The 131926-nt window shown below is 39.8% G+C and overlaps 39 protein-coding genes across 39 annotated transcripts; 20 read left to right on the top strand and 19 right to left on the bottom strand.

Annotated features, from left to right (window-relative positions):
• Nucleotides 1-25335: 25335 nt before the first annotated feature.
• On the bottom strand, nt 25336-25524 carry BO87DRAFT_317297 (uncharacterized protein; the record flags this gene model as incomplete). The annotated part of the gene is made up of 1 exon (XM_025619764.1): nt 25336-25524. A coding segment is annotated over one exon (189 nt), but the record flags the coding sequence as incomplete, so codon positions are not given.
• Nucleotides 25525-34696: 9172 nt separating this feature from the next.
• rps1 (40S ribosomal protein eS1) lies at nt 34697-35778 on the bottom strand (the record flags this gene model as incomplete). The annotated part of the gene is made up of 5 exons (XM_025627505.1): nt 34697-34840; nt 34903-35404; nt 35529-35554; nt 35601-35685; nt 35765-35778. The coding sequence occupies 5 exons, from the start codon at nt 35776-35778 to the stop codon at nt 34697-34699; spliced, it is 771 nt and encodes a 256-aa protein (XP_025476015.1).
• Nucleotides 35779-36806: 1028 nt separating this feature from the next.
• BO87DRAFT_379825 (transcription elongation factor 1 family protein) lies at nt 36807-37925 on the top strand. Its single transcript, XM_025624155.1, has 4 exons — nt 36807-37180; nt 37237-37281; nt 37331-37469; nt 37524-37925. The coding sequence occupies exons 1-4, from the start codon at nt 37178-37180 to the stop codon at nt 37715-37717; spliced, it is 381 nt and encodes a 126-aa protein (XP_025476014.1). The 5' UTR covers nt 36807-37177; the 3' UTR covers nt 37718-37925.
• BO87DRAFT_418910 (uracil phosphoribosyltransferase) lies at nt 37769-39014 on the bottom strand. The gene is made up of 4 exons (XM_025626907.1): nt 38676-39014; nt 38247-38605; nt 38030-38201; nt 37769-37972 (listed from the first exon to the last, which is right to left on the bottom strand). The coding sequence occupies exons 1-4, from the start codon at nt 38822-38824 to the stop codon at nt 37921-37923; spliced, it is 732 nt and encodes a 243-aa protein (XP_025476013.1). The 5' UTR covers nt 38825-39014; the 3' UTR covers nt 37769-37920.
• A 1525-nt stretch (nt 39015-40539) lies between these two features.
• BO87DRAFT_317372 (Rheb small monomeric GTPase RhbA) lies at nt 40540-44271 on the top strand (the record flags this gene model as incomplete). Its single annotated transcript, XM_025619767.1, has 6 exons — nt 40540-41098; nt 41153-42594; nt 42647-42866; nt 43698-43792; nt 43850-43978; nt 44032-44271. The coding sequence occupies 6 exons, from the start codon at nt 40540-40542 to the stop codon at nt 44269-44271; spliced, it is 2685 nt and encodes an 894-aa protein (XP_025476012.1).
• Nucleotides 44272-44681: 410 nt separating this feature from the next.
• Nucleotides 44682-46722, top strand: BO87DRAFT_379821 (serine--tRNA ligase SES1). Its single transcript, XM_025624154.1, has 7 exons — nt 44682-44953; nt 45019-45089; nt 45191-45352; nt 45412-45833; nt 45889-45979; nt 46030-46398; nt 46456-46722. The coding sequence occupies exons 1-7, from the start codon at nt 44821-44823 to the stop codon at nt 46630-46632; spliced, it is 1425 nt and encodes a 474-aa protein (XP_025476011.1). The 5' UTR covers nt 44682-44820; the 3' UTR covers nt 46633-46722.
• A 562-nt stretch (nt 46723-47284) lies between these two features.
• BO87DRAFT_390110 (D-3-phosphoglycerate dehydrogenase) lies at nt 47285-49042 on the top strand (the record flags this gene model as incomplete). The annotated part of the gene is made up of 7 exons (XM_025624917.1): nt 47285-47598; nt 47661-47968; nt 48019-48608; nt 48664-48706; nt 48761-48819; nt 48872-48953; nt 49014-49042. 7 exons carry the CDS (start codon nt 47285-47287, stop codon nt 49040-49042), a joined length of 1425 nt encoding a protein of 474 aa, XP_025476010.1.
• A 378-nt stretch (nt 49043-49420) lies between these two features.
• On the bottom strand, nt 49421-52157 carry BO87DRAFT_342667 (CDC2/CDK family serine/threonine-protein kinase). The gene is made up of 8 exons (XM_025620748.1): nt 51589-52157; nt 51454-51535; nt 51301-51397; nt 51097-51251; nt 51021-51048; nt 50755-50968; nt 50510-50704; nt 49421-50441 (listed from the first exon to the last, which is right to left on the bottom strand). The coding sequence occupies exons 1-8, from the start codon at nt 51696-51698 to the stop codon at nt 49661-49663; spliced, it is 1662 nt and encodes a 553-aa protein (XP_025476009.1). The 5' UTR covers nt 51699-52157; the 3' UTR covers nt 49421-49660.
• A 133-nt stretch (nt 52158-52290) lies between these two features.
• On the top strand, nt 52291-52970 carry BO87DRAFT_409735 (uncharacterized protein). Its single transcript, XM_025626263.1, has 3 exons — nt 52291-52336; nt 52409-52500; nt 52564-52970. Exons 2-3 carry the CDS (start codon nt 52411-52413, stop codon nt 52627-52629), a joined length of 156 nt encoding a protein of 51 aa, XP_025476008.1. The 5' UTR covers nt 52291-52336; nt 52409-52410; the 3' UTR covers nt 52630-52970.
• BO87DRAFT_379816 (putative P-type ATPase) lies at nt 52398-58181 on the bottom strand. The gene is made up of 21 exons (XM_025624153.1): nt 57801-58181; nt 57708-57747; nt 57136-57651; nt 56744-57082; nt 56559-56693; nt 56443-56509; nt 56248-56379; nt 55848-56197; nt 55650-55795; nt 55491-55598; nt 55134-55440; nt 54917-55070; nt 54531-54863; nt 54394-54482; nt 54209-54343; nt 53892-54124; nt 53709-53832; nt 53609-53654; nt 53391-53541; nt 53181-53329; nt 52398-53130 (listed from the first exon to the last, which is right to left on the bottom strand). The coding sequence occupies exons 1-21, from the start codon at nt 57887-57889 to the stop codon at nt 52844-52846; spliced, it is 3930 nt and encodes a 1309-aa protein (XP_025476007.1). The 5' UTR covers nt 57890-58181; the 3' UTR covers nt 52398-52843.
• An 879-nt stretch (nt 58182-59060) lies between these two features.
• nap1 (histone chaperone NAP1) lies at nt 59061-60545 on the top strand (the record flags this gene model as incomplete). The annotated part of the gene is made up of 5 exons (XM_025619761.1): nt 59061-59107; nt 59197-59276; nt 59328-60041; nt 60095-60435; nt 60495-60545. The coding sequence occupies 5 exons, from the start codon at nt 59061-59063 to the stop codon at nt 60543-60545; spliced, it is 1233 nt and encodes a 410-aa protein (XP_025476006.1).
• Nucleotides 60546-61534: 989 nt separating this feature from the next.
• Nucleotides 61535-66902, top strand: BO87DRAFT_379814 (type V myosin). Its single transcript, XM_025624152.1, has 7 exons — nt 61535-61916; nt 61990-62122; nt 62173-62362; nt 62419-66280; nt 66339-66412; nt 66469-66683; nt 66736-66902. Exons 1-7 carry the CDS (start codon nt 61782-61784, stop codon nt 66843-66845), a joined length of 4719 nt encoding a protein of 1572 aa, XP_025476005.1. The 5' UTR covers nt 61535-61781; the 3' UTR covers nt 66846-66902.
• Nucleotides 66903-67110: 208 nt separating this feature from the next.
• BO87DRAFT_366946 (non-canonical purine NTP pyrophosphatase) lies at nt 67111-68289 on the top strand. Its single transcript, XM_025621860.1, has 6 exons — nt 67111-67377; nt 67440-67513; nt 67565-67709; nt 67763-67799; nt 67854-67915; nt 67968-68289. Exons 1-6 carry the CDS (start codon nt 67204-67206, stop codon nt 68034-68036), a joined length of 561 nt encoding a protein of 186 aa, XP_025476004.1. The 5' UTR covers nt 67111-67203; the 3' UTR covers nt 68037-68289.
• Nucleotides 67935-68939, bottom strand: BO87DRAFT_153994 (nucleoside triphosphates FAP7). Its single transcript, XM_025618195.1, has 3 exons — nt 68622-68939; nt 68403-68551; nt 67935-68308 (listed from the first exon to the last, which is right to left on the bottom strand). The coding sequence occupies exons 1-3, from the start codon at nt 68802-68804 to the stop codon at nt 68119-68121; spliced, it is 522 nt and encodes a 173-aa protein (XP_025476003.1). The 5' UTR covers nt 68805-68939; the 3' UTR covers nt 67935-68118.
• Nucleotides 68940-69050: 111 nt separating this feature from the next.
• BO87DRAFT_154000 (C78 family peptidase) lies at nt 69051-71100 on the bottom strand. Its single transcript, XM_025618196.1, has 7 exons — nt 70533-71100; nt 70003-70470; nt 69917-69948; nt 69714-69868; nt 69448-69652; nt 69125-69380; nt 69051-69074 (listed from the first exon to the last, which is right to left on the bottom strand). The coding sequence occupies exons 1-6, from the start codon at nt 70995-70997 to the stop codon at nt 69347-69349; spliced, it is 1359 nt and encodes a 452-aa protein (XP_025476002.1). The 5' UTR covers nt 70998-71100; the 3' UTR covers nt 69051-69074; nt 69125-69346.
• A 1212-nt stretch (nt 71101-72312) lies between these two features.
• Nucleotides 72313-74722, top strand: BO87DRAFT_342643 (aspartate kinase). Its single transcript, XM_025620747.1, has 4 exons — nt 72313-72558; nt 72628-72708; nt 72846-74095; nt 74155-74722. The coding sequence occupies exons 1-4, from the start codon at nt 72410-72412 to the stop codon at nt 74250-74252; spliced, it is 1578 nt and encodes a 525-aa protein (XP_025476001.1). The 5' UTR covers nt 72313-72409; the 3' UTR covers nt 74253-74722.
• Nucleotides 74723-76605: 1883 nt separating this feature from the next.
• BO87DRAFT_153525 (forkhead box transcription factor) lies at nt 76606-79042 on the top strand. Its single transcript, XM_025618193.1, has one exon. The coding sequence runs from the start codon at nt 76735-76737 to the stop codon at nt 78880-78882; it is 2148 nt and encodes a 715-aa protein (XP_025476000.1). The 5' UTR covers nt 76606-76734; the 3' UTR covers nt 78883-79042.
• Nucleotides 79043-79404: 362 nt separating this feature from the next.
• BO87DRAFT_366932 (BUD31 family protein) lies at nt 79405-80476 on the bottom strand. Its single transcript, XM_025621859.1, has 3 exons — nt 80159-80476; nt 79956-80086; nt 79405-79816 (listed from the first exon to the last, which is right to left on the bottom strand). Exons 1-3 carry the CDS (start codon nt 80328-80330, stop codon nt 79673-79675), a joined length of 447 nt encoding a protein of 148 aa, XP_025475999.1. The 5' UTR covers nt 80331-80476; the 3' UTR covers nt 79405-79672.
• Nucleotides 80477-80592: 116 nt separating this feature from the next.
• BO87DRAFT_342634 (Tim10/DDP family zinc finger protein) lies at nt 80593-81270 on the top strand. Its single transcript, XM_025620746.1, has 2 exons — nt 80593-80820; nt 80916-81270. Exons 1-2 carry the CDS (start codon nt 80715-80717, stop codon nt 81077-81079), a joined length of 270 nt encoding a protein of 89 aa, XP_025475998.1. The 5' UTR covers nt 80593-80714; the 3' UTR covers nt 81080-81270.
• Nucleotides 81271-81438: 168 nt separating this feature from the next.
• Nucleotides 81439-82510, bottom strand: BO87DRAFT_379805 (60S ribosomal protein uL23). The gene is made up of 4 exons (XM_025624151.1): nt 82406-82510; nt 82062-82123; nt 81707-81993; nt 81439-81641 (listed from the first exon to the last, which is right to left on the bottom strand). Exons 1-4 carry the CDS (start codon nt 82431-82433, stop codon nt 81554-81556), a joined length of 465 nt encoding a protein of 154 aa, XP_025475997.1. The 5' UTR covers nt 82434-82510; the 3' UTR covers nt 81439-81553.
• Nucleotides 82506-83658, top strand: BO87DRAFT_317267 (25S rRNA (adenine2142-N1)-methyltransferase; the record flags this gene model as incomplete). Its single annotated transcript, XM_025619763.1, has 2 exons — nt 82506-82528; nt 82821-83658. 2 exons carry the CDS (start codon nt 82506-82508, stop codon nt 83656-83658), a joined length of 861 nt encoding a protein of 286 aa, XP_025475996.1.
• A 23-nt stretch (nt 83659-83681) lies between these two features.
• On the bottom strand, nt 83682-86417 carry BO87DRAFT_153539 (putative transporter). The gene is made up of 6 exons (XM_025618194.1): nt 85786-86417; nt 84777-85714; nt 84591-84719; nt 84436-84533; nt 84158-84324; nt 83682-84083 (listed from the first exon to the last, which is right to left on the bottom strand). The coding sequence occupies exons 1-6, from the start codon at nt 85959-85961 to the stop codon at nt 83705-83707; spliced, it is 1887 nt and encodes a 628-aa protein (XP_025475995.1). The 5' UTR covers nt 85962-86417; the 3' UTR covers nt 83682-83704.
• An 874-nt stretch (nt 86418-87291) lies between these two features.
• Nucleotides 87292-89330, top strand: BO87DRAFT_379802 (translation termination factor eRF1). The gene is made up of 5 exons (XM_025624150.1): nt 87292-87494; nt 87633-87813; nt 87877-87926; nt 87980-89108; nt 89160-89330. The coding sequence occupies exons 2-5, from the start codon at nt 87693-87695 to the stop codon at nt 89162-89164; spliced, it is 1305 nt and encodes a 434-aa protein (XP_025475994.1). The 5' UTR covers nt 87292-87494; nt 87633-87692; the 3' UTR covers nt 89165-89330.
• Nucleotides 89331-89735: 405 nt separating this feature from the next.
• On the bottom strand, nt 89736-90913 carry BO87DRAFT_379801 (prephenate dehydratase PHA2). The gene is made up of 2 exons (XM_025624149.1): nt 90794-90913; nt 89736-90736 (listed from the first exon to the last, which is right to left on the bottom strand). Exons 1-2 carry the CDS (start codon nt 90845-90847, stop codon nt 89846-89848), a joined length of 945 nt encoding a protein of 314 aa, XP_025475993.1. The 5' UTR covers nt 90848-90913; the 3' UTR covers nt 89736-89845.
• A 186-nt stretch (nt 90914-91099) lies between these two features.
• Nucleotides 91100-94297, top strand: BO87DRAFT_317300 (uncharacterized protein; the record flags this gene model as incomplete). Its single annotated transcript, XM_025619765.1, has 6 exons — nt 91100-91812; nt 92051-92201; nt 92957-92982; nt 93045-93239; nt 93289-93377; nt 93885-94297. The coding sequence occupies 6 exons, from the start codon at nt 91100-91102 to the stop codon at nt 94295-94297; spliced, it is 1587 nt and encodes a 528-aa protein (XP_025475992.1).
• A 419-nt stretch (nt 94298-94716) lies between these two features.
• On the top strand, nt 94717-96780 carry cbf5 (pseudouridine synthase CBF5). Its single transcript, XM_025620745.1, has 5 exons — nt 94717-94963; nt 95025-95181; nt 95241-95893; nt 95924-96150; nt 96215-96780. Exons 1-5 carry the CDS (start codon nt 94852-94854, stop codon nt 96542-96544), a joined length of 1479 nt encoding a protein of 492 aa, XP_025475991.1. The 5' UTR covers nt 94717-94851; the 3' UTR covers nt 96545-96780.
• Nucleotides 96781-96992: 212 nt separating this feature from the next.
• Nucleotides 96993-98415, top strand: BO87DRAFT_429570 (FYV10 family protein; the record flags this gene model as incomplete). Its single annotated transcript, XM_025627504.1, has 4 exons — nt 96993-97046; nt 97123-97662; nt 97731-97925; nt 97984-98415. The coding sequence occupies 4 exons, from the start codon at nt 96993-96995 to the stop codon at nt 98413-98415; spliced, it is 1221 nt and encodes a 406-aa protein (XP_025475990.1).
• Nucleotides 98416-98454: 39 nt separating this feature from the next.
• Nucleotides 98455-100448, bottom strand: BO87DRAFT_379794 (25S rRNA (uracil2634-N3)-methyltransferase). The gene is made up of 2 exons (XM_025624148.1): nt 99890-100448; nt 98455-99585 (listed from the first exon to the last, which is right to left on the bottom strand). Exons 1-2 carry the CDS (start codon nt 100203-100205, stop codon nt 98537-98539), a joined length of 1365 nt encoding a protein of 454 aa, XP_025475989.1. The 5' UTR covers nt 100206-100448; the 3' UTR covers nt 98455-98536.
• Nucleotides 100449-101270: 822 nt separating this feature from the next.
• Nucleotides 101271-102892, bottom strand: gmtA (GDP-mannose transporter). The gene is made up of 4 exons (XM_025618192.1): nt 102554-102892; nt 102387-102474; nt 101933-102304; nt 101271-101866 (listed from the first exon to the last, which is right to left on the bottom strand). The coding sequence occupies exons 1-4, from the start codon at nt 102794-102796 to the stop codon at nt 101424-101426; spliced, it is 1146 nt and encodes a 381-aa protein (XP_025475988.1). The 5' UTR covers nt 102797-102892; the 3' UTR covers nt 101271-101423.
• Nucleotides 102893-103626: 734 nt separating this feature from the next.
• BO87DRAFT_379792 (thioredoxin domain-containing protein) lies at nt 103627-105114 on the top strand. Its single transcript, XM_025624147.1, has one exon. It carries the CDS (start codon nt 103992-103994, stop codon nt 104718-104720), a length of 729 nt encoding a protein of 242 aa, XP_025475987.1. The 5' UTR covers nt 103627-103991; the 3' UTR covers nt 104721-105114.
• A 474-nt stretch (nt 105115-105588) lies between these two features.
• BO87DRAFT_429566 (SMI1/KNR4 family protein) lies at nt 105589-107253 on the bottom strand (the record flags this gene model as incomplete). The annotated part of the gene is made up of 2 exons (XM_025627503.1): nt 105589-107152; nt 107243-107253. 2 exons carry the CDS (start codon nt 107251-107253, stop codon nt 105589-105591), a joined length of 1575 nt encoding a protein of 524 aa, XP_025475986.1.
• A 3560-nt stretch (nt 107254-110813) lies between these two features.
• Nucleotides 110814-112763, bottom strand: BO87DRAFT_153159 (proline-rich nuclear receptor coactivator motif-containing protein). The gene is made up of 2 exons (XM_025618191.1): nt 111165-112763; nt 110814-110961 (listed from the first exon to the last, which is right to left on the bottom strand). Exon 1 carries the CDS (start codon nt 112596-112598, stop codon nt 111186-111188), a length of 1413 nt encoding a protein of 470 aa, XP_025475985.1. The 5' UTR covers nt 112599-112763; the 3' UTR covers nt 110814-110961; nt 111165-111185.
• Nucleotides 112764-113418: 655 nt separating this feature from the next.
• On the top strand, nt 113419-114732 carry BO87DRAFT_379788 (SCF ubiquitin ligase complex subunit HRT1). Its single transcript, XM_025624146.1, has 4 exons — nt 113419-113851; nt 113918-113996; nt 114058-114128; nt 114196-114732. The coding sequence occupies exons 1-4, from the start codon at nt 113738-113740 to the stop codon at nt 114292-114294; spliced, it is 363 nt and encodes a 120-aa protein (XP_025475984.1). The 5' UTR covers nt 113419-113737; the 3' UTR covers nt 114295-114732.
• Nucleotides 114466-115132, bottom strand: BO87DRAFT_379787 (signal peptidase complex subunit 1). Its single transcript, XM_025624145.1, has 3 exons — nt 115020-115132; nt 114838-114897; nt 114466-114739 (listed from the first exon to the last, which is right to left on the bottom strand). The coding sequence occupies exons 1-3, from the start codon at nt 115065-115067 to the stop codon at nt 114536-114538; spliced, it is 312 nt and encodes a 103-aa protein (XP_025475983.1). The 5' UTR covers nt 115068-115132; the 3' UTR covers nt 114466-114535.
• Nucleotides 115133-115375: 243 nt separating this feature from the next.
• On the bottom strand, nt 115376-117353 carry BO87DRAFT_342587 (homoserine kinase). The gene is made up of 3 exons (XM_025620744.1): nt 116632-117353; nt 116220-116518; nt 115376-116139 (listed from the first exon to the last, which is right to left on the bottom strand). Exons 1-3 carry the CDS (start codon nt 117053-117055, stop codon nt 115798-115800), a joined length of 1065 nt encoding a protein of 354 aa, XP_025475982.1. The 5' UTR covers nt 117056-117353; the 3' UTR covers nt 115376-115797.
• Nucleotides 117354-119591: 2238 nt separating this feature from the next.
• Nucleotides 119592-121989, top strand: BO87DRAFT_153012 (magnesium transporter CorA family protein). Its single transcript, XM_025618189.1, has 2 exons — nt 119592-121327; nt 121387-121989. The coding sequence occupies exons 1-2, from the start codon at nt 119916-119918 to the stop codon at nt 121964-121966; spliced, it is 1992 nt and encodes a 663-aa protein (XP_025475981.1). The 5' UTR covers nt 119592-119915; the 3' UTR covers nt 121967-121989.
• A 300-nt stretch (nt 121990-122289) lies between these two features.
• BO87DRAFT_366874 (MID1 family protein) lies at nt 122290-124715 on the top strand. Its single transcript, XM_025621858.1, has 2 exons — nt 122290-123734; nt 123795-124715. The coding sequence occupies exons 1-2, from the start codon at nt 122570-122572 to the stop codon at nt 124466-124468; spliced, it is 1839 nt and encodes a 612-aa protein (XP_025475980.1). The 5' UTR covers nt 122290-122569; the 3' UTR covers nt 124469-124715.
• A 247-nt stretch (nt 124716-124962) lies between these two features.
• Nucleotides 124963-126710, bottom strand: BO87DRAFT_379783 (splicing factor ESS-2 family protein). The gene has a single exon (XM_025624144.1). It carries the CDS (start codon nt 126628-126630, stop codon nt 125164-125166), a length of 1467 nt encoding a protein of 488 aa, XP_025475979.1. The 5' UTR covers nt 126631-126710; the 3' UTR covers nt 124963-125163.
• Nucleotides 126711-127550: 840 nt separating this feature from the next.
• On the bottom strand, nt 127551-129997 carry BO87DRAFT_317339 (uncharacterized protein; the record flags this gene model as incomplete). The annotated part of the gene is made up of 2 exons (XM_025619766.1): nt 127551-129469; nt 129550-129997. The coding sequence occupies 2 exons, from the start codon at nt 129995-129997 to the stop codon at nt 127551-127553; spliced, it is 2367 nt and encodes a 788-aa protein (XP_025475978.1).
• Between the last annotated feature and the right edge of the window lie 1929 nt (nt 129998-131926).

The following is a 131926-nucleotide window of genomic DNA, read 5'->3' as shown; positions in this document are numbered from 1 at the left end:
AACTTCTATTACTAATTATCTAATAAACTAATAAAGCTAATTATAAATAAAATTAATAAACTATATAATATTTTTTATAAATTCATAAACTACTATATCTAGATATTTAATTAATTAAAAAGAATTAAGATTCAAAGTATTTGAAAAAAGTTTTTTTTATTATTTTAAAATCAAATTTAAATAATAATTTTCTAGAGATCTCTACAGTCAAAATTTCTATAATTAAAATTTAAAATAATATTACAATTTCTGTAGTCTAAACTGTAGATAAAATATAAAATATTATAAAGTAATAATAATATATAAAAAAAAGTATTACTCTAATTATAATAAAACTAACTATTAAATAAAGAATAATTTTTTTAAATAATTTAAAATTTTTAAATTAATAAAAACTGAGAACACAGAAAAAATAGTAAAAAGATTTTTTAAAAAAAATTAATATTAATTATTAAATATCTGACATGCCTGTCTTTTTAAATAATTTTAAATTCTAATTTTTTATTAAAGCTTTAATCTTTTATTTTAATATACTTATAAAAATTAAAAGGTTCATTAATTTTAAAATAAATACCTGCAATTACATAAATACTTAATTAATAATCTAATTAATTAAATACCTTAAACTTAATAATCTTATCAAATACTTCTATTTATATTTTAGAATTTAATGAAAAAAACAAATTAAGCTTACTTATATAATTTATCTGGATTTTTTTATAAATAAATAATTTTTTAATAATAAGCCATTCCTTATTCTTAATCTTAAAAATTATAAAATTATTCTTAGACAGATATAACTTTATAAACGAAAAAAATTTTAAATTATATTAATAAAATATTATATAGCCTGATCTCTTAAAAATAAAAGAAAATGAAAAAAATTAATTTATTATAAATATTTATTTAAAAAAATATTAAGACTAGTACAGCTGAGCCTAATTCTTAAATAAATAAAAAATATTAGAATAAGATTTTTTATTAAAAATTTTATTAAGATATTAAATATATCTCAATCTGTATAAATTATAAACTATAAATATATAAAAAATCTCTGAAACCAGAAAAACTAAAAAATAATAAAAGAAGAACTATACTTATATAAAAATCAATATAATTTTTATAATATTATCAGGATATCTTATTACTTAAAAAATCCGAAAAACTAGACTTTCATAATATTACTTTATAAATTTAATCACATAATTAAAAATAAAAAATATATTTAATAAAAAATTAAATAAATAAAAATCTTAACACAGTTATTAATAATTTATTATAATTATATAAATATCTTTTTAAAATAATATTTGACACGCTGCTCTTTTTATAAAAAATAAATTATAAAATTAAATAAAAAAAACATTTTTAAATATATCTTCTTATATAAAATAACCTTTAAAGAATTAAAAATTATAAAAGAATATCTTATTAAAAACTTATATAAAAATTCTATTAAATTAAGCTTAGTTTTCTTTATGTTTTTAATTTTAATAATTATAAAACCCAGAGAAGGAATATACCTTTATATAAATTATTAAAGATTTAATATTATTATATAAAAGAACTAATATTTATTTTTTTAATTAATAAAATAATATATTATATCAACAAAATTTAAATCTTTATTAAACTGAATATTAAATAAGTCTTTTATTTATTAAAATATATTTTACTTTAGAAAATCTAATATTATTCTATTTTTACTATAATATAATCAAATATAAAATATTTTTATTTAAACTTTTAAACGGGCCAACAGTCTATTAATAATTAATAAATAAAATATTTATAAAATATCTAGATTTCTTTATTACAGTATATATTAATAATTTTTTTATTTGTAATAATATTGAGACAGAGTATAAAATTTAAATTAAAAAATTTCTAAAATATTTACAGAAAGTAAAACTTTAAATAATAATCTATAAATATCAGTTTTATATTGTTTGAATTAAATATTTAAAATTTATTATCAGAAAAGACAGCATGGCAGTTAACTCTTAAAAAATAAAAATAATTATTTTATAAAAAATATTTATAATAGTACATAAAATATAATTATTCTTAAATTTTTATGATTTTTATTACTATTTTATTATTAATTTATTTATTCAAAGACGAGATCCTGTTTAACTAGTCAATATAATATTGAAAAATATTTATACTATTTAAAAAAGCCCTGACCAGTACTTCTATTTTAATAATTTATAATTTAATATAAAAAATCAGACTGAAAATAGATATAGTAAATAAAATTATTATTAAAATATCTTCTTGAAAAATAAAGAATAATTAATATATCATTATATTTTTTTAAAAATTTTGATTCCTGCGGAGTAAAATTATAATATTTATAATAAAAAATACTAATAATTATTTATTTATTAGAATAGTAATAATTAAAACTCAAAAAATTATAATAATTAAAATAATTTAATATATATACTGATTACTAATTTATGAAATATTTTATAATCAGTAAATATTTTAATATTTGATAAATATAATAGCTTGAATTCTTATTATAGTTTTATTTTTTAATTTATTATTATTTAGAAAAAAATAATATTTTAATAAATATTCTCACGTGCCGTAACACTATGCTGAAAAATATAAAAAATAATTACAATTAAATTTTATTTACATAAAAATAATTAAGAAAAAATACTTCTAATTACTATTATAAAAAAGATAAAAAAAATTAAAATTATATTTTTAATATTATTGGATCCTGGCCTGACTATAATAGATTAAAAATTATAAATTGATTATAATTATAAATTATTATAGGTCAATCAAGATTAAGTAGAAATAAGAAATAAAAAATAAATTATTATAAAAAGAATTATTGTAATTTAAAAATAGATTAATTATATTATATAATAATCATCTTTGTATCTAGCTACTAGATAAAATTTACTAATATTTTTAATACTTTATCCAGATATTATCAAAATAAAAACTTTAAAAAAAATATTATTATTAATTTATTTGAAAAAAGAATATTCAGGACTATATTAAAAATTATATAATTTTTTATTATAAAAATATATATTAGAATCTTTTTTCTAGTCTGTTCCAGCTGCTGCTAGTATTAAATAAATTTTAATAATATATTTTAATAAATTTCTATTTCATTCTGACAGATAAACATGGGTATAATATTATATTTATAATAATAAATTAATTCATAAACAAATCTACTTTATGCCCTGCTTAAAAATAATTATTTTAATTAAGATAATATAATTTTTTCTTTAATATATTTATATATATATTAATTTATTAAATATAATAATATTAGATAAAGGACCACAATTTATTACAGACTTTTAAAATAAATGATATATATAATTAAAAATTAAACTAAGTTATTATTTGTTATTATCTATAAATTAATAAATAGACTGAAATTATAAATTAATATATATATTACTATTTATTTTTTTTATAAATTACTATTAAAATAATTAATCAGATTTATTATTTATTTTAAATTTTATAATATCAGTCTTGCCTAGTATAATTATAAATTAATTATTTTTTCATATTAAATAAAAATATGAATCTTATATTTTCTAATTAAATAGAACTGTAACTGCCCTGTTAATTAAATCTAAATTAATAAAAATTAAATAGCTGGTAGTATAAATAATAGAAATTTAAAAATTTATATATATTAATATTTTAATTATTTAAAATAAAAAGCCTATATAAGCTAATAAATATTAATAAAATAAGTTTTTTTGGATTAGTCAGTAAATCTATATAATTATAAAAAATAAAATCTAGAATAATCCAGCTGCAAATTATTAAATTATTAAATAAAATTATATAAAATATTATAAAAAATAAATTATTTATATTTAATAAACTTATTAAAAAATTAAAATAAATCTAATTCTTAATTTTAATAAATTATAAATTATAACAAGATACTAATCACTGCTAAGATAATATTTAAATAATATTTAGAAATTATATATAAACAGCAGGATTAAATATAAGATTAAAAAAATCCTGTCTAGCTGTATATAAAGCTATAAATTATAATATAAAATAAAATAAGCTGGAATAAATATATTAGATAATTAATAATATATTACTAAAAAATTCAAGAATATTTCTATAAAATTTAAAATTTTTTATAAGAAATATTCCTCACATGTAGAACTATTAATTTAATTTAAATTATAATTAAAATTAATAACTGACAGCATACCTTTTTTTAATTATAATAATAATAATATAATAATATATTAAAACCTCATGTCTAGAGATAGTTATATCTAAAAATATATATATATATATATATAAAATTTTAATTATTCTATATTTTATTATATAATTATCGCGCACAGGTTATATAATTTTTTAAACTTAAAAAATTACTGATAGTAATCCCTGAGAAGATAATTAAAATATAAAATTTATTAAAAGATAAGATAGGAACCAGCTAAAAAATAAAAAAAAACTAAAAAACTAATCAGAAATTAATAAAAGATTAATAGAGAAAAAATAATACTTATTTAATAAGAATTAACCTTTAAAAATATATAAAACAACTTAATTTCTAAAGAGTAAATAATTTTCTTTTTTTCTCTAAATTTATTAGTCCTCATGAATATACAGGCTTTATTCAGACATGATTAATCATTATAGTCTTTAGGTTCTTACAGCAACGTGACTGAGGTACATGATATGGCATATAATATAGTTTTCACTTACTTTACTAATTATATATAATCTTATTTATTTATTCTGTTTATTTTATTTTATTAATCTATTTTTATTATTTATATATATTCTTCTATATTTCTTTTCTTTTTTCTCTCATGTTCGATATTTCTGTTTAAATATATTAAATATAATTATTTAATTAGTTTTCATATAATATTAAATATTATAATTGATTACTTTTTTCTTTAATCAACACTGTAAGTAGCTAGTTATTTAATAGAATTACCAGTATTTATCTAATATATATTTAAGAATATTAAAACAGCTAAGACAGAACAGTGTAAATTAAATCTCTAAAAAAATAATTAATTAATAATTACCTTGAGTTATAATAATTAAAGAAAACTAGATTAATTTTTGTTTTATAAAAGAAGAATCCAAGATAAGATTTAATTATTTTATTAAATAGAGAAAGTAATAACTATAAAAAATTATTTAAAAAGAATTTTAATAGAATATATAAGAAAAATTTTAAAAAGACTTTTAATCTAATTCTTAATCTTATAAATAAGATAGAAGTAGAACTGAATAGTATAATTAATAAAAATAATATATTTATTATCAAGTAGGATAATCGAAAAAAATATGATATATAAGTAATATTAATAATATATTATATAATATATAATAATTAAAAAGCCGAGGCCTTTAAATCTAAAACTTTTTTAAAAAATTTCTAATTTTCTGGTATTCAGTAATAGAAAAATCCTGGTATTTAAAAACTGGCTAATTATAATATAAGAAAAATTAAAAATTAATATAAATTATCTGACTACAGCTATCTGACATATATATATAACAGATTATTATAAAAAAATATCTAGAAATATTTAATTTTTTAATTTTATCCTGAAGCAACTGATCTTTATAAAAATATTATTAATATATTAAAATATTCAAGAATAATCCTTACTAACTAATTAAAATTGAAAATATCTAATATTAATATTAAGAATCAAAAATAATATCTGGAAAGAAGTTTTATAATTTTATATTTATATTCTGATATCTAGCAGTAAAGATTAATATTATCAAATTTTATTAAAAAAATAATTTATACCAGTAATTATTTTCTAAGCCAAAAAAATAATAATAATTTAATTTATAAATAATAAAATAAATTTTAATTAATTTATTAAATTCTGTACTGGTGCTTTAGATTTTATTAATTTATAATAAAATAATTGCAAAAAAATTAATTCATTATTTTATTATATTTTACTAGTAGTTTTAAGTGTTATTACTTTTATTATTTTTATTTTTATTAATATCTATATTTTTTATATATTATATTTTAAACCTGGAGCCTGAGAACTATATAATAATTAGAAAATAATATTTTATTTATTCAAAATAAAATTATTTAGTAAGAAATTATTTAAAAAAAGATAGCCTAGATCAAGTAGTTAAAAATTATAAAAAAAATAAATAAATAAAAAGTAGTATAAGGGTGAATATAATAAGATAGTGTGAAGAGTATATCTTATTCGCGAACACGAATGTAGGGTTGATTTTCTTAAAATATTATTGCTAATTATCTTCTTTTCTCTATCCGTGAGTAGTAGAGTATTCGCGGGTAGCCTGTGGGTCACGTGATGAATACTAGCCAGGCCTCGCAGCGGGACTGCTATTAGTATGAATATTCGTCATGATTAAGTTATCGTTAGGGTTATAAGGATTTGTGTCCTTACAAGTAGTATCTAAAAAAATATTTTTTTAAATAAAATAAAAATTTATATAGATATACTAGACTTGCGGACGCTACTAAATTAAAAAGATAAAAATTTTATAATAAATATTTTAGTATTAAAAAATAAAATAATAATATCTACTTGTATTTTAATAGATATTAAAATTAATATATTTATCTATTTAAATACTAATTTTATAATTAAATTAATATACTAATTTCAAAACAAAATAGTTTCTTAATAATTAAATATATCATCATAAAATTTAATAGAAAAGTTACTGTATCTCTAATATATACTATTTATTTTGATTTTATTATTAATACATAATAATTTAATAATATTTTTTTTAATTCTTAACCTCAGCCAACATGATATTATATTAAAAAAAATTTATAAAATATAAAATCTTATTAAATTATTAATACTATTAGCTTATTTAGCCTAACTAATATTTATTATAGAATAAAATTAAAATTGATTTATTATATTATATCTTCTGAGATATTTTCGACTAGTGTTTTATAAATTAAAATTATTAGTAAAATATTATTTATTAAAATAAATATTTTAGAAAATATCAATATTATTATATTTTATATGAATTTTTAAATATAATTTAATATTATTATAATTTTACTAGAGCTTGCCGCAGGAGACTTTAATTAAAATAAATTATAATTTTAATAATTAAAATTTTTAATACTAGTAATCTGTACTACTTCTAAAATCTTATAATAAAAATATTTTAAATAGAATGAAAATAATATTAATCAGAGTTATTATATTTTATAAATATTTTTCAAATTGAAAATTTAAGATATTTATCATGTTCCTGAGTATAATCAAAAAAATAATTTTTGATAAATAAAATTTTATAGATCAAGGTCTTGAGTTGATAAAAAAATAACTTAAATAAATCTGATCTAAATATTATTATAATTTAATCAATATTTTTATTAAAAAAATTAAATGTTTTTCTGCTGTTCTGTTCTTATAATTATTAAATAAAATTAAGAAAAAAATTTATTAGAAGCAGTCTTTCTGTATAAAATAATTTTAGAAAATTTTAAAATAACGTAAAATTAAATTATTAAAAATTTAAGAAATTTATTATTTTAAATATATTATTATTCATTCATTTTTTTATTCTTATAATACAGAAGTCTAGAGAGAGATTATATTTTTATATAAATTATTAAAAATTAAATATATTATTTTATAAAAATTCTTATCCAATTCCACTGATTAATAAGATAATAAATTAACTAAAAAATATTAAGATTTTTATTAAACTTAATATTTATTCAGAATTTTATTAAATCTACATAAATCTTAACTTTAAGAATCTAATAACATTTTATATCTATAATATAATTTATAAATATTATATATTATTATTTGGTCTTATTAGTAGTCTAGTAATTTTTTAATAATATATTAATAAGATTTTTATAGATTTCCTGGACAAATTTATCACTTTTTATATTAATAATATATTAATTTTTAATAAAAATAAATTAAATATAAATTTATATATATTAAATTTTACAAACTTTTTATACTGCCAGTCTCCAGGCTATTATTTATAAATATAAAGTTTATATAATAAAAACTAAATTTTTAAATTTTATAATTTTTATTATTAACATATATATAGATCCAGCTAAGACTACTATAATTATTAAAAAAAATTAATCTTTCTTAGATTTCTATATTCTCCATTATTAATTTATAAAAAAAGATTATTAAATTATATAATTTATAACCTAGTTAACCTGCAAAAATATTCTTTTTATATAAAATAATATAAAAATATATTTTAAATTTAAAAAAATTTTGATTTCCATATCTATACTAATATATTATAATTTATTTAGATTTATATAGATAAAAATTAACATTATTAATAAAATATAATATTTTATAATTTATTATCTTAAAACTATATTCCTATTTAAGTGTAACTATAATATTTATTATAAAAAAATATTAATTATTATATAAATTTTAGCAGAGTAATGTATAAAACTAAAAAAGTTTAATATTTTTATAAATTATTAAATCTTAGAATATTTTATACTTATTAGAAAGCTTAATATTTAATAAGTTTACTAGATAAAAATACTTTATTATTCTTATTTTATTATTTATTATTATCTAGAAAAAAATAATATTCTAATTAATTATTTTATTTATAAAAAGCTTATTACTGGACTATTAAAAAATTATTATTCTTAAATATTATTAAAATCTGATGAACTGGAATTAAAAACTATTTTTAATTTTTAATTTAAATTTTTTGAATTTACTATAATAATAATCCCCGTAAAACTGAACTTCTATATAATTAATTATATATTAAATATTAACTATAATTATTTATTTTTAAAAATGTTTTTAAAAAAAGTATAACAGCCAGATAATAACTTTTTTCTAGAAAATAAATTATTATTATATTAAAACTAACTAATGATCTCTGATAAAAAAGAATTTTAAATATAATTTATAGATAAAATTTATTATTAATTATTATTTATATATTCCAGATACATGAAGATAATAATTTTTATAAAATAATAATATTATTAAAATATCTGGAATAGAGATATCTAATATTATATAGATAATTATTTAATATATAAATATAAAAATATCTATTATAATTTATTTTTAAGTTTATTTTATTTCCTGTTAATTTTTATATATTTATAATAATATATTTTTATAAATTTTTAATTTTCTCTGAAGAACTACCACGGCTATAATACAGTTTTTATTATATATTATTTCTAAATTAATAATTAAATAAAAATTATTTATTAATATACAGTCCAGCAGCTTATTCTGTTTATTAATTATTTTTAATTAATTTTATTACTGTCTTCTCCCGCATGAATTTACTAGATTATAATCATTTATAATCAAAAAATTATAAGTCTAAAATATTATTTAATTAAATATTTTTATAAATCTTTATTATATATAACTATCTAACATTAGGCACAGGAGTTTACCTATTAAATAAAATAAATTTAATTTTTTATTTAAAAAATCTCTAAAAAGCTTTAGATTAACAGACTTAATAAATAAATTATTAATATTATTTAAAAAATTTTAATATTAATAATAAAAGTTTTATTAATATAAAGAACTAGCGCTGGGACTAATTTTCATAAAAATCTTTAAATAATTAATATAAATCTATTCTAATTATTAATGAAATAAATAATATATATAAAATTTAATTTCTGGAGAACATGCATATATATTTAATTTTTTATTTTAAAAATTATATTTATAAAATTTATTAGAGATTTTATTTAACCAGATTCAAGATGCTACTGTTTCTATTAAAATTAATCATTAAATAAAATAGAAAATTAAAAAAAAAATTATTAATTATTTATATTATAGATATTTGGAGTACAGGATTAAATAACTTATTTAAAATAAAATGACTTATATATAATATCCAGCTGGAAATTTTAAGAATACTTTATTTATAAAATTATTATATTAAATATTCTACCTGTCCTGGATTTTTTAAATAACTACTATAATAATTAGCCACCGCTGAGACTAAAAAATTTATATTGAATTATAGAAATAATGATATATTCTTGGCTGAAAGCAGCTAGTCTTAAAAAAATAATACAATAATAAGTAACATGACTGAAATATATAATATAATATATAATATAATTTTTACTTACTTTGCTGATTATATGTAATTTTATCTATTTGTTTTATTTACTTTATTTATTTATTTATATTATTTATGCATATTCTTTTACATTTCTTTCCTTTCTTCTCTTATATTTGATATTCTAGTTTAGACATGCTGAATATGATTATTAAATTAGCTCTCACAGGCTTTTTAAAAATTTTTATATAATATATTTTAATAATATTTTTATCTTCTTACCAGATACGGAATCTTATAGAAAATATATTTATTAAATATTGAAAAGACTTTAAAAGACTCAGCTTTATATTAGATTATTAAAATATTTATTTTGTTTATTTTAAATTAAGTTTCTAGGATATATTATTAACTCTAAGGAAGTATTTATAGACTTCTAATAAATAAATAATATTATTTTATAATTAATTTTTAAAAATTTCTATAGTAATTAGATCTTTCTCAGATTTTATAATTTTTATTAATAATTTATTTGAATTTATTTCTAAATTATATTATTTTTTATTTCTCTACTTTATAGAGCAGTTAATAAATAAAAATTTATCCATTTCTATTTAAATAAATTATTTTTTACTGTATTATTATTATTTTCTAATAAATATTTTTTATTAATATATTCCAATTCTATAAAATCCTACTATTCAAAACTTAATATATTAAAAAAAATAAGCAGTATTTTATTTTAATCTAATAATAAAAATATATCTTATTTAAGTGTTTTTCAATTTCATAAATTCTTTAATATTAAATTAAATTATAGTATCCCAGATCAAGAACTATTTATTATTATTTTATTTTTTAAATAATAATAATAGTAACTTGAAGGTACTTTTTAAATAATCAAAATTTTGTTTAATTATTTAAGTATATAATCTTTTATATATTAAAATAAAATTAATAAAAAGTACGTATAATAATTTATAGATTTAAATCTTAATAATTTTATTATTGAATACGGAATAGAAAATTAAATTTAATAAATAGATTTTTTATAATATTTTCTAGATTCTAAGTAGAGCCTGCTTCTTAAAAAATTAATAATTTTAATTTTAAAATAGTTTATAAATATATTATTTTTAATAATAAAAGATTCGATTAAAGAAAACACTTAGTTTAAATCTTAAAATATTTGAGAATTTTCTGTATTTAATATTTTTATTATATTGAATTTAAAAAATCTTTATAACTAAATTAATATAGAAACAGCTGACTCGACTATTTAAAAAACTTATTTTAAAAAAGATTTATTTTTAATTCATAGTATCATAAATATATACTATAGAAGTTATGTACTTAAATATATATAATTCTAAAGTTCAAAAAAATCTTATATTTATAAAATGAAAATTTAAATATACAATAATAAAAAATTATTATTTAACAGAGATAATTAAATTATAAATATTAAATAATTAAAATTACAGATTATATTTTTGTAAAGAAAAATATTATATTCTATTCTCTGAAATATAATATTAAATATTTACTATATTATATTATGATAATTTATTAATAAAATATTTTGGGAAGACTTAAACAGAAATATTATTATATTAAAAATCTTATTATAAAATTATATAAAGATATAGCTGAATATGTCTAAATTTACTTAATATATTAAGATAATACAGCTTCAAATTATTAATTATATAATAATTTTAAATTATTATTAATTCTATTTTATTTTTTTATTCAATTAAGTATAGACTTTATTAAGAAATTACTTTTTGTTATTTAATGTAAGAAAATTATCAATACTATTCTTATTATTATTATTTCATCTTTAAATATCCATTTCTTCATTACTTTATTATTAATTACAGGTTTATGAAATTATTTTATAAGTTAAATTAATCTTCAGATTCTCTAATAAAATTATATTTAATTAAAAATTTTAATAATATTTTATTATAAATCAAGAACCAAATAAAATAGATAAATCAGGTACTTGAATATTATTTATAATATTATTTTAATTAATTTAGTATTGATTAACTAGTAATACTGCTAACTACTCAATTTATTTATTAATATTATAAATAATATAATTATAGAATTATTATTTGATAACATTCTCTATAGTTAATCACTAAATCTTTATATTAAAATTGAAAATAAATTTTAATAATAAGAGGTCCCATTTGTACAGAATAAAATTGGAAAATTTAGAAAAAATAAAAAAAATGATTATAAAAGTCTTGGTAAATAGCTATAAAAAACGAAATAAATATTATAATAAATATAAAAAATTATTTTATTTTAAAGAAAAGAATTTAATTAAATTATTAATCTAGAGATTATAGTTTAAAGGATTAAGGAAATTAGTTTCAAGATTTATAAAAAATTTTAAATTCTTAAATATATTAAATTCTAAGTATATTACTTATATTTACTTGAAAAATATAAATAAATTTATAAACTCCTTTTTTTATTAAAATTATAAAATATTAATAAAAGATTATAAAAATTATTTCTGATACCAGAGCTAGATAATAAAAATAAATAAAAAATTAAAAAAATTAAAGATTACTAAAATTATAATAACCAAGATTACTATCTGATGAAGTAGAAAGATTAATTGAATAAATATAATTAATGATTTCCTATTAAGAATATGGCGAGTATATAAAAAATTAAAAAGTATTAAAAAATATATCAAAGATTATAATAGCTAAAGAAAATTTAATAAAATATAATTAATTAATTAAAAATATCATTCAATTATATATTTTTAACCTAGAAACTAATTATAGTTAAAATATTAATCTAAAATAATTATATAACTGAAATCTAAAAAGTAAAACCAGGATTATCTGGTATAAGATAAAGTCTTTTAATATTTATCTTTCTTTTAATATTTATTTTAATAATTCTACAGTAATAGGCCAGGAATATTCTATAATTAATCATATATTACTACCAAATTATCAGTATATTAATTAATAAATAAATTTATTTTTATATTTAGATTTCTGTACCAATAACAAGCTATAGTATTAATAATATATAATTATTCTTTATATAAAAATCTTGCCCAGGTATATTATATATTTATTTATAATTTAAAGAATTTTATTTATTAAAATTAGTATAAACTTTATTCTTTTTATTATAATTTTATTAATTTAATTATATTTTTAAGATTATAAATATATTTTGGATCTTAAAAAATTTTATTTATTATATTAAGCAGAAGAGATAACTACAGAATATATTAGTTTTAATTATATTAATATATATTAAGCAGGATCAGTAATATCTTATAATAAATTATTTATTAAAACTATAATATTAATAATATTTTATATTTATTAATATATAAGTTAACTTATTTACGTTTATTTTATTAGATTCATTGATAATAATTTAATTATTAATTATTTATTATTCTGCCCCTTCCAACCTGCTTATTAAATTAATAAGAATAAATTTATATTATATTAATTATAATTTTCTTATTTTATTTTATTTTATATTATTTATTTATTATATAGTCAGGCTGTATACTGTGATTTAATAAATTATTTTTAATATTAAGAATTACCCTTTAATACCAATAATTTATTGCTTCTAAAATAAGAAAGAATAACTAGTATTTAAATAAAAATCTCAAGATCTTTGGAATTTTATAACTATATATATAGTAATTAGTCAGCTAGTAATAACAAGACTGGCTAGCTGAGTCCCTTATAATATAAGAATCTATCCCATAACATTTATAAGCTTTTTACTTGAATAAATAAAATATATCATATTTTATTCTTCTTTTTTGATTACATAAGGTAAATATTATTTTCTAAAAATTATAAAACATTAAAGACAGTAAGTAATTAAATACAATATAAATTATCACTACGTACTAATCTTATTTTTGAAGGAATTTAATAATTTAGAAACTTAAGTTTAGTAGTACCTTATAATGTAGATAAACATATATTCTAATAATTAATAATCAATTATTATTATTATCTTATTTAATCAAGATGGTTAGTCTTTCTTCTAGCAGATTAACTGAGGCAGTTAGTTATAGTAATATAAAATTTATTTAATATTAATAGTTAATATTGATAATCTTTACTAAATAATGAGATAAATCAGTTCTTTTATCTTAAATAACAAGGATATATATTAAAGCCCCTGACAGATATATATTAATATTAATAATAAAAACTAAGAATTAACTGATCATATCAAAATAATTATTAATAATTCTATTACAGCTATGGTAGGAATATTAGTTAGTAAACAAATTTTAATACTATAAAGTTTGATAATAGCAGCAGTCTGTAGTTTAATTTTAATATTCTAAAACTATATGATAACATTATCTATTTATTTAATTTAAATATTCTATAATTCTATAGTAGTTCTGCTTAATTTCAATATAATATAATTATATAATAATAATAGCAGCTCATTCAACGTTACTATAATATAATTTTATTATAGTAGTAGTAGTCTGTAGTTGAATTTTAGTATAATATAATCTAATAATAATCAGAGTATTATATTATTCTATAGTAGTATTTAAATTGATATTAAATTATAATATTAGATAATATATTCTAAACAATTTCCAATCCAAAATTTTTATAAATTATATATAATTTCAAATATCAGATCGGAAAAACCTTATTTAAAATAAATATAAATTAAGGTAATTAATTTAATTTTGATTTTATCTTTAGATACTGATTTAATATAAAAAGTCTCTATTTTAAATCTTTAATATATATATATATTATAATTTTAATTTTTTTTATTCTATATAGCTGCTCCACGTGGCTTATCTAAGATATAAAAATTTTTTAATTAATAATATTCATTATTATTAAACTTAAGGAAAGTATCCAGTACTATATATTTTATTAAATTTTAAAATCTTTTATATAATATCTTATATAATTCTCGAGATCTCTTTATATTATATTCTTTTATTTTATTTTTAAATAAGCTACTGAAAAGAGTTATTTAAAGATATTAATATTATTATTATATTAGGTGCTCTGTAATATATATATTCAATAATTAAATATACAAAAATCTTAAATAAAATTTAATATTCTTTTATAAAGACTTGAAATGGGTCTTAATCTTTAAATAACATCTTAATAAAGTTACTTGGTCTTAGAATTATTAAACTTATATCAATTTCTTCTTAACAAAATCTAAAGATTATAAAAATTTAAAAAAATAATTAAATAATACCAGTAGCTTAAAACCTTTATATAAGATTATATAAATAATAATAATTATAAAATCCTGCGTGATCAGCCGCCCTGTAAACCCTAAAATTATATAATATATATTAAAAAACCTATTAATATTAATATAATTCTAATTCTTATTAAATAACTATATTTTATAAATTATATTATTAATTATTATAATCCTTTTATCTTACTGATCCCAATATTCTTAAAAATATCTAAAATAATTATTCTTATTAATAATCAGGCTATTATTCAGGCCTGTACTAATTTCTTTGACTATTATTAATTGAATTAATATATTTTATAAAATATTATTATATATATATTCATTAATTTTGATATTTTATTCTAATTATTAAACTGTCCTCCAGTAGCTTTCTGATTAAAAAACTTTTTAGTAATGTGATACGATCTACTTGTCAGGATAGAAAGCCTGTTGACTAGATAAGAAATTAGTTATTAAATATTATAGATTTATCTAATAATAACAAAGATAGCTTATATCTATAAATATATCAATTCTTAAGCGATTAGTAGTCTCCTATAGAAAAATCAATATTTTATAAATATTAGGAAGGTATAGAACTACTATAAATAATCTTATAATTTTTATAATTATTATAATATATCGTTTTAACAGTCTTATTCCTGATAATTAAATTATTTTATTATAAATAATATTTATTTTACTGGGACAAGCTATCTAGCTTAAATATTTAAAATAATTTTATATATGTTAATTTAAAATAATAAAAATTTAATAATAAAAAATAAAAAACTTGCAGAGTATACAACATGGATAAAATTATATATTATTTTTATATAATTTTATTAATATTTAACTATATTTATATAGATAGATGTATTATAAGAAAATATAAATAAAAGATTTTTTTACAGTATTTTTTCCTTCTTTTTCTATATTATATTTCTGATTTCTCTAGTATTATATAACTATTCTGTTTATTTTTTATAATTATCTTATATGTTCTCTCTTATGTCTTTTATTATTTATTTATTAATTAATAATTAAGTAATTTTTATATTTTTTTAATTAGTAATATATTATATTCTCTATTCCAGATCTTCTAATATAACTGGTAGAAAAATTATTTAATATTATTATTATAGAACAGCAGTTTTCTAGATATATATTATATATAATAAATTAATTGAATCTTGATAATTATAATATATATATTATCTATAAATCTTAATTAAATACTTTAAACCGGACAAAGTGGGAGATTAAAAAATTTTGAAAATTAATTATATTTTTTATAAAAAAATTTTATTTTATATTACTAGTATTACAGCTGGCGCGGTAATTATAAAATAATAAAGATTTATAGATTTTTTTTAATATATCTTGATTAATATATTTAGATATCTGCTGGTATACTAAGTTTTTTGAAAATACAATTATTTATTTAGATAGTACAGCCAGAGTAATTTATATATTTAATAATTAAATATAAAGATTTTTAAAATATTAATTACATTATATACTTTTACAGGCTACTATCAATGTTAAAAAAATATTTATATAAAAACCAATTATCAGAATAAACTTCAAAAATTATTAATGATATATATAATTATATATTTATTATTTCTATATACCCCCTTTAAATAATACAGAAGATATTATGAATCAAAAATATTTTATTCTAATAATAAATTTTTAATTTAAGAATACAGGTCAGTATAATCATTATTCTATTAAATAAATAATAAAAATTAGAAAAGAAATAATCTTTATATAAAGTTATAAATAAAGATTCTTAAATAAGAAAACTTATATTAAATAAAAGATTTTTTAAAATATATATAAATACCAAGCCCTTATTTCTAGAGGTTATTATTAATTAAATAATAAAATTTATATTTGAGTTATAATAAATACTAGATACTTTATATATAATATTATTAGTTAAAATTATATGTAAAAATATTAAAATATATACTAAATTTAATGTTTATATACATATTAAATTATAATTTATATTATAGTATTATTCTAGGCTTATCCTGGCCGGAATATTATAATAAAAAAATTAAGTTGAATTAAAGCAAAGTTTATCTTTATATAATCTACATTTAAAACCAACTATTTATAGTATTTTTAATTTAAATATATATTAACCTAAATATTAATTATTATTTTCTAAATATGGGATAAAAAGAGCAAAATATTATAATTAAAATAAAAATATTTGTAATATCTTTAAAGAATATAAAGGTCTTATACATTAAAATAAAATAAAACTTAAAGAATATTAACTTTTAGAATACTACTAATAATTTTTAGACTTATTTAAAATTAAAAATATTAAAATCTTACGCCTGTATTACAAGCCTGGTATTAATTATTCAATTAAATTAAAAAAATAAAAAGATTTTTTAACTCCTGTGAAGCTTCTTATATAATATATTAAAAGTTTTATTATATTATAAAAGAAATTTATTGTAGAAATGTTATAATTATATCCCTAATCCGTTTTATCTAAAAATGAAAAATTGATTTCTATATTAATTATTGTAATCTAAATATCATTATTAAAAGCTTTATATTTATTATTGTGAGTTTATGAAATCTTCAACCAAATAAAAAAACTTAAATAATTTATTGAATTTAATAATTTTTATAAAATTTGATAAAACCTATATTATTAAAGACAAGAAGTAAGAAATAACTTTTTGTATTGAATATAAATCATATAGGTAATTAATAATTTTATTTGAATTCATAAATATTCTTAATATCTTCTAGAAATATGTTAATTAGATTCTGTAAGAATATTTAAATAAATTTTATTTAATTTATTTAAATTATATATTTGTTTCTTTTTAGCAATTCTGTAATAACAGTAGAAATATATTTAAAAAATCATAATTAAGTTATAAAAATAGAACTATACTTAGATATTAATTATTATATATTTAAATGAAAAGAGGTTAAATATCTAGAATTAATTATCAAAGCTAGATAAGAAATAAGTATAAATGTTAAAAAATATATATATTTCATGAATAAAAACTTTCTATAATTATTAAAAAATATATAGATTTATCAGATTTATTCATTTTTATTATTAATTTTTATTATTGGTTTTTTATTATTCATTTATATTAAACTTTTAAGGGTTACTTAGGACATTTTATAATTTTCTTAAAAGATATCTAATTTTACTAGATTCAGAAATATTCAGAGAAATTATTTATTCATAAAGAATACTTTATAAAAGATTAATACTAATATTTTTTTAATTTTAATTAATAAATAATTCTTTATACTAATCTGTCAGATTATAATTCCAAAAAATGTTTATTTTAATATAATAAGTAGAAAGAATTTTAATACATAATCATTTTTCGAAATAACTAGTATTAAAAAATTATAATTAGAAGATTTATAATAAGAAGCTCCTGACTATCTTAAAATATTTAAAAATTTAAAATATTAAAGTATATATTATTATCAAATTTAAAATAATTATAACTTACAAGAACCTGGAGTACTTTTAATCTTTTATATATTAAAATAATTATTCAAAAAACATTTCTAATAAAAATCTTTTAATAAATTTAACTTTCTTTATTCATTAGAAAGATATGGATAATAAATAGATAAATAGTTTCTTATGAAAAATCAGAATATATTTATCTATTAAAATGAAAAAATTATAATATATATTTTTTAGTTGTTTTAATTTCTAAGAAGTATTGCAGAATTATTTAAATTACATTCTTTTAATTGATTTTAATATCTGCTAGAATTTACTTATTATAAAACTAAAGGATAGCATGATATTCATTATAAAATCAAGAATACTGCTAGTTAAATATAATATAAAATATATAAGAGTTTGTATAAAATTATAATAACTGCAGGAAGATAAAAACTTAATATACATGAAAATATAATTTATTTAAATTATTTTTAATATCTGAATATTTGTAAATAATAAAGAATAGTTATTTATAATATATTATTTCTAGATTAATAGAGCTACTGAGTAAGTGAATAATATTACAAAAATATATTTTTAGATTTATATCTAATATAATAAGAGTAACTGGAACTAGATTTTTTATTAAATTAATTATTAATATCTAAATCTTTATATTAACTAGAATATTTTTATTTTTTCTAAATTATAATTATAAATAATTAATCCTAATTTAACAGAAGACTAGCTAATCTTATAAAATTATAAAATTCTTGTTTTTTGTGATAGAATAACCCAGTTGTCGGGGCCTTAGGCATCGGAATGATGTATTATAGTGGTCATGGGAGTCATGAAATTATCTATCTTATTAATATTTAAAAGATATTAATTCTCTTATAAAGAATTACTGATTCCTCAAGGATCAGTCTATCTCATGAACATAGGCTACCTTTATCATTATTAGACAATTTCATTATATTTAATAGTTGATTTCTTATCTAGTCAACAGATTTTCTATCCTGATAAGTAGATTTTATTATATTCTGATTCTTTCTATTTTAATTATCTAAGAAAGATACTACTTCTTGAAGACAGTAAAGAAAAGAAAATATCTAGTAATTATATTAATTCTAAATTATTATTAAATACTGTTCCCACCACTAAGGAAATCTAATAATTAAAAGATTATATCTATTAATTAAAATAAGCTACTAGTCTACAGAGAAGAATAATTTATTTCTAGAAAAATAATTTCCTGGATAAGACCTTCTTTAGATATTATTAATTCTCTTTCAAATCAGAAAGAGATAAGAAAGAGATTAAATTCAAAAATATTTTCTATTTTATTTTAAATTTTAATCTGTAAAAATATTAAGAATAAATTACTGATTTAGAATATATATTTCAAAAGATTTCTAAGAAATATTTATTAAAAAAATATAAGATTTTTATTATTATTAATTATATAGACCCTGCATGCAGGCAGAAATAATATTATTTTATTAATAATAAAAATCTGAAAATAAGATAATTTTTCAAGAAATTATAATTTTAATTTAAGAATTAGATTCTTATTCTAATCTAGAATATTATTATTTTTTAATCAGATATTATAGCTTAACTTAAATAAGCTTACTAGTAATATAATTAAGATCTGAGAAAATTTTATATTTATTTTAATATTTTAAAGTAATACTTCCCTCATCAGGAAAAAAAAGAAAAAATTTTATTATATTTTATTGAACTATTATCTAATTTTAATTATTATATTTAAGAATATATTCCTCATTTACTGGAAGAATAGAATAAAATAATAGCTATTATTATCTATTATTATAAATTATAGAATAATAAATAAAAATATAAGTAAAATAATAATTAAATTAATATTTATAAATTATATAAGCACCTCTAAGGCCATTCTAATAAATTAATTAAAGAAGATATATTAAACTTTAAGAAAAATCTTACTAAAAAAATAATATTCAATTATAATACTTTATATATAATAATATTTAGTATTTTATAGATTAATATTCTATTAAAAGCAAGAAGATTTAATCTGTTGAAATCTACCGGTATTTATCAGATTCTAAGAAACAAGTAAAGAAATTAAAGTAAATTCTATAATTTTAATTTCTTTATCTACAGTAAAGACTATTTATTATTTTTATATTTTTATTTATATCTAAAACAGTCTTGAAATCTTTATAAACTTGGATAATTATATTAAAATAAATATTATATATTATTAATTTACTAAGACTTATAATCTCTAATATACTCTAGTTATTATATCTAGAATTAAAGCTATTAACTAAATTACTACTTCTATTTATAATATATAGAAAGTTTTTATTACTGTTACTGATTCACGGGGAAATACCTATATTTTTAAATAATATTATATAAAAATTAATCAAGATTCTTACTTAAAGAGTAATTTAATTTTATTATTAATAACTATACTTCAAGATCTCTATATTAACTTATCAGTATGGAATTAATAATAGTAATTTAATATATTATCTATTTTTTTATTATTTAATTTAATAAAGTAATTTAGAATTTAATAAGAATATATGCCATTATTAAGCTTCCTGAAAATATCTAATTACTAAAAAAAATCTTTTAATTCATTTTTAAATCTAGAGATAATCTCAATCAAGCTCTAAGGATTCTGAGATATATTTTTTATAAATTTTTTTGATAACTTTTCTTTCATGGCCCTGCGGACTATGTTATTAATATTAAATTTAATAAAATATTTTCTTATAATTCTATATATTCTCTATCAGAAGCTAAACTTAAGATTTTATATAAATATATTAAAAAGAATTTAAAATTAAACTAGATTTAATTTTTAAAGAATCCTGCAGGGGCCTTTATTTTCTTTATATTTAAAAAAATAATAATTTATATCTTTATATAAAATACAGAGATCTTAACAAAATTTCTATTAAAAATTATTATTTTTTATCTTTTATTTTAAAAATTCTTAACAGAGTCTTGGGCAGCAAATATTTTTTAAAAATTAATATTAAAAATTCTACTACTAAATCTATATTAAGAAAAATAATAAATAAAAGATAGTATTTTATATCTAATATAACTATTTTAAATATACTATTATACTATTTAAGTTAACTAATATTTTCATACTATTTTAAAACTATATATATACAGCACTTCGTGGATTTCTTGATAATTTTTATATAATATATCTAGATAATATTCTTATTTTTTTATTAGATAAAGAATTTTATATAAAATATATTTATCAAGTACTAAAAAGACTCTGAAAAGCTTAATTTTATAGAAAATTATTTAAGTATTTATTCTACTAATCCTAAGTTAAATTTCTAGAATATATTATTAATACTGATAGAATATCCATAGATTCTTAATAAATAAATAATATTATTTTATAACTAGTTCCTGAAAGTTACTATAATATTTAGATTTTTTTAGAATTCTGTAATTTCTACTGTTAATTTATTTAAAATTATTTATAAATTATTTTATTTCTTATCTTTCTACTTCATGGATCAGTTCATAATTAAAAACCTGGAAAAATTTATTTGAATATATATAAATAATTTATTTAAATATATATAAAACCCTGATATTTAGAAACTAATATATTAAAGAAAGAAATAAATAATATCTTATTCTAATTTAATAATAAAAGTATATTTTATCTAGTTATTTTCTAATTTTATAAATTCTTTAATATTAAGCTAAATTATAGTACTCTAGATCAAGAATTATTTATTATTATTCATTTTTTTAAATACTAATGACAGTATTTTAAAGATATTCTTTAAATAATCAAAGTCTTATCTGACTATTTAAACTTATAATTTTTTATATATTAAACTAGAATTAATAAAAGATAAGCTTATTAGTTTATAAGCCTGATATTTTATAATTTTATTATTAAATATAGAATAGGAAAGTTAAATCCAGTAAATAAATTTTCTAAAATATTTTTAGAATTCTAGATAAAACCCGCTCTATAAAAAAATTTATTAATCTTAATTTAAAAATAATTTATAGATATGTTATCTCTGATAATAAAAAATTTAGTTAAAGAGAAATTCTAGTTTAAATCTTAAGATATACAGGATTATTCTGGATTTAATACCTATATTATATTAAGCTTAAAGAATTCTAATAATTAAACTGGTATAAAGACAGCTAATTAAGCTATTTAAAAAAATTTATTTTAAAAAAGATTTATTTTTTAATCTATAGTATTACAGGTGTATACTACAGAAATTCTATACTTAAATATATATAATTCTAAGTTTTAAAAGATAATTTTATATTTACAGAACAAAGATCCAGAAATATAATAATAAAAAATTATTATTTAATAAAAATAATCAGGCTAGAAGAACTAGATAATTAAAATTATAAATTATTTATATTTTAAAAACTATTATTATATTTTATTTTCTAAGATATTATATTAAATATTTATTTATTTATATTATAATAATCTGTTAGCAGGACACTTTGGAAAAATATAAATAAAAATACTATTATAAAAAAAATTTATTAAAATAAATTATATTAAAATATAGCTGAATATATCTAAACTTATTTAATATATTAAAATAATATTATTTTAAAATATCAATTATATAACAGGTTTAAATTATTACTAATTTCTTTTTATCTCTTTATTAAATTAGTAATAGATTTTATTACAGGATTATTTTTAATTATTTAATATAAAAGAACTGTTGATACTATTTTTATTATTATTAATTAACTTTTAAAATACTATCTTTTCTTTACTATTCTATTAATAATAACTACTTTAAATCTTACTAAACTCTTCTATAAATAAGTTAAATTAATCTTTAAATCTCTAATAAATATTATATCTAATCAGGAATTATTCTTTACAAGTAAATTCTAATTAAATTTAATTTATAATATTTATAATAATCTTGAAACTTTCAACAGTATTCTATTCTTAAATTAATAATTAAATAAAATAGATAAATCAGACTCTAGAATATTATCTTTAATACTATTCTAATTAAGTTAATATTAAATAGCCTGTTATATTACTAACTACTTAATTTATTTATAATAATATAGATAATATAATTACAGGCTTATTTTCTTATAATATTCTATATAATTATTTACCAGACTTTTATCTCAGAATCAAGAATAATTTTTAATAATAAAAGATTCCAGCTGTACAGAATAAAATCAAGAAGCTTAATAAAATAAGAGAATAATTATAAAAAATATAATAAACAGCTACAGAAAGACAAAAAAAATATTATAATAAATATAAAAAACTATTCTTTTTTGAAGAAAGAGATCTAATAAAACTATTAATCTAGAATCTATAATTTAAAGAATTAAGAAAATTAGCTCCAAAATTAATAAAATTTTTTTAGATTTTTAAATATATCAGATCCCAGGCATATTACTTATATTTATTTAAGAAATATAAATAAATTTATAATATATTCTATATTCTTTTACTAGATTTATAAAATACTAGTTAAAATTATAAAGAACCGCTCCTGATACTAGAACTAGATAATAAAAATAAATAAAAAATTAAAAAAATTAAAGATTATTAATATTATAACAGCTAAGACTACTATCTAATTAAACAGAAAAAATGATTAAATAAATATAACTAATAGATCTCTAGTAAAAATATAAAAAATATACTCAAAGTTATAAAATAATATTAGAAATTCTATAAAAAACATAATATATCAAAGAAACAGAAGATAATTATTAATAAATTATTTTATACTTTCTAAGAATAAATTATAGAAATATTAATTTATTAATATTATTTATTAACTACAATATCACAGATTAAATATATTAATAAATATAAATCATCCTGTTATAAAATAGTAGAAAATATTTAAATATATATAATTATATTTATTATTTATTTATAAATTAAATAATAATAATAACCAGGCCTTCTTTATAATTCAAAGATATTTACTGGAAAAGTTAACTCAAGAAAAAGAATATAGAAATCTATAACTAATTTAATAATACTATTTTTATTATCTGAAGCTATCTCTGAATTTTTAATATCTAATACTAAATATTTATTATAACTTTTATAAAATTAAAAAAGTTCTGCAGAGCAGAAATCCAGTTTATATATTTATAATTATTTAGTAATAAATATAATAATATTTCTGTTTTATAAGTATAATAATTTTTTAAAAAAATATAAAGATCAGAATAAAAAATTAATCAGGTTAATAAAATATAATAGATCTTAATAAACTTACTATACTTAGTAATAAATTTTTAATAAAATATTAATAATAGAACCACAAAGATCTTATTTTTTAATTATTATAAAAATTTATATATTTTATAATTTTATCATATTTTTATAAAAGTTTACAAGTATAAGCACTCTCTATACTATTAAATATTTTTATAAAAATATAAACTTCTTTATAAATAGTTTATTTTATATTATTATTTTAATATTCTTTCTTTAAAATAACAGCAGCTTATTCAATAATCTTAATAAGATTATAAATATTTTCTAGAAGACCAGTCATAAATTTAATAAATATTGATAAATTATATATATATAATACAGAGTATGCAAAACCTACTGGATTATAAATCTTGTTTTCTATAGAATAGAAATAATATAAAATAAATATCTTTATATCTAGTAGATAATAAATATTATATAAAATATTCTTTTTTCTTGGTTATTATAAAGTAATTAGAAATAAGACTAATATCTGATAATAAGATAATAAAAATAATATAGAATAAATAATTAAATATAATTAAAAAAAAGAAGAAATAGCAAAGAAGATTATATATTTAAATATTAAGAAAAAGAAAACTATAAAAAAAAGAAAGAATATATAATAAAAGTATTATATTTATATCTTAATATATGATAAAAACTCTGTATCCTTGTAAATTATTTAATAATAGTAAATATTTATAATACCAGTGATACTATATAGAATTATCATATAATACTATCCCGGTTGTGTACTTCTGGTATCTTACTTTTTATTATAAATTTTTTACTATTCTGAATTAAAAATATATAAAATTATTTCTAATACCTGAGCCAGGTGGCTCGCCCCAGTAAAAAAGAATATTATTTATAATAAAATAATCTAGTTATCAGGGCCTTAGACATTAGAATGATATATTATAGTAATTATAAAAGTTATAAGATTATTAATAATAGTTTTATATTTTATGAATATCTAAAAAGTGCTGATTCTTCTATAGAGGACTACTGATTTCTCAAGAATCAGTTTATCTCATAGATATAGATTATCTTTATCATTATTAGATAATTCCATTATATTTAGTGGTTGATTCCTTACCTAGTTGACAGGTTTTCTACCCTGACAAGTATATCCTATCACATTTTTAATAATAAAGACTATTACTTATATTATTAAAAAACTTAACAATTAGTTAGATTTAAATATTGTTAATATATATTTGATGAAAATCAAAAATTAACTTAATAAACTATAAACTTCTACTCTTAGGTACCAGACTAATAACATAATTTAATTAAATCTAAAAATATTAAATATTAAATATTAAATTATTAAAAATTTATATTATTGTCTTAATATTCCTGCAGGAATATATAATATATTTTATATAAATTTATTATAACTAGTAGTTATAGATTATACTTTATTTTAATAAAAAGTTAACCAGCAATGTCCAGTAATATATATAAATAAAGAATAAATATTTAATAAAAATTATCCTAGAGAAAGTTTAGTATTTAAATTTTTTTATCAAAATAAGTAAATAGACTATATCTGAAATATTCAAAAATCAAATAAAATATTTTAGAACATTATTGATATATATATATATATTTTTTAAAGAAAATATAATTAAAAATTAACATACTCCCAATAGAACCAGAGGAAATGTTATTAAATTAAAAAAAATAAAAAAAACTTATACTAGCAGCCAAGAGTAAATTTAAAAACTAATATTCAAAATTTATAAATATTTATTTCTAATTTTTAGAATTAATATAATCTTATATATCAAGAACTAAAATATTTATTATTATAGAATAATAACTTTTTTATTAGAATTAAAAATAATAAAAGGATCTTCAGTAATATTACTAGATAAATAGAAAGATTATAATTAAATAAAGATTATATTAATAATAAAAATATATTATGATATAAAATTTATATTTATATTTTAAAATTATTCTTAGCCAATTATTCTTGGCCAGACTTTTTTATTTATTAATTTAATTATCAGATATGGTTCTTAAAAATCAATTAAAATAACAAATAAAATATATTTTTTAAATTTTTCATTTAATATAAACATAAGTATATAAATTGATTAAATTCCATATATTTAGGTTATATAAAGAGATTTTAATAAGGATGAATAGAAATCCAGTATAAGTAAATATTTCTTAAATATTAATAAAGCTGGTAAATAATATATTAATAAATAATATAAAAAATTTGAAAAGTAAATAGATAACTAACAGATATTATAAGAATAGAAATAGAATAATAATAATAAATAGTATAAAGAAAAGAAAAAAAAGAATCATTTTTATATTTTCATAAGAAAATAAAAATAAATAAATATAAATCGAGTCTTAGAAGAAGTGATTATAAGATAATAGATTAATAAAGATAAAATAAAAGTAGGGGACCATAATATATTTAAATAATAAGACTTATTCTTATGAATCTAGATAAAATAGACCTGTGAGTAATACTATTATAAAAAATTAAAATAAGATAAAGAACTAAGTAAAGACGAATAAATATAAATAAAGAAGTAAAATTCTTTACATATATAATAATTAAAGTAAAAGAGAGAAAAAAAATAAATAAAATAATTGCTCAATATATATAAATAAAGAAACCGAGTTTTCTATATATTTAAAAATAGGATAGAGGCAAAAAATTGAGAAAAGTCTTTTACCATAAAAATAAATATAAAATAGTTTTTTTTAATATAATTATAAATATGACTGAGCCCTCTATATATATAAAAATGAAAATAAAATAAAAAAGAAGAAAAAAATAAAGATTTTTTTTATGAAAAGTAAGACTACAGTATAAGACAAACAAATAAGAAATAAAAATGATTATAGTATGAGTAAAAAATTAAAGAAATAAATAATAAAAAGAACTTAGATATAAAATAAAAAAAATAAAAAAAATAAAAGAATAAAAAATAATAATATATAAATATATAAAACAGAATAGATAAAAATCTAAATCTTAATTATATCTATTTATAAAAATAAAATATAGAAAAAGAATAAACAGCTCTGCTATCTAGATCAAAAGATTATATATAAAATTTATTATCTAGATTCTTAATATAGCAAAAAAATAAAGAAAATACTGAAATATTATATTTCAACTTTATCTCAGATTACTAAAAAGAAATGCAATAATATTAATTAAATTTTTATATTATAAGAAACTTAGTTAACTAGTCTTATTATTGCCAGCTGACTAATTATTATATATATGAAATCATGGAAACCCTGAGATCCCTGTTTAAATACCAGCTATTTCTTCTTATTAGAGTGGTTATACCTGACTGTTATACCTTAACCTAACCTTAACCGTAACCTGACGGTTAGGTTAAGGTATAAGAATTCTTTTAACTGTACAGTTAAGGATAGGTTATAGTTAAGAGATTATTTTAACTAATCTTAACCACTAGTTAGAAAGATCAGGTATACTCAGAAGATTAATAATTATAGATTAATTAATAATTTATACAGAGTCTTTACAAGAATAATATACCGGTGGTAATATATTTTTAATTACTGTATTATTAAAATAAATATTAAATTAGTTATTAATTAATAATAATTTAATTTTCTAATTAATAGCCAGCAGCCTAGTCGCTCCTATATTAGACTTTTATAAATAATACTAGAAATCTGAATATAATTAAATTAGACTACTGGAGAGAAATATATTAATTACTATTTAAATTATTTTTTATATTATTCTAGTCAGTAGTTATAATAATAAAAAAATTATATAATTTAAATATCTATTTATATCTGGATACATATAATATTATTAAACTGAGAAAGAATTAGATCTTTTTTTTAATAATATTTTATTTTCAGAATTAGTATTAAAATTATCTATATTCTTATTCTTATTAATATAGAAAATTATTATTAGCTTATTATCTTCTCAATCCTCAACTGTAAATATAATAGAATCCGGAGAAAGATTATTAAGAATATCCTGATATTTCTTAGTAATAGTAAAGTAATCAGTATATATCTAGAATATAAGAGCTTTAATAATCTCAGGATATAGATAACTCTGGTAATAATAATAGATATTCTAAGAATTTTTAAAAAAATAAATATTAATATTATTAATTATAATAGTTAAAAAGTTTTTAATTATATAATAAAAAATTAGAAAATTAATTATAACAGGACTTCTAGTAGGCAAGAATATCAGAATATCTAGTAATTTTTAGATAATTATTAGTATAAATATAATTTTTAATATAATTAATTTATTATTCTAGTTTTTAATAGTCTATATATCTTTAATATTAAGATAAATCTTGAACTTCTTAAAAATTATTATAAAAAATAAAAGCTTCTAGTACTTTAAAATATTATAAAAAATCTTATCTAAATCTGAGAATATACTAGAAATTATAAATAATATATTAATAATAGAATTTTGCTGGCAGTAAAAATAGAAGATCTTTTTAAAGATAATTTAATATTTAAGATATTAATTAATATTATTATCTAACTAGATATTTTTCTTAAATTTTTTTAGTTTTAATATAAGATCTAGAATTATTATAATTATATAAATATAGTCTTCAGCCTGATAAAACTAGTAATAATATTTATAAAACTTTTAATATATATTCTCCAGATTCTGAAGAATTTTTTTCTTCTAGGATATCTATTTCTGTGCCAGCTGATTAATAAATTAGTTAAGATAATTAAAAAAGTTATTATAAATATTATAAATTTTATAAATTATAGACCTACTATTCTCTGACAGGCAGGAAATAAAAAGAAAAAAAAGATATAAAAACTTAAATAAATATTTTAACTATTTTTATTTTATTAAAATAAAATAAAAATAGTTAATATTATCATGATCCCAGTACTGGATAAAATTTTTAATAACTAAATATAATTTAATTATATAATAAAATATAAAGTAAATCAAGTTTTATCAGATTTTATAATTAAAAAAAAATAATATACTGAAGCAGACTTTAGCTATTAAATAAACTGAAATTTCTTCCAGTATTAGAAACTAATATTTATAAAATATATAATCTTCTGAATCTATAATCAAGAATTAAAAAAATAGATAAAAGATAATAAATAAAATATAAAAATCATCTGCAAAAGCCTTATATAAAATACTTTAAAAATTATTTATAAAAGTCTTATATACCCTACCTCACGGTCTATGGAAACTTTTTTTAACTAAAGCTAAGTCTTGATTCTGATTACAGAAGTCCTTTTTAACTAGAGCTAGAATCAAGACTCAGCTCCAGTCAAAAAAAGCTCCTGGAATCAGAATTAATCAAGACTCAGCTCCAGTTAAAAAAAGCTTCTAGAGTCAGAATCAAGATTTAGTTCCAGTTAAAAAGAGCTCCCATGGACTGTAAGATAGAATATATAAAATTTTTATAGATAATTTCTAGAAAATCCTGTAAAAGTCTTTTATAAATAACTTTTATTATATATCTTCTTAATTATCTGGGAGATACCAGAAAAGATCTCTAGTTTCTTATTATTATTCTTTTATATATATTTAATAGCTTCATTAATAGTTTTAATTCAGAGTTTCTGAAGAAAGATATTAATAGAAAACTGAATAATATAAGCTAGATAAAAAATATAATACTAGTTTTAAATAATCTTTATAAAATCAGAGTTTATTAAAATATTATAAAGATAAATATCCTGGCTGAGTTAAGCCTGGAGTTTTAATATAATAATATTAAATATAATATTATTATTACTAATATTATCAGTAATTATATTTAATAACTAGTAAATAAAATAATACTTTTACAGAATCTTTAAAATAATCTTAATTAAATTTTTACTAGTATAAAATCCAGACACTGGTCAGAAGCTTAATAAAATCTTATAATAATCTATATTCTTTATCAGAAAGTATCCAGTTAAAGTAAGAAATATTTTTTAATCTGGATTAATTTAATAATTAATTATAATTAATATATACTTACTGTCTAGAAATTTTAATAATAATTAAATATATATCTTCTCTGACAGTTCCAAGAGATATTCTTTAATTTATATTTAATAAAAAAAATAAATATTTAGAAAAATACTAGAGTAGTAAGATTAATTATTTATTTAAATTAAATATATTTAATAATATAAAACAGCAGACAGCAGATAATAAGAAAATATAATATTTAATTAAGAAAATTCCTTTTATTATAAATAGTAGAAGTCTAGAAATAATATAATATTTATTAATAATAATAATTTACTGGAGGACCCACTCATAGAAATATTATTAATAATTATATATTTATAATAATTCTTTCTCTAATATCTATTAAATAATTTACTTAGAAATATACTGAAATATTTATTTCTTATAGTTCTTATAAAGATGGTAGCTTATAAAACTAGTTCTAGAATTATTAATTACTGGATACTGTAGAATATATAAATATATAATATAAAAAATATAAAAAATATTATTAAAAAATAATATATCTTTTTAAAAGTAAGTTTATATTATTACTATCTTTTCTTAACTAAAGTAAAAGAATAATTTCTGGTCTTATATATAAGCCTGACTAAAAATAATTATTTTCTATTAATTATAAAAGATAAAAGTCTTTTCCAGAAAAGCTAGATATAAGATAATTTTCTAATATCTTATAATATACTTGATATTAAGATTTAGAAAAAAAAATAATATAAATTAAAAAGTTATTTTCTGTCCAGCTATTATTATAATTTATAAAAATCTGTAAGATAAAGAAAAAAAATTTAATAATATTCTTTAAAAATAAATTTAATAATTATAATTAATTTATAATAAATTATCCATTTATACAAGAAATCAAAGAAAATAAAGAATAAGAAAAACTTAATTAATATAATATTATTTTACTTTTAAATATATATTAATATAAATATAATCTATTATATTTACACGCGTTAGAGATATTTAATAATAATAAATTTTTATTAAAGATATTTTCTAATCTTACCTATAGATGAGAGTTTATAATATCCAGTAATTATTATATAAAATATCTCTAATATAGTAGATAATCAGATTTTATTAAGTAATATAAGAAGAAGTTCTATAAAGATATTCTATAATTATTATAATAATATTATTAGTAAAGTCTGTAAAAGTCTTTTATAAATCTTACTTAAAAAATACTACCTGAGTCTTTATATTTATAATTAATAAATTATAGAAAGTATAGATTTTTAAATAAATTAAGTAAATAGAGTTACACAGAATATTATAATTAAATAATATAGATAATTTATAGTTTTTAAATTTATTATAAATCTAGACAGCATTTTAAGTATATAAAAAGAATAATAAATTTATTTATTATTATATAAAATAATTTTCAGAGAGATTTACTAGCCTGAAAGAATAGTTTAAAAGATATTAATAATTTATTAATAGTATATAACTAAAATAAAGCTATAAATATATATATTTACTACTATTTTATATTATAAAAATAGTTTTTTTTATAAACTCAATTATCACCACTATCTAAGATAATATTAGATTAAATAAATAAGAATAAAATAAAGTATACTGTTTTCTTTTTTCTGACTATTTTTAAAATCAAAAAAATTAGTTTTATATTAATTATTAGCAAAGATATAAACAGTCAGGATAAATAATTATTAATCTGAGTATATCTTACCTATGTTAAGATCTAAAAGAATATAGCAGGTAAATCTTGGTATTAAGAATAGTTAAGATAATTAATTATTCCATTTTTGACTGTTCCACAGTTAGATATAAGGAAATCTTATACCTAACCGTTAACCTGACAGCAGGTATAAATTTTTCCATTAGCCTACCCTACCCTGGCCGTTAACCACTCTACTTCTTATTCTATAGATGGTGTATCCTTGGCATCAAGGAGCAATCTCTAACAGTTAATTAGATAAGAAATTAATTGCTAATTATTATAGATTCATTTAAAGATAATTTATATCCATAGAATAGATTAATTTGAAAAAAAAACCAGTAGCTTAATACGAAGAAATCTGTATTTTAAGATTAATTTATAAAATATAAAATAATCTTATAATTCTCCTAACTACTATAATACATTATTCTGGTGATCCTGGTCTTGATAGCTGGCTATTCTATCACATACCTTTTACATAAATTCTCTTTCATATTAAATATATTACTTATAGATAGGATGATTTCTTAATATAACTTGTCTCTTCAGGTAAAGGTAAAAAATATTTAACGGTATACTAAATCAAAATTCAGGAAGATAAGAAACTAAAAATAAGAAATACTTAAAAGATGTGCTGGAATTTAGATCCAGGAAGACGAAAATGTGAAGATAAGAAGTGTTTAAAAGGCGCGCTGAATCGAGATTCAGGGAGGTTAGCTTATATTATTGTATTTCTCCATACTGTCACTGGGATTACAGCTAGCTGACTGCCCCATCTCTTACAGCTAAATAGAAACAAAAATCTAAAATAAGTTAGAATAATTCTGCTCTTATGATATATTGATAAAATAAAGATAGACAATAGATTACTGCTATAATCAAAGAAATCAGATATAAGCTGATTGGATCTCTAGCGTGGCCTGCAAGGTGCTGGAATGGAACCCAACAAGATATAAGAATGATTAATAAATGAACAAAGGAAATCCCGACAAACAAAGGGAGTAATAGTTTTCCCTACTGATATCAGGTTTCTTCATATCAAGTAACCAAATTTTTATTCGCAATGAGGGTACAGTCGACAAAGAAAGGGTGCCGTTGAAGCCACGGTCCTTAGATTTGTCCGTAGTTTATCACCATGAGGCCTGAACGCCTCCAAGGGCCAAGCTTATAACGGATGTGCATCTGAGCCAATGTGGCCCAGTTACTCAAGGCTGTTGCCGGATAGCATAGGTGGGCAGAAGACCTCCGCGGAGCGCACCTAAAAGCGATCTTACATGTAGAAGCGGTTCTCGCGGTTCATACAAAATCCCGAAATAAAGGACTGAGGAATGTGGCCAGTGAGAATTCGATTTCTTGGCAGCGGGAAAAGCCTTAGGTATAGAAGCTGCCTGGAATAATGATAACTATGTAGCATCGGACTTCTAACACATTACTGCCAAGCTTTATTCTTCTTTAAGCCTGGGCCGACCTTCCGCATGCCCTACACTAAGACATGTGTGATGCTCATATAACACGATATACAGGAAAGCGGAGTTGGAAGCCTAAAATATACCGAGTACGGGGTCATCCGATAGTGGACGCACAAGTCCTATAGCAAAAAGAAGCCGCCAATCAGATGTATCTTCAATTCACAATACCTACAATTTAGTGATCAACCACTAGGAAGGATATCAGCCAAACGTTGAACATACCAAACTAGAATGTTTACCCTTCCGCTTTACCCATGAATAAGATTAAAACGTCCCAGTGATAAGGCCTATCTGAGAAGCTGCATGGCGTTGTGAACAACTTGCATATACTGTCATTTGTTGGCTAACGACACTACTTTTGACATAAACTTATCATACTTGGAGCAGTGGCACCGTGAACCCAAGATGGCAGAGCAACCAGAATCCATGACCAGCGAATAGCTAGAGCTTAAACGCTCTCAAGGACCTGTTCCTTGAACTCTCTCTCAACCTTGTGTCCCTTGTCATCGGTTGTAGACTCGCCATGCAAGTTCAGAAGCGCACCGAGGTCGAACTTGGGAGACTTGAGAAGCTTGACCTTGCGGATGTGGACCTAATGGAGCATTAGATGAGTCGCAAATATTTAATAATAGATGAGGACCGAGGGAAACGAACGTTCTGCAGGGGGTAAATTCCCTGGGTAGCCTTCTCAATCTCACGACCGATAACTTCGGGAATGAGCTTGGTGGTAAGCTGAGCGAGAGAGCAGCTAGCGGCCTCGCGCTGCATGATCTCGGTCATCTTCTTGCGGATAGCGCGGATTTGGGACGAGCGAGCATATGTAGTCTTCTTGATCTGGTTGGGGCGTCTCTTCGTGAAGGCGATGGCGAACAGACGGAGAAGATAGTCATCGGTCGTCTTCACAGTGACGTTGGCTTCAATCAGCGACTGCCACTTGCGCACAAGGGATCGCAGCTTGTCGGTCGTGAAATCCAGTCCGTGGAAGTTGGTCAGGCAGTTCTTTCCCTGGATCTCATCCACGCGGAGCTTGACCTTACGGAAGGCATGGTCCTCGTCGTTCTGCAAGTCGGCAAGAGAGACTTCGAAGATACGGCCCTTCAGGGAATCGTTCGCGTTCTTCAGACCACTGGTACGGTTCACCAGAGTCTTTCCAACACTTCAACAAAGGGAACGTCAGCGACTGGTTTGCACAGGGAGAATGCGAGAAAAGATGTCTATAACGAGGCTGAATAATATCTGAAAGTCCTGACGACGAAATGGGGGGAGGGGCGATGCCATACTCTCTAGTCTGGAAGGTAGAGGGAGCCTATTCTTGTTAGCAAAATCCACAAACTCTCGAATCGTCAACCTACCTTAACAGAGTACTCGTCTTTCCGGGTGAAAGGGTCAACAGTTCTCTTCTTAACACCCTTCTTGCCCTTCGACAAGCGCTTGTTCCTGCCATGAAATCAGCAAGAGCGCAATACGGTCGAATTGCTGCAACTTAAATTCATAACAGAGTAGGGCGTTCACATACTTTCCAACGGCCATATTTGCGACTCGTGTCTATCTTGCGCGGCTTGAAGACAGACTAGGATATCACACCACACGCTCTGGTGGAGGTGAGTCGGATCGATTGTCGCTGCTTGCTGCTTGCTGCTCGATCGCGGGATGAGAGTAGAAATCGAAATCCCACAGAAAAGTCGGCTAAGCGAGGCGTCGGCCCTATCCAGTTACATAATATTTGCGCCTCCACCAAGCCCCCAAAGTTCACAATGATTGGACAAAACTTTTACATCACATGATTTTATCTACCCCGTTTCTACGGAGTATCTTCCCATTACTTGGACAGCTTCGAGATTGCAAGTGCCTGGTTGTACTGGTATAGGCTTTTCCCGAAATTCTCAGGTGTCTATGCTCGAGTCAAGTGGCTCAGTAAAGTACAAATTTTAACATTATGATGCCTAATATCTTTACCTCTTCAGACCAGTATTCTGCAGATTTCAAGGGCTCTTCTCCAGGGCTCTTTTATTATCCATATAGAATTTTAATTGTTACAACTTCGAATGCATCACATTACACAGCTACATAGTGTAGTTATATTCATACTCTGTAACGTACGGTGGTGTACTTTCCGCCCGAGTCAACCACCCGTGCCATACGAAAGCCATTCTCTCAACTAGCAGAGATCTGTGGAATCTATATAAATCATACAAACAACAATAAATATTTTCGATCTTCTTCCCCCCCCTCGTTCTCATTTCATTTGTTTCATCTCCAGTGACTACTAAGGTTAACTTAGCATATAGGATCTCTAGTCATTATATAACCCTATGTTAAGAAAAAAATCTTGATAATATTCTGATACATATATTACCTACCTAATAGAACCATTGATTAATTCATAAATTGCTAACTCATAATCGCCGAGATGTTATAGATATCTTTTGTATGAAGTTGTATGGCTGGCCGATTCGGGCGGGAACTAAGTTAATCATTTGACTAGTCACTCTACATAGTTATTTTAATGTTAGTTAACTACCAGTCGATGACTAATCTACCACCAGTCAACCAACTGGTTGCTTTTCCATTACCTTGTGCACCGAATAGTGTTCTTCAGTCTCGGGGAGTGCATGTAGTGGATGATTAGGCTATACCTGTCTAGCCCCCCTCCCCGAAGATCCCTAGTCCTCCACTGAAGCACTCAAACTTCCTCATAGCCTGCGAAGCACACTCAGATAAAATCGGTCCGGTCACTTGCTCGCACCGCTTTGTTTCACTAGATTTGTGCCTTCACAACATAAATTTGCCGCCGACTTTGCAGCAGTTTCGTGCATTGCTCTGCTGAACTCACATCGGCTGTTGAGCTGTCAACCCAAGAGGTTCAAATTTCTTACAGTATTAAAGGACATCTTGAATTGCCGGTCGCGTCACCCAGAAACTCTGAAGCATGGTATGCCACTCTACACATTGCCAATCTACCTTTCTCTAAGCTTTCTATGAATTTAGGGTAAGCGGAAGAAGTCGAGCAGGCAACCACAGCAACCTAGAAAGGTGACCACCTTCTGATTCCTCGGCGTTACCGTCGCTAACACTGAGTTAGAGAGAACCGTTGCCTACGACATTTGCGTGCCTTTTCTGCAATCACGAAAACTCCATCGTCGTAAAACTAGACAAGAAACTTGGCCTAGGGAACCTGTCCTGCAAAGTCTGCGGTCAGCGATTTCAGACGGGCATAAACTGTGCGTGCATGATCTCTTCTACGTGAGTGGCATATGCTTATGACATATACTTAGATCTCTCCGCTGCTGTTGATGTATACTCGGACTGGGTGGATGCCTGTGACGCGGTTGCCAAGGATACTGCTACCAAGTACGAGGATAATGATCCTCGTGTCAGACCTTCGAACGATTTCGCTACTTCCCCCAGCGCTCGTGATGTTGGGTTCGAGGAAGCGGATCGGAACGATACATATGCCGATGAATACTGACTCTGAACTTAGAGGATCCCGCAGCGTACCAAATGAAGTAACATTGAACTTGCGGCACACTTCTTAGTGGAAGATACTATACCCTAATACTGTGAATGGAATCCAGCTGCGACATCGTTAAGCTGTAAACGTGTACTTTATTCATACATATGTATGTATGTATATCATAGTGGTTTCTGAAGCCACAATCTTCGTTGGTATGGCTACAGCGTGTAATAGCGGTCGCCGAAGTCACCAAGCCCTGGTATGATGTATCTAGAATGGCCTTGATCAGCAATGTAAATGTAGGTTTTATAGACCCGAGATACTCACTTTTTGTCATCTAGGCCTTGATCTATGAAAGCAGTCACTACTCTGAGTTTTGGAAAGCGTTCAGCAAAATCTGCAACGCCTGAAGGGCTTGCGATAAGGTTAAGAAACAAAATGCGGTCCTCCGGGACCCCCTTTGCTTTCAACACCTCAACGGCAAGTGTTGCAGAGCCCCCTGTTTTGTGTTAGTTCGTTTAGTGCGTTGAGTCGAAGAACTTGCCTGTTGCAAACATAGGATCAAGAAGAAGCACCCATCGATTTGCGATGTCACCAGGGAGCTTTTCATAGAACAGTTTTGGCTTGCAAGTTTCCTCGTCCCTCTGTATAAGGATTTTTCCGATTCGGACAGAACGACAACAATCTCTCAAACCCTGCTCCATCGCCTCTCCTGCTCTCATGATGGAAACGCCGCATATTTTCCCTTCGAACCGGACTCCGAGATAGACGCGACCTACAGGTGTCGTGACCGATTGTTCAACCACTGGCAGGTGATTGAGCCCCTCCTCCACCAGGAGGCGTATGATCCTGTTTGAGTAGAAGATGAAATCGGCACGGCTAGTCCTTCTATCTCTGATCATGCTACGAAAGGTGTCAGCAGAGGATACTGACTAGTGTTAGCCTATAAGTTTTGAATCGGCCTTCATCTTACGTCAAAAGAGCGATCAGCTGAGGGGACTGAGGTAAAACGTGGACATTCTCGTACGATATGTCTTTAGATACTGTCGCTGTGGGCTTTTCGCCATCGGGCCTGTAGATGGGGCCAACGCCTTGCGCGGGGGAGGGAGTGGCTTCTGACATCTCGTTCGTCTTGGCTATGGTAGCTTATCCCTGCCTTCCACAAATGAAAGAGACGAAAAGTGGTGAAGAAACAGGAAAGGAAAGATATTTGCAGCGAAGTAACCTGTTACCAAGGTAGAAGGGTTGGGTTGGAGTTTAGAGAGTAATGCAGGCATGTAAAGCTCAGGATAACAATCTGCGAGGCTAAAACGTTTCCTCATTGGTACAATAAGTTAGTGGGACTACTTAAGTTGGCTATTAGTACTACTCCGTAGTCAATCGTAATACGGAGTATCACGGTAGTACTGCGGTAAACTATCCATAGAAGTGGATTCAACCACATGCAATCAGTCTAGAACCGTCCATTATCCTCTGAGAGAGCACCCAAGCTAGCCTGAAAAATCACCTTCGGCCCAAGATTTGGGTATGGGTATTAAACAAACGCCTTTCAAGTTCGGGACTGAGTTTCCGCCTAATCTGATACATCTCGAAACAATTGCTAATGAAAATATCCTCTTCACACTTTGTACCATATACCCCTAGTGGGTACCAACTCGTGAACAGTGCTTTTCCCCGACCGCCGTGAACCTTTTAAAGCCAATAACTAAGTAGGTGGATCGTGGTTGTTCATCCTTCTATCAATTTATGTCTTTTGGATCACTTTGCCCTGTGACTCCAAACCCCAATCAATAAAATTTTACGCAGGCACCCGAGGGTACTTTTAATAGCTGATCCGGTCAATTCGGCGACGTCGCTGTATACTGGGTAGCTATGACCTGGTATCGGCACTTGACCCTTACTTTAAAGCAACGGAAATGTGGAATAGTAAGCAAGGCGTAAGTTAGTCGACGGATTAAGTAGATATCTATCGAGTATCAAGCGCGGAAAGTAGACACAAGGCTTTTTTTTCTTTCCGTTTTCCTTTCACCGTCTACACAATGCACTTTGACTCTAGACGTTATAAATGCCATTTCCCACACTAGAACTGCTTTCCTCTTGACTATAAATCTTCCCTTACCAACACGGTAAGACACCGCCTTGTAACTATGCAACTATGCCTTTATAAGGATAAGCTTATATGTAAATCTTCTGTCGATATGGCATCATTGTCAACGTTCGCCTTCTCAAGCCTCCAACATACTTAAGGTGGACCCAATGCAGTGAATGTTGAATTGTGTCTGATCATTGGGAATAGGAATGCTCAAACTCGAAGTAGCTAGAATTTATCGTGGCCTAAGTTTTAACCTTAGTTATAATACACAGAAGTACGGTAGACTACATTTCCACAACTTCTGACTGTATGACAAAGGACACAATTCATATGGACGAGTGCACAATTGCATTGAGCATTTATAATCTAAAAGCTTGACCTTTTGGAAGCTGTTGAGTCAGTCCCGTGATTGAGAGAATCAGCGGATATTAGTAAGGTATTCTCAGTGAAATACTTAGTACCAATTAATATGGTGGGTCAAGCCAACCTCGGAAGCTTGCATTGTACGGAGTACCAGATAGTACATAGTGCGATGTTTGTAGTCCAGTCATCTATCTATTCGACTGTCCACGATATGGTGCGTTCCAACGCGATCTGACACCTGCCCTTAAAACATAGCCCACTCCATTTTTTTTGGCACTACAAGCAGATCTGGATGCGACCAACCTTTATCAAGCGCCTTGCACCCCGCTACGCTTGAGATATAATAGACTCATGCGCAGTTGATTGGAAGTACTACTCCTAAATGCCCCAGAAAGATACGGCCAGAAGAGCTTCGGGGAGGCCTGGCCGTTCATCAGCGGAAGCGTCCCCTGGCACACGATCGCAAGCGGATAAAGTTACAACTGGGCCCCCGACGCTGTTTAAAAAACGCAGTGGATCTGCAGGCTATCAACTGGCCCAAGAGCCTTTTACTCCTCCGAATAGAGGCCTGTACCAATCCGAGCGCAGTCGAAAGAAGAGGAGGTATATGCATGCGGAGCAGTCACGGCCAGCCCTGGACCAGATTGACGTACGCGATAGCGATGACGCAGCCTCGGATATTTACGAGCCTAGATATGATTGTGCGGCTGATGTTGCTTACAAGTCTAATGATATTGAAGGGAATTGCAGTCCTCTGAAGGAATCCCATATTGAACGCAGAGAATCGGAGTTCCCTTACAACCCAGCTGCGTCTGTGTCACGACGGCTTCGCATTGAAGAACAGCCCATCTCAGACGGTAGCACCCCCAGCCGGACTTTGGCGGAAGCTGGGCATGACAGGAGAACTGTCTCTGCTCGAAAGAGACTGGTTGATTTGCTAGGTATAGCAGTACCGTCCAAGGAGACTGGATCGAGTGGTTCTGACTCAATTGTAGCTGAAAACATACACTCAGAAAACTCCCGGCCTCTGCAAGAAACCGACATCCCTCGCGCAAGCCACTGTGAAAATCCGGATGAAGTAACAGATCATAGCTCTGAAAAGGTCATCAAAGCGGACACTCCGATGCTTTCCAGAATACGGGGCTCTAGGATCACTTATGCACGCCAACGATCTTTCTTGGGTAATCCTCTGAGCTTGACAGCTCTTGAACAGCGGGACACTTCGGCATCCTCGCCACATCCTGGTGACGCAAGTCTGGCACACATCACAAACAATGATGGTAACCAGAATTTGGTTAGTGACGACGATGAAATCGAATCTAGACCTGTCCGTAGCATACATGAGCTTAGACAGGCTGGAGATAACGCACGGTTTCGGGAGTCAGTTGAGGTGATATTTGAAGACATCGAGGATCCAAACAACTCTCTCTCTGGGAAATGTAGTAGCTTCGCACAGCTATGCACAAAACTTCTTGAGCATGCCTTTGTGCGTCGATTCTCTGAATATGGTTTCAATGAACGGCTTGTCAAGTGCATCGCGGATGATCAAAACATTCTCATTACGTCCATGGCTTTGTGTGCATTTAGACTAATCTGCTCGAATGGTCTTTTCTCTCACACAAGTCTGAGATCTTTCTGGGCCACAATCCTGGGAATGTCTCACAAGCTTCTTACTATGACCGAAGACATCATAAATATGGCAACTGAGGGAACCACCAGCCTGTCCAAGGTCGTGCAAAGATCTTTCAAAAAGACATTACCTCAGATTTCCTCTGTTCTTTTCAATGCGTCCCCATCGCCGAGCCTTTCTCCCTGCTTGGTGACACTTTCGTGCATCCAATTCTGCATTTCTATCTTCCTCAAAAAGGGGGACGACATTGAACCTTTGCCCGCGACGCTAACGGAACAAATCGTCGACTTGCTGATAACACAATGTGACAATGCAACCTCCAAAGCAAGTCTCGAGAGCTATGAGTTATCAAGGTTGTCATTCTTGATTCTGGAATCTCACTCGATGTTACCGGGAACATCAGCGTATCATCATCACAACTTTTCCCGGCTGCTTTTCGAGAACCATGGTAAATTTCTGCCATTTTGTCAGTTTGATCGGAGTAAGCAGATTCCTATGTTATATGCCAGGGTGATACTCAACCTTACAAATAATGTGCCTTCGCTATGCGAAGAGTTTGCTACTCCTGACATGGTCTCGGATTTTGTGGAACTTGCCACTACTGGGTTGTCTGGTGCATCCATGAATCGCAATGTGGATGAACATGGATCTTTAAATGCCAACATTTTAGCTTTGGGTGTGCTCATAAACTTGTCGGAACAAAGCGAGCTCTCACGAGCTGCTTTTCTTAATCCAGCTTCTGATTCTACGTCACTACTCCAGTTACTTCTCGAGCACTTTTCCGCGGGGCTTGCATTTGTTGATCAGGTAAGAGTATATCATTCTCAATTGGAGGACACATTGAGCTAATTCAGATAAGGCGCGCTCTGTGTCCGAAGTGCATTATAATGTTGTGATTGGATACCTCTCGATTGTCTTGGCTACCTTGTGTCTCAACGAGGAGGCATTGAATCAAATCAGGGATTCAATTCGTGGCGAAGGTCTTCTACTAGTCTTATCGACGGCAGAAGAATTCTTAAAGTTTCACCAGAAGGTTGAGCAAGACTCGCAGCTTTTTGAAAGTTCGGGAGAACGTGGAGGTAGATCAACAACGCGCTTGAAGGATGTCCTGAATCAGATACGCCAGAAAGCACGTCTATAAATAAAGCTCCGAGATATCTATATGCAATTTCGACTTTCATCCAGCCCAGTAGTTACTCCATATGTAAACTGTAACAATAAAGACCTGTTCTTGCAATGGTCGTTATGAGCGGCCTGCCCACCTATCCTTTGATGATCGCTACTTGCAACGGAAGACTGGAAAAACACAAGTAACAACATTCCTTTGTCAAAAGGATGTTTTTCAGTATTTATTGTACTTCTTCTGTTAGATTGCCATCCAGATTGTTTGCTGTGGAGGTCCAGTTGTAAATATAAATATTGTTTTGACGTAATAACGATTCTGGTACTTAGCTCTGTTCTAGTTGCCGTTTGACTTGTTTGCGCTCCTGGATTGCCTATTCGCCACTTCCGGGTGAGCTCATCTGTGATCTGATTGCCATCCCTATCATAAGGGTGCTACACAATTGACAAAGTTTGACCACTGAGGCCTCTAACAAACCGTGGGTTCGTGCTTAGATACCTGTTAATGACCTCGAGAAGCCTATATCTTTGTGCGCAAAAATCTCTAATTCATTGACCAACTTCCGCAAGAATCGCCTTATATTTTATAGCCACTTTCCCGCTCCGTACTCTAGAAGATGCCTAGTGCACCGAAGCAGCGCAAAATAGCTATTGTTGGCAGTCGCTCTGTGGGTATGGCCTCCTATCTCTTTGACAATCCTTTGCTTGTTCGATCGCATCATGTTTACTAAAATATTTCCCAGGTAAATCTTCTCTTACAGTTCGATTTGTTGAACATCATTTTGTAGAAAGCTACTATCCGACGATCGAAAACACGTTCAGTCGAATCATCAAATACAACGGCCAAGATTATGCCACTGAAATCGTTGACACAGCTGGTCAGGTATGGAGAAAATTTGGCCTGAGCCTAGAGCCCCGTGGGTGGCTAATACTGCTATAGGACGAGTACAGTATATTGAACTCCAAGCATTTCATCGGAATACATGGGTATATTATTGTCTACTCGGTGGCTTCACGTCAGTCGTTCGACATGGTGAGGGTCATACGTGACAAGATTTTGAACCATCTTGTGAGTATCCAATTTGGTCCTTGCAGCCACCTTAGAAGCTGACATGAAATAAGGGTGCCGATCATGTACCCCTTGTGCTTGTCGGAAATAAAAGCGATCTCAAATCTGAGCAACGCCAGGTGTCTCTAGATGAAGGCCGGCAGCTTTGTGAAGAATTCCATTGTGCATTTACTGAGGCTAGTGCTCGTCTCGACTATAATGTTGCGAAAGCGTTTGACTTAATGATTGGGGAGATCGAAAAGTCGCAAAACCCATCACAGCCGGCAGGAGGCAACAAATGCGCCGTAATGTGATAAGGCCTATGATGTAGCAGGATAGGTATTGACCTAGGTGGTCGAAAATGGCTACGCCTCGTTTGGATATCACTTCCAGTTTCTCGGAGAGGCAACATAGCTGTTGATTAGCCTAGGTTGTTGTATTTCTGGGATACGTTTTTTTGCAGCTCTTCACTGGCGCAGCTGTGATTCTTTCGGCACTCGATTTCTCAAGTACTGTCTTTGTCTGTTACATAATCTAATACATACACAGTAGTTTATCTCCCAGGGCATGAGAGCTGTGTTTGAAATCAAGTCCCATAAGAAAGGAAGGGTGAGACAGCCGACAGATGCAGTTTGTGCAGAGCGGCCTACTAAGTTTCATTAGTAGGAGTATGCTATACCCAATTGGTCGAGCCCCTAAATTTCTGCCCCTCCATTTGATGATACACCAACCGAGTTCTCTAGCCCCTCCTTCCCTACTTATGACAAGCTGTCCTCCCCGCCAACTGTCGCCGCTATTCTGTCCTCCTTAGTTGAATCTTGGGACGCTGGATTTTTGTATCGTACAAGAAAAAATCGTTCATCATGCTTGATCTGGCAGACTTCATCAGTGATCGCGGTGGCGATCCGAACAAGATCAAAGAGAGTCAACGGAAACGCTACGCCCCGGAGAGTGTCGTTGATGAGGTCCTCTCCCTATATGAAGAGGCGCGGCGTGGTATGCTATGTCTGCTTTATAACAGATATTCACATTCTAAACGGCTGATTTCGGATATCTTATAGCACGGTATGAGGTTATGCAAATAAACTCCCAGCTTAATGCACTCCAAAAAGAAATTGGCAAGAGAAAGAAGGTTCGCATTTATTTTACATATAATTCCAATCATACTTTTATATAATCCATCTATCGTATCCTCTATTGCTTGATAGAAAACTGACATGATCTTTGAAACAGAACAAGGAAGACGCAAATGACCTGATGGAACAGAAAGCCGACCTCGAGAGGCGCAAGAAGGACGCCGAGGAACTGGCTATCCAGAAGGAAAAGCAAAGAGACGGCAAAATTCGGACTATTGGCAACCTTGTTCATGATTCTGTTCCCGTGAGCAACAATGAAGTATGTATTATACTCAGTCGGACGCTAGAGACTTATTTAACCGAAAGGACTGCCGTTAGGACGACAATGCCGTAATAAGGACATGGGCGCCCGACAATGTGAAGGTCGAGAAGCGCAACTGTCTTTCGCACCATGAGGTTCTTACTCGTCTCGATGGGTTTGATTCAGAGCGTGGTGTCAAAGTGGTTGGCCACCGCGGCTACTGTTTGACAGGTTATGGGCTTTTCCTCAATCTCGCGCTCATAAACTATGGCTTGGAATTCCTCTGGGGTAAAGGTTACAAGCCTAACCAACCCCCTCAATTCATGCTCAAGGACATGATGGCGAAGACCGCCCAGCTTGAACAGTTCGACGAGGAGCTCTACAAAGTCACGGAAAGTGAAGACAAGTCCACCGACAAGTACCTAATCGCTACTTCAGAGCAACCGCTTTCAGCCTTGCATGACGGAGAATGGCTGCAAGATAAAGATCTCCCAATCAAGTTGGTGGTCCCGGCATCTCTAGTCAACTTCTCCCTCAGGCTAACTAGCACGCAGGTACGCTGGATATAGTACTTGCTACCGGAAAGAGGCAGGTGCTCATGGTAAGGATGCATGGGGAATCTTCCGTGTCCACCAGTTCGAGAAGGTGATAAGCCCTAGGTTACCCATGTTGCTTGTAATGCTAACTCAGCCCAGATCGAACAATTTGTTCTCACGAAACCGGAAGACTCGTGGCAAGCATTTGACGAAATGATGGCCACTTCGGAAGAGTTCTACCGGTCTCTTGGCCTGCCGTACCAGGTTGTCGCCATTGTTTCGGGGGCATTGAACAATGCCGCCTCGAAGAAGTATGACCTTGAAGCGTGGTTTCCATTTCAAGGAGAGTACAAGGAGCTAGTATCCTGCTCCAACTGTACCGATTATCAATCCAGAGCCCTAGAGATTCGCTATGGCACGAAGAAGGCTACTGATGTGAAGAAGTCCTATGTCCATGCCTTGAATGCGACTCTGTGTGCAACCGAACGTACACTCTGTTGTGTGCTTGAAAACTACCAGACAGATGATGTACGTCATGACTCTGAACCCACCTGCTGATGATTGTTGATACTGATAATGTGATAGGGTATTATTGTGCCAGAGCCTCTGAGGAAGTATATCCCGGGCGCTCCTGAATTTATCCCATATTCCAAAGAGCTGCCGAAAGATAGTACTTCCAACAAAAACAAAGCCAAGCAGACTACGAAGGCTGTGAGCGGTGCAGATGAGACTGCGAAGAAACTGGAGGGCCTTCAGGTTTGAATCTGGCCAGTCAAATGTTACTTTAGACGAGATCAATTAGCGGGCCAATGACTGTTATGTGAGCATCTCGATTAACCAAGAAAAAAAAAAGTGAAAGCGGTAAAAGCGAGATCCCAGTCACCTGGGTCAGAAGACCACTGTTATTGCATGTGCCATGATAGTTGGATGATATAGAGTACAGGGTACAATCAATGAAATTATCTTTTGGCCAATCGCTTAGCCTCGTAGAATTATTCTACACAATATGGCGCCTCTCATGGTCCAAGGTTAAATTGTATACGGAGTACAGAGTCGATAGTTAAAAATCATGAGATATTTGTGTGGATACGGATCAAGAGGGGATGTTTCGGCCCCGCTGTTGCTTGCCCCTCCAAAAAGTAACTGGCCAAACAATTGCTGTGCCTTTCGATGACTCAAACAGATCATAACGCCAGATGAGGTGTTAGTCACAAAGAATGTGGAACGCCTCTGTTCAAGTCCGGTTCCGGAGGTTTTAAATTTCAGTACCCCCTTCCTTGTCAATTTAGGTCTTACTGTTCACTCAAATTATATTTTTCGGATATACCACTACTTCTTGTGCCCTCTATTTTCTATTTTCTAACGTAACAGAATACTCTTCCACCCTCTGTCTTCTTATACCCAATCTTACCAAATGGCTACATCTGCAAGGGACATCAATGTCCAAGAGGGATTGAATCTCAACCCTTCACAAAGCTTGAATTTCTCCACCTCTCCTACCGCTTCTTTCCAGTCTGCTCCTTCCAGCCATGGTGGCTCGGCTTTTGGAAGCCGTACGATACCGCTAGCAAATGCAAAGCATTTGAAGCCGTTTGCCACGGAGGATATCAAGGTCCTGCTCCTGGAAAACGTCAACCAAACGGGTAGGGACATCCTTACCAAACAGGGCTATCAGGTGGAATTCCTTAAATCCTCCCTTCCGGAAGATCAACTCATCGAGAAAATTCGGTCAGTATCATCGTATCTGCTTCAGCTCTAGTATCTGTCTGACTTGCCTCCCCCGTGAACAGAGATGTACACGTGATTGGGATTCGCTCGAAGACCAAGCTGAGCGCTCGTGTACTAAAGGAAGCTCGGAATCTTATTGTCATTGGTTGTTTCTGCATCGGGACGAACCAGGTTGATCTGCAATATGCAGCTGAACATGGAATTGCTGTTTTCAACTCACCGTTCAGCAATTCCCGTAGTGTCGCAGAATTGGTTATAGCTGAAATCATTGCTCTTGCCCGTCAACTGGGTGACCGTTCCAATGAGATGCATAACGGCACATGGAACAAAGTGAGCAACAAGTGCTGGGAAATCCGCGGAAAGACCCTTGGTATTCTCTTGATTCTACCATCATTTGCTGTCGGCTAATGTTCCTGTTAGGCATAATCGGATATGGTCACATTGGCGCTCAACTGTCGGTTCTAGCAGAGGCTATGGGCATGTCTGTTATTTTCTACGACGTAGTGAACCTGATGGCACTGGGTACTGCTCGCCAAGTACCAACCCTTGAAATCCTTTTGTCTGAGTCGGACTTCATCACGTGCCATGTTCCTGAGCTCCCGGAGACACGGAACATGATAGGACAACCCCAGTTTGAGCAAATGAAGCCTGGCAGTTATCTGATAAATGCCAGTCGGGGAAGTGTCGTGGACATTCCTGCTCTAATCCATGCAATGCGGTCCGGCAAAGTGGCGGGTGCCGCTCTCGATGTCTATCCCAATGAGCCAGCCGGAAATGGTGATTATTTCAACCAAAGCCTCAATGACTGGGCAACGGATCTTAGGGGTCTCAAGAATTTGATCCTCACGCCACATATTGGCGGTAGCACAGAGGAGGCGCAGCGTGCGATTGGCGTTGAGGTGGCAGAAGCCTTGGTGAGATATGTTAATGAGGGCACAACACTGGGGGCCGTAAACCTGCCGGAGGTTGCTCTGCGGTCCCTGACGATGGATGAACCCAACCATGCCCGAGTGAGTACAGGAACAAAGTTTTCAACTTTGAATAATGGCTAATTCTTTGGAATAGGTCATCTTCATTCATCAGAACGTTCCGGGTGTTTTGCGAAAAGGTAGGCTTCTTTCTACGAAATAGGAATAATGTGTGCTTTGCTGATGGCTTCCAGTCAATGAGATTCTTGGTGATCACAATGTTGACAAGCAAATGACTGATAGCAGAGGTGATGTATGTCGTTATGCATTGACATGTCTAAGCAGTGCGAAGCTGACTATATTAGGTGGCATATTTGATGGCCGATATCAGCAGTGTCGACAACATGACAATCAAGGACTTGTACGAGAGACTTGAAAGCCTCGGATGTACGAAATCTCTTTCTTCGATATCACCTTATGACTTTCCTGACTGATCATTTACTCTAGCTCGAATTATGACGCGCATCTTGTATTAAAGCGCCCCTCTCTTGTGCTTATACCTATGACTAGAAGGTATAGGTGGACAGGTCACTACCCATTCTCCGAAAGGATCTAGAAACGGAAGGGAATCACAAAATTAGTTGCGAACCTAGTTCATTTTTATGCGGCAGAGGTCCTTCAACGGCACTCGTTCAATGAAGCTGTCAGTACATTTTCCCCTTAAACTTGATTCGAACCCGTGATACGCTAGCGAGCTATCTACGGCTCTATTACTCCGACTCAAGATTTCCTCATGCGCTTGGGACATGAGAAAACAAGTTAGTCTACAATGCTAGCCTGTCGGCAGAATATTCAACACCGCTGCTCCTTTATACTTTATATTTCTATTTCTATTAGTAATACTACTTTCTTCCGTTATTAGCTATCTTTCTCGCTAGAGTGAACGAGAAACTGATAGAATCACTTGAGCCTTTCTTTGAACACATGCTGTTATAGAATTGATGCCAAAATACTTTGTTATGTCTGCTACTAATTCTAAGCCCACATGCTTCCAGTCCAAAGAATGAATGGCGTTGTGATTTATGCGATCAGTCAATGACAAGGTATCCGACAATTAGCGATTGCAGGGTCGTGGTGGCACGGGTGAAACCGAATCACCTGCGATGGATTGTCCTAGCTGCATCACGACCACCTTCCCTAGAGCAGGGGCTACGGCTCCTTCGTCTTGTCAGATTTTCTCGCGAAAAGTCTCTTCGCACAGGTTGGTAGGCCGAGTCACTATTGTTGATGTCACGCCGATCCGTATTGTAGCCCCGACTGTGGTCTCTCTCCCAAGGACGTTCGCCTCCGCCAGCATAGCTTGGAATGTAGGAGTCTAGGTTCCCTTCAGACCGCCCGCGAGCCTGGTGGCTTCTGTCTCGTGCCAATCTTCCTATGCTACCGGAAGACCACATCTGGTGATTTGACGTTGGCGGACGAGGTGGCAACCCCCCTCTATGCCAGGATCCTTGGCTGAGATCCTCCCCACCTGTCCTCGATCGAGCTGCGTGCAATTCGCAGTTACGATTGTCATAAGAGCGCTGTGGAGGGACTCCCTGAACCCCGTTGTTCCAAGTACCACGGGCTGCGCTTGGAAGACGACTATTTCGACCTTCGACGCCTGTTCTGTTCCCTGAGCCACCTGCCCAACTTCCGTTCGGGCCACCAATCCCTACAGCACCCCCTGCAGGTGCCGGTGGCATGGGTGCCTTTTGCCCACGAAATCTTCTCCTATCAAGCTCATGGGAGTCTTCAAAAGAAGGTAACTCTCCAGGTCGTGCCGGTAGTGGTGGGCTAGAAAAGTAAGGATGTTTCAAAGCATCGATAGCATTGATCCGTTTCCGCCAGTCGAGCTTTAAAAGCTCACTAAGCAAGGATATCGCTATAGGGCTTTGCCTGAGAAGAGGTTAGGCATATATTCGAAGTTTCCCATTCACCTGGTCTTTTCGGAGGGTGGACGATACTCTTTGAATACTTCACGTAAATTACCCGGTCTGTTACCAAAATTCTTCACTCCCTCACACCCTGGTAGTGAAGACCACCCTGGCATAGTCTCCTCTGTAGGCGAGCCTACAAGACTGAAAATCATCTGCGCCTGGTTGAGGTCGCTATTCCCGGCAAGAATCGGCTTTCCTTTGAACATTTCCCCAAAGACGCATCTGCGAGTGTCAGACTAACATCACCACGAAGATCGGGATAATTTACTTACCCAACGCCCCACATGTCGATAGCTGTCGTATAACGCCGGAGTTGAAGAAGCAGTTCGGGGGGGCGATACCATCGAGTCACAACGAGTGTAGTATAATCCCTTCGTGCTTCTCCACCGCCTCGCCCAGGCTGAGGAGGGGCCTCTTCATATGGTCGGGCCAATCCGAAATCAGCAATTTGAAGTATGCCTCTATTGCTAATAAGTAGGTTGGCAGCTATCAGGTGGTTAGTCGGAGAGGCTGTATTGCTGCTTGATGATTCACCGACCCTTCATGTCTCGATGTAATATACGATTCTATAACAAGTTAGGGCAAAGATCTAAGTAGTTCTCGAGAACTAGTACCTCATGTAAATATCTAAGGCCTTCAAGAAGTTGAAGCATATAACACTTGATTTGAGCTTCAGTGAACTGAACAGCAGGATTCTCCAGAAGGCCTGAGAGATCGTGTTCCATATATGGTGTTACCATGTACATGCTTGGCTTTTTACGTCCTTCCCCTGTGCTGGTATAAGCACGTTCCACTTTGCGGTAGGAAGTTCTACTTACCTTTACTCCGTTCGACTGCCATTTCCTTAAGATTTAAGATATTAGTGTGAGATAGCATCTTCAGAAGTTTGATTTCACGAAGTGCGGTAATGGGGAACTTCGAGGGCATCAATCAGCATCTACTAACGCGGTGATCCCAATCGGTCATCTTACCCCGTCTCTCTCATTATGCATGAGTATCTTTTTGAGAGCAACAACAGCATTGTCCTTTTTCGATCTCGCTTTGTAGACCTCACTGTAGACATTCAGTTTGAGAACACATTGTTGTACAGGCTTTCTGAAACCCACCCAAAAGTACCCTCACCAAGCTTACCCAAAAATTCAAACTCACGTATGCTAGTGCACCCATGGAATCGGTTGTTGCCATTGCTGTCTCTCTCGAGAGATACTATGACCATTTTCTACCCACTCTCCTCACCAAAGTGATCATATATGTGGATGATGGCGCCAACCGTGCGAGATCGGGACAAGTGTGAGGCTCTATCTCCCTGATATAATGCTTGAACCAAGTTGCAATACAAGGTATGATTTGTTAGCGTCAAGGCAAAGCCGAACGTCGCGCGGATCCTTGACCACTGCAATTCTTCTAGAGTAAAAGAGCTCGGTTGGGAGTCACACGTCTCGAGAAACCGTTGTGTGATGGCCAAATAAATATATGGCTTGTATCAAAAGAAAAACCTGTGAATACCTAACAATATCAGGTTGATAGCAGGAAGACTGTAGAAGACTGTTGTTTTCAAGGTAGTATGGGACGCGATCCGTTCACTCGTGCGAGAGCCAGAGCTATCATAGTGCTCTGATAATTCAATGTATGATTTTACTGGATGACGGTCATGATCTCATTAGCTGAGATGGTACGAAGGAAGATAGATTGTCCATGACTTCAAACCGTGCCGGCTGTTACCTGGAGCAGAATTCTTGGTATCACGTGATTATGTAATGCTTCTAATCTAGTCCGTACCGATCCCTCACTGCTATTGATTTACCTTTCTTCAATCCATCAGTCCTGATACATAAGTCCTTAAACGGCAGAAAAGTATGCACCTCGAATTTTCTATCGCCTATTTTCTAATCCTTTTATCGTCTGGGACTGACTTGTCATGTACAGATATGGCTGCAAACCACCCAATTCATATTCATCCCGCTCGACCTCTCTATCGTTTCACCGCGACTGCATTGGGAGCTAGCATGTGGTTCTTTGTACGAATCTCACGCGATTATATGGCGAATAGTGCTAACCATTCCCTTTTTGCGGATCTATAGCTGATGTACAGGGCGAAGAAAGACGGTCCTGCTTTGTTGGGTTGGAAGCATCCTTGGGACCATTGATTGCCGAATATTCTCAGACCTGAGTACGGTCTCGCTTGTTGAGATTGGAAGACAGTTGATTTTCTTGAGGACTACATCAGATATCTCAATCGAGTTGTAACACAAAGGTTCTCGCTTTCTGTCGTCATTAAAGGAACCATCCACTCAAACTTTCAAGTCAGAATGACGACGATCATATCTGAAGAATAGGATATGTGCAAAAGTGGAATTCCATCTACCCTTGCATTTCCTCGAGTAGTACCTTGTACTGGCGACGCTTTTTGGGGTGGCCTGGTCGCAAGGCTGTGTACATGCGCCCTAGCAAATGAGCCAATCTAGGAAAGAGATTCCTCTCTGCCAACCAAGAGAACAAAAAGCTCAAGGCAGCAAGTATCAGCAACCACCACGCGAAACTTTCCGGCAGGTACGTCAATTGGATGACCCGCATCAGCCATTGTGAGGGTGTAAACAGCATGTAGCAGGAGATCATCAAATCCACAATTATCATAGAGAGGAATGGTTCTAGACTCTGTTAGTGACATGGCCGACCACACATGCTTGGGGGGACTGACTGTTAGAGCTCATCGGTTTTCTGAATGGCGGTCCGACGCTAAGGACAGCACTTGACAGGATGTACTGAAAGCAGGAAAGCAGAAACAGAACGGTGTTCTCGGAGTTCTCAATGTTGCTTTCCTCCAGATCTAGCTGAGGGGGTTGAAACCTAAGAAGGTCAGTGGTTGTCATGAAAGCAAGCTTGAGCTGAGAAAAGCCAAGTTACCCACCATGGTTGCGATTTCACAGTCTCGAATGCAATTAATTGAGTCAAAATGCATATCGTTATTTGGCCTAGCAGCGGGATTAAGACTTTGCGTGATACAAGATCAGCAGTGGGTCGTTTCCGCGATAATACAGGGTTTGGCTTGGTCCATCCCACTGGTGAGCAGAGTCAGTCTAAAATTCACAAGGTAGTTGACATCCTTGATCCATCTAAGACACATACTAAAAATTGCTATCGGTAATATGAGGCATAAGTCGATATAAAGAAACTTCATGCTATGTTAGCAGGTTATATATTGTCTCTCAGGAACCTTGAGATTCACCTGGAAGTCACCAAGATTTGACGCTGATGCGTATAAGAAACTGACAGTTGAAAACTGAATTGCTGAATATAGGCTCATGTACTTGAAGCAGCAAAAGCTTGTGACCAAGGCACCTCGGCCTTCCCTGTTTCCTTGTTAGACATCCAATGCAACGTATGATATTTCAATTCGAATGTTTGGTACCTGATCAGCGTCGGAACACACGATATGTCAAAGCGGCGGCTGGTGAATGGAGCAGCAACTGAAGCTTCGGCGTCTGATAGGGAAACACCGACATCAGCGGCTTTTAATGCACCACAGTCATTGGCACCGTCGCCGCAAAAGCCACAGCAATAGTCTAGGGATTGAAGCTTCTCCACTAGTTCATGTTTCTCATCAGGTGACATTCTCGCGAACACTTTTCCACGCACAAGTACCTGCAGACAGTGTTAATATGAAAGCAAAAACAATGTCGCAACAAAAAGCCAAATCTACTCGTAGACCCATGCCGGTATACACACCCTTTTGATAAGCAACTCGCTCCCAAAGTCCACGATCCACCTAAACATCTCGCCACTGATGGCAAGAGTGTAATGGCTGAGGCTACAGGCATTGCCTGGTATAGATAAGTCTACAGCCGTCGAATCCACCGAACGCTTCACGCCGTTAGCCCTGCCCACTCTTTCTTATGAATGAAACTTCATACCATAAGAGTACTCGGGTTAAGCTTCAGTGCGGGATTGTCTACACTTTCCCAGCAAAGACAGTCATCGGACGCATGTTGAGGAGAATGACCTGGTGCAAGATTAACAATAGCCATGACGCCTTGCGAGGACAGCTTACCTTGTACGAAGCGAGGAACAAAGCATTGTTCATCTCCACTAATTAGTCCGCATTCGCGAGCAACACTTACTGCAGTCAATATGTTATCACCTGTACACATTATGTTGCGTATCCCTGCTTTATTCAGCTCAGCAATAGTTTCAGCCGTGTTTGGCTTCAGTTTGTTTTCGAAAATGATAAAGCCAAGAAACTCCAGATCACATTCAGCATCAGCACGGGACATTTTCTGGACTCTCATCCAGCTTAATTTTGGTTCATATCTCGCCGCACAAGCGATGACACGATATCCCTTGTGGGTATAGTTACTCAGGAGCTCATCAAAATCGTGAGGCACTACATGGTCATGCATCAGCTTCGAACTGGAACCTAAGTAGGTGCAACCTTACAGCTGCTTGGAAGACATATGGCCTTCACACTTTCTGGTGCACCTTTCACGAAAGTGCTGGCACCAGTGTCACCATACTGGCGTACAATAACACTTGCTCGACGGAGATGTGACACGAATTCAAAGGCACGCAAAATGCCGAGTTCTAGGGGTGCCTAGGTTTGCATAGTCAGATTCGAACAATTTGTCATTTATAAGCATCAAAGTGGCGTACAGACCTCTATTTTATTTCGCTGACAAGCACTGGTAGGGTTTTCACTGACAGGTGGTCTCGCAATCGACGGTAATATCGCCTCGGAATCCGCTTCTTCAGCATGGCTCCCACCTTCTTCGAAGGACCAACCGGTGAACTGAAACATTTTGACATCTAGGGGGTCCCCAAGAAGTTCGCCATCCACAATTCTCAGAGAGTGGCATGTTGCCATGGTGTAAAGGGTGTTGTTGTACCTACTCATATCTTGAATGCTATTTGTATATGATGATGTCGGAGACGCGAGACACAGCTTAGGGAGCAAGTCGGAGAACCTGCGAACTGATAAGCAATTGTATGAAGTGTAGTGTGCACGCATATAAACCTTCTATTGTGGTCCACGATCCGCACTCCCAGTACATCCAGTCCATCTTCCGTGAGAGTACCTGTCTTATCGAAACAGATCACATCTAACTTGCCTCCTACATTGACCCTGTTGAAAAGCTTAACATAGTCTCCTTTAGGACTTGGTGTGTTTTCAAACCTTTGTGGACTGATGCAATATATTTTATGTGCCTTAAGTCGCGAGAGGGCGAAGTTGGTTCCAATGCTCAGCGTGGCCGGCAAAGCCGGAGGCACAACGATTGTGATCAGGTCGAGGGCCCTAACGATGATCAGATGCCATGAAAGCTGTATCTAGTCAGTTACAGGAATTATTTCTTGGCATCCAAGCTATGCTTACACCGAGGCGGATGAAATTGACAAACGAGGCCACGAAACCTAAAATCGCTATGATGGCCATAACAGATATATATCGGAATGAGTCCCGGTAAAAGCTAAAGCCGGAAGGCTTTGGGAAGAGCATCGATCGAACAAGGGCCCCTTTCGTGGTCAGGAAACCGGTTCGCACAACGACTGCCAAAGCAATAGCTTCGTCATCATCAACGCCTTGGGGACGACGTGCTCGAATTACTTTCGTACCGCTGAACAAGAAATGTCTTGCAAGAGCGGGGTGGATTGAGGGTGCGCTCAAATTCAGGTATTTCAGAGCATCGTCTGTCAGTGGGACTTTAGAAACAGGGACAGATTCACCTGCACCTCCATTAGATTCTCATCAAGACCTTGGGAGACGATACTCGAACCTGTAAGCATGCTTTCATTCACAATACAATCACCGGATAACAGTATACAATCACAAGGGACATAGTTCAGGGAGGGGTCAGAAAATTCGTAAACATCACCTGGAACAAGCTCCCGAGAGGGGACAGATCTCCCTGTTTGGAGAAAGGAACGTTAATGCTGCATCAGGATGGTTAGATCTTAGAAGTTTGGCTTACAGAACCCATTCCTAAGCACACGGATATCGCACTCAAACAGTGAAATATGTCTTAAGCGGTTCATTGTCTAGATAGAGTTAGCACACCAGCACATTGGTTTGGCAAGAAAAGCATACTGCTTTGGTTTCAATTATAGTAGCACTTATACTTATCACAGAGATGGAAAAGATGCAGACAGCATAATAGTAATACTGGTCAAGCGACCAGAGGACAAGGCTAGCAAGTTGGAAGATATAGAATGGGTGGAAAGCCTGGAACAGTGAGCATGCCAATCCAACATTGAACGTCGGTGAACAGGTACCTCATCCATAAGAAGTTGGAAAACAGATTTCCGCTGAATATCAATGAGATTCTTGCCAAACACCTGTTCACGGCTATCACGGTCATCGGCATCCAGTCCAGCTCTCATCCCTTTCGCGTTCGTCCAGGAAGGGTCTTTCCAGCCACCGATTTGGCAAAATTGGTCATCGGCTGGGTGGTAAATAAGCCGATGATATCTGTAATCAATGTACCGTAATTGATAGATTGTTGGGTCATTGTCCTCATCATACGACTGGTAGTCAGGACTGAAGATTGTGGAGAGAGGATGACCGTATACTTCAGTATGGACCGTATGAATGTCAAGTTGATTCCATTGATCCTGGGCCCAGTTCAGCGATAAGTTTTTATAGTTCCATATGTAACATTGCTTACCTCAATCACAACCCATTGACAGGTTTGAAGAGGTGTTGGCATTCCCATCAAACGGATTCGGTACTTTGGAAACCAACGAAATAGGAGATAGAAAACCCCGAGCGACAACAGGCAAGATAGATAATACAATAGCAGACCGGTAGGACTCGTCGAAAAGCCCGCAATCACGATAGTCAAGTCTTCCGAAACGATGTGAACCTTTTGGCTTACCCTTTGATCGTCGCTATGGCAATAATCACGCGACGAAGCTGATAGAGACCTTCGTAGAAGGGGGTCTTGAACAGAGTCTCTAGAAAAGGACGGACGTTTAGAGGATCTAATTGACTCGTTCGTCTCAATATCAGATAAGTTGTCAACGTCACTTTCAGCATCTATGGTATCTTCGTTTGGCCAGTCCAGGTGTTCCTGATCTTCCTGGAAATAGGTGAAGCTTGTGGTGGAATCCTTGCGATTCCGACGGTGGGAAAAGGAAACAACACTGGAAGGGATACTCTCTGATATCGGTCCATCATATATCTAGTATAGATAGTTATGTTCATTGTTCCATAAGCTTCGCCGGCATCTGGACGCACCTCGTTGCGGGCCATTTCAACGTCTGAGACAACGCTATAGCTGGAAGACCATCAGCAAGGCCCACCAGGAGGGTATTGTCTAGTGTGAAGAACCTGCTTCTTATTGAATTGCGGCGACGATCAGCCCCAGTTGAAAACATGGGTGACTGAGCCTCTAGTGGTGGTTGTATATCAGGCTCCATCTTGAGAATGATACTTCCTATGCGCTTTTGAAGGTCCGCTTCGACTTCGTGTAGAGGTCGATTTTTGGGTTGACACCGACAGGCAATGGACGGAAATTAGAGTGATTTATTTGACTCTTCGCATGCCGAAAACCGCCAATCTCGTCACGCTGAACAAACAAATTTAACACTGTGTAAGATGTGTAATTATCGATCTGCGTTTGTGCGTGGACTAACGTGATGGTCCGAAGATGCTCTTTATGACCGGCTTGACGTCTTATCTCCACGTGACTATCTAGATGGCGGGATGTTGTCACGGTACGCATCGAGTTATGAATCCTTCCTCAATCCGCATACAGAGTTTTGCTGTCTGCTGATAAAGATTCTTGTCTGCCAAGACTTCTGTTATATCAAAATTACCTAGAAAATAGCGAATAGCATAGCTCATACTGGCTGGTATCGAGTATATAGAAAACTTGCAATCTACTTATGTAACCTTTCTACTATATGTCCTGCTCTTAGAGTGTCGGAGCAGAGGTAAGGAGTCTTAACTTGCCTATGACCCGCGGGACCCTGGCCGCGTATGACTGGTGAAATGATATCATCCTGGTGTCTTCTCAATCGCTCGTCGCCCAAACCTCCCTCCGCTAGCTGTTTCTGGGGCGCTTGGATAACACCATCGTATACAGCAGGGACAGCCCCAAAGAGAGTTGCGTCGTGTATCTGTATTTTGACAAGGTAGTATAGACTACTCCGTGGTGAATGTTGGAAAGTTAAGGGAAAATGGTAAGTTCCGCTGCATAGTACGGTATTCTGGAACTAAAAGGCCATAGTTTCGAGGCCATTGACTATGAAGTATAGAAGGCTATACCTATATTGTACTATTGACTAAAGAGATGGATAATGGTAATGAGTAGGTAGTTAGTTGGTTAAAAGCCTTGGAATGACAAAGCACATGGCCTGCCGACACCAGTAATTGTCACTGTATTGTTGGGAGCTTTTGAAAAGTTCTCAACAGCCAGCGCCCCCCGTCCCGCCAAGCCCCTCGGCCCAAGGGCGCTAAGGGATCCCACCAAGCCAGTATTATTCCAGACCTCGCAAAACGTATCAAATTCTTCCTTAACTCTCTTCGCCAGACCCCTCTACCAACCATCTCCTCGTTACCCCCTCCCCCCTAAACAGCACCGTCAAGATGTCTGAGCCCATCAGGAATAAGAAAGCGGACTTTCCAGTGGCTCCGTAAGTATCCCTTCGCTGAACTACCAACTTCTCAAACATCTTGTTGTATGCTATGCTCTTTGATCTCTGACAAGATACGACGGTTGCAGGACACCACAGAATACCCCGGCCAACAATGCTCCTATTTCTTCTCATGCCCAGCAACCTGGAATTGCTAGTATCAAAGAAGGTAAAATCCCTTACCACCTTTGAGATTGTTTCTCATACAAACCAATTATAGAGTCTCTTGACCATGCTACGGCGGCTTCCCTATTTGCACGCAACCCCGGGCTCGTTTCGATGATTCAGGGAAAACTCGGATCTCTTGTTGGCCGCTCTTCGGGCTACATTGAATCTTTACCCGTGTCAGTCCGCCGGCGCGTTGCTGGCCTGAAGGGTATCCAGAAGGAGCACGCTAAATTGGAAGCTCAGTTCCAGGAAGAAGTACTGGAACTCGAGAAGAAATACTTCGCGAAGTTTACTCCCTTGTATCAGAGGCGTTCCACGATAGTCAACGGAGCCGCGGAGCCTACGGATGGTGAAGTTGAAGCGGGACAGGGTGATGAAGAGGATGTTGACTCTAAAGATGATGCTGAGGCCACCAAAGAAGAGGATCAGGAGTCCCAAATCGCCGGCATACCTGAATTCTGGCTCTCAGCTATGAAGAACCAGATTTCTCTCGCAGAAATGATCACCGAGCGAGATGAGGAGGCTTTGAAACATCTTGTCGATATCCGTATGGAATACCTCGACCGCCCAGGCTTCCGTCTCATCTTCGAATTTTCAGAGAATGCCTATTTCACAAACAAGACTATTTCGAAGACCTACTACTACAAGGAAGAAAACGGCTACGGTGGTGATTTTATCTACGATCACGCCGAAGGCACTAAGATCGATTGGAAGGCTGAGAAAGATCTTACTGTCCGCATTGAGAGCAAGAAACAGAGAAACAAGAGTGAGTATCGAAATAGCATTTATCAAAAGTGCACTGTAGCTGACGTTCCTCAGATACGAAACAGACCCGGATTGTCAAAATTACCGTCCCCACGGAGTCATTTTTCAACTTCTTCTCCCCCCCTCAGCCCCCGACTGACGATGATGATACCGTTGCTACTGATATCGAGGAGCGACTCGAGCTTGATTATCAGCTCGGTGAAGACATCAAGGAGAAGCTCATCCCCAGAGCCATTGACTGGTTCACGGGAGAGGCCCTTCAGTTCGAAGAGCTGGGTGACGACATGGATGCCGATGACTACGACGACGAGGACGATGAAGATGAGGATGAAGATGATGAAGATGATGATGAGAGGAGATCCGACCGGGACGTTGACGATGACTCCGATGAAGAGGTGCGCATTCAATGATCATCGCTTGCTTATACCGTCTGTCCATGCTAACACCAGAACAGGATGGCACCTCGAAGCCGAAGAAGGAGGCTGCAGAATGTAAACAAAGCTGAGAATGTTCAGCATGGCTCAATAAACCAAGCTCGGAGCATGCATGAATCAGTTCATCACGCCTAGCCCTCAAGTGGTGTTTTCCTTTTTCTTTCCTATTGTCATTTCAATGTTTTCGCCTCTACTTTATCATATTTTATTATTTATTTGTCACTGTTCCCACCCCCGGTCCTCTTGACTTGTCGTTTCCGCCTAGTAATCTTGCCTCAGAATGTTGTCCCAGTGTCTTGGGGAGCGCTTTTGTAGTGCAAACAATCCATTGGCGTTTCCTTGTTTAAGGCATCGTGCGCATCGCTAGTCTTGTTGCGTGACACATATCTCTAATCACTTTCTATCCAAATATTGTGTCCAAGCAACGATATGAAGCATGAGCTTACTCCAGACTTGGGCAGTACACAGAGGTCGTATGTCCGCTTGCTCTCGTGATGGCCCTGTGCAGGGGGGAAGAATTAGAAAACAGCTCTTCGTGGCCAGAGGAACATAATTTCTACTGTTTCTAATAACAAAAGCGCTAATGTTTGCTCTTTCAAACCGGCGACTTCATACAAAACGAACGAAAAAGCTGCTTTTACCCCCATAATGGGTAGTATGGTGCATACAGTAGATAGTTATCGATGAGTGGTCCGTCTTAGCTAATTTTTAGTAGTGTTTCTTCACCGCCTGTTCTGTCACCATCTTATGTTGATGTAAGACTGTCTATGCTCTGCAGAGCATCTGCCACAATTCGGACTCGCAGCTGCATATGAGCTAGAAAATTGTCCGTTCTAGTCATTCTTGTATAAATATATTCTCTGGGGAAGAGTAGACAACCCCTTGATGGCTTCTGATTATCATCAATACCTAGATAGCAGTAATACATGATGTTCATGCTTTCTGGCTCTTGGCGCTGGTGCTGACAACTGTGGGGATCGCGTCGACAAGTGGCGCCGCTCTCCAGGCGCCGCCTCAGGGGTTGCGGCTCGGTAACGCCAGCTGTTAGCCAGTCCAGTAATTTCTCCCTGAAGCGAAGCATGATGCCTTCTTCTGACTTATAATTAAGGATAGAGCCCGTCGCTACCACTACCAGACGGGAAATCATTTCTCGAACTACTTTAATCAGTTGTGCTTTTCCCTCACCTCCTCACTAGATGCCTTTTAACATCGATTATTCGAACAGATCCTCCGAACGTCCCGCATAGGTTGCTTTCTCCGGTCACGTCAAGATATAGAGAGACAACATATCTGCAGACCTGAACGCAATGGCTCACAATTACGAGGTCGGAACAAGGGCTTGGCAACCTGATCCGACCGAGGGATGGGTCGCATCTGAAGTCAAAGAGAAGTTAGTTGATGGGGACAAAGTGCAGCTTGTCTTCTTGATAGAAAATGGAGAGGTTCGTACTATATTATCTGTCCGGCTATCTCACATAGAAGATATGATATCAACTGACAAGTTTATGTGCAAAGACAAAAACTCTGGAAACTACCCAGGCCGAGTTGCAGGTAGACAACAATCCAAAACTGCCGCCCTTGATGAATCCTGCCATGCTCGAAGCCAGCGAAGACCTTACGAACCTGTCTCATCTGAATGAGCCAGCCGGTGGGTGTGTCTCCGAATCGAGGTTACGGTGGTTACTGAGTCCCTTCCAGTTTTGCAGGCCATCAAGCTGCGTTATGCCCAGAAGGAAATATACACATATAGCGGCATCGTTCTTATTGCTACCAATCCCTTTGCCCGGGTCGATTCACTTTACGTTCCACAAATGGTGCAAGTATATGCTGGAAAGCATAGGGCATCTCAGGCGCCACACCTCTTTGCTATCGCCGAGGAAGCGTTCGCGTAAGAGCGACTCCTTTCCTAAAAAACCTATATGTTTGCTTACGAGATTTGTATAGTGACATGCTACGCGATGGAAAAAATCAAACGATTGTAGTCTCTGGTGAATCAGGTGCCGGGAAAACGGTCAGCGCAAAGTACATAATGCGTTATTTTGCAACCCGCGAGTCTTCAGATCAGCCTGGAAAGTATACTACCAGTCGAGCAGATGCCATCAGTGAAACCGAAGAGCAAATCTTGGCCACAAATCCTGTCATGGAAGCTTTCGGGAATGCCAAAACCACCCGCAACGATAATTCTTCGCGCTTCGGAAAGTACATTGAGATAATGTTCGATGACAGGACCAATATAATTGGCGCAAAGATACGAACCTATCTTCTTGAACGATCTCGACTTGTCTTCCAGCCACTGAAAGAGCGCAATTATCATATATTCTACCAACTGGTTGCCGGTGCCACTGACCCCGAAAAACAGGAGCTTGGCCTCACGTCCGTCGAGGATTTCGATTATCTTAACCAAGGTGGTACACCGACGATTGACGGTGTTGACGACAGAGCCGAATTCAATGCGACAAAGAAGTCCTTGAGTACTATAGGGGTCCCGGAAAAAACGCAGGCGGAAATATTCCGTGTGCTCGCTGCTTTGTTGCACCTTGGGAATGTCAGAATTACCGCCACCAGGACAGATTCGAGTTTGTCTTCCTCGGAACCTTCACTTGTTCGAGCTTGCCAATTGCTTGGGATTGACGCCAACGAGTTTGCGAAATGGATAGTCAAGAAACAACTGATTACGCGAGGGGAAAAAATAACGTCCAACCTAACTCAACAACAGGCCACGGTGGTCAGGGACTCGGTTGCTAAATTCATTTATTCTAGCCTATTCGATTGGCTTGTTGATAGGATCAACCAAGGTCTGGCTACCGATAGTATCCTGAACAAGTTCAAGTCTTTCATTGGCGTTTTGGATATTTACGGGTTCGAACATTTTGCGAAAAACTCTTTCGAGCAGTTTTGCATCAACTACGCCAATGAGAAGCTGCAGCAAGAGTTTAACCAGCACGTGTTCAAACTGGAACAGGAAGAATATGTGCGCGAGCAGATAGACTGGACGTTCATTGACTTTTCGGACAACCAACCTTGTATTGACCTAATTGAAGCAAAATTGGGTATCTTATCCCTTTTGGATGAAGAATCTCGGTTGCCTATGGGCTCAGATGAGCAATTCGTGACCAAACTGCACCACAATTTCGCCGCAGACAAGCAGAAATTCTACAAGAAGCCCCGGTTCGGCAAGTCCGCGTTTACGATATGTCACTATGCGGTCGATGTGACCTACGAGTCCGACGGCTTCATAGAAAAGAACCGGGACACTGTTCCAGACGAGCATTTGGAGATTCTGCGAGGCTCATCCAATGAGTTCGTGAAAGAAATCTTAGACACGGCAGCAGCCGTTCGCGAGAAAGATTCGGCATCTATCTCATCCAAGCCCGTGGCTGCCCCAGGTCGAAAAATTGGCGTTGCTGTCAATCGCAAGCCAACTCTGGGAGGAATTTTCAAATCATCATTGATTGAGCTCATGAACACAATCAATTCTACCGACGTGCACTACATACGCTGCATCAAACCTAATGAGGCTAAGGAGTCGTGGAAATTCGAAGGGCCGATGGTACTCAGTCAGCTGAGAGCCTGTGGTGTCCTTGAGACTGTACGGATCAGTACTGCTGGATATCCTACACGCTGGACATACGAGGAATTTGCAATCCGGTACTACATGCTTTGTCACTCATCGCAATGGACGTCAGAAATTAGGGACATGTGCCATGCCATTCTACAAAAAGCTCTTGGGGATGGCACCCAGCAAAAGCAAGACAAATACCAACTGGGTTTAACGAAGATATTCTTTCGAGCAGGCATGCTTGCTTTTCTCGAGAATCTTCGCACATCAAGATTGAATGGGTGTGCTGTTATGATACAGAAGAACCTTCGATGCAAGTACTACCGCCGCAGATATCTCGAGGCTCGTGCCTCTATCCTCACAACACAGGCTCTTATTAGAGGTTTCTTGGCAAGGCAACGTGCAGCTGAGATACGGCAGGTCAAGGCAGCTACGACTATTCAGAGGGTATGGCGAGGACAGAAGGAGCGGCGGAATTACAGCCGCATTCGTGCCAATTTCATTCTTTTCCAGTCAGTTGCGAAGGGATTCCTTTGCCGTCAGAATATCCTCGACACGATCCATGGCAATGCAGCCAAAGTAATACAGCGATCGTTCCGTTCCTGGCGACAGCTACGCGCCTGGAGACAATACCGCAGGAAAGTGATCATTGTCCAGAATCTCTGGAGAGGAAAGCAGGCCAGGAAAGAGTACAAAAAGCTCCGCGAGGATGCTCGGGACCTCAAACAGATCTCTTATAAGCTGGAAAATAAGGTGGTAGAGTTGACTCAGTACCTCGAATCCTTGAAGCGAGAAAATAAGTCACTCAACTCGCAACTGGAGAACTATGAGACACAAGTGAAGTCTTGGAGAAGCCGACACAATGTGCTCGAGAACCGTTCGAAAGAATTACAGGCCGAAGCAAACCAGGCAGGTATTACTGCTGCTCGCTTAACTGCCATGGAGGAGGAAATGAACAAGTTACAACAGCACCATAATGATGCGCAGGCAACCATCAAGCGTCTACAGGAAGAAGAGAAGGTCTCACGGGAATCGATTCGTACTGCAAACCAAGAGTTGGAGAAACTTCAGCAGCTGAATACTGATGCTGAAAACGAAAAGGCATCTCTTCGTCAGCAGATAGTCGATCTCGAAGAACAGCTTGAACTTGCAAAGAGGGTTGTGCCTGCCAACGGCGTAAATGGAGACCAGCCGAACGGTGGGCCCATCCAGCCGCCTGCGAGCGGCTTGATAAACCTCGTTTCTTCCAAGAAGCCCAAGCCTAAAAGACGAAGTGCCGGTGCTGAGCGGATCGATATTGATCGTTTCAGTGGTGCCTATAACCCGAGGCCAGTGTCGATGGCCATTCCTAGCTCGGCTATGGGCCGCCAGCATTTCTCGGGAAATGCTTTCTCTCCAGGCCTGGACTCCGTTGAGGTAGAGCTCGAGAATTTGTTGTCTGAAGAAGATGAGCTCAATGAAGAGGTGACTATGGGCTTGATACGCAATTTGAAAATCCCACTACCCAGCTCTACGCCTCCACCAACGGAGAAGGAGGTCTTGTTCCCAGCTTATTTGATCAATTTAGTGACTTCCGAAATGTGGAACAATGGCTTTGTGAAAGAGTCCGAGCGTTTCTTAGCCAACGTCATGCAGTCAATCCAGCAAGAGGTTATGCAGCATGATGGAGAGGATGCCATTAATCCTGGAGCCTTCTGGCTTTCGAATGTCCACGAAATGTTGTCTTTCGTTTTCTTGGCCGAAGATTGGTATGAGGCACAAAAGACGGATAATTTCGAGTATGATCGTCTTTTAGAGATTGTGAAGCATGATCTCGAAAGCCTGGAGTTCAACATTTATCATACGTGGATGAAGGTATTGAAGAAGAAGCTTTACAAGATGATTGTACCGGCGATCATAGAATCCCAGTCCCTCCCTGGGTTCGTTACAAGCGAAACAAACAGGTTTCTTGGGAAGCTCTTACCCTCCAACAACAACCCAGCCTACAGTATGGATAACCTTCTCAGTCTCTTGAACAATGTCTACAAAGCAATGAAGGCTTTCTATTTGGAAGAGACTATTATCACACAGACGGTCACTGAGCTTCTCCGACTTGTCGGTGTCACTGCATTCAATGACCTTCTCATGCGGAGAAACTTTCTCTCCTGGAAACGTGGCCTGCAGATCAATTACAACATTACTCGCATCGAAGAGTGGTGCAAGAGCCATGATATGCCCGAGGGTACACTTCAGCTGGAGCATCTAATGGTAAGATACCTATCGGGACGATGGAATTGTTCTATCTGCTAAATTCATCTCATTCTAGCAAGCGACCAAGCTTCTTCAGCTGAAGAAGGCCACCTTGAATGACATCGAGATTATTCAAGATATTTGTTGGATGTGAGTTCCGGTCAACTTTGTCCTGCTGAAATTCCATGCAGTACTGACAGGTTTAGGCTCTCGCCAAACCAAATCCAGAAACTTCTGAATCAGTATCTCGTGGCTGACTATGAGCAACCTATCAATGGTGAAATCATGAAAGCCGTAGCCTCCCGTGTCACCGAGAAGAGTGATGTTCTCCTCCTGACACCAGTTGACATGGAAGATAGTGGGCCGTATGAGATTGCGGAGCCACGTGTTATAACAGCCTTGGAGACATACACCCCGTCATGTAAGTGAGCTTCAGCGGAAAATGCACCGAGTGATGCTAACGGTCTCTGAAGGGCTTCAAACGCCGCGGCTAAAGCGGCTGGCTGAAATCGTATCTGCCCAAGCAATGGCTCAGCAAGAGAGGCTGGAGATGACGGAAAGCGGCGCGGCGACGATGGAATAGACCTTGTATATGAACAACGGAGTACTAGCAATTTCATAGAAACCATGATGATGAGCGTTTGTATTGTGCTAGCCAGTTTATATTATAGTACATCTCTGTAGGCAGCCGAATGAAGGCCCCTCTTAAGTTGTTGCTCCATTGCAATTGAACCACACTACCGCCTGGTGGGGCTGCGGGGAAACAAGAATCTTAAGCGTTGGAGGATTGAACGAACCCTCGGCGGAACAGGTATATATATATCTAGCGCACCCCCGTCTATCCGTTCCTCTTCGTCTGCAGTCTGTCAACGAACAACCCACTATCTAGTTTTTTTTTTTCCTTGTTGCCCCTAGTAAGAATCCGTTCGGCCTACGCAAAGATGGCCTCAATGAAAAAAATAAACTTCATCACCGGCAACAAAAACAAGCTAGCAGAAGTGAAAGCGATATTAGGGACTGTGATCGACGTTGAAAATCAAGCAGTTGACCTTCCTGAGATACAGGGCACGATAGAAGAGATTGCCCGGGAGAAATGTCGACGTGCAGCAGAAGTGGTGAGTGACATCGCAGAAGGCAGAATCCGCACAGCTCAAAGACACTGACTCACTTCGGTCAGGTCGGAGGCCCGGTGTTGACGGAAGATACTGCACTTGAGTTTCACGCTCTTAACGGACTGCCTGGCCCATACATGTATGTCTTCCCTCACCTAAGCATACTAACTCTCCTAATAATTCTACCTAGCAAATCATTCCTCGATGCCCTAGGCCATGAAGGCCTGAATAAATTGCTTGACTCATTTGAGACCAGAGCCGCAGAGGCTGTCTGCACCTTTGCCTTTTCCAGCGGACCCGGTTCGGATCCAATCTTATTCCAGGGTAGAACTGAGGTAGGATTGAGTGCCAACTCCACCTACCCTGTCAGAAGCTGACGCATCGCAAGGGAGCTATCGTGAGACCAAGAGGTCCTGCGAATTTTGGTATGTACAGGCGACTATTAGTTACAAACATCAATGCTCACTAGCTCCTCCCAGGCTGGGATCCGATTTTCGAGTATCGTGGCAAGACTTACGCTGAAATGGACAAAGAGGAGAAGGTAATGGAATTGTCCCATCAAATTCTTCAATCAGCCACTAATACTGGAGCAGAACCTCATCTCACACAGATATAAAGCCCTGGTCAAGTTGCAAGATTGGCTGGTCGACAGACGTGATTGATATAAACTGCAAATTTCACGGTGCGAATTGGTGTCCGTTTCGGCCGCCCCCTCCCCCGGATTGCCGTAGGTAAATCGAGATCTCAGGCTCGGTCATTTTTCCAAGATTGTACCCAGCTAGAAATCCTTGCGCAGTTGGACTCTACATCATCATCCCTTTCACTATTCAATTCAACCACTAATTCCTCGTCGAAGGCTTCTCGAGCTTCGTCAAGCAAAACACCAAATATTTCGGCATCTAAATTTTCCTGCAGCTTCGTCTCATTGTATCCCCTGTAAATCGATAAGCTTCAATTAGATTTTTCAGCTAATAATAAAGGGGGAGGGCGGGGGTGGGAGCGGATGGCTTATAGTCCTTGTGGTGTACCTTGATGCGAGACGATCATAATGAACAGCAGTAGATGGGCAGCGTAACACAACGACCAAATCAATCCATGACTTGGGGAATAGATCGCATGCATGCCAGTCAATTAGATAGCCACCTTGAAGTACTTGATCCTCGATAGCGTCCAGGAGCTGCAATATGTATGTTAGGTAAACGTGAGGAGACTGGAAACCAGACTATATAAGCGTTACATGAACGTACTTTGTCCTCGTCCACAACCCAGGTTTGTAATTCGTGGTCATATGTCTCGTAGCAGTCTCGCTCTTTTGCGACATGGTTGATTGAAAGATGCCGCAGACCTGTCTCCTCGGCCAATTGTTCGCAATGGACGGTTTTTCCTACGCCGGGCGTGCCTGTTATTATCACATTTGGAGATGTCCGCATTATGCCTTATAAAAATGTGCGACGTGAATGGGTATTTCTTTCAATTTGCCCGATAAAGGCCGATAAAGTTTCAACAGTGAGGGGAAAATTTCCGTGGGGTAAGTAATCAGTACAGCTTCGGATTATCAAACTTCCCGATATCTCCATAAGTTACCCGGTGCTACATGATTCGTTATCGTTATCTAGTTGGTCGAAGCTGCCGTGCTCATATAATTTATATTGCACGAATAGGCACTATAGTACTCAGAAAGTGCTAGCTCATATGTAACCCTGATAAAATTAGTGATATGTAGAGCTCGCCGGGTGGCTTGAGTTCTTACAATGTGGTACAATGCACGTGAAAACTTAAACCTGGTAACTTTCCTCTTGAGCATGATGCTACTTGTTGAGCTGACGTATAGCGGCTACCTGACGAGTCATGCCCATGCTCATGATAGTGGGAAATGGCAAACTAGGCATGTCGTGATGTGCGCTTCACACTGGAAGGCCAAAGAACTGTTGCTGTTTTGCGGCTTGATGTCATGCCGCGCTAGTTTGCAGTGCTATTTGCTAGACGAATTGGCGGAATATTTTAGTCTGGAAGCAATCTGGTAAGCTATTACTGCATCGTCACCATATTGGTCGCCTCTTCTATCATACTTACTTTAGAAGCTCAAATGCCTTGTACTTCTGCAAATATGCTGTGCCTCGTCTGTATGCCTTCAATACGCGTGCAGGGTCCGACGTCAGTGCTTGTGCCCCCCTAAGGCGCTTCACTGCTGGGGGTGTTCGGAACATAGGATCGAAAACTAGTATGTCTGCGCTACCACCGTCACGTATTTCGAAGCCGATAATGGTCATGGAATGTCCTGTTTATGTCCGTCCACCAATTAGACAGGTCACATATCACGAAGAAAGAGGTCTTCAAACCCTGGTGCTGGAAGTAAATGGGGGGCAAGTTCGTCTGCATGACTTTTTTCCCTTCCTCCAAAACACATGATTCTCGAAAATAAGCCGCAACATTCATATATAATGCGTCATGTGCACGCACTTCCTTCGAGGCACCAATGCTGTTTGCTTCGCACCTGTGGGTTGTTAAAGCAGCGCTTCGCAATTTGGAGAAGGAGTCTTACTGTATGCCGAGACTCGAGAACAGGGCTTGTGCCTATAGAGTAATGAATCAATTGCAACCATAAGATTACGTTCATGGTCATCATACCTCTGGCGTGCCAATGTACTTCCTAGTTCCTCGGATACCTCCTGTTTCGACCCTCCCTACACTATTGAAACCCTTGTCCCACGCATCTTCGATCATATCTTGTAGTTGGAAGATCGTGGGTAGTTCCGTTGGGAAGCGCTCATGCCCCGGAAGTTGGGTTTCTTTCAAAAAGGTGATTAGCATTTGGATGTTCCTATAGCCGCAAAATCCTCCTTCTTTGGGGATCTTGGAGATCTGATGGACCTTTGGGCTGCAGAAAAAAGCACGTTGGACGGATTTGTCCTGCTCACACAACCGAGCGAGCACCGGGATGACATCGCGCGTCTCGTTTTCGACAGCTTCGCGCCTCCGAAGCGTGCCGTCTGAGGCAATTGTGTTTGTGAAGATTGACATAGAACCCCTCTCTAACATTCTTCGCAGCCATGATGGCATCTGCTTTTCGTGAGCATGAGGCCCTAACTCCGTACGCTAGGTTGAGTGTCAGCACAACGCGCTCTATGATGTATAAAGGGTAAGTGAGGATTTCGTACTCCAAGCCGCTTAGCTGTCTCTCTGTGCGGTGTTTTTGTGCCGCCGACCAATGACCACGGCGAAGGCGTTCTATCTTCATTGGGTAGCAGCCCGGGAGTGCGCTCTTTCAACCGTTCCCGTCTCTCTGAATCGTGGCTTGACACTGGACTCTCCACGTCAACAGGCAACTCTGGCTGGTGTGAAGATATGTCTTCAAAGGCAACTGTTTCCGCAAAATGCAAGTCGAGGTGGGCGGCGAGTTCAGTGTCGAGTACTATTTCCCCACAGCCGTGCGGACACTCGGCATAATCTCCTGGACATTCTCCTGTTCCAGTTGAAGGTGCATTTGCCGGCCGTCTGCTATGCTCAGCCTGAGTATCCACTTCAGGGTGATAAACATCCACATGCTCTACAACACGGCTAATGTCCGGATCAGAAAATGGACAAAAGGGACACGCTGGATCACTATGATTCATCTGGTCCATGGCAGCCAGCTTTTTATTGTAACCGCTCCAAGGATTACCTCAAGATGAAATGAAAACAGCTCCGCGTTCTTGTAAGTTAAGGTTAGTATATGTGTTTCAGCAACTTGGAAGAGGTGATTGGGAGCCGACTAGGGCCAGAAAATAGACAAAATTGACAGTTGGCTAAATAGGCAACCATCGTAGGCCCACCTAACTCAACCACAAAATCATGTGCCAAGTAGGTTAGATGCGAAGATCGAGGCCCAACTGAGACAACTTATGTTAAAATGATATAGAATCTATCTTTCCTTATAACCATTACTTACTCCGACGGTGTACTGGGGTGTGGCCAAGAGCCCAACAATTGAGAATGAATGAAAGTTTGGCCTTGCGGACTCTCTGGTATTAGAAAACAATACCATTACGGGTAATATTAGCCTCATATCCATATCGGTTATTCTTCCCGACTTGCTACCAGCAAATCAAGATGTAGTTCGTTTGCTACTGTAAGTAGGCAGGAAATACGGAGTATATTAATATTTCCGCCGATGAAATATTACTACTACTTAATATATATCACACAGTAGATTTGATGCACCCCTTCTTGCACATATCAATATAGACGAATCTGTCTTTCTGATGGTAAAACAGTACAGAGTATCTTTTCTATCGATAACAGGTAGCATACTGAACGGATCTCATTGAAAAGTCACACCTCGCTAGTTCTATAATACAACCTGCTGCACATAGCAATACCAAGGGAAATTAGAAACGTGGGACCCTAAATGGGCGATACCATAATCCGCGACCAAACAGCCAAATCAACCACCTGTACTCTGCTGTTGAGCCATCTCCGTATGAGAGAGTCATTATATCTGAGCGCAAGCATGATTACAGGTATCATAGATTCGTCCTTGAAAAGAATTTTGATGCCTATAAAGCTTTTGTATTGATGGCCAAAAATGATCAGCCAGATAGAATGTCTAATACAATTTGTTATAGATAAACATGATAGTTCAACATAGCACCAAGTGGTCCAACTGAGAATTCAAACTGTTTTCTGATTGATGCCATTCTCCCATCTCTTTGATATGAGAACACATGGTTAGAGGATAGTTTACTTTATGAAACGGGGCGTATGCAAACTCGGAAAGAACTAGACTGCTTTGGTACATTAGTTAGTACTTTTGTTCTCTGACTCAACGTTTATCTTCGATTAGTAATAATTGAGTTCTGATAATGTGTACCCGCAAAAGGAAGGCGGAGAAACAAAATGGCGAACGACCATTCGTTCTACATTTCATCGGCATGAGCTCCGCTTTCGCAACCCCGCCAGTGCACATAAAAAAGGCTGTCCCGCTACCGGAGCCAATTGCGTGGGTGTGTCATCTCTCAATTGCAAGGCTTCAACGTGCTGTTCGAGCGACCCAAAGATGGATGATCATCAGCAAAACCAGAACGATCCTTTGGAAGTTGCCAGGTATGAGTCAAAAGACTCACCGGATAGCAATTGGGTTGTGCAGAAGTTTGGAGGTACCAGTGTTGGGAAATTCGCATTGAACATCATTGACCAAGTGGTATTGTCAGTATAATCGCCCTCTGAACATCCTTCTAAATTTCGCCGTATTTGCTAACAACGGCTCTGAATCAGACCAAGTCTACTCGAACATCGCGTGGCTATAGTTTGTTCGGCAAGGAGTAGTTCAACGAAGGCTGCAGGAACCACAAACCGGTGAGTCATAACCCCTGTGTTCCAAATCCCAAGAGATCTTTACATAGCCTGTCCAGCTCCTGCCCGCAATGTCTCTACGACTTCCAGATCCTGTTAGAATAGAGTTACCATTCGGACTAACCTATTATATAACGCAGCCTTTTGCGAGCAGCTCGGGATGCGGAAGACGCTCTATCACAAGAATATGCTTCCCTTGTTGAGGCAGTCCGGCTCGAACATATCCAGGTTGTTGACGAACAAATCCAGTCCAAGGTACTTAAGTCCCGGCTCATTTCAGAGATAAACAACGAATGCGACAAAGTACTTCGAGTCCTGGAGGCTGCACAAACTTTAGGAGAGATAAGCGCACGATGCGTGGATAAAGTGATTAGTACAGGAGAAAAACTCAGTTGTCGCCTCATGGCCGCTTATATTCAGGACCGCGGGGTGGATTCGCAGTACGTGGATCTAGCTGAGGTCATCGATTTTCCTATCTCGAATCAGGGTCTCGACCAGGACTTCTACAATAATCTCGCTGCAGCTCTTGGCCGAAAGATTCGGGCCTGTGAGAACAAAGTGCCAGTTGTTACTGGTTTTTTCGGAACCGTACCCGGTGGCCTCCTCGATCAAATTGGCCGCGGTTATACTGATCTTTGCGCCGCCCTCGTTGCTGTTGGAATAGATGCCAAGGAACTCCAAGTCTGGAAAGAGGTTGATGGAATATTCACCGCAGATCCCCGGAAAGTGCCTACTGCACGCCTTTTACCTGCAATCACACCAGCCGAGGCAGCTGAACTGACATTCTATGGTTCGGAGGTGATCCATCCCTTCACTATGGAGCAAGTCATCCGTGCCAAGATTCCAATTCGCATAAAGAATGTTATGAACCCAAGAGGTGATGGCACCGTGATCTTTCCAGACTCCACTTTTGAACTGGAGAAGACAACCCCAGGTCATGATCCGAGACTATTCCGTACCCGCAGCCCTAGTCTTGTGCAGCGGCCTAAACGCCCAACGGCGGTAACGATCAAGCACAAGATATTGGTGATTAATGTACATTCCAACAAACGTTCGCTCTCACATGGATTCTTCGCTGGGATATTCTCCGTCCTCGACAGGTGGAGACTTTCTATCGATTTGATATCTACAAGTGAGGTTCATGTCTCGATGGCTCTTCATTCGGAAATGCCTCTCCTAAACGGAGTTGGGAGGGATGAATACCAGGTAATCGATGAAGATCTCAAAGGTGCTTTGCGCGACCTGCAGAGATATGGTACAGTTGATATCATCCCCGAGATGGCAATCCTTAGTCTTGTCGGAAAACAGATGAAAAATATGATCGGAGTAGCTGGCCGCATGTTTTCTACCCTAGGTGAGAACAATGTCAATATAGAGATGATTTCCCAGGGTAAGTCTCGCTTTCACCTTTGCGTCTTGAACACCGACTGATGATATACCGCCCTGAAGGTGCAAGTGAGATCAACATCTCGTGTGTCATAGAAGAAAGAGACGCTGATCGTGCCCTAAATATCATCCACACCAGCATGTTCACATTCTTGGACTAAAAGTGCTCTTTTTGTTCCCTTATACATTTGCGTCGCGCTACCTTCCAGATATTGTGTCCGCCCCTAACGCTATGATGTCCATTATCACTCTTATGTCTCCCCAAACTACAAGAGTCACGTGCATATAAACAGCTGTGTAGTTGATTCATGCTTCTTTTCTTCCTTTCTATATTCTTTCCTTTCCTTCTTCGGTTGCAGGTTTGTCTAATGCAGATAGATTTATGACTTTTCTTGTATGCTTCAGGTTGTTCATGCATCGGCGTCAAGTTTATTTTCTTTGGTGTACTGGGGTTGGCTTACCATTATACTTTTTTTTGATTTATCTGTCCTTATTGTCTATTATATAGAGCTTCATCTTCTTGCAAGACCTTTCCCACTATTCTAAAGGAATGCTTCCCAAGCTTCTTTCGGCATGTTTATCACATTGCTGAATAGTTATCTGTCAGAAAGGCTTATATAGCGAGTTCCGGACTTAATTCTGCTTACAGTAATGATCAGTATATGCATAGTTCCTGCAGGTCCAACAAAAGTCATGTTCACAACGGTGCATGCGAGGTTTATTTCTCACATTGCTCAACAACAACCTTGCACGAGGAAAAGAATATACGATGATATAGTAGTGGATACAGTAGTTTGGGGTAGATCCTGGATATAAGAGTAGGAGCAAATCATGCCGGTTACAACATACGTTTACAAATTGTTTGTATGTAAGTTCACGGCCCTTCGAGGGTATTGTAACATGTAGACATTTCAGATATTCAGACGGCGGTTCTATAATCTATAGAACTTAGATAGGTGCTAACTTACGTATAAGTAGGGTCAATCCTAGCGCCACTATGGCACTCTTAGCTTGACTTCCTTCTAGCTCCGCGGGTGTTGTAGTTATTATATAGCGAGACCGATTCACAGTACCTAAGAGCTTTGATAAGAAAATGTAGGGAAAAGGAAAGGCGAGTGGGTGGGGGCGGCAATTCAAAGCCCCTAAGTGCATGGCTCACAGCAGTAAGTGGTTGCTTACGCCTCGGTCGCTGCATTGTCTTAGACAAGCCGCATCATTGCAAGTCCCTAGCTCGGTATTCGCTGCTTCTTCTGGGAGGGAGGTGAGGTAATCATCCCTGGATGGCATAAATTGTTCATGTGGCTTATGTGTGCTGTTCAATGAGTTCAGTAGCGCTTTACTTAGATTGTGAACAGGGTTTCAAGGAAGCTAGGGCCGTAGTGGGCTACTAGTATCATCGTGAAGTCGGAGAATGTTTGTGGTAGCGAAGTAATACGTAGCCTAAGTGCTTCCAGAAGGGTGGGAGTGTGGATACGGTATCCTCGTCAGTTACAATTTTCATAACGAATGAGTAGAACTGTGTTCGGTAGCCTAGACTGTATTTGGTAGGCTGGGAATTTATAATAATATATCAAGTGCATGCCACCAGAGTCCAGACTCCAAACTGCTTTCATCAATTGACCAAGGGACCCATGATCTGCAAAATTCGCCGGCTGATTGGGTGGGTTTGAGCAAGGGATGAATCCCCATGGGTCTAACAGATGTAGCGTCGATACCGTTCACTGGGCAGCATCAAGGGACCCGCATGCCTACTCAGTCTGTGCTAGGCTAGTAAGGGAGGAGGGGGAGCCAGGGATTGGTATTACCATCTACATTTTATGTATGCGGTACGAAGCACAAGAGGACGAAATTGCAAACACGGAGTAAATGGTAATTTACTTGTGACGATACGTGTAATATCTTCCCTTCATGCCTGATGGCCACCCGAAGGTAGCTTGATAGTCCGGAGGCTGCCCGACGCGTGACGCGCACGCGCCATAACCATACCATACAGGCCCGACGAGGCGCGTGGGCAATCAACAGGTGCAGCCTGCCTTTCTTCGTTCTCTCATTCTTCACTCAACTAAGGAATTATTCACAAAATATCTTGCGCATATCTCCCCACCTTACCTGGATGGACCTTACCGGACAAAGGGATTTGAACTTAGTCGAGCCGTCTTGCCGCCTGTGTTCTGGGACTCTTTCCTTCGATAACCCACTTGCTCCATCGCTCTGTTCTCGATCTCATCATCCAACATACATCATCTACTTCGCGCCTACTCAACGTACCACACCCTACCAAAGGCAGTCTGCTTTTGGCTACATCATTGTCCAGATAACCACGTCAAGTTTCACGCCTTGGATGACAAAGGCTTTTCCCCTAGGCCGTCTGTGTCCTTGTCTCTAGATTACTGCCTTTGCATCGCGCTCTTACGCGCTTGATGTTCTGACCATCATCGTTTCTCGCACTGCGATTTGGAACTCTGCCACCCAGATTTTGTCCAATTATCCCAGCAAGGCGTGCTCCCTCGTTCATTCTGCGGGTACCTTGCCAGAGCCCAAGGTGACCCGAAGCTTTGCCCTGTTGCCATACACGGTGTGCGGAAGTTTGCTCCGCGTCGAAAGTCCCTTGACACCAAGGTACAGGGCATAGATCGTGGCAGTATGAGCCCGACACGTTCTGCGCCGGCAACCTCACGGCCTTCTTGTGGAAAAGCGATTTGCAAGCCACGCCCCCGCTTAGAGCCCTCACCTTTACCTCTGCAGCCCGTTGAGCATGTGTCGTCGGCGAAAGATCAATTTCTAAATGCGACCACTTCTACGGCACACAACGCTTCGCCAGCAAAAGTTGCTCGCAGCTCAAGTAGCCTATTTTCTGGACATGGAAGTCTAGGATTCGTTCCCATCACGGCTCCCCCGGCTCCAGAATTCACCACAGATTCTCCTTCCAAACACCCCTCTTTCGGATATCGCCACAGCGCTGCTTCTTCTTCCATGCCCCAATCCGCGTTATTCACGACATTCTCCACTTCCAGTTCAGGGAAACACTCACCTAAGGATGCGCAGTCATCAGATGAGCCCAACAGCGATAATTTTGCAGACTTCCCTGAACCCTCATTCATACCGAAACCTGTGAAGAGGACACTTATGGACGCGGCGCCACTAAAGGAACGACAAACAAAGAAGCAGAAGCGGGAGGAACCTAGTTCTATGCGCTTGCCAGAGCCTCATGAAATGCCCCCGATAGAAGACGATGGCACGAAGCCGCCTTATAGCTATGCGACGCTAATTGGCATGTCTATACTTCGTGCGCCAAACAGGCGATTGACCTTAGCGCAAATATACAAGTGGATCTCGGATACGTTTTCATATTACAAAAATAGTGACCCAGGTTGGCAGAACAGCATTCGGCACAATCTTAGCCTGAATAAAGCATTTATCAAGCAAGAAAGACCTAAGGATGATCCAGGGAAAGGCAACTACTGGGCAATTGAACCTGGAATGGAAGCTCAATTCCTCAAAGACAAGCCACTGCGCCGCGCAACCATGTCCAGCCTTCCTCTTCCGGCCGCGCCGCAGAAGGACACAGCTCGTCCGCACAACTCAAGTACTACTACTTGGGCAGTCCCGCCGCCCCCATATCAAGCGACAGGAAAACATTCGAAGCCTGTGGATCTATCTTCTGATGCCACCCTCCCTGCTTCTGACCCTGCTCTTCAAGAAGACACGAGTGACGAACATACCAACCGTACTGTGCAACAGACTCTTGGACATCGATCGTCACCACTGCAACCCATACATTCGTCACCACCTGTTGTACCTCCTCGTTACACTCGACAAGGAACCCCTCCAACCCCTTCTCAAACCATCACTTCGGGATTAGTATCCATCACCAATAAGAGAAAGCAAACTGCAGTGAATGACAGCGGATACTTCTCGTCGCTAGAGTCCTCAGCTTTGCGACCAAACAAAGCTGGGCACATTCTGACTTCGGATCTAGACATAGACCCTCCACGAATCAAGCGTGGTCGGGCAGAGGAAGAGATAGCTCGAATTCGAAGTTCCTCACACGACATTAGTCCAAGTCACTGTGGCATCTTGAAGGACTCAGGATTAGTTGTTGGTTCATCGCCCCTCCGTGGGGAATATATCAGCATGCTACCCCCTCCTATCACGCCGGTCATCAAATTCAAGAAACCCGCTAAGCCACCACCTTCAGTATCACCAAACACGAATCTACGGAACCACCGTAAAAAGATCCAACACATGGTCAATTCCCCGATAAAACATTTGGGACTCAACGATGAGGATCTTCCGTGGAGTCCCGCTTTTAATATCCAAGACGAAACATTCACGCCGAGCGAGAATCTTCATACTGGCTTCGACGTCTTTGCGGATCCTGTTTCGGATAACATATCAACCCCAGCATACGGCTCGCCAGAGAAGCGGTCTATTAAGCGTACTCGAACAGACGCTGGCGGATCAAATGGCAATATACTGGCAGACATCACATCATTGAATGCCAACAACAGGCTAGGGGTGCAGCCGTTGCAATCATCGACCAAAGCTAAAGGCCTTCTTTTCCCCGAGTCGCCTTCCAAAGTGACTGACTCAGCACGTTATCTGGACTCTTCACATGAGGATTTCTTCTCGTTTCATCTTTTTGATGAAAGCCCGACAGAAATCGATGGCGTGGACATCCTGCAGGGATTTCAGAAGATCGGGGGTATGAGCAAGGAAGAATCGTCAAGATCGAAGTCATACCCACCGAAGCCTTCGTGCAGTCATCGGAGCAACACACCTCTGTTCTAAAGCCAGGAGGTTGGGGGCTTGGACGATGAAGGTAAAATTGAAGCCACAAAACAATAATGCGCAGCGAGCGCCTCGGGAGATTTGCATTTTCTTTGATGGCGTACTAAATTGGCAAATTGCCCGATCCAGCTGGTAGACAACGGGTATTTCTGAGGGATAGGGGGGGGCGCATTTAATCTGTGTGTTTGTTTCATTTTTGAGCAGATGAGGTTGCTGGAGTTTAAAGGGTGGTTGGTAGTCGGTTATGACATATACCGGACCTGGAATGACCTTGTTACGACCTTTATGACGACATTTGGTAAGATGTACATGAGTATGTGATGTCTAAACGAACTCGAATTTCTGCTTTTTCGCTTGCGTGTCGTTTTCTTTGCTTATGTCCCGGAATGTTTGGGGTGATTTACCAAGCACATATTCAAGTTAGCTTCCACTACAAGAGCGCACAGTTTGCATTGTTTCTGTATTTTTTGAAGTGTAAAAGAGCGTAGAAGCGTATTACTATCTAGTTTCAGAAAAGGTAATAAGGAGTTCAGGTATGTTCTGAATAATGAACAGAGCCTAGTGAGTTGGTGCCGAATGATGCGCGAAGCAAGCAGAAACGGAAAAGATGTTCGAAAGGCAGCGTACGAGGAAACAGTACATGGAAGGAAAAGATGTCTGTGGTCTCAATTCCTAACCTAACGCCGTACCAAAGAAAGGTCTAACCTGCATGACCTGTGCCTCTCAACTGATTTAACGAAACCCGGATACGCTAAAATACAGAAAAAGAAATTTTGTTTTCGAGATGAGGCTAGTCGCTGCTAGCACAACCGCGACACCCACAGCTAACACATTGAATTGTTTGATCTTCTTTGAGCTGCGCCTTAGGTACCCGACAGATGCAAGTTGCATTGAAATTCGTTTCCTTCGTCTGGATGCACCGGAGGCAGCATAACTGTAATAAAGACATGGCACGTGTTAGTGATTTCATCTTATTCCAGGTCTTGGTAGGGCAAACTCGTGGTAGTATCCCTTGAAGAATGACAGAAGGAGATATAAGGAAGAGCAGAAGTAGAAAACGGGTAGATAGTAACCTTTTCGTAGCCTTGCTTCTTCCATTTCGCGATCAAGTTGGCGTCCGCATAGTTGTTCTTCAAAAGCCATTCGTACAGCTGTTTTGATATGGCTTCTTTTTCGTAATACAAGTCATATACGTATCTCGACCCTATGTGTCATACTATGAGTAACTTTGAGCCGTCGACAACTGGAATATGAATGTCGACGGAAGACCACTTACTCTGGTGGCTGATTTGGAATATGGGCCACAGCATCTCGTGCTTCTTCTTCCCGTCATGCGATGCATTCTCCGCATCTTTCATCTTATTGCTGAACTCCAGCAGTGTATCCTCTATATCATCGAAGCCTGCCGGGGGCGGTTTGCGATTGCGCGAGGTCCGTACTGGGGGCATCTCTGGATATGTAGCCAACAAGACAAAACTAAAGGCGGTTTTGCGTGATTTCTCGAAAGAGGGACAGAAGTGAGTATTGCGAAACCAAACACCCAAACCCTGTTGATTGATTTTCCGTAGCCCAAAGAATGATTTGCTCCACAATAGATAGATGCGTTCGAGCGGCGGGCGCTACGAGCTTGCGGCCGCATCTGCCATGGCACACCGCCTTTAATTCTTCTAGGCGTTTGATTCCGATGGTTGAGCATCGTCAGAGACCAACCAGCAAACCATCCCATCTCCTACTCAAGACCTGTACTTAGCATACTCGCGATCCGTTCCTAAAACAACATTCATCATTAAATTCTACCTTTCCGGTCCTTTTCACAGAAATCCATCTTCACCATGGACGCCCAGACTCAGGTCGATATTAGCAAGCTGAATGATGCCGACAAGAACGAACTGAGCCAGATGTTGGCAAACGAGCAACAAAAGGCCACGATGCAGCAAAGTGAGTCAATAATGTCCGAGTCGCTATTATCTAAGCCGATTCGTCCCTGTCTTGCGACTTTCCAGGGCAACAATTTGCTAATGGTCATCATTTAGCCGTCCATTCGTTGTCCGATATTTGCTGGAAGAAATGTATCGCGGGAAAGATCTCGTCAGGTCGCCTGGAACAAAATGAGGAAACATGCGCGCAGAACTGCGTTGAGCGGTGGATGGATTCGAACCTTGCGATCCTGAAGCATCTCGAAGCTCTTCGTGGATAAGATGTATAATCTTTGTCTTCTACTTTTTTCAACGAAAAGCAGCGGGCTCATGCATAGAGCACGTCTGCCGTCACCCTGCATGTAAACGGGTACCTCATGTACTATATCAATCATACCAATAGAAAGGACGTGCTGGCTTTGCCACATGGAATAGCACCGTGACCGTGCCGGAAGTTCACTTTTCAGCTCTGGCGGCCTGCGCATGTAAGGCTGTGACATGCATAAATTTGTACCCTCTACTTGAACACTAGGCCTAGGATAGGCAAGTAGCCTTGAGTCCGCGGCAATGGCTTTAAGATCTACGGAGCCTAGAACCAGATTTATTCGTGGTATTCATGCATTCGAGTAATTCCCTCTTCTTTTTTGGAAACGATCATTCAGCCCTCATTCAAGCATTGGCAGCTAACTTTATGACTGATATTTATGAACCACCGCGCAAAATAAAAATTCACCCAAACCCTAAATGAAAAATATCTAGACGATGGCAAGCTTGGTGGCAGCGATGTCCAGAGCATCAACGTCAGGGGTTAGACGGGCGTAGGCCTTCTTCAGTCCATCGGGTCTAAAGACAAGTTAGATATCCCGAACTCGGTAGTTAATCAATGATTATGAGATAGGTCGTCGTACCTGACGAGGGTGTTGACCTTGACGGTGTCAACGTCGTACAGCTTCTTGAGGGCGAGCTTGATCTGACGCTTGTTGGACTTGACATCGACGATGAAGACCAGGGTGTTGTTCTCCTCGATCTTCTTCATGGCGCTCTCGGTGTTGAGAGGGTAGAGGACGACCTTGTGCGCATCGAGGCGAGGGACATGGGGGATCGACTTGCGGGGGTACTTGGGCGACCGGGAAAGCTGAAGGGTCTTGGGGCGGTGGAAGGTCGTAGAGGTGCGGACCTTACGAGACTTGTGCGCCTGGAGAATCAAATGATATTTAGCACCGAACAGAGCATGGGCGGATTTGAAGCCTTGTGAGAACGTACACCAGCACCCTTAATGACTGCCTTGGCGGCAGCACCAGCCTTGTCGCTGGGCTTGGTCTTGCCTATAGATCCTGAATGTCAGCCCGTCCGTCACTTCAAAATGAAATATAGCCGATCGCTCGTTCGAAATCACAAAATCCATGCAGAAGGTTGACAATAGCGGGGGAAACACAGGGCTCAAATCGTTCATCGGAAACGCCTTTTTTTCGATCGTGCTGAGAGGGCCTTATCCCCCGGAGTACCGCCACATGTAGATGCCATTCGAGGCTCACAAAACCGGGATTCCGACAAGAACAAATCTGCAAATTTCAAGAAGACGGATGAATCGCATAAATGATGCCTACCTTGCTTGTTATCCACCTTGGGAGCCATGGCTATCGTCCGGCGCTGTCGTGTTGATTGTCGCAGTGTCGAGTGTCGAATTATTTGGAAGGTATTCGCTTAATGAAAACCCTACGGTTGACTCTGTGGGTCACCTGACCAGCCCTCCGTGTCGGATGGTTTGGATCTCTTGGCGACCACAACTCGAACGGGCTAGTCTGTCGAGTTTGTCTTCTTTCGGCATAGTGTATCCGCTACGATCACGTGAAGAATAAGCGGTTTCTCACATGTTCGAAGCCATCAATGATTTCGACAATGGTTGAACGAGCCCAATTGATGGCTGTTGCCTGCGCAGACACTACGACTTAAACGCCAGGGGACTGCCAGGGCAGCAGTATTACTAGGTCAAGACATGGGGGCTTCTGACAAACAACGGAGAAAAAGACCTGCTCTTCTGTCCCGCACCCGCCCACCAACTGTCCGGGCAAAGCATGCGGCCTTGTCGGCGAAAGCTACTCGAAATCTCATTCGATCACACCATCGACTACTCAAGGCGCATGCCCAAGCTGTACGGGCCGGTGATGATGCTTTGGTCGGAAAGATCGAAGCGCAGATCCGGGAAAATGGTGGCTTGGAAAGCTACCAGCTCGCAAGCAAACTTGGCCAGTCTCTAGATCGTGGAGGCGACTCTAGCAAGGTCTTGGTTGATTGGATAGCTCCTCGGTTACTGCCAATGGCAAATACGCCCTACAAGCTCCGAGTACTCGAGATTGGAGCTCTAAGTACGAAGAACGCTTGTTCAATGAACAAGTCACTGGATGTCACTAGGATAGATCTGAATTCTCAAGAACCGGGAATCTTGAAACAGGACTTCATGAAAAGGCCGCTTCCCCAAAACGAGTTCGACAGGTTCCATATCATCAGTCTCTCCTTGGTCCTCAATTATGTTCCCGACGCCGCCGGTCGGGGTGAAATGTTGAAGCGCTGTATATCCTTCTTGACCACATCACCCCCCTCCGGGTCTTCTCTTGATGTTACCCCAAGCCTATTTCTGGTCCTGCCAGTCTCCTGCGTTACCAATTCGCGCTACCTCACCGAAAGCAGGCTGCAAGACATAATGTCTAGTATGGGCTTTGCGTTGGCTAAGACCAAGCAGACTTCCAAGCTGATATTCCAACTATGGGATCAGGTTGGCGACTACAACGCCAAACCTTTCAAAAAGGAAATCTTGAACCCTGGAAAAACAAGGAACAATTTTTCAATTATCGTCAAGTGATAATAGTGTCGTATGGGACAACAAGAAAGCGTCGCTATCCGCACTTTCATAGTGCAGAGATGGCATCCTGCGGTAGAATGGACCATGCAGTCCCAATCAATGCCAATATCGAGGAAGTTATCAAAAGGCACCAGTCCAGTACCCGTTCTCTTGGACTTATCTCGTTGCCAAATATTTTCAGGTGGAAGGCAATCGGCAATATGATGCAGATCGTGAAACATAAAGCTGATCCCATCAGCGCCATAATTCGATCAAACGAAGGGAATAGCACTGCCATGATAACAATGCTGACCACGACAAGGATGCGTATTAAGGCTTTTGAAAGCTTTTGAACCATGGCTTTCGTGCTCTTGGGATCTGTCTGAAGTTCAGGGTGTGACCCAAGTCCACAGAGGACTTCGACTGTGGCCACGAGCGGCCGGCAGCTATATTTGTCAATCAACAATCCATATTTTTCTCGGAAACAAGACAAGAGGACAACATGCGAAATATGACTCACTTCAATGGTACTTTTGTGATTGGAATGATGGCGATGAACATGATCATGCAAATAGACAATACCTGCGAATATTCTTCTGTACGTAGGATATTGGCAGTGACTTCATCTCGAACATCGTCTCCAAACATGATCCAGCCCACTATGGCCATCGTGCAGTCAAGAGAATACTAGGACGAATATTTCGATTAGCACCCGAGAACATTATCCCCTGTTCGTAGAGCAATATGCACGATTTTTCTCTGCATATACTCTTCAAGATGCTGCCGAAACCCGCTTACCGTAAAAATATAAGTGACCCACAGACTCTTGCCGTACTTCTGTGGATGCCGCATATCGCGGTATATATTTGGAAATACGCCGTGGCCACCCCATGGTGCTTATCTGAACATCAGCGCGTTCTCCTAAGCAACCCCTAGCGAGTGATTGGACTTACACATTATCAGCCCAAAGCTAAGAGGAAGAGTGGCCCAGTTGTCAGGCAATAAATACGTCCTGGCTGGTTGAAGGAGAGATCCCGGGGCGGTTGGTTTCGTAAGCCCATCAATACAAGTGATAATGACAACTTCGACAATGTTAGTTTCTCGGTAATACGCTGAGTTCTGAAGCAAGGTACACATACTAGAGGTACAAGAAAGTATGCCGAGTATACTTGTCACGCTAAGAAGTCGCAATGGTAAAAAGTTGAGGGGAACAAGCAAAAGTCCGCATACTATTTTCCACTGAAGAAGGCTCAAGCCCGGGATGAGAGCTTGCAAACTGTCGGCAAAAAGCACAACCAGTGCAACACAAGCCCCAACTAGTTCCAAGCAGAACAAGAGACTTGTCGCTAAGCGTGCGTGATGACCGAAGCTAATGTACGCTAGATCTGCGTAAGTGACGATACTCCGATCAGCATCAAGACACTTTGCAAGGATCTTTGCCGTGTAATTTGTGGCCACTGCAGCGAAAAGCAGAAATAGCAGGCCAAGAAGCCAGCCAGCATGCTTCAGAGCTAGTGGCAAGCTCAACAAACCAACACCGATTAAAACGTTGACGGAATTGAAGATTGTCTGTGGAACCGTAGATTGGCCGACAACGATACACTCTCTCGTACCGTCTTCATGATGCACCTGCTTTACAAGGACCGGTTCCCTTTCGTAGCCCACAGATGTATCACCATGACTTTGTTGCTCTCTGTGCAATTGGATCGCATGCTTCCGTGTCGTCGCACTAACGCGGGAAGAAATCGTTCCGTACGAACCGCCCAGCGATGGTTCAAAAATGTCTGCATTCGATGCCCTTTTTCTCAGATCCAGCTGGCCGGCCATGGCATTGTCTTCATTTTCTCCATCAGCACCCAATAAGGGACGTGTAACGTCTGCCTCATGCCCCGGGTAATCATGTGGCCTGAAGATATCGGTTGTATTTCCCGCCCATTCTTCGTCAGAGTCTATCACAAATGACGATCGTCGAGGTAAGACTTCTGGAAAATATGCAGCTCGCTGCCACGACCGAGCAAAGTTGTCAATGCTATTGACACCTCCTGCCTGTCTGAACCGCGCGGAGAAGGAGGCTGATCTGTGTAGCACAAGAGACAGTTAAACCGAGGCTGGCATTTTATGTGATTTCATGATGAGTAGGCGACTTACCTTGGCCTCTGATAGCTATCTTCTACTCTTGAATAGCTGCCACTGCTGGTTGCAAGCCCATAAGGATATACAACAGATTCAATTGCAGAATCAGCGCTCGGCCTACCAGGCGCAATAGGCCTATGTGAGCTAGAGGCCTGGGCACCAGCAGCTGCAGGGATTGTGGATTCAGGCATTGTGTAAGATTCCTTTAGAGTCCCTTGTCCGGGGACAGAAGCTTCCGGTCGTGAATCAAGCTACTTGCTGCTTGGTCGACTTTCGCAAAGGGGAAAAAAAGAAGGAAAGAAAAGAAAGAAGGAAATGAATAAATGAAAATATGTCAGGGGAAGAGCGATCGAGGAAAGAGAACCTTGGAAAAACCGAGTCTATTTATTGAAGGCAATAAGTACAATCAAGGCTGTTGAGGAGACAAATCAGCTATCGGCGAAGTAACATTAGGGCGTCACTTTTGGTGGCGGATACTAAACCCAGCGTGTGAGTGGAATGGTCGTCACTATCAGCAATATCTTATAGGCGCAGCCACAGGATCAGCTTGCACGATGCCCAGGACAAAGATAAGCGTGTAGTAGTGTAGCACTTCCGTAGTCGACCTAACGGATACAAACAGGTTATCTCCGAGAAAGGCAAGGGTAGAAATCTTGATTGGTAAGTCCAATGAGAAATTATTCCATGATAGAAAAGGACCCCCGGGAGCTTCTGCGAATTTCGGGAGCGAATGTGGGGTTCTTCTTGGAACTAATACTGCTCAGGTACATGGAGTTCCAACCAGCTTTTGTAGATAGTTCTCCGTGTTATTGATAAGCCATTAATAGGATTTGGTTCACCACATTGATTTATGTACTCCAGACGGGGTAGTTCAGCCTGCGATAACATGGACGGTTTCATTCTTGCATGTTCTCAGGATAGTGTTAGGACTCTTGCTTCGAAGTCGCCGAAAAAACTTACGATTCGTAAGAATCGCAGAGTGTAATGACCACTGTTGTTTAGAGAGATGACCAACTTTAAAGACCCAATCTCACGCTAGGTTGTGCCATATATGAATTATGATAATAAGATGATATAATTAGTCGATAGGTAAAGTAGGCCAAATGCCACTCTTAGGACCATCAACGAAGAAGGTTACGTGGGACGTACTCCGGAGTACCGTTCGCATTGATTGGTATGTATTGAGCCATCAAAGATGCTATGTAGGTAGCATGCCCCAGCCAAAGTTCTTAGCAATTAGGAACTTGATAAGGAACGCTCGTTATAATAGAGACCTCCATTTAAAAAGGGTTCGTGTGGAACAAAGCGGTGCAGTTGGCCGGATTAAATCGACTCGCAAGCGCTGGGTCGTATACTGGATGACGGAAGTATGGTATTTCCAGGAACCGCACTTCCGGTCCATCTAATTGATCTTTGAAGCCTTGCGGTCGCAATATTAAGTGTGATCGATAAGCCTAACAATGATGCAAATGCAGAGGCCTCAGATGCGATCCTCTCTCGTATTTATATACTCCCTATCAATATGGATCACAATGCTTCTAAATGAGCGTTGTGGTATTGATTGATTCCCCCCCCTTGTGCGAGTTCCAGCTTATGTCATCGTAAACAGGCGACCGCCGGCCCATTCGTTGGTTCCTTGTGTCGTCGGCCGCCCCCCCACGGTGCCTGATGAAAATTGCTTAAACACCCCGCTGGACTTGGACGGCAAATCGACCAGCCGTGAGGTATGTGACTTGATCGTCTCTTTCCCGTTCACCTTTGTCTTTGAGGTTGCCTACTCTCATAGATCCCCTTGTAATCTCAGTTCGCTTTCTCTTTGCACTCTAAAAAAGACGTCCTACCGCTAACAGTCAGTATTCTAGCACCAGCAAGCCGCACACTTTAACGTCTTCTGGTCGTATCATATTGTTGCCTCGCCCAACATGAGCGCGGCTCAGCCGAACGAAGCGGAGAAGAACATCGAGATATGGAAGGTGAAGAAACTCATCAAGCGGCTTGAGGCCGCTAGAGGAAACGGAACCTCCATGATCTCTCTTATCATTCGTACGTCTTCCGTCCAGTCGAGTCGTCGCTAGAATACTTCTAATTCTCGGATCTTCTTTGCAGCCCCCAAGGACCAGATTTCTAGAGCAGCAAAGATGTTGGCGGAAGAGTTTGTAAGTGGCTTGACTGAGAGAGACACAGCCAGTCTGCTTATCACAGAATACAGGGCACTGCGTCCAATATCAAGTCTCGTGTCAACCGTCTTTCCGTCCTTTCCGCTATCACTTCGACACAGCAACGTCTCAAGCTCTACAATAAGGTGCCTCCGAACGGTCTAGTGGTTTATTGCGGTGAAATTATCACCTCTGAAGGAAAGGAGCGCAAGATCAACATCGATTTCGAGCCTTTCAAGCCAATCAACACCTCGTTGTATCTCTGTGACAACAAGTTCCACACTGAGGCTCTCAGTGAACTTCTTGAATCCGATCAGAAGTTTGGTTTCATCGTCATGGATGGAAACGGTGCTCTGTTCGGTACCCTGAGCGGCAACACCAGAGAAATTCTACAGAAGTTGAGCGTTGATCTGCCCAAAAAGCACGGCCGTGGTGGTCAATCAGCATTGCGTTTCGCTCGTCTTCGTGAAGAGAAGCGCCACAACTACGTACGCAAGATTGCTGAGTTGGCTGTTCAGAACTACATCACCAACGACAAGGTCAATGTTGCAGGATTGATCTTGGCCGGTTCTGCCGATTTCAAGAACGACTTGAACCAGTCCGATATGTTCGACCAGAGATTGCAGGCTAAGGTTATCAAGGTTGTCGACGTCTCTTATGGTGGCGAGAACGGTTTTAACCAGGCTATCGAACTGGCATCTGAGACCTTGAGCAACGTTAAATTCGTTCAGGAGAAGAAGCTTATCGGAAAGTACTTCGAAGAAATCAGTCAGGATACTGGAAAGGTCTGCTATGGTATTGACGATACATTGAAGGCTTTGGAGCTTGGTGCGGCCGAGACACTGATCGTTTATGAGAACCTTGACGTCACTCGGCACGTTCTCAAGAGCTCCAGCGGTTCGGACGTCGTTATCCACACTACCAAGTCACAGGAAGAGAATCGGGAACTCTTCATGGACAAGGAGACAGGCACTGAGATGGAAGTTAGCGAGCAGCAGTCGTTCCTTGAGTGGCTTGCTGAAAGCTACAAGGACTTTGGAGCAACCCTGGAGTTCGTTTCCGACAAGTCCAGTGAAGGAAACCAGTTTGTTAAGGGTTTCGGTGGTATCGGAGCCATCCTTCGGTACAAGGTCAACTTTGAACAGCTTGCTGACTACGATGACGAGGATGAATTCTACGACGGTACGTTTATCCTAATCTCGATGCTATTCGTGTGCTAACCACTCTATACAGATTGACGGTTCCGCGGCCTCGCAGAGAGCGAGGATGAACGGCCAGAAGTTTCCAGTTCGGACCTTCTGACGGCTCGCCCCGTGATTCGTGATGGCGGCTCTCCCGGCAACATGGCCGCAATGGTACACACCGTGCCGTTGCCCAGTCAATATCCTATGAAGCTGCTTAGAAGTATGTGCTTCATTATTTGTGCAATCGTTACTACTTGCTGACACCATAGCAGCAGGGCCATCCAAGCTCCGTACCATGTTCACTGAGGTTATGTAGACAGTCTAGGGTGGCACTAGGTTTTATACTTCAGTTCGAAAAGATGATAGATCTGTTATGTCGAACCTAGAACTCACCAAGGGCTGTCGATCGTATAACACTTGGGCTAGCGCGTTTAGACTGTTTGTTCCAGTGCCTGTCAGCACTGGATCTCTTCGTTGTGTTTTTCTTTTGTTGCTTCTGAGTGCGCCTCTTCTTATAACGGAAGGAAGCCAGTGTTGGCTTCCTCTTCATGTTATCTACAGGTCCTGTAGATGCCTGTAAATCTGGTAGCGCATGACACACGAGGCCTACACGGCAATTGAATTGCTTCATAGAACCTATTTCCTTATTCGGGTATCGATTTGATATGTCTATTTGAATTTTTGCAGGCTACAAGCACTTGTGAACCCCTTACACTTCCTCACCAGTACCGACACTTAGACATATACGAGCTGATCCGCCCATGTTCCCAAGTGCCTGCAACCCTCAGTTACATGTTGTAGCCCATCCATGATTCTGGATACCGCATCCGCATTTTCACTTGTTGGAACGTATTGGCCTTCGACCAGGAATACATACTTCCACGGCCTTATCTGACTCGGTCGCGAATTAATGCTGGTCAGATTCATCCCATGATCCTTGAAAATCAAGAGAGCATCTGCCAAGGCACCCGGGCAATCCTGGCGAATCATAAATGAGATCAAAGTCTTTTGCGCTGTTGGTGTAGTAGAAGTTTTTGTCTGTGCTGGGGAACCGTTGGCATATTGGAAGACCAGCCGACCTGTACGTTCCGAAGTCACATTTCTGAGCACCAGGAACCGGGTGGTGTTGTTGGCCTTGTCTTCGATATTTTCCTTTGATACATCTAGACCGTGATGCTCGGCAGCAAAGCGACTAGCTATTGCTCCACATCGCTCTGTCGTCTCCTTGGACACGATCTCAGCGCCCTTGGAGGTTGACGAGACATCTTGTCTTTCGACGCCTTTGAAAGTTTTTTCAAGGAAAGTATCACACTGACCCCATGCCTGCGGGTGGGTATATAATTTGGTGATGGAGCTGTAATCTCGCTGGCCAGGTGGGAAGAGACCCTTTCGAGTGAGAAGACAGTGGTGAACTGTCAGATAATGTTCCCCGCACACCTTCACATTACTGTAGAGGCCGCTCGGGTCCGCCAAGAGATCTAGAGTCTGAACAACCGAGCCATTGGTTGAGTTTTCGCAAGGGATGATAGCATAATCGACGTTGCCTCCTTGCAATGCTGCGAAAGCGTCCGGAAACGATACGTGGGGTAAAAGTTCAGCTGAAGACCCAAAGCTTTCAACTGCGGCCTAAAAGGTTGGTTAGTCATGGGACTATTGCAAAGTCCAACCTGATGAAATTCTGACCTGGTGGGAGAATGACGCGACAGGGCCGAGGAATGCGACCTTGAGAGGCTCCATGGCAGCGCTATGAGGACTTCGAAGATCCACTGGGTTTGAGTTGCTTGTCTCACGATTTTGTACTCCTGCCAAGAGCTTGTGAGTTGTTCCTTTCCACAGCTGCGGCTGACATAACTAGTCGAAATTTGAACTCGTTTAAGCCCGTGTAATCATCTCCGAGTTGTTTGTTTTTGATGGTTCATCTTGTCCACCAGGGCCTGGTTATCTTATCAATTGGACCAAATGCGCATGTTCAATTTATATTCCAGACGGATGCGACTATTACTGCGACAACAGCAACAACAGCAGAAATGGCGGACACTGCCGGCTTCATTCCGTGCATGTTCGTCTCTTTCCGAAAGGCTACACCGAGATTTGACATCACGACAGCTCCCCTTGACTTTTGACTATCTACATCCCCAGCCGTCATACCTCCTGAGCTTAACTCTGGCCGAACTCTTTCCCACGCTAACCCCAGCGCCAAATGAGCTTCCTTCCGCACACAGCAGATCTCCCGTGCCAGCAGGCCACCACCTAGTCTACTTCCCTCCCCAGGTCACATTGCCGCAGATCCTTCCAGACGGTACGGACACCTTACATGCCCCAGGGAGTCCCTTTGATAGGCGCTTGTGGGCTGGTGGGAGTGTCAGGTTTTCCACCCCGAAAGGCCTGGTTCTAAATGGCAGCCGAGCCGTTTGTATCGAAACTATTCGTGACGTGGTAATGAAGGGCCGGTCAGGCGAAGAAAAGGTTATGGTCAGGATTGAAAGGCGGATCGGCACAGTTCAAGAGGGCGAAGGCCATCGCGATATAAAAGAGCGGATATGGAAGGAAACCGAGGAAGACGTTGGCGATGCTTGTGTCATTGAGACCAGGAATCTATTGTTTATGCGCAAGAAAACTCCCGAGCAACTAAGTCATGACAAGGCTGGTTTTGACATGGAAAATAGGGCTATAAAATGTGCGAGCTACCTCGAAGATCACCAGTCACTATATCTTTGCTAACGGTGCTCGGTGGCGCGTAGCACCCTCAGGTTCATACTTCCTTCACAGACTCATACCTAACAAAACCCTGCTGTTCCGCTTCTCGGCTCTTACTTTCAACGCTCATTCTATACATCTCGACAAGGCCTACACACAAGACGTTGAAGGCTACCGCAACCTTCTTGTACATGGGCCGTTGACTTTGACGTTGCTTCTTACTGCTCTGCAGGGCCATCTGAGTAAGTTACAATTGACTGTCACACACATTGAGTATAGGAACATAGCTCCTCTATATGTTGATGAGGAGTTAGCAGTATGCGGCAAACCCAAATCGGGAAAGGGCTACACAACCTGGGATGTTTGGATTGAGGGTAAGGACGGACGACTTGCCGTCCGAGGTACCGCTTTCACTAGCCCTCTGTAGGGCTCATGGAGTCATGATGAAGAAGCGGCCAAGGCCAATATACGAATAGAGAGGAGAGCCTCCTGATATATTAGCAACTTACTCGGCTTGACACCACTACTCTGACTATAGTACTTGAGTCCTAGAGCAATCACGGCCGTCGAAAAGGGACGTCTTAGTAGATCGATACTTGTTTGATGGAAGGGGTATATTGTGGCATATAGCGACACATTGCATGCTGAATTAGCTCGCATGTAGCACTAGTAACTCGTTATTTCAGGAGCATTATGGACTACTGAGGACCCATTCATGAATATAATAATTTGTTCACACTCGTTTCTGCTTGAAATCTGGGGTGGCTATAGTCAGTCACTGATCATGTCATTATCGTTAACTACGGGGTAGTTTTCTACTAACCAGGCACTGAAACAGCAGGACATTATTACGTACAGAAATGGTGATAGGAACTTCCGCAATTGGTATAACCCTGTGGGTCGCACAGATGCCGGAACGGATAAACAGATGCCGCACTGGAGCTAGGAAATACACACACTATAAGAACTCACTTTCTGTCCTTTTCTTTCTTTCCCATTATTTCCAACTTAGTTGTCAAACCAACTTTGAATGCCACGCCCCCTATTGTGACACTAAATGATGTGTCTCGAATAGTATCTGTACTCAGATTACAGGATTACCACCGTGACTGCTCTTCATAGCAGCTTCTTGCAATCACAATGGACCAGTTTTGGGCTGCTCCTCCTGTTACTAGGTATGAGCTATTCCCTCATCACTTGTGTCTCATATCAGGATGCATAACTGACTCTCCTTCAGAACACTCACTGCACTTACCTTTCTACAGTCTATACTAGTTCATGGTGGCCTTCTCAGCGGTTACTATGTACTGTTCCTTCGCCGCCTTGTCTTTAAGACACTACCAGAGATATGGAGGCTATTCTCGCCGTTCATGATCACTGGACCAGGCCTTTCCCTGATCTTTGATCTCTACTTTAGTATGGCTTTTGCGCTGTTCTGATGAACGGGCGTGCTAACTGCCGGTAGTGTTTACCTATGGCAGCCGCCTGGAGACTGAATCTCCCCGGTTCAGTGCACCTGGTGATTTTTTCACTTATGTGTTCTTCGTAGCATCCATCATCATGGTAAGTTGTGGGAACATCCCAGTCTCATATGCAGGCGATGACTTCGACCCCTGTTGTCTCGCAGTCTTGCTGTGCGCCCATCTTTGTTATTGTTATCGTTCTTCTGTTTCATTTGTTTATCTACCACCTCGTATATCTGCCCGCCCAGCGCAGCATCAGCTGAAGCGGTTCCTGGAAACGAGGGAGATCACCCCTGCATCCCGTATAGCTCCACAACTGATTTTACCGGGGCTATATGCGTTGTAGGCATGGTGGGACGACCAGTGAGATAGCTAGTGTGATGATTCGGTTCACACTGGTGGTTATGGTGCCCTACATCTCTATAACTATATATCCTATTGCTTTGTCATTTTTATAGACCCTTCCTCCCTTCCAATGTAGCCTCCTTGAATTGCCAGTACTGACAACCCAAAGCTCACGGCAGGTTGTCTTTTGAATAATGTAATTTTTACCTCCGGTGAGCTAACCGTGGTACCAAATCATGCTTGCCCATACTGATGTTTTCTCAACTCAGCGTTGATCCTGGCATTCGTTTACACGTTTTCCCAAGACAACCGAGGAAGAAAGGCGAGCTTTTTCATTGTCCAAATACCCGTCGAGTTCTTGCCTTGGGCAATGCTCACATTAACGCTGGTCGTTTCCGGATGGCCTGCGGCGTTGAGGGACGGCATGGGCATAGTTGCTGCCCACTTCTACGATTTTCTTACCCGTATATATCCAACCTTCGGAGGTGGTAAGAATTACCTCGTTACTCCAGCGTTTGTGAGGCGGTTCTTTGCTGCCCGCAAGCCGCGGGGCGAAGCTCGCGCCTTTGGGACCGCCTACCGTGCGACGGACCAAACCCAGGGTTCTTCGGGAAGCTGGACTTCATCCTTTCAGAGCCCTTGGAGCAGAAGAGGGCCAGGAAGAAGACTTGGTGGTGACTGAGTAGGCACATCGTTCCTGCCAGATTGACCAGTCGCTCCAAGTGCAGAGTAGGGAAGTCTGGTCAAGCGGGCAATGTTTACTACAATTGTATTCAACCAGATGCTGAAGCCAAGGGCTCAAGAAGTACGACTGCCAACTTGCAGATACCTGAAGTCGTTTCGATGCTCAGAATAATGATTGAAAGAGAGGTAGCAGACACTTAAGTAAACACGACACATAGACCGATACCTCCTCTATACCACCGAGTAATGAAAATTGTCAACTTTCGATACAGTCCTTCAAATAAACATGTTTTAAAAGACGTAACTAGACGTACGAATAGGAATTTGCAACGTGCAAAAGACAAGTCACGGGATGCTGGGTCGGCGGGTAAAATTTCTGCTCTAACCTGATTAGTCGCAGGAGCTTTCGCCGCACTTGCAAAATTTCCCAGACTTCTTCCTCGCTAGCGCGAGAACAAAACTTAGTCCGGAGAGTGCAATTTTTCCTGCGCCTTCCCTCAACGCGCGCAACAACCCAGTTATCTCTGCACCCTTCAAGCCAGCCTGTTCAAAATGGCGGTCGCAGTGGCTAAGGAGGAGATGGACTACGCAATCAAGCCTGAGGCTAGTTCCTCGAAAATCGACACGTCGGAGTGGCCGCTTCTTCTGAAGAATTATGACAAGCGTATGTTCACTCCAAGGCCATATCTCATATCAATGTAGCTGGTACTGATTCATAATATCAGTGCTTGTCAGGACCGGCCACTTCACGCCTATCCCCGCTGGTAGCACTCCTTTGAAGCGCGACCTGAAGTCGTACATCAACTCCGGTGTCATCAACCTGGACAAGCCTTCAAACCCCTCCAGTCATGAAGTTGTTGCTTGGATGAAGAGAATCCTGAGGTAAATTTTCTATTTTGCTCTCCTCTCGTCTTGACGATACTGAGACTAGTTCTGTAAAGGGCGGAGAAGACTGGTCACAGCGGAACCCTCGACCCCAAGGTCACCGGTTGCTTGATTGTCTGCATTGACCGTGCCACTCGCCTGGTGAAATCCCAACAGGGTGCCGGAAAAGAATACGTTTGCGTTATCCGCCTTCATGATAAGATCCCTGGTGGCGAGGCCCAGTTTAAGCGGGCTCTCGAGACATTGACTGGAGCTCTTTTCCAGCGGCCGCCATTGATCTCTGCTGTTAAGCGTCAGCTTCGTATCCGGACAATTCACGAAAGCAAGCTTTACGAGTTCGACAACGAGAGGCACCTTGGTGTCTTCTGGGTCAGCTGTGAAGCCGGAACCTACATCAGAACCCTCTGTGTCCACTTGGGTCTTCTGCTCGGTGTTGGTGCGCACATGCAGGAACTCCGCCGTGTTCGCAGTGGTGCCATGGATGAGAACAGTGGAATGGTGACTCTGCATGACGTTTTGGATGCCCAATGGATGTACGACAACCAGCGGGACGAGTCTTATTTGAGGAAGGTCATTAAGCCTCTGGAGACTCTCCTCACCACGTACAAGCGTATCGTTGTCAAAGACAGCGCTGTGAATGCTGTGTGCTATGGTGCTAAGCTGATGGTTCCTGGTCTCCTCCGCTTCGGTAAGATCCCACCTTTATATGGTCTGATTTAAATTGCTGACTCTGGTGAAGAGGCTGGTATTGAGGTCAACGAAGAGGTGGTCCTCATGACCACTAAGGGTGAGGCTATTGCCATCGGTATCGCTCAAATGTCGACCGTCGAGCTGTCCACCTGCGATCACGGCGTTGTTGCCAAGGTCAAGCGTTGTATCATGGAACGTGACCTGTACCCCCGTCGCTGGGGCTTGGGACCTGTGGCTTTGGAGAAGAAGAAGCTCAAGTCCGCCGGAAAGCTGGATGTAAGCTACTCTCTGGATCTGTGAAACGCTCACCTATGTGCTGGTTTGCTGACAAACAATGCAGAAGTACGGTCGTGCTAACGAGGCTACGCCTGCCAAATGGAAGAACGACTACAAGGATTACAGCGCACCCGAAGAAGAAGGCGCGCAGGCAGTGGCTCAACCCGTCGCTAAGGAAGAGGCTGCTACTCCTGCCGAGCAAACGGAAACCCCTTCTTCTCCCAACAAGATGGATGTTGATGACGATGACGACGAGAAGAAGAAGCGCAAGCGCCACGAAGGTGAGACACCCGAGGAGCGGGCCGAGCGCAAGCGCAAGAAGAAGGAAAAGAAGGAAAAGAAGGAGCGCCGGAAGTCCAAGCAGGAGAAGGAGGAGAGCGACGATAGTGATTAAACGCTTCCGGGAAGTTCTTTACCTGCCTCAGAACGGGGAGCGGCCGCTATTCAATCGGTCTAGGCTTGTTGGAGCGTCGCTTGGGTATGATTCCTGTAACATACTTGTTTCTTTGTGTCGGAGTCTTGGGTTTGAAAAGGGAATCTATTTACTAAAGAGATTTTTGTTGCGGTTCTTGTATGTCAGTGTCTTTTCTCGATTCAATTACTATTTCCACCTGCGTGGTCCTTGAACATAAGTGAACGTCTTCGTAGTTGGGCGCGGGTACCGTGACTGAAGGCCCGTGACCGGAGGCGGTGTCCCCCGCATTACTTCCGGTAACCACGTCGGGCAACTTCCATCTGCTGCTCCCCCATTCACTTATGTCTACTTCACGTCCCATTTGATCGTGCTTAGCCTTGTAACTGCCCAGTCAGGAACTCAATCACTGGCTGTATATTTGTTCACCATGGCTGCGGAACTTACATCTACCCGGCTCAATGCGGAGAACCATCTGCTCTTGGTATTCAGCTCTATGCCCCCAACCTATTGCCGACTTGCCCCCGCATTCTGATACTAATTTGGTCGTCTGATTCTAGGACCAGCCTCTCCTACGGTTACCACATGAGCTTGCACGTCGAAATTTCAAATCTGTTCAGCGCCTCGTGGAGCGTGAAAAGGAATATGTCATCCCCGCACTCAAGGAGACCGCCAATGCATCCTTATCAAATGAGCAAACGCCTGACCAAGCTCTTGCTGCACTCGACGCTATGATTTCCCGCATGCAAGGCTTGAAACGGAAAATGGAGAATTTACATCAGGAGGAAAGAAAAATTCAAGAGCAGTCCCGGAAGCGTATCCAGCACCTGGAGAAACTTCACCAGATTCCTAGCTTGGCAGACGTCCAGTATGATCAGTGGGCGAGGGTTCGATTGGACAGGCTCATGGTAGATCATATGTTACGCTCCGGGTATATCAAAAGTGCCCAGCAATTAGCCCGTGAGAAGGGGATCGAGGAGCTTGTAGATCTCAACGTTTTCGTACAGTGTCAACGGATTGCCGAGAGCCTACGCGCTGGTGAAACTAAAGATGCCCTGCAATGGTGTGGCGAGAATAAAGCAGCGCTGAAGAAGAGTCAGGTTTGTCTAACATCGACCGATGATCACGGAGCTATATGCCAGAACACAAGTCTGACCATGGTTTACAGTATAATCTGGAGTTCGAACTCCGATTGCAGCAATACATTGAAATGGTCAGAACGGGGCATAAAGAGAGATTCAACGACGCTATGATTCACGCCAAAAGATATCTGGCGCCTTACCTTGACACACAGTCGGTAGAGATTCATCGAGCTGCAGGACTTCTCGCTTTTCCTCCAGACACCAAAGCTGAGCCGTACAAGGTAATGGGGATATTGGAGACACTCTCATGAAAGACTGTACAAACTAACTCACCCTTAGTCGATGTATGCTCATGAAAGATGGGCTTATCTTTCCGATCTCTTTGTCCGCACTCACCATGAACTCTTGTCATTATCTTCTCGCCCTTTATTACACATCGCTCTGTCTGCGGGATTGTCGGCTCTCAAAACCCCTTCGTGCCATTCGGCCTATACCTCCTCCAGTTCGAACTCGCTGTCTACAACAACATCTGTTTGTCCAATTTGTTCGACCGAGCTTAACGAGCTCGCACGTAACATGCCATATGCTCACCACACAAAGAGCTACGTTGAAAGCGACCCGATTGTGCTTCCAAATGGCAGGATTTACGGTCAGCAACGGCTCTTAGAGATGAGCAAGAAAGTCGGATGTGTTGAGGCAGGTAAAGTAAAGGACCCTACGACCGGTGAAGTATTCAGTGAGGGTGATATGAAGAAAGTCTACATCATGTAAACAAGGAATGCGTACCAAGGCTATGTACAGCTGCAACTGGCCCTACTCCTTATCTCATTCTTCTGGGTTGAAACGGACAGTGGAATGTATATCTGCAACGAGTAATTTGCACAGGCGTTTCCTATTCGCTGTCGTCACTGTCGGATGCATCTCTCGGCCTCTTCTTTTTCGCACTCTGCCCAGCTTTGGAAGATGGGGCGTTTTTCCGTTTCACTGGATGGTCTTCCTGTTTAACCTCAAAGACGTACATTCTCGCGTCCCTATCTTCCCCCCTCCAGCCGCCTCTTCCACCATCCTTTCCTTCAATGTCGCCCAGCGTCCGCGCATGGGAATACTCCTTATAAGAGGCCCACGGGAATCGAAAACTGGTGACCACTCGCAGGCCAGCATGTCTTGCAAGGTCTTTAATATTCCAGAGGGTGTAAGGCTCACCCTCAAACATCGACACTAGAATCTGACCTGGTTCCACTCTGTTTTGGCGTGTCGCCTGCCCGGTAGTATTGGCTGTTCGCAGTTGGTCGCCGTCTTCACTGCCATCATGATCGTTTTCTCCCCCGCTTGATTCAACGTCAGAGTCCTCCCAGTTGTCCCAGTCGTCTTCATCGTCACTATCTACGCGCTCGGGTTGATGAGACAACAAAGGCACGCACGCTTTGAAAAAAGCCACCAAGAGTTCCTGGTTGGCTCGCACCTGCCGATTGACGTCGGTGGAGATACCGCCGACATGGGGGAAGTTGAAACAGATCACATCCCACGGCCCACCTTGTGGTGCAGATGAGGTGCCGCTCTTTGCTTCTTTCCAGGCCGGGCGTTTTCGCTCCTGTCGTGGAAAGCCCGTCCGTATTTCTTTACCGCCACCCGCAGGAAGACCAAGTTTTCGAGCGTCAACTGAGTAAATGACTTTGGGTCCACGACGTTGCGCCTGGTCTTCAAGGAGCCCTTGTGCATTGGTTCCAACAATGCTTGTGCCGTCTCCGTTGGATGAGTTCTCCTTACTGTCCGAAGCATGCTCCCCCGTCGTCGCCTTGGAAAATGCATACTGTATATCGTGAATGTTATTTTCAGCTTGGGGGTATTTGCTGTGGAGCGTATCTTGGGAATCATAGCAGGTAGCCATGACATTCTTGCAACGGTGCTGGAGGACTAATGAGCGAGCAAAGGAGAAGTCGCCTACATCAATCTAGTTAGGACTGCGGTCCAACAAAGCAACTTTATGACATGGTTCTCCGGGTCAGATTCCCCCTTCCCCGGTGGGGATTAGCAAGTAGGATGTAGACAAAGGCCAACGCGAGCTTGAACACTGAGCATCTGCTTTCCGCGTGGGGAGGAGGAAAAGCGCGCGCGAGAAGAAGAAAAGAGGAAAGGAAGAAAGAAAAGCAAGTATCAAGATTGTAAAGGCAATGCATGGATCTATCGAACCGCAAGAAGGGCACATAAAAGTAATAATTGGGAAGAAAGGGCAAATCCGACTCACCTTCCCCAACCAACAAAATCCGATCCTTCCGTCCAAAAGGCACAATAGGCCGCTGGTTCCTCTGCACCTGTTGCTGTTGCTGCTGCGAATTCTTCATCTTTCGATCATTGTTGCTGTTTTTAGCATTACCCGACGACCCGGGTTTGTGATGAGCACTCTGAGCGGCTTTAGGCTTTGCAGAGTTCGTAGGGGTGGTAGTCGAAAGCTTAGCAAACGAAGACATTTTGCGATGCTTTTTTGAATGCTGTTGTTGCTGTTGCTGTTGCTGTTGCTGACCTGCTGGGGATGGGCCCCCGCCTTTCTTGGACTTGGGCATTTTTTCTTTTATCTTCCTTTTTTCAGTTTTTTTAATCCCTTCCCTTCTCTTGTCTGGTGATTTTTTAAGAGTATGTAGGGAAATTGTTAGGGGTAAAAAAAGGAAAAGGTGAGTATTAGGAATAATGATGAAAAGAGGAAAAGACGGGAGTTGTCTCTTTTCTTAGGTAAAGGTTGTGTACTGTATATATATATTTCATATAAATGTTTTTTTGATAATGATATATATATATATATATTTGCGATGAAGAGGCACTAAGGTACGATGGAGGCACGGCGGCGGTTCAAAATTCTACTACGTATGATTGCCTGGTTGCCGCATGGACCAATGAGAGGGTCGGGTTTGCGGGATCATGGTAGGGACGGGACCCCATAGAGACAGACCTCCGGAGATGCATCAGTACTTATTAATGGTAGTACGTAGTAAGTAGCTCAACAAGGTTCTATCTAGGTAATGCAGTTATACAGTAAGTGGTTGATTTAGAACCGTGACACACACAGATTTGTTGAGAAAACCATGTAACATGTTCACGCGAAGCTCCAGGGACCTTACATTATGAGAAGATACTCCGAGTGCAACCTCGGCGACTAAGTAGTACTCTTACCGCGAAGGGATCTTCAGTCGTCCAAAAACACGCTTCAATTCTATAAAATTTATTAATAAGGCAGTAAAGAAAGAACTTCTTATATACAGGCTTGAACACCAGGAAAGGCCTTCCTTTTTCGATAAATCCTCAACCGCACGAAACCTGAACTTGCGAGGCCCCGTCACAGACAAGAACACGGAACACGCCATGATCAGCAAAAAAATAAGACATGTCATATCAATCCACGGCATTACTAGATGATATTCAAATGGAAGCCATCTGCGCAGCCCGAAACAAAAATAAAAAGAATATGCGAAAAGGGTCATGATCGGGGCAGATATTTGAAAGCAAAGCTGAAAGACCGATAACAGCAAATCAAAGGCCTCTCAGGTAGCTCGACATGTGGAAATTGAATACAGAACCACCAACACCTGCCGAGGAAGGCATGAAGACTGTGATTCAGGGTCTGAACGACAGCCCTCGCCAAATACAACGAAACGAAGAATCACATATCACATGCGAGTAACGAGCACGTTCAGTCTTGCACTCGGTACGGAGCAACCTTGACGATGGTCAAGCCGGAGCAGTTGCCCACAACGAGTTGACCATCCAGTTGATGACTGGCAACCCGACTAGGAACGTAGGGAGTCCCTCATACTCTGGCTGCTGGCGCTGACCGGGGGGTTGGCGGTTGGCAAGACACCAGTCCTTGGCTTAGCGTTTTGCTTGATCTTAGCAACGGCGTAAACGATACCGCTAACAAAGCCAACGACGATAGCCGAAACACTGGGGAAGGTAACAGGAGCATCGAAGAAGATGAGTCCAGAGATAGCAATGGGAAGCTTGTTCAGAGCTCCAACCATGGAGTAAGTGGTCGACGAAGTGACGCGAACACACCAGGCGGAGGTATAGGAAATGAACACAGTCGACAGGCCGGAGAGGATCATGGCGAAAACGATGCTGTTGCGGTCCACAGGAGGGAAATTGCGGTTGACGTTGGTGGATGACCAGTCTTCTAAGAAAGCGGACAGAACGATCAAGACGGGGATCGACAGAAGGTTGTTGTAGAACATGGCTAGAAAACGGCAGGTCAGTAAAACGATACTTTCGAGCTACAATAGTTTTATTCCTAGCAACGTACTGTCAAAGTCCTTGAAGTTGGTCAGCTTGATCCGCTTGCGCATGCCCAGAACATAGGACGATGTGCAGAGGCAGTTGACCAGCATCCAGATGTAACCTGCATTCAAAGTAGACATCTTGGCGGTCGCATCGCCATTGCTCTCCACAGCGTGCTTGATGTCAGCCCAGGCGGCAATGATAGAGCTCAGAACCATCAGTCCGAAAGAGAACAGGGTAAGACCGGTGACAGAGCCACCGAACCACAGCACCTCTCCGTAGGCGATAAGGATGATGGTCAAGTTCTTGAAGATGGTGTAAACGGGAATCGAGAGGAACTGAAGCGCCTTAGAGCCCGTGTAGATCATGCCGATCAAGAGCAGAGTGATGGGGAACCCTAGTGATAATCAAAGGCATGTCAGTTCGAGAGCGTCGCGAGGGGGGGTTTGAAAGCACGCATGTAGAGTCTGGGCACTTACACTTTCTGGCCTCGTCCGCGCTGAAGTCGCGATAAGTGATCAAACCGCATGATTTACAGGTCTGGATTGCAATGATACAAACGAGAGACTGCAGGGGAAATCGAACAGCGGTCAGCCTTGAGCATGCAATACACACCCGCCATGTGCTCCGATATTAGCCAACATACCTGGATGCAGAGGAGGAAGAAGTTGAGGTTGAAATCAGTGCCGGACAAGACATATTTGTTCATGACGGTCATCAAGATCGAGGATCCACAGTAGGCCAACACGGGCAAGATGGGGTTGTTGGACAGCGAGCCCGACGGCGGACTCCTGGGCTGAGGCGGCGGCGGCGCCTCGAAGCTCTTGTTGCCCTGGTCTATCGAATCCATCTGGATCGTGTAGTCGTCGGTCTTCTTGCCTTCAGCCATGGTGACTGATTTAATGAGTGTCTATGCGAAGGGGGTGGGAATTGAGAACGATAGGCCTGTGGGAACGAGGAGAAGTCGTGGCAAGGCGAAGGCGAGTCGGGGATGAAGAGATAGTGGCGGCGCCGGAGCGAGCGTTAAGACGAAAGAAAACCCGCAAGTATAAAAAAAGAACACGAAACACCGGCCCGGAGATATGTTCACTCAGCCAGGCAGTTTGGAAAGAACGGGGGATGAAGATGTGAAGAGGACAAGGGGGGAAGAAGAGTGGGGAAGACACGAGGAGGAGAAAGTCGAGAAAGAGGCTGAGGATAAGCCGGGGGGAGGAAGAAAGACCAGAAGGAAGAAGAATATTAATATCGCGAAGGAAGGCGAAGGGGGAAAAGCAAATTACTGGGAAATGAAAAAAAAAAAAGGTTTCCTTTCCCGCCTGGGCTGGAACTCCCGCTTCCTCCGGATGCGGCGTACAGTCGGTTATTTTTAATCTTGGCTGGTATACCAGTACATACATAGTTACATACAGTAGGGCCATGTTTCTTTGTGATGGTGTGCCATGCTTGGCTTTCTACAAGTTCATATTACCTGTGCCTTGGTCGATTGTTCCCGATTATCAGTGATGTGTCTCACAGTGCCACGTTGTCCCTATTGCTGGGGAAATCGGGATCTGGTGGTAATGATTAATTACACTTGGTACCTGACCAAAGAGGCGGTGGTACCTTTTCAGGGACTTCCTCCATACTCCGTATCGTACCAGCACTGGGAATTTCAATGCGGTCCAAACAGACTGATAACCCGCCGTAGATTCTTCTGCCTCCGTATAGACTCCGTTCCCCGATCAAGTCACAAAGGGGAACCGACTGTTCACCTTGGAATATTGTATCCATATCCCTACATATAATATCTTCATTTAAGCCACCTTCTATCTCACTCAAAGTCAATCTCTGAAGCTCTTTTGCGGGAGCATTCAGCTTCCACCTACCTACCCCTCCGACCCACCGTGTGCTTTGCACTCCCCTCCTCGTCCTTTATCATCAACATATAACTACCATATATACTACCTCTCCTCTTCCTGTCTCTTTCTAAGGCTTGCCCTTATTCTTCAATTGAACACATATACCATCGGGTTCAACCTCGCTCTCTGCACCGAAAGCCCATCTTTACAACTATAACCCACAATAGAAAAGAACCCACCACAACCATGAGTCGCGCCTTCGAAGACCACCCCCCCGCAAGAGACCAAGATGACCACGACGCCGACTCGGACGCTCTCTTCGACGCGCTAGAGAACGAGGACGACACAGCCTATCGAGCACACCGAATTGAGCAACTCAATGCGGAATTTGCCTCGGCCCAAAACAACAAGAACAACAATGACAGCCGCACTCGCGACCACACCATCCTCGAAGACAGTCTGTACCCGACCATCTCCAGCGATCAAGCCCTCCTAGACTTTACCACGCAGACCCATCGATGCGTGATTCACTTTGCGCATCCGGATTTCGCGCGCTGCGGCACAATGGACGAGCATATTCGAGCGCTAGCAACCCGACACCATGAGGTACGCTTTGCTCGGGTGGATGTACGGAACACGCCGTTTGTCGTGGAGCGGTTGAAGATCCGGGTGCTTCCATGTGTGATTGGATTCAAGGATGGAGTTGGGGTTGAGCGCGTGACTGGGTTTGAGGGGCTAGGATCGGGTGGTCGGGATGGAACAGATGGGTTTAGCACTGCTACATTGGAGAAAAGGTTGATTTGGAAGGGAATCCTTGCTCAGGAGAAGTTCGGGGCTGGTGATGGGGCGTCTGATGGGTCGGAAGATGATGATAGTGATGGCGGAGAGCGCAGAGATCGGGGGAAGCGGTCGATTCGGACGGGCAACGCGAGGAGTTATAGGCATGCTGATGACGATGATGACGACTGGGATTGAAAAATTCGAGTGGCCTTCCTGGATAGCCTGCCATAATTGCAGAGCGGTATCTCGCCGTCTGGTGGTTGGATGCATCGTTACATCAATGAAACAAGGCGGGATGGAGACAACAGTCTTGGGGACCAGAGGATCGTTGCTTGGCTGTAGTCATTGACGTTGATGTGTGACCAATCTGCATTTGCAGCAGTGATCTTGCCAACCGAGCAGGGTGCGACTCAAGTTCGGGTGATGGACTTCCAGGTTCGGAATATGCCTGGATGCTATTCCAGTCGAGCCTATACTTGTAAATGGGCGAGCTAGAAAGAGCCGGCGATATCGGGATTCGCAGCACCAACCAATGCCGGAGCAGGGTACTGAATATATTGAAGTCAAGCACTTGAGTAACTGCCAAGACACATCATCATACTAGTGATAGATCGTCGTAGAGTGAGTAGTATTACCACATCGACTACTGCAGAAATCCAGAAAAAAAAAAAAAAAAAAAAGCCTTGAAGAGAACTAATACAGCATCATCGTTGAGGTAAAGTTACAGAAATGTGGAGCAAAACAGATCGCGGGTGACCATCCCAAGTAGAAAGATAAGGCTGCTGGAGGTTGCAAATGACAAGAAAAGAATTGGAAAGAAAACGGACGGCCACAGGAATCATGGAGTATGACGATGCGAGGATTTATACATGTAGGTCAGAAGAGTGTTCACACAAATCCATCAACTTTCATGGAGGGGCGCCTGGGACACTTGGACTGGAAGGAGACAAGATCAGAAAACTCCTCATTAGAAACGCAAAAGCAAGGTGCTCATGATAAAAGATGAAGATGACGCGCCGGAACAAAAGGAGCAACATAAGGCAACAATCGCTCAAAACGAGGTCTAGATCGCTACATTTTTCATTTCACCCAAGACCTCGGCGTCCAAGCCAGTGGCCGAGGACGGTTGATTCGAGTCACGCTTTTGCGCCTTGTCCGCTTCCAACGACTGGCGCTCCTCAGTCTTTCCGGCTTCCTCGTTCTCTTTCCCGCCGATTTGAGGCGTAGCTACCTCCATCAAGTCTTCGGATTGACGCTCTTCTTCGTTCTCCTTGGCGGCCTGCTCTGGAAGCTCAGTCTCCTCAACGGTGTGCACCGGACTCTGTGCCTCTTCTGTGACACGAGCCAGCGGACTTGACATGCCGAAATGAGTTTTGGGGCTTTGAGTAGCCCCCCGGTTGGGGAAGCGATGCGGAGACCTTCCACGCTCTTCACTGGGAGTTGGGCTGCCATAGGGGGACTCTTTGCCCGACTTGCCGCCCGTGCTCAAACCCAAGCCATTCGGAGCCTTGCGCCTAGGTGGTCTCCTGCCATACTTCTGATCGGTTCTCCACCTCAAGATCTCCAGGTAGGGGGGTTCCACGTTCTGCGACTTGAACTCCAACAGCTTCATCTCATTCGTTTCTTCATCCACCGAGACCTTGCCACTGCAAATATCATCTGCTAGCGTCGCAAGGAAGGCAGCCCAGGACCGAGCAATGACGTATTTACAATCGTAGTCCCGGCCAAAGATGATAACCTGTCCCCACTTTCCAGCAGGTCCTGGGGCCAAGTCGATAGCGATATGGTTGCCGCCCCAGTCGCGAGCCAGGGGAATCCAAGCCGGATGGGCATAGGCCTTCTGGACTGCACCGGGAGGCTGCGAGTCCTGTCGCTCGAGCAGGTCGTTTCTCCAAGCACCATTAGCCCCCGGGGCAGGGGGCACAGCGGACGATGAACTGGGAGTTGCCCTTGGAGGAGCGTTCATCATAGATGAGCTCAAAAACTCCTCGTTGACTACCCTCCAGTTCTTCCATTCTTGAACGATTTCCTCACAGTCCAGAAGCATGCAGCCGAAGATGACACCGGTGGGCAATCCTCCCCGCTCCTGACCATCATGGACCATCAAAGATTCCCGCAGCTCCAACGGCAGGCTGCAGTCCAGTTCGTGCTCCAGTTCGTTGATGTCATTTTGGGTGCAGCCCTCGCATAGATTATCCCAGAGCTCCTGGTAGTTGTTCTCCAGCCATTTCTCAATCTTCCTCCATGAATGAGCGATGGGGGGAGGGGGCGGAGCACCATCATGGAAACTTTGCATTTGAATCTCCGGGGCACCATCCGCATTGGGATCTGCGGATTGACGCTTCTGAGATGACAATGATCGCATTCCAGGAGAGTATGGGCGATTGGGCGAGCCCCCTCCGGTAGGTGAGCCGGACCAGCCATTTGAGCCCTTGGGGTGATCGTCATCATACGGGGAAGTCAAATCCGGTCGCGATTCGATAGCGCTTGTTGCAATGGATGTGAGAGGCTCGTGTCGACTTTGACTAAGAGGCACATGTTTACCGGTTCGATATGGCGAGTCATGGGAAGCATGGCGATCATAAGAAGTCATCGTATGCCAAAAGGACCGCCATGCTGAGCCGATGCTGTGGATGGGTTAATAAAAGGGTCAACCTCTGAGCTCGGATTCTCGGGAGACGTGGCCAGGTGTGTTTCGATAAAAGGGAGATACTCACGCATTCGCCATGATTGGAATCTAGACAGATGCCTAGTGACAGAGGGCAAGCGAAATAGACCAGCGCTGGCTATTCTGTTTCTCTAATTCTCCTTATGAAAAGGGATCGAGGAGCATTTGAGGGGGGGGGAGAAGGGAGTTCCAAGGTCGGAATTCAGTACCGCGGATAGATGGATCAAGAGCGGAAGGCAAATAATAATGTAGAGGAAGTTTTGCTTGCTAGGGCCGGTGGGTAAAACGGGGCGGTTTGGGAACCGCTAAGTGACAGCACTAAGAGGCGATTGGTATTAGAGGAAGATGGGAGAAAGAAGAAAGTTGGAAGGGGGGAGGGGGAAGGAAGGGGGTGTGGGAAAAGGGAAAGAAGATGTGGAGATTTGAAAGAGCAGCAGAGTGGAAGACGATTAGATGGTGCCAGTACCAGAGAGAAATAGAGAAAGATGAAGAGAGAGAGAGGGAGAGAGAGAGAGAGAGAGAGAGAGAGAGAGTGCGCGAGAGCGAAAGTAAGAGCAAGCGCGCAAGGAAGGGAGGGATGCGAATGGGTTGGTCTGGAAGGACTGGATAATTGGGGAAATTGAGGATTGGATCTCGGTCTTTGGGTCTGTCTCCTTGTGAGGGGAGAAAAGAGAGTAGGGAAGGAAGGGAAAAGGAAAGTTGAAGTGAAGAAAGGATTGGAGAAAGCGCTTTTCCCTCTTCTCTTGTGATGAACAGCAAGATTAGATTCTGTCTCTTTTTTTTACCTTCCGTCAAAACTCCTTTTCCAATTTCGATATTGGTTATTGTTGTCGTCGTCTTCTACTTTCTTTCAAACTGCTTCTCCTTCTGCTGCTGCTGTCGTCGTCTCCCTTTGGGGCCCTTCACCAACTAGCGTGCAGTGGGTTTTTTTTTTTTCGGGGGGGCGAGGCCGGCAGCGACGATTCGTTGTTTGACCCCCTGGAAAGGCGTCCGGAACCAGGGACTGACTGGGCCACATCATTACTCTTCGCAGTCACTTTAGATTGCCTCGCACTGTACCGGCGGTTACACATTCAACGCTAACTCAATCTTCCCCTAAAATAACTATTTTGTAACTGATGACTATTGGTCTATCTATCTACCCATCCATCTAGGTATGGCTTTCCGGTATCCTCTCAAGGGCTCCTCCTCCTCCTCCTCCTCCTCCTCCTCCTCCTCTTTATCTAGCAGTCTCTCTATAAGTTTATTAGGTTATGGACATTTTAATTCCCCCTGCTTTACATTCGACTCCTTTTAACACCACCAAAGGGAGGAAAAGTGAGAAAGAGAAAGCTTATCATGCATCACATAATCCTCACTCACCACTACCTAAAATGTCCGTTCCTGCAGACACCACTTCTTAACATTCCTTACCCGCCACCAACCTCCATCTAGGTGGCAAGCCTTGTCCAATTGCGGCGCTACGCGTGTGATATCACATCTTTTCTTGCAAAACCCTTCCTGGATAGGGCTACTCAATAAACTATGACTGCAGTGGCTGATCTTGTCTACGGCCTTCCCGCAGACGGTCGGGGTCAATTTTTCCTATGCTGAATCCAGGAAAGGTACAGTTGCTTAATTATAAAACTATATTCTATTTTAGATGAACCACTCTATGTCCTTCATAACCCAGAGAGAGATGGACGCAACCTTGAAGTTGAATCGGTTTCATGTAGGAACTTCGTGCCATCATCGAACCGGAGTATTCAGGCCAATGATCATGATCATCCTTGCTCATCCCTGCTCATCCCAGCTTTAGTTCCATCTTACTAAATGATGTAACAAATTGCCTTCAAAAGACCCTGTGAACTCTTGTGTAAACCAGATATACACCGGGTACCTGAGTGTGACTAGTGTTATGTAGGTGGGTAAGAAGTAGAGCTACTGCGTATACCGCAATAAGTAGATTTATCTGACCTATAGTTATTCCGGCATGTAATTCAGTGCATGAATATCCCTAAGACACCAGCCTTAATATCTAACCACCCTCACCAGATCGGATCCCCCAGTTTTGTACCCTATACCCCCAGAAACCTACAGTAGACTGCGGGAATGATCTCACCATTAGGGGAAACCATCCATGCAACACAGGACCACCCTTTTCATCTTACGGGGAAAGTTGACCCCACGAACACCTAGGGACTCCATTTAGCACGAGGAGTTAGCCGACGAAAACAATTTATGTATCTACCTGTCTCGCTTGTCAGAAGAACCAGCAATTCCGTTCATTGGACATGTATTAGATAGAAGTAATAGAGCATCCAAACCAGTGGATCATTCGTTCAAGATCTGTCTCAGATACACCTATATAGTACTTAGCTTACCTACTTAGCCATCATTACGATTACCAGGCAATACGTGCATGGCACTTAACTACTACGCATGTGACCAAACTACTATATAGTACCTGGCCTGGAAGGGTACTAGAAATGGCCAGGCAAGAAACAACCATAAAATATCCCAATGCTCTGGAAATCTCCCCATTCATCAATTACCCACCACACAATACCCCCTGTCCGCTTTCACGGGGGTCTTTTTCTTGTTTCTCTTCTCTCTGTGATGGTGGAAATGCAAGTGGAGGCAGACTTCTCTCCAATTAGCGAAATTTGCAAAACGGAAGTGGAACCAAGAATAATAGCAAAAAAGTGGAACCGACGCTTTAGGGAACTCCCCATTCGCCGTTGAGGTTGGGCTTGCCGCCCGCCCGGCTTCTATCCGGGTTCTGGACTCCGGATTCGGGCCTCCTTATCCATACCCATGTCTTTCCCTACCGGCTCTGTAGTCCGTGGAGATGTCAACTAAGTAAGAGCCTAGTGCGTGTAGCAGGGGGAGACAGTTGCTAAATCGGGTTTTCGGGGAGGGGTTTCGCTATTTAGTGAACGTCGGACTACTGACTGGAGATGGGGAGACATCTTCTTAATATGGTTGCTCCAGTGTCCCTGAGACATACTAGAGTAGCTGTCACTTGGCAGAGAGACTAGAACTATCATTGCCGCTACTACTATCGCTACTACTAATCGCCATGTTCTGGCCATTTGCTGGGCATACATTACAGTATAGGGGGTGGAGAAGTGTAGATGAGGTAAAGAATAGTATCCGGCTGAACGAAGGTATGATTGGGATAGCCGTTGATGTGGATGTGCGTTGATAACGGACAAACCCACCGCGAAGACTAGGAGCTTCGAAACGAATGTAGGTACATGACACATAGGAATAAGAAAAGTAATAAGAGAAACGAAAGGCCTTCATGATACATTTCAGGAAACAACCAGTCCTGGATTGGTCTTGCTAGATCTCGTCCAGCAGACGAGAGGGCCGAACCCAACAAAAGAGCAGAAAAGTCATCGTTCATCGCCTTTGGCGAAACCTGGAACCGAACCCACGAAGGACAGGTATTGATAGAGAGGGACATAAAGATGAGATAGGAAGAAAGGGTAAAGCATAAGGCAAGACAAGAAAGAGAAAAGCAACAACAAAAGGTCAAAATGTAACAACATGAACAACGAGTGTCATCACGGATATCCGCAGACGTCAGGAAATCTCGCCCAAACCAACAGTCCCATAAAGAGCACTCCAAAGGCAACCGTACTCCGGGGTTCAATGCAAATAGAGGTTCGAAGACATACTAGGGGGACAGATAACTCCCTTTCAATCGCCAGGATAGCCGCTACCAACATGAAACCGTGGAGAACAACAGAACAGGACCCCTGAGAAGGACATAGAACATAACTTAGGACATGAAGCGCAAGATGATTAGGATGTGAACGTAAGTTGCGGTAGCCCAGTAAAAATGAGAACCATGCTTCACATGGCCAGTGGGATTCAGCTAGTGTCCCCAGCACTGTTCGTCAAGACTGTGCCCTTTCTGAAAACTTGATATCGTGAAATGAACGGATGAAATAGGAAATCAACGGAAGGAAGGAAGGCCTCACGAAATGCCAATGACAGTCGCGTTAGGCGAAGGAGCTTTGCATGCCGTTGGCTGGCATGGTAGGGTTTACATCGAGTTTCAAGATCCTTCGTAGATCATCTTCAATCTTTTTCGTGTCATAAGGCTGCGCGTTGTTGCTCACTGACACGCTCCGTGAGACAGGAGATTGGTGCTGCGGAGGAGAATAATACGTCGGATATTGTGCATACTTAGGCGGAGATTTGGGCTGATCGTACGCGGCTGGAGGGTAGAAAGCTTGGCCATGAACGCTCGGCATGTTTTCAACTCTCGAAGTAAGGACTTCTTTCCTCAAGGGAGAGTTTTGCAAGTGATATTGTTGAGCAGCGTTCGAGTGTGTATAGGATGATGAATAGTGCCGGCCATTTCCGACGAATGTTTGTTTCTGATCATACGAGATGCCATGCGAGATAGAAGCGGGCGGTCCCGAAGTCGTTCTTACTGGCGTTGCAAAGTGAGGTAAGCCGGGATTTGAAGCAGGGCGCTCCATCACTGGGTTGAAGTGATCTTGAGCCGTGATAGATGCGGACGAAGGCCTCTGGGGACGAGGATTGAGCAACAAAGTTTTCAAAGCTTCGGTTTTAGCTCTCTTCTCCTGCTCATCGAAATCACACACCGGAGGAGAAGGTGAGCTGGCCGACCGTAACGCGTTCATGCGGTCTTTGTAAGGGGTCGCAAAGGAAGGCCCAATATGTGAATGCTGGAACTCCGGGCTTTCCATCTCCATCCGGAAGAGCCCACCGGCAGTGCCATTGGGTCTACGGTGCTGAAGGGTCTTAGAATCAGTTTGTGGCGACCGGACCCGACTGCTTGCTTCGGGGCTTCGCTGCTGCTGCTGCTGCTGCTGGGGGTTTCTGGCCTCGACTGCAGCTTTGAAGAGGAAATCCAAAGGTGTTGACTGGCGCGCTTCCTCTTGGAATTGTGGGCGCGACTTCGGTTTTGAGGGGGTGTTCTCCAGATCCGGCTCAGCATCAAGGTGATCACCGTCGGATTCTATGGTCGGTGCGAGATCGGACTCTGGTAGAGACTTGGAGAAGAAACTGGGAATAGGCAGTGCTGACGGTGCCGGAGATGCATGGAAAGTCGGGCCGGCGTAATGGGGGCTGTCCTTCACTTGAGGAGTGGCGATGGTATAATTAGGTTGAGAAGTAGTATGACGGTGTCCATTAGGTGCTGGGGATGCTTTGGATGCGTCGCGCGGCTTCTTGACAGACCGACTGTTCTTCTTCTTGGAGGCGTTGACACTGATAGAGGAATCGGTGGCGGTCCCGCCAGGACTGGAATTCCTTGGCGGTGACGAGGGAGGGGTTGCCAGGATAGCGACTTTCTGAGTAGAGGGTGTCATATTCCTCTTCGAGTTGCGTCGATTGTTTCGCGGGCCCTTTGGCGTCGGAGGGTTGGGCGATTGAGTTGACATGGTGGTCAGATAGGCTTAAGAAATAGGCAGCCTTTTGAAGAGAAACCGAAAACGACTGGGCGGCGGCGGCACCAGAAAACAAAAACAATAGCGATAAGAAGCGGCTCGAACGATAGTCACGGAGTCGATGGTGGTACGAAGCACTGTCCAGCAGCCCGTACTCAATGATTCAAAGCTGGATAGAACTATCAGGAGATAAGGACAAGAGGAGATCGTCGCTAGGTGTGCTGGGCACTGAGTGTGTGGCCCGACGAGTTGGTCTTCTTTGATTGATCGATCGGAAAGACGTTAGATGGGAGGATCAAGTCGGAGAGTTGAAATCGTCTATTATTAGAGTCGAAGGAAGCGCAGAGGAAGCAGTAAGCCAAGACTCCTAGGCATGCTCACGTCTAGATAGGCGAATAAAGGCAGAAAGTGAAGGAAAGCTGAGGTACATTGTAGGTCTTGACCGAGGCTTTGAGGAGGAAAGGTGAAGGTGAGAGAGAGTAAGTAGCGACTGGACTTTGGGAAGGGCGGGCGGAAACCTAAGAATGGCTGGGGGAAGAAGAACCAAGCGGGGATCATCGGCGATGACTCAGCCACTTTGGTACAAGTCACAAGTTCAGTTCACTAATAGTTAGTTAACAAGCATAGAGTTCTTACGCCACTGCCAGGCCAGCAGCCTTGCAAACAAAACAAAAAATAACTCCCATTCAACTGCTGTTTATCTCACTTCATACCCCCAGGACATCATTCTCCCCAACAAGGTACTCGGCTTTTAGAAAAGAAGAAAATAAAGGAATAAACGAAGATTCATACTTCTTCCTACCCTTATCATTTCCTATCAACCCTTCCTTTGATAGAAATACCCCTACTACGTCAGTGCTCCTCGGGTAAGCCAATGCCCCTCTCCGATCTACGTCCACCAGAGAGTATTGCCGGTGGGCTCACACCGCAACCACTCCCCGGGTTATCAGCTAACTAACCACAACTACTACCAATAGTACCTATAGGTCAGGTACCACCACTATCCGAGCGACCTACGTAATTAATCTATTTGCTTGCCCCTCCTCTGAACCTTGCTCAGCTCCTTCACCTATTCCGACTTGTGACCGGTTTTTCGACAGACTAAGCGCCGTCAAAGGGTTAAAGCGCGCAACATGGCGGACGTGGAAATGAAAGAAGCCGGCTCTGCCGCCACTGTCAAAGCAAAGGGATCGTCGAAAGCTTCCGAAGGTGCCAGTGACGGCAAGAAGAAATTTGAGGTTAAGAAGGTACAGCACCAAAGTTGTGTGCTTCCCTTTTGAGTACCGTTGAAGCTAATCGGGTTGCTCTTCTAGTGGAACGCGGTCGCTCTGTGGGCGTGGGATATTGTCGTCGACAACTGCGCAATCTGCCGTAATCACATCATGGATCTCTGTACGTCTTGGACCTGTCTTGCCTTCATGTAACCCGAAGTCTAATGTTTGATGGTTGCTAGGTATCGAGTGCCAGGCCAACCAAGGTTCGTCTACAACTGAAGAGTGTACAGTTGCTTGGGGTATCTGCAACGTAAGTTTACTCTTCCTGACACTCACTCTGCATCCCACACTAACGCCCACTTTTTTTCTGTCTCTAGCATGCGTTCCACTTCCACTGCATCTCGCGGTGGCTGAAAACCCGTCAAGTTTGTCCCCTCGACAATAGGGACTGGGAGTTCCAGAAGTACGGCCGGTAAACGCGTGTGCGAAGATCGCAGGGTTCGAATAAGGGCGGATCACCTTCTATGTCTTACAATATCCCCTATAAGGTAGAACCGGAAGGGAGGGCTTTCTATGGCGTTTGTGGTTCATTTCGCAGTTCTCAGCAGCGGCTTTCAAAATTATCGATGCAGGTTTTGTTTGTGCACACGCAAGCGGACAAGTTGTGATTGATTCAGGATATTAAATAGACATGTCCAAAGTCCGCGACTCCTTGTCTCACGCAACCTTAACTCCATCTACCACAATACCTGCACCACCTCCCACGCCCGTCGTCAAGGGAACAAGCCATTTCTCGGGATTCTTATTGTACATAGGCCAAGGCGGAATCACGGCCAACCCAGTTATTAACGTGCCGGCCAATCCGACCCAGAGTGTTAGATGGATATCCTGGAAGATGTATCCAACAATGAAAGCAACGGCCTAAACAAAGCGACCATCGTAAGCAATCAGTCCAGAAGACATCAACAACAACAACAACACCACCACCATCATCGTAGAAAAATAGTAGAGAAACCTACACCCGACAGAACAAGAAGCACCGTACTAAGAAGCTCTGCAATACGCTGGCCCTGGAAGTCCTATTCATGGAAACGGCAACATGGTTAACCATACACTCCGGATAGGTAGATAGAAGTAAACGCATAGGTGGCTGTAATAACGATCACCCAAATAACGGGCGCAGAGGAAACCTAGAACTCACGATTTGACCCTCCAGAGCATCTTGGATTGGCGCCAGTAGACTATCCATTGTGGAAGTTTTGATTAAAGTGCGATATGATTGTTTCCCAGTTCGATCTAGACGGTCGCTGGTCGAAGGGGCACCCTTTACTTCGTTGCCGGCGCTGAGGTTAGCTTGAGGTGGTCGCATGTCCACCGCCTCTGCTTATCGCGGGTCAATCGGACACTGTATTGTTACACGGACAGTTACATTCGTATTATTGAGGCCTGTATCGGGCATGACGTATTGTGCTCCTGATTGTACTATTTAAGTTACCCATCATCGATCGATTGAACATCGTCCTTTACTATTTCTTTCTTTAATTGCTTGTTTTCGGTGTCATTATAGGGACGTTGGGAGGACGGCCATTGATAATGTGGCCTGGTTGTATATCCTCTAGCAATGCATCTGTAATAACAGTACTCTTCCAGTCAGATGATCGAGTCCTTTCAAATCTACAAGAGTACACAAAGTGCTTTGCCAATCCTGGGTTTGCAGAGAAAGCTTATATTTGATAGTTTGTAAAACTGACAGTCTAGGCGACAGTGCAGTAAGAGAATGTGGACACGGATATCATAAGAACGAGTGATTAAAAGAGTCACTTTCGTTGTGCCCACTGTTTATAGAGCCCTTCCCCAGGCTCTAGCCGTCTATGAAAGCATAAACACCAATCATGGCGGTCATATCTATCAGACTCTCAAATCATGACTTTCTTTTTCGTGTGATTTGAATAGATCTTCGGGCAACCGCCATCCGATTCTCAGTATTGGACAGTGGTGCCGTCTTGGGCAGGCTCAAGCAACTTCCACTGGCAGGCGATGCCATTGGTAGCAAAGCGAGAGATGATGCGGTCTGCAATCTCTTCGAACCTATCCGTTGCCAAGGCAAGGATGGTCGGGCCTGCACCAGACAGACAGATTCCAAGCAGACCGGGCTGCGTACGTGGGTTCATTGATTGGAGAATCTCCGTCAAGCCGGGGATAAGAGTCTGTCTGTATGGTTGGTGGACCTTATCTTGCATGGCCAGATAGATCATGTCTGGGTCCGGCGGAGAGCTGCCCAAAGCTGCTGGGAGCAAGGCAGCGCGCTGGAGGTTGAAGACCTAAACAAAGTAATAGCATTAGCCGATGCAGCTCATTTGCTATCGGATTCGGAATTGGCGACGGAGGGAACAATGCTTACAACGTCCGCTCTGGTATACGAGGTAGGAAGAACATTCCGGGCGTTGGCGGTGGGCACGACAAAGTCGGGGATGATGGCAATAGCCTTGATTTCCTTGGCCCACTGGAACTTTCTGTAATGACCGATGCCAATGGGCGGCTCAGGAGGCCTCTTGCCGGTGTCAATGCCACCGGCCGGAGAAGGGAGAACTTCACTGAGAGGGATCTCCTTGCGCGCTACGTCTTCGGGGGCGAGTTCGTTGAGATAGGTGCCAACGAAGCCTCCGAAGAGCGAGGCAGCGACATTGTCGGGGTGTCGTTCTGTTGAGCAGATGAGCGATGGCCAGCAAATGACGAGGTGTCGAGCAGTATCAATCGCATGCAGGATGCTCGACTTTATTCCCCACCAGCAGAAAGATGGACGTGCGACTTACCGATCATCAAACAATAATCCAAGAGACGATCCTTGCTGAGCCCGAGCTTACCTACTTCATTTCCCAGCATTACACCAGCCACAACGGCAGTGCCAGAAGAACCGAGACCCCGACTCAAGGGGATCGGGTTTACGATGTGCACATGAGTCTCAGCAGGGAATGCCCGTTGGCTATGGCATCTAAGTACGTAAAGTGCTACACGGGTGATCAAGTTAACCTCGGGGTCCAGACTGATCTTCTCGGTACTGTTGCTCAGGTCGTCATATGTGATACGACAGTTAAGTGGTTGTTGCGATGACTTGGAGGTATCAATTGTGACGTGGAGCTCCAAATGCATGGACAATGCCAGACCGATCACGTCGAACCCAGGTCCAATGTTGGCGGACGAGCAGGGCGTCCTGATAACAAAGGAAGTGGCAGCCATTGTGGAGGAACAAGGACGGAGGAGGGATCAGGGGGAAAAAAAAAAAAAGAAAGAAAGAAAAATGGACTGAAGCGGGATGAAACCTCCAGTGACTTGCTAGGTATGTAGTATGTATGGCAAGAGCACCGTTGTTGCCAGTCACCAGCGTAGTAGTGATAGATAGACTTGAGTCATTACAATAATAATTATTATCGCACTCGGCTCCGACTTAAGGTTGTGACTCTTTTCTTTTCTTGGCGCTCCTCGGTGGTCAAAAAAGGTAATGAAAACGGATTTCCAAAAATTAGCAGAAAAAAAAAAAAGGCCGACGTCGGGGAAGCAGAAAGCGGGCAAGTGAGGGGCCGCAGGGCTTTGCTAGATCCAGGTGCCACAAAGCCAAGTTCGAAGATTATTTCCCAAATTCTCCTATCATCATTGTTTGTGACATGGTTATTAATACTTTGCTACCTCTTACAGAAAGTACTTCCTTGTTCACATCCATAGTTAAGCTGGCAAATAGTAACTAATCAATACAAGTTTTCTTTGGAGTCATGCGATCGCTTTCCCTCAGTAGACTCCTCCTGATTGGATCTCGATCTGACCTGAAGATTGTGCGTATTATTACACACACAACACAACCTCAGCCGCAAACGCTTGCTTCCCCCCCGCCTTCAAGTGCAATATACTTTTCCGACCAGTCCAAAAAAGACTTCTCTCCCTACTCATTGTCCTACAATAGTTGAACAGACTAACAATGATTCGGTGGAAAGGGTGTGACAATGACATACATACTATATCATAAAATTTTCATGCATACCCCTGTGGGGGTTTTGGAAGGATGATGTGTTTCGAGAATGAGCCAGATCTGGTTTGATCCTTTCTGCCCTGTTTCGTCCACTCGCGTGTGGAATTGGATACGCAGGGCTGGAATTGCAGTGCGACTCAGCTATGCTCAACTTAGCCTTCATTGGGCAGCAGAAGACGACCTTCTCCCCCCTAAGTCAGGCTCCATGTGGCAAGGTAATATTACCAGTATTTACGCCCACTTAGGAGATGGAGATGAAGACTTCTTCGGGCGAAGCAAGACATACTTACTTAGTACAAAGTAGTAAGTATTTAGTGCCATGCAACAGCTGATGTGGACGCAGTCTTAACGAGATAGGATGGGATGTTGAGATTTCTGCCTAGATAGGTCTTATTCGTGCAATTCCGTTTGAGAACCTTGGGTGATAGAGTGAAGTAAGAGTGGTTTGTTTTATTTATTATTTTTTTTTTTGGTTAGGATGCTAGCAAATGAGACATAGTATTGGACGAAGTGGGTAGATCACACGGATCTGGCTTGTCCACGGCAACCATTGGATCTGGAACGTGCAGGTTTGCCAGCCAAAAGAGATATAAATAATTCTTTCACAGGAAAGTTTTTGACAGGTGCTAAGTAGTACTGTAATTAATTTCAGGCCTGCAGCTTGAATGAATGGATTAGATACTACTAGATAGAACCCACTCGAATAAGGTCCACATCCACAAAGCAAGACCATTCCAGGAGATTCCCGATTCCTCACAGAGGTCAAGCAATGATTTGAACAATCATAAATCTGACCATCCCACATGTAGTGGGAGTGACTACTCACCGGATTATTCTTGCAGAGCAGCTGATGATGGCCACGGACTCGGGAGCACCCAGATTTCCAGACTACTAAAAGCCACCGGCGTGATTGGACGACGACCGGACTAAACCCGCCTCGGGGCCTTTGCCGACGCGGCGTCTTCAACTAAAAATTTCAGACTCCTCAGTCCGTTTTTCACCCTTGAAGCGGAAATTTCTGCCCGCCCCTCGTATTTTATTTAATACTAGAATTGCTCCTCCACTCGGCTGCCTTGATTCTCGGTCCTCTCCTGTCCCCTTGAGACATCTCCCTCATAATCACCTCCTTGGTGACATCTTTCAAAACCCATTGCTCTTGATTTTATTCATATCTTAGAATCTTGCATCGTGCTTCTTGAAGTGTTCCGGCTGTCTTTGATTCGCCGTTACTCTTTTCCCGTCCTCGTGGTTTGACGCATCGTCTTTGACCACGGGGTCTATTTTTCCGAGTGTGGTGCGTACTACATCATACTCTAAAAAAATTAGGGTCCCCCATTCCACTTTTGCGACTCTTTTTTCTACCAGTCGTCTCCCACCCTCTTCCTTTTGAGTGTGCCGACGATCATCACCACTCACATTGAAACACATTCAGTGCACAGTGCACTTTTCAATCCAACACTTCATTGAAGTCAGACCGAAACTTGTCTTCGATCTTCTGCAGCCCGATTGGTCCGACTTATTATCCGCTGTCCAGCAGCTCTTCTCGATATCGTTAAACCCAGTTTGGGCGTCAATCCTGCCGGTCGAATCTTGCGCTGAATTGCGAGAACTCTACTAAGGAGTTCTCTCTGTCATCGCACTTTTCCCCCGCACTTTTCGGAGCGACGGCGCTCCTTACGCTTCACTCAGTCAAGTTGGCGGGCCTTCGCTGCAACCAGTCTTCCCTCCTCCACCCTCTTCTGGGCCCCAAGTTCAGGGTCTTCTGCGGGGGCGACACCAGACCCCCCTAATAGAGCTTATTCAAGCAGTCTCAAAGCTGGCACGCGGACGCGCATCGGTAATGCCAGGCCCTTGCGAGGGGTCTGGCTAATGGATGGAGGAGCAATCGCCCTGGGACCTTTCTCATCCAGTCTACAATTTCCGACGCCGCGCCCTTGAACGCCGCCGCGCATATAATCAATTCAAAAAAACATTAAGTCAACAATATCGGCTCCCTGCCAGCAAATTCGCTTTCATCAACCCTGTTATAAATACCCACGTGAGGAAGAATCAATCAAGAACACCGATATAGCCACAATGTCCGAGTCACCGAAGTCCGAGAAATACATGTGCCTGACCAGGTTCAGCACCCCGGTTCCTGAATTGGATGATCATCGATTTCAATTGGATGCGCCACGCTTGGAAGCCACCCCCGATGTGCCACTGAGTCGGCAAAATACCGTCCCGCAGGCTTTCAATTCCGAGACGCCTCAGCGTCCAGACCTGCTTAACATCGAGGATGCGCTTCGGGAAGCTGGCTCTCTATCGCGTGATTTCGAAACCGCGGTAGTTGATGATGATCGATCAGACAAGGATTTCAATGCTATGGGACGTCGCTTTTCAGTTGATCCTACGGGGAACATCCGCCACGGCCGTACCTATAGTCGTACGCACCAGGAAATTCCGAACTTGTCGCGCGAGTCATCTGTGTCTGCTCGGTCGACGTCTCCGCCCAATTCGGTCGAAGCATTCGCAGACCCGCGTCGCAGAGAGCGTGCGAATACTTTGGAAAGCCATGCAGCCCCAGACTTGGAAGCCATCCTCCAGCGCACGGTATCTGGTGGCACACATCCTCGCCGTCCAACCTTCAGCAATGCGAGTGTGGTCAGGCCGCAGCCTGGAGATTTAACATTGGAGCCGACCGATGATGGCTGCCTGCCGACGTTTGAACAGCCGGGCAGAATTCCAGTGATTGACTACGAGGAGCTGGAGGAGTTCGTTGCTCTCAATCAAAAGGCGAAACCTTCCGCAAACCGACGCAAGCACAGCGTCAGCTCGCAAAGTCAGAAGCCGCGGGTCTTTTATGACCTTCGTCCGGGTGCTCAGAAGTCCGAGAAGGACGCAGAGAAACGTTCGTCAAGCATTGAGCGTTCGTCAGAAGACATTTTGGAGTCGACTTTGGACAAGGAAGAAAAGAAGGACTTTTCCGAAGTCGTAAACGAAAAGGAACTGTTGGCGACCCTGAAAAACACAAACGAGCCTACTCGCTTCGGATTCTTCTCGTCGGAGGCACAGAGTACCGTGCATGCTGCCGAGCTGGGTGACCTGGTTTTGCCGGGAGACACCTTCCGAGACCTCTTCCAATTGGGTCCGGACGGAGGTGTCTGGTGGCTTGATGTCCTAAACCCCACTGAGGATGAGGTGGGAGCTTTGTCCAGAGCTTTCTCTATTCATCCTTTGACAACAGAGGATATCTTGACCCAGGAAGCGCGTGAGAAAGTCGAGCTCTTCAAGCAGTATTACTTTGTCTGTTTCCGGACATTCTACCAGGTGGACAAGGCGGACGAGCGTTTCATGGAGCCAGTCAACTTTTATATGGTCGTATTTCGTGATGGGGTGCTCTCGTTCTCTTTCACCGAAAACCCTCATGCCGCTAACGTCCGGAGGAGAATTGGAAAGCTCCGTGACTATGTATCGCTGAGTAGCGATTGGATCTGTTACGCCATGATGTAAGTTTTAGTAAAGATGAGCATTGCGCTGTGGACAAAATTGACTAATTGCCTTCTAGCGACGATATCGTTGATAGTTTTGGGCCCGTCATTCGGGAGATTGAGGTCGAGTCCGAGGCCATCGAAGATCTCGTGTTCATCGCGCGTATGGATGACTTCGAGTCATTCTTGCCGCGCATCGGTGGTCTGCGCAAGAAAGTCATGAGTTTGATGCGCCTGCTAGGAGGGAAGGCGGACGTTATCCGGGGCTTCTCCAAGCGCTGCAACGAGCAATACTCGGTGACACCGCGTGGCGACATCGGTCTCTACCTGGGTGACATTCAGGATCACGTCGTAACCATGATGTCCAACCTGGCGCATTTTGAGAAGATGCTTAGCCGATCGCATACCAACTATCTCGCGCAGCTGAACGTGACTAACTTGATGCTGGGCAATCACGTCAACAAAGTTCTGAGCAAGGTGACGCTCATTGCCACCATGCTGGTCCCTATGAACCTGATCTGCGGTCTCTTCGGAATGAACGTCCGCGTCCCTGGGCAAGATGCGGCAGGACTTGGCTGGTTCTTTGGGATTCTTGGGGTTATTGCAGCTATTGTCATTCTCAGCGGAGTAGTGGCTCGCTGCTACAAGCTCGTGTGAGCCTAGCAGGGTGAGTTGGGGGGAGGTTTGGTTTTGTCAATATGATCATGCACGTAAATATCCGATGGACATGAATGGGTCAGCTTGTTTGTAGTAGTGAATGATATGCATATGCATGAAGGAAATATTTGTTCCTAAGCTACGAAAACATACCGTAGAATTTAAGCAAGGGAGGGTGGGATGGATGCACGAAATTGTTAGTAGTATATGCTGAGGCTTCCGGAGGAAGTGGAGTGGCGGCGCCAAGATAAGCTGCGATTCGGAGCCTCCAGGCAACCGGCAAATCCCACGCCTTACGAGAGTCCAGACTCTTTTCTTCTCCAGCCAGCATGACCTCAGGCCCATCTTTCCTAATTTCAGCGGCCAACCGACTGGGATTTCCAATTCCAGGTTGAACGGACTCACGTCACACGGGGCGAATGCTGTTTGTGTTCATGGGGTAGCCCCCGATCGCATCTCCATCCCCGTTGGCACTTGCATTTCCCCTCACAATTCGGCTGGCCTCCGCCGTGAGAGGAAATTGTTACGTTCCGGCACAAGACAGCCCATGGACGTCGATTGATGCCTTTCCTTTCGCAATCAACCATCCTTCAACCATCCTGAATGTTCGTTCGCCTTATACCGCCACGCCTACAGTGCCGCCGGCGTGCGACTGTCCGCGCGGTACTCGGATGCACAATCGCCTTGGCCATCTGCGTTGGCAGAGTGACTGCGACTGCGACTGCGGATGAGAATGCCCTGCCAGATCCCTCAACCCTGGCCTCCACTAGTCATGGCCAATTCCTCTTCGGTGAGGCTAGTCCGGAATTCGCTTTCCCACTCGCAGAATACAACGGCTTGGAGTTCGAAGATGCGGTAGACGAAGAGGGAGATACGCGCGGACTCGACTTGGTTCGCCGGGCTCCCACTGGGGTGACATCCCTCGGAAATAATCAGTATCAGAATGGCACTCTCAAGATGGGCGAGACGGAGTGGTGGTATTTCCCCGTGAATGGCGATGAGACCAACAGCACCTCTGAGAATAAGCGTCGCGATCTTTCCAAGCGTTCCACCACCGTTTATTTGTCCCTCACGGCATGCTCGAAGCCCAGCCACAACAACTCGGATTCCACTAGCACAGCGGCCGTACCGCAGCTGACAGTCTACGCATCTGAATCGATAGAGAAGCCTGGGCCTGACAAGTCCGAGTCCGACCAGACAATCAAATCAGCGGAGGAGGGCTATGTGGGCATGACCCTTACGGCGAATGGTGATGTCTATGTCGGAGTGACAGCTCCTAATAGCACTGAATATTCTGGTTCTTTCACCTACCAGATTGCGGCCTCGACAGATGCTTATTTTCATAGCGTCGACGAGAGCGATCAGTTCATGTTCTTAGTTGATTCGGACACTGGAGCAGCGCTTCTGACGACGAGAAATCTCACCACCACCGATCTTACGTCACAGAACTACAGTTCCTGGATGGACAGGACTCCTCCATACACAATGTTCGCCAACAACATCAACAGTTCGTCTATCTCTGGCTTAGAACGGTCATTCTGCGCTCTCGATACGCTGGCGCAGATTGGGAAGAGCAAAGTTGAGGCGAGCCTCACCACCCGGGGTGCAGTAGACAGGCCAACCGAGCAGTTCTACGTCACCGGTCTCAACAAAACCTCCACCTACTACGGAATCATGGCTCGTGAGGGCAATTCCACCAGTTGGGGCAATGGAATCGTGGGAGGTGGAGGTAAAGTATGGCCACGCATGAACTTTACAACCAAAACAGGTGAGAGACAATGAGCCCCAATGCCACGGTCTAAATGTACCCTAACGAAGCACCAAACAGATGACAACTGTGCCGTTGTATACGACCTGCCATTCTGCTCCGAAGTCGCCTACGCAGTGCCATCCAACCCCTCCATCAACATGACCGAACTCCGCAGTATCTACGACGACAACGCAGCATCCCTATACAAGAACTTCAACTACTCCCTCCAACAAGTCCAATGCAACACCTCCAGCGAGAGCATGTTCTCCCTCGCTGTATCCTGCCACACCTGCGCCGAAGCATACAAGCAATGGCTCTGCGCCGTGACAATCCCCCGATGCGCAGACTTCTCCAGCAACGCCACCTACCTTCAGATCCGGAATGCAGGCCAGTCCTTCCTCAACGGCACCTCGATCACCAACTCCTCCCTCCTCAAAAGCCCCGCTACCAACAACTCACGCAACCCCCTCATCGACAGCAAAATCCGCCCCGGTCCATATAAGGAAGTTCTCCCCTGCCAGGGCGTCTGTCATAGCCTTGTCCGAAATTGTCCTTCGATTTTAGGCTTCAGCTGTCCGGAAGGCCCGCGGGCGAATATGTCGTACGGCACACGCGACCCTAATGGTGACATCACGTGCAGTTATCTTGGAGCAGCATATTACCTTAATGCTGTTTCCAGTTTGCATGAGAACATCTGGATCTCCCTCTATATGGTGATAAGTGTTTGGACTTTGTTCTGGGTCCTTGGGTAGTAGGAGTTTTTCGCACGCAAATTAATTCGAATGAGTGTTACTATTCCCCAGAATCTTTGACTTCCTTTTTCTTTCTTTATCTTTTTATTTCCTTAGTCGACATGCATCGGGTATGTATAGTGTGGCATACATAGATTGTCTGCTTTATGTTTGGAGCGGGCATAGATGGTGGAGTCATAATGCTGGATCACAGAAGCATTGCATGTGCATAGCTGATACGAAGATGCGAATAGATACCCCCTCTGCGTAAGGATGGCTTGTATGTTACAGCCTGGAGTTCGTGTCTGTTATTTTCACCTAACGTGGCCCCTAGATGAGAAATGTTTTGAGACGTAAGCTGTAAAAATACACTTGCTTATAGTTGGCAGGTGGGCCTGTCTTCTCTACACCCAAAAAGTCTTTACACTTGCCTTGATGTGTCTCAAACACTAGACCAAAGGCAGCTAGCTAGTAATAAACTTCACAATTTTGAATTAGTATATACATTGCCATATGACAGATGCCCAAATGTAGACGGCAACTGTTGTAGTAAAAATGTCGAACCCTTCTAACCATTAACTCATGATAGCATATAATCCCCTTTCATGACGCCGCGATAATCCCTGGTATCTAATAATGTCAAGTCGAAACACAAGCGCTAACTCATTTGGCTTTCAAAAGGAAAGAGAGAAATTTATATGAAAGCAGACACCACATTATTTGCCCCGTTTCGGGGTCGGTGTCCACATGTTCCTCAGAGATGAACTTGAGGACGATGCCGCTAGACGAGGCGTACTTCCCACCTGGTGAAGTAACTTCTGTGCTGCGGGAGTCAACGCTTTGTTCGTCCTCCCTCCTGGCGTAGCTGCACTTGGGGTGCGCAAACCTAAGTCCAGTCGTGGGCTGCTGGCGAACCGTGGCGTTACAGGGGTCTTTGTTTCGCGAAGGGACTTCTCCGCTCGCTTAGACCTCGCTACGCGATCTACCATGCGGTGGTGAATGTCTTCTCGTCTCCGGTTTTCTTTGATCTCAAAAGGATTCGGTGTGGCATCACTACCGCCAAGCAGGCGAATATCATCCAAAGAAATCGCAGAATCGTTATTGTCATTTGATGAAGCGAGGGTATATTCAGGCTCATCCTCATCCACAAAGGCATACCCATTCACTCGTGGCGTCTCACCCCCTGTATATACTGCTTCAGATTCGGTGGGGCGAGGGTGTCCGGCAATAGCGTCTTTAATGGCCGATATCGAAGGTGAGGGCGGGGGTGCATTTGTGGCAGATGACGTCTGCTGGACGCTCTCATCTGGTAACCGTGTGTTCTGAAACACTACCCGCTTGGGCCCTGCGCGCGATGATGCTTCGGCTTTTTGCTGTATAGTTTCATATGAGTCCTCTATGGAAGAAGGCGCAAACATGAGCGAGTTCTCGGGTTGAGTCTTCCAGGTATCTGGATTTGCAGGCCGGGCGTCCAGGTCAGTCTTTATGGCCACCTGCTTGAGCTGATCTGGGTTACCCCCTTGTGCCTCGATCCGCTTAGCTTCTTGCCGCCGATGCGCAATCTGTCTAGCAGTCGGTATTTTATTCCCACTCCACAACCATTTATATCTCTCGCGGTGCTTTTCATTTTGTTTATCGAGCAGCTTGTTGAACGACTCATTATCTTCACTCGTATATTTGGCCTGGAACTCTAGCAGCCCAAGGCGGGACACATCCGGTATCGTAGCATGGTCGACGTTGGGTGTAGTAGATGACGATGTTGTTGACATGACTGACATCGGTGTATCTCCACCCCAGCCCGTCGGGGTGTCTTCAGGGCGTCCCGAATTGGTGGCTCGTGGTGTCATATTGGCTGATCCGGAATGCGATCGAGCTCTTCCCGGTGTCTTCAACAGGTCGGTCAATTTTTTCTTGGAACTTGCGATCCATTGTTTGTTTTTCGAATCAAGTGCATCCAAGTACTCCTGCTTCACCTGGGCTTCCAGGAGACCGGGAAAATAATCACGCGCGATAATCTCCGACAGAGCATTGGTGTAGATATCTTCGTCCAACACAGTGGCCGGCCGCTTGATACGCTTGGGTGGCGGCGGCGGGGGCATAAGGCTGGTTTCGCTTTGACGCTTGGTCAGAGCCTGCGAGTCGGCAGACGACATGACTGGTGATTGCGGGTGAGACAAAGACATAGGCGTAGAAGTATCGAAGAAGAAGATTGCTAAATGATGAAGAGGCGAAGGAAGAAGGAAGACGACATGCTCGTCTGCGACCAAGCGTGGATGACGAACATGGAAAGAGCGATCCCCGATATCAGCAGAGGAAGGAGCACACTACTGGCAGAATATCCAGACCGCCCTGGTTGGCGGTGAGAGCTGCCGTCACATGGCGATCAGGTGGTCTGGTCTAGCCTGATGCACGTGGGCTTACTTGTTTCAACGTCTGCTACTGCAATTCCCAGTACTTGAAAACTGAATCAATGAATAGCGCCATTCATGCTATAGTGACAGTAATATCAAATGTTATAATCATCACTTTTTCCTCTCCACGGTTTGCCCGCGTGTAAACCTCGTATCAAACAACTCTTCCCAGACAGACCCAGTTATCCCTTCCTGCTCTATCTATATACTGACACAGACCTAAATCGACAATGGATGTTGAACAACACAAGTGCCACTGCAATTGCAGCAACTACCCAGACAAAAACCGAGACCAACAAAATGAAAAATATAAATCCGAACGAATGTTCTCCGACTGAAACCCCGTTCACTGTCCTTTCCAAATCCTCCATTGCCAGAAAAACACCCAAGATTTTTTCTTCCGATGAAAACAGTCGCTGAGAAATGCACCAGGAAATGCAAGTGAAGAAAATCTGAGGAAATAACAAAGAAAACATAAGCGCATGGCCCGCAAGATTGGGACCGAATGACGGTTCAATAGATAACATTCATCGCAGAGAAATCGAAACGCAAGCCACCACAATGAGGGGAAAAAAGAATCATCAAGTCGTTGAAGAAGTTCTATAAGTGAACGGATGAGGAACGGAATGTTGCAGAATGCTGAGAACAAGGGGTCTGTGATGGATGCAAGTTGTCGTCGGGTTGATTGCAGTTCAATTGGCTGCAGGAGTGGGGAAGAGAGAATAGGATGCTCGGCCCTTGCGCCGAGGGGCGGCCCTAGAGGCAGCATCATTCTTGATGGCTCTGGCAATCAATGGACCTGCCTCCACTTCAGTGGTGGACTTGGCTCTGTCGTGGATGGAAGGACCCACGGTGGACGCATAGCCTGAAGGCTCGGGGCTTGCGTCGCCATCGGCTCGGAAAAGAAGCTGGGCTTCAACTTCGCGGGCCAGGCTCTTGGTCTGCCGGTGATGGGAAGATTCGGGGCGCCCCATTCCTGAAAGTTCACCTGAGAGTCTCTGCTCAGATGGGTGGAACTCACGGCTGCTTGCCAAACTGTGCACCAGATCAGGAACACTAGCAGTCGATACGGAGGAACGATGTTTGCGGACGACCGACGCGGCGCGGGACAGGATCAAACTTTCCTGGGAGTTACACTTGCTGATGGGGGAAAAGCTGCTCCGGGGAGACACAGACTGATCCATAGGCTGGATCACACCTGGCTGCGAGTAGAAGGCGAAGTGTCGGTCTGACTCCGTGTCCGCCGTCAAATACTCATCGTACAGCGAATCGGGGCTAATATGTTTCCCCAAGGTAGGGGCAAACCTCACAGGCTGAAAATAATCACTGTCCCGCTGCGTCACAGCAATGCCAGTGTTGTCATCTAGTGTGGAGGTAACCACTACCTGTGCGCTGGGGACATGATCCAGGTCCGCAGCGGGCAAGGCCGACGCGCTCAGCCGCATTGGTTCAAACATCGCAGTGTTCCCATCTGCGCCAGTAACCCCGTGTTCCGCATCGTCTTGTCGAGCCTCGTCAAGTGAACTGCGAGTCCAGTCAAAGTTGCAATTCGACTCGGCAGCATGTTCATAGCAGTAGTCAATGTCTGCGTCCCAAGACTCATATATAGTTTCTTGGATGGCTTTCAAGTTGACTGAGGATCTCCTTCGGACTGGCTCCCGAGCCATGGACTCTTGCAGTGGTGCAATACGATCCTGTGGAAGGGTGGGGGAACCCAGTGCCTCGGCGAACTTTCTTGACAAGTCTTCGGCGACAAAAATGGACAAATCGGACCTAGGGCCAGCCAGGGAAGTGTTGGATGGAGATTGCGCCTCAGACAGAGGTGGAGATCTTGACATAACAGGCGCGCGAGGAGAGACCTCGTCAGTTTCGAGGCCGGCTCCTTCATGCCAGGGGGCCGGCTCCTCTTCTTCTGGCACGTCTTCCAAGTCTGACGACAGAGTGGGTAAGGACATTGACGAGGTGCGGGCATTCATCACTTCGTTGTTGACGCTGGTCGGGAAGGAATGGCCCGAAGGAGGCTGGAACATGTCTTCCATAGGGATCTGCGGCCAAGCAGCACCATGTTCTACATCCTCGGTATGCGAGTATACATGCTCCGGGTATGTCGGTTGGGTTGACAGACCCAGGATCTCGTCAATGGCGCGAGGAGCTGGCTCAGGTAATTCAGGGGAGGATGCCAGCCTCGGGGAGGAGGCTCTCGGCGGCGGGCTGGTTGACCCAACTCTAGGAAACCTTGGGACAGGCCGCGAGAAGTTCTCAATGACGCGCGATTCTCTTCGTCCTCTGAGGTCGCGCTGCTTGGGACTCACCGACGAGGAACCACCTGGAGATGCTGGTGGACTAGTTGGCGGAGGGGGAACAACGTCGTCACAGCCAATGGCCGTCCCACACTGAGTAAGATCCTCCGTGGAGAAGTCACGGAAGTGCAGGTCCTCAGCACGAATTCCTTTCAGGTTGGTAACAGGCCTCTGAGAGGCACGAATGGCCGAGAACTCAGTGACCAAGTCAGTCTCCCGGGCTTTTTCCAGCGATTGGAATTGGGACGGGCTCGTATGAGTCAGATGGTGGAAGTCAAAAGGATCCGAGATGAGATTCTTCAGCTGGTCATCTGTGGCGAGTCCATTGTGTGAGCATTGAATACAATGTCGATAATTACAGCGCAATCCGCATGTGACAGGAGTGACTTACGCGCATCACTATGGCGTGACTTGTTCCGGCTGAAGATCTCCGAGACTTCAAAGCGAGGCTTTTCACGCTCCATTTCATCCTCCTCGTCCAGCGTGGAGACAATGTGAAACTTACTTCCCTGACGACGGAGGATCCGGCTTCCCCGCGAAAGGAGCGACTTGGTCACGCTCTCGGGCCGTTCATGGCGGACACCAGCCGCCGAGGTTGCCCGGTCATCATGCGAAGGCAGCGACGCTGCATCCACGGAAGTCATGGAAGACGCGGGGGAACGGCGGGAAGAGGTGGTGGAGTTGGTGGTGTTACTGCGAGAGCGGCCACTGAACACGGACAGCCGCTTAGGACTATGCGCATGTGCAGTTGACCTGGAGCGGGTGTGGACCGAATATGGTTCGGGGGACTCGTTATGGGGTGCTCTGGCAGAGGGACGGTCCAGATCCTGCTGGGACATGGTGTGAATGGACACTGGCGGGTGGGAAGCCTGCATCAGGGGAACAGAGGGAAGGTATGTTGACTATATATCAGGGAGTCCAGGTGGGCGATGACCGAATCGTGGGGGCGGCCAAATGAGCAAGGCGAAGCAAGTGAGCGACCGTTAAGCCTCCGATTGTGATGGGATGGTCCTAGCTTTGACCATGGTAGGGAAAAGATGCCGCACACCAGAGAGCTGGGGAGACACAAGGCAGTCGAGAGCACCGACGAGCTGAAGATTGGCGGGTTTTCAAGATCGAGGTTGAAAGCGCATGCCCCGTGTCGAGAGCCACGGAAAGTTTCTTGAGTGTTTTAGATTGAAAGTTGAAACGGCTGCGGGAAACGTATCCAAAAATTTGGGTCACAATTGACAAGAAGGAATGAGATGATGGGGGAGGGGAAAACAAAAGGAAAATGGAAATGATAGATCAATTGCAAGAGGGGAAAGCAAAGAGAGAGAGAGAGAGAAAGATAGTGGAGAGAGTACGAGTAAGTAAGAGAAATCAAGAGAGAGCGTGTGAAGAAGATATGGAGACAACAGATGTGGGCAAAGGATGGAGTAAATGAGCCGTAAAGTAAAGTTCCAGCCGTCGCTGTCGCAATAACAGTTTAGGGAGCAAGTGGTTTTTACTGGACGGCACAAACTAGTGGCCGCAGTACCAACGAAAAGGAATGATGGGTCGGGACTAGTCCGTAGATAGTGAAGTAGTGAAATAGTAAAAGTAGTAGTAAGTAGTAAGGTATGGGATTAAATTCTGGGGAAAACGAGGGTAAAACACTGGGTGAACCGGGAAAAGACAACGATCACAACCAGCACTATAAACAGAGCAGCAACAAACTACTACGAAACCCACACTAAGATGAAGGGAAAGAAATTGAGACGGGGTAGGCTAGAACAGAGAAAGAAGAGACAGAGAGAGTGTGAAGGAGAGGGGGGGGAAGGGAAGAGGACTATACTAGTAGTAGAAATTGTAGATGGAGGGAAAGGAGCGAGACGAGACGATCATCAAATACTGGCGATGTCAATCCCAGCCCAGTTCCAGACTTATTTTACGGTACACCAACAACACGGGACGGCAGGGGTATTGAGCGTATTTTCCTCCTCCTCCCTCCCTCCCCCTCTCTCCCAACACTGCATCGGATGCCGTAAGGTAAACAACCGCTTCAGCCAGCAGGGTCAGTCAGTCAAAAAAGAAAAAAACTCAAAATGGTAAACCTATGTTGTTATTTTATTTTATTTTATTTTTATTTCAACTTATTTTATTTTTCATCTCTGTCTTTTCTTTCTTTTTTTGTTTTTTTTCTTAGCATTTTTACTTTCTTGTCCCGCCCACGTTCGCCGTTGAAAAACTTTGTCTTCTTTTCTTTTTCTTCCTTCGGGAAGTAAATGGGTGAATTTTCCATTGGCCCTGCCCGAGGACATTTGTTTTAGATGTAGGATTAATACTGATTGACACAATCATTACCGGTGTCAGATATTCTTCCGTTCAGCCAGCGGTTTAAGGTAACAGTCAGCCACTATGATACTAAATACTACTACTACCTCAACTATGCCTGAACCTCGCTCCTCGGCCCCAAAAAAAGGCCTTACGGAGTAAACAGGTAATAGTTGTTAACAAGTCTCGATTTATCATCCTGAATCCTGGGATCCGCCTTACGGCTCTTTTCCCGATAGCAATCCTACATAGCAATCGGCCCTATGGAACCAGAACCAAGCTTGTGCGTGTGTATGCTGTGTATGTGTAAGTAAGTAAGTAGTAGTATGAATTGACATTGACACCTTTCCCATCTGTGGTGTCCCGCCGCCGCAGCTGCAGTAGCAACATCATCGTCATCGTCATCTTCCCCCAAAGTGGATATGGTATATTTAAAAAAAGCAACATGCGTTTGAGATCATGATCGAAGGGAA

This window comes from Aspergillus neoniger, assembly GCF_003184625.1.
Source record: "Aspergillus neoniger CBS 115656 unplaced genomic scaffold BO87scaffold_36, whole genome shotgun sequence".
Classification (NCBI taxonomy): domain Eukaryota; kingdom Fungi; phylum Ascomycota; class Eurotiomycetes; order Eurotiales; family Aspergillaceae; genus Aspergillus; species Aspergillus neoniger.
The sequence above is the reverse complement of the archived record's forward strand: the minus strand, read 5'-3'. Positions and strand labels throughout refer to the sequence as shown.

Coding starts and splice junctions, on each gene's coding strand:
- BO87DRAFT_379787 (XM_025624145.1), bottom strand. CDS start 115,067: ATGGATAGTCTACTGGCGCCAATCCAAGATGCTCTGGAGGGTCAAATC. Junction 114,898..115,019: donor ATGCTCTGGAGGGTCAAATC/GTGAGTTCTAGG, acceptor TTCCATGAATAG/GACTTCCAGGGCCAGCGTAT. Junction 114,740..114,837: donor TGCTTCTTGTTCTGTCGGGT/GTAGGTTTCTCT, acceptor CGCTTTGTTTAG/GCCGTTGCTTTCATTGTTGG.
- cbf5 (XM_025620745.1), top strand. CDS start 94,852: ATGGCGGTCGCAGTGGCTAAGGAGGAGATGGACTACGCAATCAAGCCT. Junction 95,182..95,240: donor TGGATGAAGAGAATCCTGAG/GTAAATTTTCTA, acceptor AGTTCTGTAAAG/GGCGGAGAAGACTGGTCACA. Junction 95,894..95,923: donor TAAGATCCCACCTTTATATG/GTCTGATTTAAA, acceptor ACTCTGGTGAAG/AGGCTGGTATTGAGGTCAAC.
- BO87DRAFT_379794 (XM_025624148.1), bottom strand. CDS start 100,205: ATGCCCAAGTCCAAGAAAGGCGGGGGCCCATCCCCAGCAGGTCAGCAA. Junction 99,586..99,889: donor GATTTTGTTGGTTGGGGAAG/GTGAGTCGGATT, acceptor AGATTGATGTAG/GCGACTTCTCCTTTGCTCGC.
- BO87DRAFT_366932 (XM_025621859.1), bottom strand. CDS start 80,330: ATGCCCCCAGTACGGACCTCGCGCAATCGCAAACCGCCCCCGGCAGGC. Junction 80,087..80,158: donor ATTCCAAATCAGCCACCAGA/GTAAGTGGTCTT, acceptor TATGACACATAG/GGTCGAGATACGTATATGAC. Junction 79,817..79,955: donor AGAAGCAAGGCTACGAAAAG/GTTACTATCTAC, acceptor TCTTTATTACAG/TTATGCTGCCTCCGGTGCAT.
- BO87DRAFT_379816 (XM_025624153.1), bottom strand. CDS start 57,889: ATGGAGCCTGATATACAACCACCACTAGAGGCTCAGTCACCCATGTTT. Junction 56,198..56,247: donor GAATGAAAGCATGCTTACAG/GTTCGAGTATCG, acceptor ATGGAGGTGCAG/GTGAATCTGTCCCTGTTTCT. Junction 53,330..53,390: donor ACTGTGAAATCGCAACCATG/GTGGGTAACTTG, acceptor TGACCTTCTTAG/GTTTCAACCCCCTCAGCTAG.
- BO87DRAFT_379801 (XM_025624149.1), bottom strand. CDS start 90,847: ATGGAGCCTCTCAAGGTCGCATTCCTCGGCCCTGTCGCGTCATTCTCC. Junction 90,737..90,793: donor TCGCGTCATTCTCCCACCAG/GTCAGAATTTCA, acceptor CCAACCTTTTAG/GCCGCAGTTGAAAGCTTTGG.
- BO87DRAFT_154000 (XM_025618196.1), bottom strand. CDS start 70,997: ATGGACCAGATGAATCATAGTGATCCAGCGTGTCCCTTTTGTCCATTT. Junction 69,949..70,002: donor AGTACATTGGCACGCCAGAG/GTATGATGACCA, acceptor ATTACTCTATAG/GCACAAGCCCTGTTCTCGAG. Junction 69,869..69,916: donor TTCTCGAGTCTCGGCATACA/GTAAGACTCCTT, acceptor AACAACCCACAG/GTGCGAAGCAAACAGCATTG.
- BO87DRAFT_342667 (XM_025620748.1), bottom strand. CDS start 51,698: ATGGTCATAGTATCTCTCGAGAGAGACAGCAATGGCAACAACCGATTC. Junction 51,536..51,588: donor CTTGGTGAGGGTACTTTTGG/GTGGGTTTCAGA, acceptor GAATGTCTACAG/TGAGGTCTACAAAGCGAGAT. Junction 51,049..51,096: donor GCCTTAGATATTTACATGAG/GTACTAGTTCTC, acceptor AACTTGTTATAG/AATCGTATATTACATCGAGA.
- BO87DRAFT_342587 (XM_025620744.1), bottom strand. CDS start 117,055: ATGGCTGCCACTTCCTTTGTTATCAGGACGCCCTGCTCGTCCGCCAAC. Junction 116,519..116,631: donor GGATTATTGTTTGATGATCG/GTAAGTCGCACG, acceptor TCTGCTCAACAG/AACGACACCCCGACAATGTC. Junction 116,140..116,219: donor CGTATACCAGAGCGGACGTT/GTAAGCATTGTT, acceptor TACTTTGTTTAG/GTCTTCAACCTCCAGCGCGC.
- BO87DRAFT_379792 (XM_025624147.1), top strand. CDS start 103,992: ATGAGTCGCGCCTTCGAAGACCACCCCCCCGCAAGAGACCAAGATGAC.
- BO87DRAFT_153539 (XM_025618194.1), bottom strand. CDS start 85,961: ATGCCTGAATCCACAATCCCTGCAGCTGCTGGTGCCCAGGCCTCTAGC. Junction 84,534..84,590: donor TAGCTTTGGGCTGATAATGT/GTAAGTCCAATC, acceptor TGTTCAGATAAG/CACCATGGGGTGGCCACGGC. Junction 84,325..84,435: donor GGGTCACTTATATTTTTACG/GTAAGCGGGTTT, acceptor TATTCGTCCTAG/TATTCTCTTGACTGCACGAT.
- BO87DRAFT_409735 (XM_025626263.1), top strand. CDS start 52,411: ATGGCTGCAAACCACCCAATTCATATTCATCCCGCTCGACCTCTCTAT. Junction 52,501..52,563: donor GAGCTAGCATGTGGTTCTTT/GTACGAATCTCA, acceptor GCGGATCTATAG/CTGATGTACAGGGCGAAGAA.
- BO87DRAFT_379783 (XM_025624144.1), bottom strand. CDS start 126,630: ATGTCTTTGTCTCACCCGCAATCACCAGTCATGTCGTCTGCCGACTCG.
- BO87DRAFT_379802 (XM_025624150.1), top strand. CDS start 87,693: ATGAGCGCGGCTCAGCCGAACGAAGCGGAGAAGAACATCGAGATATGG. Junction 87,814..87,876: donor CATGATCTCTCTTATCATTC/GTACGTCTTCCG, acceptor TCTTCTTTGCAG/CCCCCAAGGACCAGATTTCT. Junction 87,927..87,979: donor AGATGTTGGCGGAAGAGTTT/GTAAGTGGCTTG, acceptor CACAGAATACAG/GGCACTGCGTCCAATATCAA.
- BO87DRAFT_366946 (XM_025621860.1), top strand. CDS start 67,204: ATGGCCTCAATGAAAAAAATAAACTTCATCACCGGCAACAAAAACAAG. Junction 67,378..67,439: donor GTCGACGTGCAGCAGAAGTG/GTGAGTGACATC, acceptor CACTTCGGTCAG/GTCGGAGGCCCGGTGTTGAC. Junction 67,710..67,762: donor TATTCCAGGGTAGAACTGAG/GTAGGATTGAGT, acceptor ACGCATCGCAAG/GGAGCTATCGTGAGACCAAG.
- BO87DRAFT_418910 (XM_025626907.1), bottom strand. CDS start 38,824: ATGTCAGAAGCCACTCCCTCCCCCGCGCAAGGCGTTGGCCCCATCTAC. Junction 38,202..38,246: donor TGATCCTATGTTTGCAACAG/GCAAGTTCTTCG, acceptor AACACAAAACAG/GGGGCTCTGCAACACTTGCC. Junction 37,973..38,029: donor CAAGGCCTAGATGACAAAAA/GTGAGTATCTCG, acceptor AGGCCATTCTAG/ATACATCATACCAGGGCTTG.
- BO87DRAFT_379821 (XM_025624154.1), top strand. CDS start 44,821: ATGCTTGATCTGGCAGACTTCATCAGTGATCGCGGTGGCGATCCGAAC. Junction 44,954..45,018: donor ATATGAAGAGGCGCGGCGTG/GTATGCTATGTC, acceptor GATATCTTATAG/CACGGTATGAGGTTATGCAA. Junction 45,353..45,411: donor TTCCCGTGAGCAACAATGAA/GTATGTATTATA, acceptor GACTGCCGTTAG/GACGACAATGCCGTAATAAG.
- BO87DRAFT_153159 (XM_025618191.1), bottom strand. CDS start 112,598: ATGTCAACTCAATCGCCCAACCCTCCGACGCCAAAGGGCCCGCGAAAC.
- gmtA (XM_025618192.1), bottom strand. CDS start 102,796: ATGGCTGAAGGCAAGAAGACCGACGACTACACGATCCAGATGGATTCG. Junction 102,475..102,553: donor TCTTCCTCCTCTGCATCCAG/GTATGTTGGCTA, acceptor TTTCCCCTGCAG/TCTCTCGTTTGTATCATTGC. Junction 101,867..101,932: donor CAACTTCAAGGACTTTGACA/GTACGTTGCTAG, acceptor GCCGTTTTCTAG/CCATGTTCTACAACAACCTT.
- BO87DRAFT_379805 (XM_025624151.1), bottom strand. CDS start 82,433: ATGGCTCCCAAGGTGGATAACAAGCAAG. Junction 82,124..82,405: donor CAAGGTGGATAACAAGCAAG/GTAGGCATCATT, acceptor CAGGATCTATAG/GCAAGACCAAGCCCAGCGAC. Junction 81,642..81,706: donor AAGGTCAACACCCTCGTCAG/GTACGACGACCT, acceptor ACTTGTCTTTAG/ACCCGATGGACTGAAGAAGG.
- BO87DRAFT_342643 (XM_025620747.1), top strand. CDS start 72,410: ATGGATGATCATCAGCAAAACCAGAACGATCCTTTGGAAGTTGCCAGG. Junction 72,709..72,845: donor GCTGCAGGAACCACAAACCG/GTGAGTCATAAC, acceptor TATATAACGCAG/CCTTTTGCGAGCAGCTCGGG. Junction 74,096..74,154: donor TATAGAGATGATTTCCCAGG/GTAAGTCTCGCT, acceptor ACCGCCCTGAAG/GTGCAAGTGAGATCAACATC.
- BO87DRAFT_379825 (XM_025624155.1), top strand. Junction 37,282..37,330: donor AACCACAGCAACCTAGAAAG/GTGACCACCTTC, acceptor ACACTGAGTTAG/AGAGAACCGTTGCCTACGAC. Junction 37,470..37,523: donor ATTTCAGACGGGCATAAACT/GTGCGTGCATGA, acceptor ACATATACTTAG/ATCTCTCCGCTGCTGTTGAT.
- BO87DRAFT_153012 (XM_025618189.1), top strand. CDS start 119,916: ATGTCCGAGTCACCGAAGTCCGAGAAATACATGTGCCTGACCAGGTTC. Junction 121,328..121,386: donor TGGATCTGTTACGCCATGAT/GTAAGTTTTAGT, acceptor ATTGCCTTCTAG/CGACGATATCGTTGATAGTT.
- BO87DRAFT_379814 (XM_025624152.1), top strand. CDS start 61,782: ATGGCTCACAATTACGAGGTCGGAACAAGGGCTTGGCAACCTGATCCG. Junction 66,281..66,338: donor TTCAGCTGGAGCATCTAATG/GTAAGATACCTA, acceptor ATCTCATTCTAG/CAAGCGACCAAGCTTCTTCA. Junction 66,684..66,735: donor GGAGACATACACCCCGTCAT/GTAAGTGAGCTT, acceptor CGGTCTCTGAAG/GGCTTCAAACGCCGCGGCTA.
- BO87DRAFT_153994 (XM_025618195.1), bottom strand. CDS start 68,804: ATGCGGACATCTCCAAATGTGATAATAACAGGCACGCCCGGCGTAGGA. Junction 68,552..68,621: donor GGGTTGTGGACGAGGACAAA/GTACGTTCATGT, acceptor TACATATTGCAG/CTCCTGGACGCTATCGAGGA. Junction 68,309..68,402: donor TATGATCGTCTCGCATCAAG/GTACACCACAAG, acceptor ATCGATTTACAG/GGGATACAATGAGACGAAGC.
- BO87DRAFT_366874 (XM_025621858.1), top strand. CDS start 122,570: ATGTTCGTTCGCCTTATACCGCCACGCCTACAGTGCCGCCGGCGTGCG. Junction 123,735..123,794: donor GAACTTTACAACCAAAACAG/GTGAGAGACAAT, acceptor AGCACCAAACAG/ATGACAACTGTGCCGTTGTA.
- BO87DRAFT_153525 (XM_025618193.1), top strand. CDS start 76,735: ATGAGCCCGACACGTTCTGCGCCGGCAACCTCACGGCCTTCTTGTGGA.
- BO87DRAFT_342634 (XM_025620746.1), top strand. CDS start 80,715: ATGGACGCCCAGACTCAGGTCGATATTAGCAAGCTGAATGATGCCGAC. Junction 80,821..80,915: donor AAAGGCCACGATGCAGCAAA/GTGAGTCAATAA, acceptor GTCATCATTTAG/CCGTCCATTCGTTGTCCGAT.
- BO87DRAFT_379788 (XM_025624146.1), top strand. CDS start 113,738: ATGGCGGACGTGGAAATGAAAGAAGCCGGCTCTGCCGCCACTGTCAAA. Junction 113,852..113,917: donor AGAAATTTGAGGTTAAGAAG/GTACAGCACCAA, acceptor TTGCTCTTCTAG/TGGAACGCGGTCGCTCTGTG. Junction 114,129..114,195: donor TTGCTTGGGGTATCTGCAAC/GTAAGTTTACTC, acceptor TTCTGTCTCTAG/CATGCGTTCCACTTCCACTG.